The 144,179-nt window shown below is 40.7% G+C and overlaps 2 pseudogenes across 2 annotated transcripts; one reads left to right on the top strand and one right to left on the bottom strand.

Moving 5' to 3' along the window:
• Nucleotides 1-10,883: 10,883 nt before the first annotated feature.
• Nucleotides 10,884-71,511, top strand: LOC308609664 (putative helicase senataxin; annotated as a pseudogene). The gene is made up of 23 exons: nt 10,884-10,926; nt 13,670-13,779; nt 17,510-17,729; nt 18,503-18,622; nt 21,279-21,449; nt 21,584-21,671; nt 22,169-25,333; nt 34,843-34,942; nt 41,674-41,847; nt 44,171-44,403; nt 45,464-45,631; nt 46,306-46,456; nt 51,618-51,719; nt 51,909-52,024; nt 53,222-53,293; nt 54,992-55,141; nt 56,316-56,423; nt 59,680-59,867; nt 60,488-60,580; nt 62,267-62,431; nt 65,882-65,980; nt 66,585-66,672; nt 70,677-71,511. The product of its transcript is annotated as a putative helicase senataxin (transcript).
• An 11,697-nt stretch (nt 71,512-83,208) lies between these two features.
• On the bottom strand, nt 83,209-100,105 carry LOC308609665 (ubiquitin-like modifier-activating enzyme 1; annotated as a pseudogene). The gene is made up of 20 exons: nt 100,036-100,105; nt 99,784-99,918; nt 95,108-95,205; nt 94,873-95,019; nt 94,574-94,749; nt 94,350-94,454; nt 94,179-94,259; nt 93,693-93,848; nt 91,065-91,231; nt 90,746-90,942; nt 89,044-89,108; nt 88,627-88,822; nt 87,904-87,965; nt 87,595-87,781; nt 85,852-85,938; nt 85,334-85,426; nt 85,028-85,210; nt 84,640-84,741; nt 84,463-84,535; nt 83,209-83,345 (listed from the first exon to the last, which is right to left on the bottom strand). The product of its transcript is annotated as a ubiquitin-like modifier-activating enzyme 1 (transcript).
• Nucleotides 100,106-144,179: the final 44,074 nt, after the last annotated feature.

Genomic DNA, 144,179 nt, shown 5'->3' on the forward strand with positions numbered 1-144,179 from the left:
CCAGAGAAATCCGGGTCAAGGCCGCGGTGGTCCCTCGGCCTCAAGCTTTCCCCCAGACCCCGCCCCTCACGGACGCTCCTGATTGGGCGGCCCTGGGAGCCCGGAAGTGACGCCACGCCGGGCTTCCCGGCCTCCAGGCGGAGCCCGGGCGTGTCTCTTCCCGCGCCCCGCCCCTCGGGGCACCAAAACAAGAAAGCGGCGGCCGGGGCGGGGCCTGCGGACGGCCGACGCCACGCAGAGGGCGGGTCCTGCGCTCGGGGCTTCTTCGGTTGGGTGGTCGGTTACGGATGTTGGCGACTGATCGCAGGCCCGCACTTCCGTTCTCGGCCGACTGTTGAGTTGAGGCACGGAGGCGGAGGCTGTTTAGCGGCCGGGGGGAGGCCGAGACGGGTGAGGAGAGCATTGAACTCACGGCTGCTGGCCCGGTGAGCGTGGGAGTGCGCACGGTGTAACCGTCGCAGCGTGTGAGGCCCGGGCGGGTGGGGTAGGGGCGGCGTGAGCTCGGCCGCGTCCCTCAGGACAGTTGCGGCGCCCATTGGGGCGCCCTCCGGTCCTCTCCCTTCGCGTCGTCTGCAGTGCCGTCCCGTGTGAGCTCTTCTGAGTCTGGGCGCTGCGTAGTTTCTGTGGGAGTGAGTGGGGTGTCTCACTACAGAAAGTCTCTGTCCGCTCGGCGCCCCCTGCTTTCTCCTGCTGGGGTTCGTGCCTTTGGAGAGTGTGCCCCTCCCGAGTGGCCACCTGAGCCCTCCCTGCCCCACCTGAAGGCGATGGAGCGCTGACAGCCAGCCAGAGGGCCCTTTGCCGTCCTCCCCACCTTCCAGGAGCGACGATGTGCCAAGACCTGTGTGGCCCAGAAGGAATTGGGCCCGAGGCTCGAAGGAAGAAGAACCCTTGGCTGGTCAGTCAAAGCGGCAGAGGTGTTAGCTACTGATGATCATAGGGCTGAACTCACCTGCTAATTGCGGGACTTAATGACAAAGTGCCTCGCTGTCCCCAGCGTGGGGACGAGGTCCCCCGTGGAGCCACTCCCCCTGTGGAGTCAGAATGGCAGTTGCACTGTTTCTTCATTCCTTGTTAGATCCACAGGCATGTTGTCTAACCTCTGGGAGCTTGAGCCCTGTCATCAAATGGTAATATTTGGTGGTTCTTTATAAGGATTGATGTGAAGCCCAGGTGAGAGAGCGAGTCTAAAAACCACTTCCTCAGTTTTGTTTTGTTTTGCTTTTTCAGAAATGTTGGGGGCCAGAGTCTGGTTATATATGAATGCAGATCCTCACCCATTCTCAAATAAACCCAGGAATCTCGACTGAAAGGATGGCTTCGCTGTAGGCCATTACCCCAGGTAATTATTTGTTTTTTTTTTAATTTTAAATGTTTACATGTTTTATTATTTATATGGTTGCATTGGGTCTTAGTTGCAGCAGGCGGGCTCCTTAGTTGTGGCATGCAAACTCTTAGTTGTGGCATGCATGTTGGATCTAGTTCCCAGACCCAGGGATCGAACCTGGTCCCCATGCATTGGCAGCGCGGAGTCTTAACCAGTGTGCCACCAGGGAAGTGTCTGCAGTTATTTGTTAATTAGACATTTAAGACTTTTTTTTCAGGCACTTAATATGTGCCAAGCACTGAGAAGTAAGACAAAAGAAAAAAAAATACAGAACGGATCCTTGCCCCCTAACACACGCAGAATTGCTGAGGATGGAGCTTGTAGGTGGGAGACAGATAAGTAAACAGCTCAGCCTAAGATGGTAAATGCAGTGATAGAGACCATGTACAAAGTCCTGAGGGGATAGAGAAAAAAGTCATCAAAGACAGATTGGAAGGGAGGGAATGAGTCAGACAAGCCTCCAGGCATGATGATGCTCAGAGGTAGTTCTCAAATCTGGCTCCTCCCACCCCTGCCCCCGAAATATTTACTTATTTATTTATTTTGGCTGTGCTGGGTCTTAGTTGTGGCTTGCGAACTCTCAGTGGCGGCATGCATGTGGGATCTAGTTCGCAGACCAGGGCTCGAACCCCGGCCCACTGCATTGGGAGTGCAGGTCTTACTCCCTGGACCACCAGGGATGTCCCCCAAATCTGGCTTTTTATCAGACGTACTGGTGGAGTCTTTTTTAGAACGCATCTGAATTTTCTCAGTGGTATCTCACCATGTGCCTTTGCTAATTTTTTTTGCCAAGTTCCTTTGGTGAGTCTGAGGCACATCCAGGGTTAAGAAGCAGGCAAAGGTATGAAGAGTAGGTGTCCAAGGCAGATGGAAGAGCTTCCATAAAGGCAGGTAATGCCAAACACCAGGAAGCATTTTAGGATGTGCAAGTGAGGGGGAATGTCAAGAGATGATGCTGAAGCCAGGTCATGGAGAGCCTTGTGTGGTGAGGTCAGAAATTTTAATTTTATCGGCCAAAGGTAGAGGAGTCATTTGTGCTTTTAGAGTCTGGTTTTGGCTTTGGCCTTTGGCAGCACTTTGGAGGAAGAATTGATGGTGGATCAAACAAGAGGCAGATCATTTAGGTTTCTTCTGTAATCCAGACAAATAATGAAAATGTATTGAACTAAGGAAATGGCAGTCTCACTGAGAGTAAAGTACAGAGGTAATCAAGGTGGTAGACTCTATAGAACTTGTAGAGATGGGGGCTAAGGGAGGATAGCATAGGAGAATTCACAGGTTACTGGTTTGAAAAGTGAAGTCATGGTAATACCGTGGATACAGAGAATACAGGACAGATAACACATTGACGGGAAGGACTTTGTTCTGTTCTGGTCCTGTTTACTTTGAGGCAACTGTCAAGTGAGTATAGATTCACTGTACAGTTGGATATTGAGTACGGTCAGCCTTCCATATCTTTGGGTTTCCCATGTGTGGATATAGAGGGCCAACTGTGTTCCCTGTACTCCACTATTTTATGGAAGGGACTTGAGCATCTGCAGATTTTGGTATGCATGGGGGGTACTCCTGGAACCAATCCCCTGCAGAAACTGAAGGGCAGCTGTATATCTTTGTGGAATTCTAGGCTAGGCTATCATTTATTGAGTAGCTGAAACACAAACATGGCATTGAGTTTTACCTACGTTCTCAGTCTTTGGGGAAGCTTCATTATAAATAGTAGTTGAAGAAATAGGTTGAATTGTCACCCACAAAGAGGATATTGAATGAAGGGTTAGAGTCCTGAGGACAAACCTTTGGAAATGTTGATATGAAGCAGGGGGAAAAGGAACAGATGATTATGGGGGCTGGGTAGAGGAAGTGAGAGAAGAATGGTGTGTTGTCGTAGCTAAGGAATACATGCTTAGCAGTTTCATATGCTTTAGAGGAGTCCATTAAAGAACCTACTGGATTTGGTATTAAAGAGATTATTAGGGACTTTTGTGAAAACATTCAGTGAAACATAAGGTAGAAGCCAGAGTGCAAAGGAGCTAAAGAAGTGAATCTAAATTATTTTTTCAAGGGGAGTTCCCTGGTGGTCCAGTGGTTAGGACTCGGCGCTTTCACAGCCGTGGCCTGGGTTCAATCCCTTGTCAGAGATCTAAACTAAGATCCCTCGAGCCGCTCAGCGTGGCCGAGGAAAAAAATAAATAAAAGCAATTGTGAAGAAGTTTAAAATAAATAAATTTTCAAAAAGTTTAGCTAGGAAGGATAGAAGAAAGTGATTGTTATTTGAAGTTTCTGGCCAGCTATTATTGATAAATGATATCCCCTGGATAAGTCAATAGAAAATTACAGTTATACCTCTGGTGAAGCATCCTATGTTATTGGCAAAAATACTGTCTCTCTGATGCACAGGAGCCGCTCTTACTTCTGTCATGCAGCTTGAGGATTCCCTGGACTCCCCCATTTGTGGTTCAGTAATGATTCCAAGCAGTAAAAACACTGATGAACTTAACAAAACTGTCCTCCAGAAGAACTGAATTGTACAAAAATTTGCAAGATTCATAGTCATCTACCAGCAGGTTTCCCTTAAAAGAAAAATTTCAGTATACCCTGTTCAGATTTTTTGGGCTTAGCTATCAGGCCAATGATGATTTTAGTTTTAGGAACATAACCACACCCACTTATGGCCTTTGAGAGGAACTATGGAAACATGTTTCTATTGTTGATTTGCTGTAGCACTGTTCTCTCTGTTTTCTAAATTCCATGGCACTTATCTGTTATGTGGCAGTACCTCCTATCTACTTTGAGAACATTTAGTTTGCTTTCTGGAATGTGGAAGTAAGCCAGCTCTCTGAGTGAGTGAAATAAAAAGCAGCCTCCATAATTTTTTTTTTACTAGAAAGTTTATTTTGCTAACTAACTTCTCTGTTAATAATTATTTTAAAGTATACAACATTTTGGGCTTCCCCGGAGGCGCAGTGGTTGAGAGTCCACCTGCCGACGCAGGGGACACTGGTTCGTGCCCCAGTCCTGGAAGATCCCACATGCTGCACGGAGCGGCTAGGCCCGTGAGCCATGGCCGCTGAGCCTGCGCGTCCGGAGCCTGTGCTCTGCGACGAGAGAGGTCACAGCAGTGAGAGGCCCGTGTACCGCAAAAAAAAAAAAAAAAAAAAAAAAAATGTATACATCATTTTATTTGTACTTCAGTACCTTGATTTTTTCAAAGTTGCAGTTGACTGCAGTCTTGTTTCCTGCTCAAGTCAAACTTGAAACAACTGATGTTTGAGAAATCTTCCCTGAGTTTCATTTTCTGTCCTTGCATTGTCTAGAAGGGTGAAACTTGTTGAATTAGATTACATCACTGGAAAAACACAGCTTCTGCAGACTTTTAACTTCCTGGTATTATATTACTGGTTTTTCAAGTATGAGAAGTTCTTTGAGTGAAATTTATATTCTGCAGAAACATAGTGTCTATTCTGTTACTTCATATTCCCTAGTTTGCAGCACCCTTAAAAAATGTAATTGAATTAGAATTAGTGTTAGGAAAGGGCAGGACTCTCCAGCTGAACTAGCATATTACTTTTTTAATTTTTCACACAAGGACTGTGTAACTCATGCTATTTTTCTGCTCTACTTTTCAGGAAGCTCCTAAATTAGGCCTTATTGAAATTAAATTTCTTGTACATAAGTTTTGATTTCTCTCCCTTTCTAAATTGCCTTCTAAAATGTCTTTTTCTTTATACTTTAATGTTGAAAGCTGCCCTGCATTCTTTTCAGAAGCCTGAAGAAAGTATACAGTTAATATTTAATAAATTTTAAAAATCAGTTCACAAGACAAATCCATGTTTTTGATTGTACAGAAACTATAAATACTGTCAAGATGTGATCAGTTTCCCATTAGCAGAGCTTATTATGCACTCTGAATTTTTGGGTGGTAATGCATTCAAAAATGTAACATTGTCAAGTTTCTGTACCCAAGTATTCAATGACTTGGGTCATGTTTCTTAACCTTTTATTGTCCCTTCTCCCTCTCTGAAAGGAAACGTTTAAGACATTTCTTTCCTATGAATTTCCCGTGAATTTCAATCCCACCAATATATATTATATACTTCTTTTTTTTTTTTTTTTCTTTTTTTTGCTGTACGCGGGCCTCTCACTGCTGTGGCCTCTCCCGTTGCGGAGCACAGGCTCCGGACACACAGGCTCCGCGGCCATGGCTCGCGGGCCCAGCCGCTCCGCGGCACATGGGATCTTCCGGGATCGGGGCGCAAACCCGTGTCCCCTGCATCGGCAGGCGGACTCTCAACCACTGCGCCACCAGGGAAGCCCTATTATATACTTCTTTACGTAATGTCCATATACCTGTGCTTTATGTGTAAAAAGAGTAGGATGTGTTCCACTAACCAGTTTTCATCTCCTTGAGGATGATGTCACTCCTGATGAGAATGCATGGATTAGGATCATCCAGTTAGGCAATGAACTTCATTGGGTTTACAGTTGGGTTTGTAAATTTTTTCCCATCAGGCTGATATATTCATTAGATAATGAAGGTCAAGTTTTCAAGACCGGTTTTGTTGGGTAATTTCCTGGCCCAATTCCCAATAAAATGTTTCCATACGATAGAACACTTGGTTTGATTTCCCTTGGGTGTGGTTTTCTCCATTTTTGTCAAAGACTGGCTAATAGCTGTTTGGCTAATACATTGAGTTTGTCTGATGTTTCTCGCATGAATAGACTGGGGTTGTGGGTTTGGGGAAGCATACTGCAGAGGTGAAGTTCCTGCCTCATCACATTGTGTCAGGGGTTACCAACACGACTTAACCACTGGTGATGTTAACCTTGATCACTTGGTTTGAGGTTGTGTTTGCCAGGTGTCTCCACCATAAGTGTGATTTTCACTTTGCATCCTTTCTTATTTGGAAGTGTTTCACCAAGTCCAGCCCTCGCTCAAGATAGGGTGGGATTAAGCTCCACTTCCTGGAATGGGGAGTATCTGTATATATTATTTGCAATTCTTCCATAAGGAAAGTTTGTTCCTTCCCCCACATTTGTTTATTCATTCATTTGTATCAGTATGGATTCATGTATATTTATACTGTGGGTTATAATCCAATATTACATTATTTTGTTACTCAGATTGTTTCAGCTTTGGCCGCTGGGAGCTCTTCAGGTTGGTGTCTATTATGTCCCTTTGACATGCCCCCATCCTTTTGTGTTTTGTGCACTTTGTTTCTGTTCCGGGCTTCCCTGGTGGCTCAGTGGTTGAGAGTCTGCCTGCCAGTGCAGGGGACACGGGTTCGAGCCCTGGTCCTGGAAGATCCCACATGCTGTGGAGCAACTGGGCCTGTGCGCCACAACTACTGAGCCTGCGCTACAGAGCCTGCAGGCCACAACTACTGAGCCTGTGCTCTAGAGCCTGAGAGCCACAACTAGTGAGACCGCATGCCACAACTACTGAGGCCCACGCACCTAGAGCCCGTACTCCACGAGAGAGGCCACCGCAATGAGAAGCCCACACGCCACAACAAAGAGTGGCCTCTGCTTGCTGCAGCTGGAGAAAGCCAGCACGCAACAACGAAGACCCAACACAGCCAAAAATAAATAAATTAACATTAAAAAAAGTCCCCCACTATTATTGTGTTACTGTTGATTTCTGCTTTTATAGCTGTTAGCAGTTGCCTTACATATTGAGGTGCTCCTATTTTGGGTGCATATATATTTATAATTGTTATATCTTCTTCTTGGGTTGATCCCTTGATCATTGTGTAGCATCCTTCCTTGTCTCTTGTAACATTCTTTATTTTAAAGTCTATTTTATCTGATATGAGTATTGGTACTCCAGCTTTCTTTTGATTTCCATTTGCCTGGAATATCTTTTTCCATCCCCTCACTTTCAGTCTGTAACTGTTCCTAGGTCTGAAGTGGGTCTCTTGTAGGCAGCATATATATGGGTCTTGTTTTTGTATGCATTCAGCGAGCCTGTGTCTTTTGGTTGGAGCATTTAATCCATTCATGTTCAAGGTAATTATTGATATGTATGTTCCTATTACCATTTTCTTAATGGGTATGGGTTTGTTTTTGTAGGTCGTTTTCTTTTGTGTTTCCCACTTAGAGAAGTTTCTTTAGCATTTGTTGTAGAGCTGGTTTGGTGGTGCTGAATTCTCTTTGCTTTTGCTTGTATGTAAAGCTTTTGATTTCTCCGTTGAATGTGAATGAGCTCCTTGCCAGGTAGAGTAATCTTGGTTGTAGGTTCTTCCCTTTCATCACTTTAAATATATCGTGCCACTCCCTTCTGGCTTGTAGAGTTTCTGCTGAGAAATCAGCTGTTAACCTTATGGGACTTCCCTTGTATGTTACGTGTCGTTTTTCCCTTGTTGTTTTCAGTAATGTTTCTTTGTCTTTAATTTTTTGTCAATTTGAGTACTGTGTGTCTTGGCGTGTTTGTCCTTGGGTTTATCCTGCCTGGGATTCTCTGCGCTTCCTGGACTTGGGTGGCTATTTCCTTTCCCATGTTAGGGAAGTTTTCGTCCATCATCTCTTCAAATATTTCCTTGGGTCCTTTCTCTCTCTCTTCTCCTTCTGGGACCCCTATAATGTGAATGGTGTTGCGTTTAATGTTGTCCCAGAGGTCTCTTAGGCTGTCATCATTTCTTTTCATTCTTTTTCTTTATTCTGTTCCACAGCAGGTGAATTCTACCGTTCTGTCTTCCAGATCACCTATCCGTTCTTCTGACTCAGTTACTCTGCTGTTGATTCCTTCTAGTGTATTTTTCATTTCAGTTATTGTATTGTTCATCTCTGTTTGTTCTTTAATTCTTCTAGGTGTTTTTTCTTTAATTCTTGTAGGGCTTTGTTAAACCTTTCTTGCATCTTCTCGATATTTGCCTCCATTCTTTTTCCAAGGTCCTGGGTCATCTTCACTGTCATTTTCCTGAATTCTTTTTCTGGAAGGTTGCCTATCTGCACTTCATTTAGTTGTTTTTCTGGGGTTTTATTTTGTTCCTTCATCTGGTACAAAGCACTCTCTGCCTTTTCATTTTGTCTGTCTTTCTGTGAATAGGGTTTTCCTTCCCCAGGCTGCAGAATTGTACTTCTCCTTGCTTCTGCTGTCTGCCCTCTGGTGGCTGAGGCTACCTAAGAGGCTTGTGCAGGCTTCCTCATGGGAGGGACAGGTGGTGGGTAGAGCTGGGTGTTGCTCTGGTGGGCAGAGCTCAGTCAAACTTTAATCTGCTTATCTGCTGATGGGTGGGGTTGCGTTCCCTCCCTGCTGGTTGTTTGGCCTTAGGCGACCTAGCACTGGAGCCTACCTGGCTCTTTGGTGGGGCTAATGGCGGACTCTGGAAGGGCTCCCACCGAGGAGTACTTCCCAGAACTTCTGCCACCAGCGTCCTTGTCCCCACGGTGAGCCACAGCCACCTCCCCTCCTGCCTCTGCAGGAGACCCTCCAACACTAGCAGGCAGGTCTGGTTCAGTCTCCTATGGGGTCACTGCTCCTTCCCCTGGGTCCCAGTGCTCACACTACTTTGTGTGTGCCCTGCAAGAGTGGAGTCTCTGTTACCCCTAGTCCTGTCAAATTCCTGCAATCAAATCCTGCTAGCCTTCAAAGTCTGATTCTTCAGGAATTCTTCCTCCCGTTGCCGGACCCCCAGGTTGGGAAGCCTGACATTGGGCTCAGAACCTTCACTCTAGTGGGTGGACTTTGTGGTATAAGTGTTCTCCAGTTTGTGAGTCACCAGCCCAGCAATTATGGTATTTGATTTTATTGTGATTGTGCCCCTCGTCATTGCAGCTTCTCCTTTGTCTTTGGATGTGGGGTATCTTTTTTGGTGAGTTCTAGTGTCTTCCGGTTGATGACTGTTCAGCAGTTAGTTGTGGTTCCGGTGCTCTCGCAAGAGGGAGTGAGTGCACATCCTGTACTCCGCCATCTTGAACCAATCTCTGAAATTAATTTCATTTAACCCTTTTTACTTGAGTTTGGATGGTGGAGGCTCTGATGGTAGTATAAAACCCCAAATTGGAGACAGTTGAAAACTGTACGTTTCAAACTTAGTAGGAATAGTTTTGTAGCTATTATATTTGCAGCCATTACAGTTTATACTGCCTTGACGAGCAGTGAGTTATGGGCAGCAGTTCATACACACATGTGCAAATTCATGTGTATATATACTTCCAAACCAAGAGAAAATTCTTCTCTATATGAGTTTTTGTTATTGGTATGGACTAATATTTGAGGATTTCTAAGGTTTCCAGGGATTTCGGGAGCAGGGCCTCAGGGAATGTGAAAGGTTTCCTGAGCTTTTCACTTGACTCCAGTACATGATTAGAACACTCCAAAATCTGTACTTTGAAAACATTGATAATTCTATGTCTCTGTATATAATTTCCCATCAGTACTGTATAGTTTTGAGCCGGCTTTATAACACAGCTGTATGTTGCCTTATGATGTTTATTACTAACTGCTTTCATTTCATTATTTTTCATGTGTCACAGGTAAAGTTTTTACGAGTAAGCTCAGATTGAGTTTAGCCAGTGATTGATAAGCTGGCCAGCAGAATATTCTGGATGTGGTCGAGGCACATTGTAAGTTGAAGACATGATCATTAGTAGGAAATGTACCCATTCTCCACCAGAATAGGCCTGAAGTGTTGTGTGTTTTTTTTTTTTTTTTCTTTAGTCTTTCCATGTCTTCTTTTCTGGATACAGGTACAGAATGAGCACATGTTGTTGGTGTACACCAGGTGGTATTTCCACCATTGACTTCCTGCAACGCTATGCATCCAAGACCCACTCCAGTGAATTTCAAACAGCTGATGAAGACCTCTGCTACTGCTTAGAATGTGTGGCGGAATACCACAAAGCAAGGGATGCATTGCCATTCTTACATAAGGTACTTTACATTAATTGGGCAGTATTTTTCAGAGCTTGATAACTAGGAAGAGAATAAATTTAAACTCTGTTGGAAGCATTCAGGGAACTGAAAACGTGATTTAAACTGTGAATGCTAATATACGTGTAGTATGTAACTCATAGCCTGGTAGATAGTAGGTGCTGAATAAATGCTTATTGATTGATGGAATTGAATTGAAATCTAAAGCAGAATTTTATAATCCTCCACTTTTAGACATTTTGATGTGAAACAGTTTCATGAACTGAAGTGACATATGGGGTTTTTTTGGGTTCATGTTTTAATGTCGTTGTGTTTGACTTTCTTAACAGCCAGGTATCTGAATGGCTTGGGTTATTCTTTTATTGGCTAATAGTTCTTTTTTTCCCCCTCTCTTCATTTTTTAATGTTAAGTGCTATAAATCAATAAAGACAAACATTTTTTTCATTCACAGGAACCAAAGAGAAACATATAATTTTAAATATGTGGCTTTGAATATTGGCTTATTATATTTATCTGATGAGAAATGGAATACAGACCATAGAGTTACCTATAATAATATAGAAGAGAGGAGGGGATGATAAGTTATGAACATTTTGAGGAAAACTTTACGTTTACAAAGTTGCCTAGCAATGAAGCTAACCAATGCCTTTATGCTAAAGCTGATGTTTCAAGGTAATTACCTATGGCTGGAACGTAGGAGGGAAGTCAGAGAAGGCCCAGCTTGTGTAAAGAAGCTCCAACTTCTCATTTCCTTTTCAATAGAGTATAGTTGACAGTGCTGTTGATAACAAAACTCTGCAAGAGCAATGTTGTAAACATCTCATGCTCTATGTACTCATGTTCATGTATCATAAAAGCCACTTTTATGTTCAGTGACTGTTTTCTTTAAATCTAATATATATATATATTTTTTTTTTTGGTACGCAGGCCTCTCACTGTTGTGGCCTCTCCCATTGCTGAGCACAGGCTCCGGACACGCAGGCTCAGCAGACACGGCTCACGGGCCCAGCAGCTTTGCGGCATGTGGCATCTTCCCGGACCGGGGCACGAACCCGTGTCCCCTGCATCGGCAAGCGGACTCTCAACCGCTGTGCCACCAGGGAAGCCCTGGTACTTCTTTAAACTTCTGAATTTTTATGCTTAGGAAAAGGCTTTCTAGAAGGATCGTCACATCCAGTATATTTTGTTGCTAATAAGATATAAAGCACACTGCCCGTTTTTCTTTTCCTGTAGGTTTTATGGGAATTAGAAACCTCACGTCTCATAAATCACTTTGAAAAGGCCATGAAGGGAGAAATTGGAGACGATGACGAGTTATATATAGTAGACAACAATGGAGAGGCACAGCTGTTTGACCTTACTGGCCAAGACTTTAAAAATAAGCTTCGAGTTGCTCTTCTTGAAATACTGAAATATCCTTATTTGCTTTTACATGAGCGTGTTAGTGAGTATCTTGGGTGTTTCACAGTTGTATCATTTTTATATTTTAAGAATTGTAAGAATTTGGGTTTATCTATATTGAAAATCTGTTTCTTAAACTTATACTGAGGATACTTTTTTTTCCAAACGTTTTATTTTGAGCATTTCCAAACCTAGAAAAGTGAATTACACAGTGAATACCATATACACACCACATAGATTGTACAGCTGCTGATACCTTGCTGTATTTGCTTTATCACATATTTATTCTTCTATCCATTCAATTAATTTTCATTCTTGGAATTTGTCTGTAGCAGGGTTTTTCATACTTGGAACTGTTGACATTTTGGACTGGATAAATCTTGGTGCGTGAGGGACATGCTGTTTATTGTAGGATGTTTAGCAGCATCCCTGGCCTCTCTCCACTAGATGCTGGTAGTGACTTGCTCTCCCCATTACCCTAGTTGTGACAAGCAAAATTGTCTCCAGATATTGCCAAACGTCCCTTGGGAGTTGGGGGTCAGGGCCAGTGGGGGACAAAATCGCCAGGTTGAGAACCACTGGTCTGTAGTAGTTTTCAGTAATCACAATGGCATAGCATATTATGTCTGCCTAGATTTTGGCCATTTATATTTGCATTTCTTAATATGAATCTCTTGAAGACATTTTCCTGATCTGTCAAATCTAACGAAATAACAGTACCTTTAAGGCACCCACTACTGTATCTAGTCCACATTCAGATTTTCCCAGTAGTTGCAAAATGTGTTTTTTGGATGATTTATTTAAATTAGAGTCCAATCAGGGACTGTGCATTTGGTTCCATTTGGTTCCATATTTCTTACATCTCTTTTAATCCAGAATAGTTTACTTTTACGTATGTGCGCACAGGTATAGATATAGTTAGATAAATAGATAGATGGATAGATAGATAGATAGATTTTTTTTGTCATAACTTTGACTTGCTGAGACCAGATGGTTGCCCTAAAGAATAATGTGCTTCCTGGACTTTTCTGATTTCTTCCTTGTCATGTTATTTGACTTGTTTCTCTATCCTCTGTATTTTCAGTAAATTGAAAAGTATATCTAAAGATTTATTAGATAAATCAGTTCTTTCTAAATAAATTCAAAATAACTAGATTTTTAAATTCGAACAAGTCATTTTTCAAACATTTATTAAAGAGTACCATATCCAGAAAACTATATAAGCTTGATTTTTCATAAACTAAGCATACTTGTGTAGCTGGCACCCAGGTCAGAATCAAATCATCATCAACACACCAGAAGCTCTCCTCTTACTTTTCCAGTCATTGTCCCTCCTTCCCAAAGCTAACCACTGTCACTACAATATTCTTTGAAGCTTGACAAAATAAAGTTGATTCATCTGATATGGTAAACGTATGAGTCTATTCAGTATATTTTTGAAAGAGTGATGAAGAAATTTCCATGAAGCAACAGGGATTAAGATAGTGCTGGTACAGATAGACTCATGGAGCAGTGTAGAGACTCCAGAAGTAAACCGAATATATTTGGGGAATTTACTCTTTGCTGATGATAGCATTTCAAACCAGTGGAGAAAATGGATTACTCAGTAACTGAGAGTAGGACAAAATAGCCATTTGTGGGGCAAAGCTGATTTTATCCCTGTGGTACAAAATAAAGTCCTCATGGATCAAAATGTAAAATGCTAATGGAATTGGACCTATAGCCATACTTCTAAGAAGGTGCTCTCTGGAGATAATTATGCCCAGTGTGAAAAAAGATGTTTGTACTAGGAAAGTCAGAGCAATTCATAGGCACACACTATGATCAACCTACCGGTCTTTCAGCAGCTAAATATCATTCCTACATTTACAGCATTTTTATGCCTCAGTTTAAAAAAAAAAAAGGAGCAACTTTTCATTTACTTACAGAGCAACTGAAGGAGCCAAATTTAGGGAATCTTGATACGTTGATAAGATTTATGTCTTATGTTTACTGCCTTATTTTTTCTATTTAGATGAATTATGCATTGAAGCACTTTGCCGGATGGAACAAGCTAACTGCTCCTTTCAGGTTTTTGACAAACATCCAGGGATCTATTTGTTTTTGGTCCATCCCAATGAAATGGTGAGTGTGAGTGTTAGGCAGTGGAAGAGGGGATATTTTATTTTTGCACCTATATTACAGATAACTATAATAGAGGTTTTTGATGTGTACTTTGTTTAAAATATTTGCCAAAGTTACTCTCTTGTTGTTGTAACATTACTGTAGTTCAGGAGGGGGTGCTGGGGGGCTCAAAGAAGAGGGTTAAAAGAGTAGGGAAACAGTTCTGACAGGTGGTGCTTCAGTTTAAAAGACAAATGAGGGAATAACCTGAACTTTCAGTGTGTTGACCTGAACTAACGAAGAAGGAGAGTTCTCTCTTGCTTTTCTTGCTTGCCTGCCCCGCTCCAAGCACATGGAAATACCAGTTAAAACACTTGAAATAATTATTTTGCTAATAGATGAGATTTTTAACAGGTGATGGGGTAGAGGGGAGAACAAGGAGATTCAGTTCTTAGGTGCCAAACAGGAAGAGGAACATGAGAATCAGAACAGTAGGTAGACAGAAGCAGAGAGCAACACCAGAGGCTTGGAACCTGACTTTGAGCTGATTGCTCGAGTTTGAGGACTTAACATCATGTGGCGAGGCAGCGTGTGCAGTAGGACCTGTGCACATTGGCCTCTAGAACTGAGTTACAACGTTAAGACAATAGCCACGAAGGGTTGCTCTGCCAATAGAAGGATAGTAAAGAGGCTTTTTTTTTAAGTGGCGAAGAAAGAACACGGTAATGGGGTTTCCAGTCAGAATGGTGGTGAATTTCTGTCTCCTTTGTGCCAAACCCAAACAATGATAGAAAATAATTCAAAAAGTGGAATTCTAAAAGGTATAGTCCCACTTTTTAAAGGGTAAATGTTTCTTTGGACCAGTAATGGAACAGAAATACAAAGTGATACATGGTGGAAACCTGTATGTCGGCCTGGGTGGCTGTAGGTAGCAGGGGACTGAGTTTGTGCATGATAATAAGAATTACAAGTCTACTCCAGGCAAGGGTAGAACCAGAGTCGAAGCCTGTGCTTAAAATAAGGGTGGGGCTTTCCTGCCTGTGAAAGAAGACTGACAGAAAGTACAGCCAGCTGCTCTCCGGGACTGGCTTTCTTAAAGCTGCAAAGCAGTAGAGGAAGCAGGTCCAGCTGAGCAACCAGGACCTGGGCCAAGCACTTGCAGACTGGGTGACTGGGTCTGCAGGGCCAGGAATGACTGTATTCTTCATTATATATGTGTTTTTGTAGGTGAGGAAACTGAGTCAGGAGACTTAACCACAGTTACACAGGCTAGTATGGTGACTGGGATTTGTATATAGGCAGCCTGATCCAGAGCCCTAATGCTTTTTTTAAAGTTTTTATTTGAAAATACTTTAAATTTTTCAGAAACTTCTCAAAAATAAAAAAAAGTAGAAAACACCTGTATATTCTTTAGCTGTATTCACCAATTACTACTGTTTCACTCCATTTGTTCTATCATTTGCTTTCAGTAAACTACAAAGCTGTTTGTTTTCTGACCATTTGAGAGTAGGTTGCATGTATCATAGCCTTTTGCCCCTAAATACTTCAGTGTATATTTCCTAAGAATAAGTATATTCTCACAATATTATAAATTTCAGTGACTTTAACATTGACACAGTAAGGTCTGTTTTCCAGTTGTGTCATGTGATCCAGTGTACTTTGTAGCATTTTCCCCCTGTACTCCAGTATCCAGACCAGGATCAGGATTTACATGTAGTTGTGTTACATTAGTCTCCCTTAATCTGTAACATTTCCGCAGCCTATCTTTGTCTTTTATGACAATTACATTTCTGAAGAATAGTCATTTCTGCCTCCCTCCCATTTACAAAAAATAGAATGCTTTTCATTTTGGGTTTGTCTGATGCTTGCGCATGGTTAGGCTTTGGTTATACGTTCCAACTGGAATACTACAGAAGTGAAGGATGTTATGTCCTTCTCAGGCTGTCAGATATACGGCATGCCATATCATCCGGCCTCTCATGGTGATGTTAATTTTGATCATCTAGTTGAGGTGTTGTCCAGTTTCTTCACTGTACAATGTCTATTTCTTAAGTACTCTAAGATCACATAAATACCTTACTCCTCACCAAAATGTTCTCCTAAATTTAGCATTACCTGATGGTTCTTCCCTGAGCCAGTTTTTCTAAGATTGCAAAATAGTTTCAACCCCAGCACTTTACACGTTTACCAGTCAGCACTTGACATTGATTATACTATAATCAAGAGCCATTTTCCCTGCTCTTCATTTATTCATCTGTTTATCATAAGTTATAGACTCATTGATTCCTTTGTATTTTTTTTCGATAGCTTAAAATCCATTACTTAATTATGTTGGCATAGAGCCCATTCTTTTGACCACTAGTTCTATGTTTTGCAAACTTTTCTGCCCATAACCTAAGTAAAAATATTCTTCATCGAGTTCACACACATATAGACATACGTGACCTAAACATTTCACAAAACAGTACTTACTGTTACTATGAAGGAAGCCCACTGATTTTTTTTAAAATTTTATTTAGTTTTTAAGGTTGGTTGTGATCACTAAATTCAGTTTGTAGTGCAGAATAAATTTAAAATCACTTCCCTATGCTATATCGCCATGTAGAGGTGACCTTTGATTTCTTCTGAGGTTTCTCTTTTCATTTTTCCTTTTTTAACTTTCTATTATGGAACATTACAAACATACAAAAATAGATTGGTGTAGTGAACCCCCATATATCCATCACTGTGCTTCATCTGTTATCAATATGTGGTCAATATTCTACCCCTGTTTAGTTACCGCAAATCTTAGACATCAGAGCATTTCATCCATAAAATACTTTAGTTCGTGTATCAAAAAGGTAAGTGCTCTTTAAAAAGAACAATTACATCGACACACTTATAATAATAATAATAATATATTTCTAGTCAGTATTTGAGTGGAAGTTACTCTCTCAAAAATGCTTTATCAGGGCCTCCCTGGTGGCGCAGTGGTTGAGAGTCCGCCTGCCGATGCAGGGGATACGGGTTCGTGCCCCGGTCTGGGAGGATCCCATATGCCGCAGAGCGGCTGGGCCCGTGAGCCATGGCCTCTGGGCCTGCGCGTCCGGAGCCTGTGCTCCACAACGGGAGAGGCCACAACAGTGAGAGGCCCGCATACCGCAAAAAGAAAAAAAAAATGCTTTATCAGGGTTAGATCAAATCAGGATCAAGTAAGGTTCACATGTCGCATTCCAGTTGACCCTTGAGCAACAGGGGTTTGAACTGCATGGGTCCTCTTATACACAGATTCTTTTTAATAGCATGTAGTATAGTACTACACAGTTCGAGGTTAGTTGAATCCATGATGCAGAACCAGGATATGGAGGGCTGCCAACTATGTTATATTCGAATTATATTAGTGTATTCAACTACGCAGAGGGTAGGTGCCCCTAACCCTTGTGTGTTGTTCAAAGTTCAATTGTAATTAGTATCTTCCGTCTTTTTTTTTTCTGTCATCATGGACCTTTTGGTTTATTTCCTTTAAATGTCTGAAAATCATGTATTTTTCCTAAAGTACTTTATTCTATATGATAGTTTTTTTCTTCCAGTTTTATTGAGGTATAATTGACATACAGCACTGTATAAGTTTAAGATATACGGTGCAATGATTTTTTTAAAGTATTTGATGTATCTTGTGTCCTCTGTAATCTGTAGAGAATCTTATTTTAACTGTATTCTTTCTGTAGACAATTGTGTGTTAAATGAAGTAATGAATGTGTTACACTTTTAGGTTTCACGTTGGGCTATCCTGACAGCAAGAAACTTGGGGAAAGTGAACAGAGATGATTATTATGACTTACAGGAGGTTTTGACTTGCCTTTTTAAAGTTACTGAGTTGGGGCTTTTCGAAAGTCCAGACATTGATACTTCTTCTGTCCTTGAGAAGGGTAAACTGATTCTTCTGCCTTCACACATGTATGATACTGCCAACTACAAAAACTATTGGTTAGGTGAGTATTGTTCCTACACACATATAATTAGTATTTTCCAATATTTCTTATGATTATCCTGCAAGGGAAGGGATCTCTTCTGGTAATCTGATCAAAAGTGCTAAATAAAGGATTTCATAGTTCACAATTCTTGTTCTGTCATTAAATTGACTATTACAACATCTTGTCTTTAAACATTTCTTATCCTAGAAATCATCTGTGTAAGAGGTACATTTTCAAGTATGGCAAATAGATCTTTTATTTAAGGCAGTATTAGATGTTACCGTATTAGCACAGCAGCTGAACTTAATAGGGTTTTGATCTCTTGAAACAGAGGTTTAATACCTCTTTTCCCATCTGTAAAATATTTCCTGGGAGAAAGCGATACTAACTTTGGTTTTCATCAAGTTGTATATTGACTTAAAGTAGTTCTGTCCTACTTCATTGATTCAGAGTCTTACAGTCATGTGTATATTTGGCAGTGACTGGTACTTGAAATATAGTGCTCTTAAAATTTAAGGGGTCTTTGATATTATGAGATGCAAATTGTGTGGTAGTCATTTTGGAAATGGTTTTCTAACCAGGTTCGTGCCATTTTCCCTTTTTATTCAGTCTAAAGTTCTGTTCTTAGGAGGAGGAGTTGTATATGAATATCTCAGACTTCAATGTCTGAGGCACTGGATACTGTTTGGTTTCATCTTACTGCCTTGTTATTCTTTTTGCCAACTAAACTGGAGAAGACATTAGAACAGTTTTATTTAATCAATTCAAGAAAACTATACGTGATCTTACAGGTATCTGCATGTTGCTGACCATTCTTGAGGAGCAAACCATGGATTCACTGTTGTTGGGCTCAAACAAACAGAATGATTTTATGCAATCAATACTTCACGCCATGGAGAGGCAATCAGATGGTAATAAACTTTATTTGCTGACTATTGTGATGATGGTGCACTTTGAAAATACTAGTGTCACGGTAAGAACTTGGGTGTATGATGTGGAGGAAAGAAAGAATGACCGTTTTATGGTTTTGGTCACAGAGTCAGAATTTTTAATTGGAAAGGACCTTCAGAGTTTAACTCAGCACGTTACTTTCATAAAAGAAGAAACTGAAGCCCAAGGAAGTTAACTTACTTTTGAAAAAATTAATTAATTAATTTTTGGCTGTGTTGTGTCTTTGTTGCTGTGCATGGGCTTTCTCTAGTTGCAGCGAGTGGGGTCTACAGATTCCTTCTTTAACATCTTTATTGGAGTATAATTTCTTTACAGTGGTGTGCTAGTTTCTGCTGTATAACAAAGTGAATCAGCTACACATATACATATATCCCCATGTCCCCTCCCTCTTGCGTCTCCCTTCCACACCCCCATCCCACCCATCTAGGTGGTCACAGAGCACCAAGCGGATCTCCCTGTGCTCTGTGGCTTCTTCCCACTAGCTATTTTACATGTGGTAGTCCATGCCACTCTCTCACTTCGTCCCAGCTTACCCTTCCCTCTCCCCGTGTCCTCACGTCCATTCTCTATGTCTGCATCTTTATTCCTGTCCTGCCCCTAGGTTTTTCAGAACCTTTTTTTTAGATTCCATATGTAAGTGTTAGCGTACAGTATTTGTTTTTCTCTTTCTGACTTACTTCACTCTGTACCACAGACTCTAGGTCCACCTACCTCACTACAAATAACTCGATTTCGTTTCTTTTTTATGGCTGAGTAATATTCCATTGTATGTATAGCCATATCTTTATCTATTCATCTGTCGATGGACACTTGGGTTGCTTTCATGTCCTGGCTCTTGTAAATAAAGCTGCAGTGAACATTGTGGTACATGACTGTTTTTGGATTATGGTTTTCTCAGGGTATATGCCCAGGAGTGGAATTTCTGGGTCGTATGGTAGTTCTATTTTTAGTTTCTTAAGGAACCTCCATACTGTTCTCCATAGTGGCTGTATCAATTTACATTCCTACCAATAGTGCAAGAGGGCTCCCTTTTCTCCACACCGTCGCCAGCATTTGTTGTTTGTAGATTTTTTGATGATGGCCATTCTGACTGGTGTGAGGTGACACCTCATTGTAGTTTTGATTTGCACTGCTCTAATGATTAGTGGTGTTGAGCATCCTTTCATGTGTTTGTTGGCAAACTGTATATCTTCTTTGGAGAAATGTCTGTTTAGGGCTTCTGCCCATTTTTGGGTGGGGTTGTTTATTTTTTTGATATTGAGCTGCATGAGCTGCTTGTAAATTTTGGAGATTAATCATTTGTCTGTTGCTTCATTTGCAAATATTTTCTCCCATTCTGAGGGTTGTCTTTTCATCTTGTTTATATTTTCCATTGCTGTGCAAAAGCTTTGAAGTTTCATTAGGTCCCATTTGTTTGTTTTTATTTCCATGTCTCTAGGCGGTGGGTCAAAAAGGGTCTTTTATGTCATAGAGTGTTCTGCCTATGTTGTGGCAGGCGGATTCTTTACCACTTCACCACCAGGGAAGTCCCCTCTTTAAGAAACATTCCATAATTGTCTTCACCTAACTAATGACTTTCTTCCTTATTTGAGAGCTTCCTAGACATAAGACAGCTTCAGTAGAGGATAAAAAAGTATATGAGCAGTTCTACATGAACGACTATGATAAAAAAAAAAGTAGACTCTAAGAGCCCTGAGGGAAATAAAGCAGAAAGTTCTAAGGTTGACAGTAATTGTGTGAGCTAGAGCACTTGCCTCCTAAGAATACTGCGGAAGATGACAGGTGGTGCTAACAGTGAAGCCATTCTGGTTCTCACTTGGAAAAAGCCAGCTATCTGTTTTTTTCTGTAGGTGGTGTATCTTTATGTGAGTGTCAAAAATAAATCTGGAAAGAAAGAGTAAGATCTTACAGATGCTTGACTGAGGGCTTCTAATTTCCTTAGAAGACATTAAGGAGCAAGTGAAGGTCTTTGAGCAGGGCAGTGTTTTGCCCCTGCATGTAGAGAAGAGGGGAAGGACCGGGCATAAGAGTGTGTGAGTAATGGGAATTGCTGCCAGTTGGATGGAATGGAGATAACAACAAAGCCATGTTGAGAATGGATGGATAAAGAGTATGTATCTCTGCTTATCCAGTGGATGAGGGGTTCAGTCCTTTATTTCAACCGAATGACACACACAATTCAGGATTTCTCATATCATGGACTTTGTTTAGATCTGAAAATACCAAGTTTTTCTTTCTCTCCCTTTTTTTTTTCTACTTTACCTCTGTTATTTATTGAAGGATGGGAGTATAAAGGTCTGGAAGAAGCAGAGGAGGAACGATTCTTTCAGGTTGGCAAATAGGGTGAGAAAGTTGAGTTTATCTGGACTATCTCAGTTTGTTCCACACAACAAGATTTCTTAACAGAGGTGTATTGCTTTAAAAAAAAATGCAGACATTATTTAAAAGTTTGCCAGGTTTCTAAAACCTGTAGTTGACAACACTTTACTTTAAATTACTTCCTGTTTTGCTTTCAGTTTTGTTGCTACCCAGGTAAAGAATGCTTAATTCTCAATATATTTTAGTCCCTTTCTCTAATTGTGTTGTAATTTGGCAAATTACTCCATTGTGTTTCAGATGATAGTGTGGATCCTTTCTGGCCAGCGTTACACTGTTTCATGGTGATTCTGGATCGTCTTGGATCTAAGGTCTGGGGTCAACTGATTGATCCTATTGAGGCATTTCAAACCATTTCAACAATGTGAGCTACAGGAAAGAGATCCAGAACATACGGAACAGCTCTGTGAGGTTCGTTCAGTTCCTGTGTCAGGATTTCCAACAATCTGTATGAGGAAGTCTACTATAATTGACTTTAACAGTAGGATTTTTCTCTTCTTTTTACCCTTCATTTCAGTAATTTCTATTTGTTCTTAATATTTAAGGACCAAGTCAGAACCGGAGTCATATTTAGATGACATGGTGACTTGCAGCCAGATGGTATACAACTATAACCCTGAAAAGACCAAAAAGGTATAAAACATTTTGAGAATTCAGATGATATTGTATTGCCTTTATATTGTATAGTCAGTGTTTTACGTGGTTAGTTGCATTGCTGATTTTATGATATGTAGCTATTCTGAATCAACTGTTGCATAAAACAGTTTCTGATTGAACAGTAGCTCATGAGGAAAAATGGTCTGTAATGAGAGCATGCACAGTTTGAGAGATTAATTTTTAAGTACATTTTGGAAGGGTAGAACATTTATGGCATGAGGGAGATAAATCACATGACTAGAAATCAAAACCAACTGAAGGAAAGAGGTCCAGAGTACATGGAGGTTTTGTAAATTTAACCTTTTCATGAAAGCTTCACCTCAAAATTGGACTGTTTTCAATTTCTTGGGGGTCCATATATGTACATCAACACAGGAAAGTTGAGCAGTGTATTTTCTTGTTGGCAACTTTTGTGTTAAACCTGTCATGAATGGTGCTTGTTTATCTGAATGTCAGTATCTCTTTCATTTTAGGATTCAGGGTGGAGATCAGCCATTTGCCCAGATTATTGTCCTAACATGTATGAAGAAATGGAAACATTAGCTAATGTGCTTCAGTCAGATATCGGTCAAGACATGCGTGTTCATAACAGCACGTTTCTGTGGTTCATCCCCTTTGTGCAGTCCCTCATGGATCTTAAGGATCTGGGTGTGGCCTATATAGTGGAGGTTATTCATCATCTGCATTCTGAAGTCAAAGACGTCCTCAACCAGACGGACGCCGTGTGTGACACAGTCACTGAGTTTTTCCTTCTGATTTTGGTGTCAGTGATTGAACTGCATAGAAATAAAAAGTGTTTGCATTTGCTGTGGGTTAGTTCCCAGCAGTGGGTGGAAGCCATCGTAAAATGTGCCAAGCTTCCCACCACCGCGTTTGCTCGGAGTTCTGAGAAGTCATCTGGAAACTGCTCCAAAGGCACAACAATGATATCTCTGTCACTGCATTCAGTGCCATCTAACTCTGTACAACTTGCTTGTGTGCAGCTGATCAGAAGTCTCCTTAAAGAAGGCTATCAGCTTGGGCAGCAGACTCTTTGTAAGCGATTCTGGGATAAGCTCAACTTATACCTACGAGGAAATATATCTTTAGGTTGGCAGTTGACTAGTCAGGAAACCCATGAGTTACAAACTTGTTTAAAGCAAATTATTAGAAACATAAAATTCAAAGTGCCTCAGTGTAGCACTTCTGTGGATCTGACTCCTCCATGTAAAACACCTCCTGCATCTTACAATAAAGAAGAAAGTGAACAAACAGGGAAGAAGTCTAAAAAACAAAGGCACTGTCTGGAAAACTCCAGCCCAACATTCTCTAAAGAACCGATGAAAGCTGATGCATGTCAAGTGAAAGAGAGTATTTTCAGCAAGGCACATAATGCCATAGAAGAGGATAATGAGCAAACTTATCTAAAAGATTTGAAACTCAAAGACCATCTCTCAGCTGAGTTGTGCTTGAAGCCGAGTAGTAAAAGGCTTGTGAATGAAAGAGCTCGAGGCCAAGTTAAAGTAAGTACAGGGAAGCATAAGTCTGTAAAAGAGAATTCCTCATATACCCCACAGAATTGTACTTCAAGAAATGGTCCAGAAAAGGTATTTGACAGAGGAATAATCACATCAACAGGTTTGTTGACTGATTCTAGCAATGACTCTCTGGAAAAAGTGTCCACATCAGATGAGGATTTCTCTTTAAAGGATGATGCTCTTGGCAAAACCTCAAAAGCAAACACTAAGGCACATAAAGATGAAATCTGTGCTAAGTTATTGCATGTAATGAAAAAGCAAGACAGGAAAAGTACCACTTTAGAGGAAAACCTGACTGTATCTAGCATTGAAAGTTTCTGTTCACAGAAAGATACAGGAGCTCAGAAAGGAGATGGCTTCATACACAATCTCTCTTTAGGCCCTAGTGGTGTTCTGGATGATAAAAATGGACAACAAAAACCTGAAAACAGTTTACTGCTGAAAAAGAAACAGGTACAGGAAGAAGAGTTGGGCATTTTCTCCACCCCTGATATCAGTTGTCAAATACTAAAATGTCATGTTGGTAATAAAGATTTGGTCTCATTCACAGAAATGACCGATATTTTTGTGGAGAAAACACCTCCCTTTAAAGATCCTGTGACTGGACTTGAATCAAGAGATACGGGAATTAGCAAGAGTACTGTTGAGTTTTCTTCTGATTTAAGAGAACAGGTCCTTAGCATCAGTCCTAAGTCTGACCCTTTAACAGATTCTCAGATAGACAGAGACCTCCACATATTATCTTTAATAGCTCAAGCCAGTGTTATTAAGTTCCCATCAGGTTCAACCCATAGAAGTTTATCCCAGCTACAAAGAAAAGTTAAAGATGATAGAAGATGTTTGACAGCCAACCAAAATAATGTCAGGGAAACCTGCTCTGGACACGTCATTATTATTTCAGAATCTGATGAAGATGATGATGATGATGAAAGAATTGTGGGTTTTAAGAAACACATTAAACAGGGTAAGACATGCATTGAGAAAGGATGTCCAGAGCATCATACTTCAATAGCTAACACAAATGTGGAACAGAATGTAATAAAGGAAGAAAATACAAGGTCCCTTTTGCGGTTTGAGGAATCGGATTCTCATTTTTTTGAGTTTGAAAGTCCATGTGAAGTGTTTTCAGTTCGGCAAGATCAGAGACCAGACAACAAGAATTCAGTTCAAGAGAATGAAGAGAATTCGTGCTTGACTCATGTAGGGGATATCACAGATGATTGGGGTTATGGTCCAGCTTATGTACCTGAAGAGGTCATTAAAAAAGCAGCAGAGGCAGCTTTGAAGGAGGGAGAACCTGAATGCAACAGTGACATAGAGGAGGATAATATATTTTTAACACAATGTGATCCAGAAGATATGGATTTATGTTCACAAATGGAGAAAGAGAATGATGAACTCATTGAAGTAGTTCATGGAAGAGATACAGTCCAGGTAGAAGAAGATTCTGTGAGTCGGCCTCAGTTGGAATCTTGGAGTAGCACAAAATGTAAATACAAAGATTGTGTGGAAACACTGGAAAACCAGGGTGAATACTGTTCCAAACACTCTGAAGCTAAAGCAGCAGATGAAGATACATTTCGTAGACCTGGCTTGCCTCTCTCTTCATCTAAACCTTCGAGACCTCCCACTGCTAAGATATTTACCTCCAGTAGTACTTCACGAATTGCTGGTCTTTACAAGTCTTTGGTAAATACGTCAGCGCTCTTACCAACTCTGCAAAATAAGTCAAGTGGGGTACAATCTGCTTTGAAAGTACCACAGCCAGTCTCTGTGGTGTCTCAGAAGCCAGTGGCTGAAATGAAGGGTTTGTGCAACGTTCTCCAGTGTCATACTCCAAATAATTCCAACAGGCAAGGCTACAAAGTTCCATTTTGTGAAAACAGATCTTTTTCACCTTCCTCTCCGGTAAACATTTTCTTGTCAGCACAGTCCATCTCTGACACCTTCGTTAAAGAGGTCTTAAAATGGAAATACGCAATGTTTGTGGACTTTGATCAGTGCGGACCCCCTTCAACTCTTTGTCAGTCCATCACAAGACCTGTGCCTGTGAGATTTCAAGATGGTAGAGATTATTTTAATGTGTTTTTCCCTTTGATGATCCTGAATACTTTTGAAACTGTAAGTATATGTTCTAATCGTATACCTTCAGACTTTGAAATTACGTTTCTTTACCATGCTGAGTACGGCTAAAATAACTGATCGCATTTTGATTTAGATGTAGCTTGTAGATTTCATGTTGAACAGACATTGTGCCCCACAGTGTTCTAGATGCCGGTGATACAGAGGAAACCCTTAAACTCTGCCCTTCTGGAGCTTTCAGACACAATTCAGAGTGCTAGTTTACCAAGTCCAGAGGTGGCACAGGAGGAGGAAACGTTTTTCGGTGTAAAATAAGGGAAGACTTCTCAGAGGACATAGTCTCTCATCTGCGTTTATTTTTTTGAAAAGTAGTGTAAACCTTTACTGAAGTTTTCTTGAGGAGGTAGCAAAGGGCAAGTTACACTGGTCAGTACAAAGCAGTAAATCCCAAATTTCTCATCTGTCTTCCCAACTTCTTAGGCCTCATAGCAGCCTTTAGCTGCCCCCCTACCCCAACACATCCCATTCTGGTTCTTCTCTCTTTCTTACTGCCTGACTGGGATTGCCAAGAAAAATATAGGATTCCCAGTTAAATTTGAACCTCAGAAAAACAGTAATTCTTTAGTGTAAACATCCACCTGCACTTTGAAGGATGTTTTTGGTGTTCTCACAGCAGGTCGATTTTTCCTTTTTTTCAAATTGGTTAAAAAACAAAAACCCAAAAGGTGAGTGTGCAACAAGACTCTTCAAAACCAAGAGCACTGAGGTAAATACCCACGTATTCAGTCAGCAGATCCTCGGGTGCCTGATACTTGCCCAGTACTATCACAGACCTGGCGGGGGTAAAGTGGTGAACACGACAGACAAGGCCTCTGCCTTCTGGGAATGATCATTTCAGATCGGGACAAAAGGCTCTAGAGTGCTCTAGAATGATCTAGAACAAAAGGGAGCAGGCACTTGAGACTGAAAGGTGAGACTGCCTCTGTGAGCGATGGTATTCACACCGAGACCAGAGTGAGCAGAAGGAGTTGGCCATAGGAAGTATATCGCAGGCAGAGAGACTGCAAAGATCCAGCTTAGAATTGTTAAAGGCAAAGGAGATGTACTGCACAAAGAGGCAAGTTGGTGTCAATTTATGCCCTAAATTTCAGCCATTGTCGTAAGAATTATTTTACTAGTATTTCAGAACCATTAGAAACAACTAACTGATAAAGGCTCTTCAGTCTCTCTCCTTAAGAACAATGTGAAATAGTATTACAAGAATGATTTTCTTACCTTACAAAATCGTTAGTTCAGTGAACAGTGTATACAGTTAAATAAGCTGGGGAATATACAGAGATTTTCTTCATCTTGGAGCTTATTTTTTTCTTGAACGTTTATCCTTTCCAGAAAACACTAAATTGCTTAGAGGCCATTCATAGCCCTTAAATTTAGGACACATTTGTGATTTTATTTTTCCCTTAGTTCAGAAGTATTTATATGTTTATCTTTAAGATTTCTTCCTTCAGGACATTTCTGTAGCCAGAACCTTTTCAAAACAGAATGAGCACAAGTTCCGTTTGTATATACACAAAGTTTAAGATAGTCAAATACTTGTGGAAGGCCCATTATTAAAAAAAAAAAAATCAGCCACTCTCACCTCCCCAAGTAATTATTTTTGATCCTTGAGGGATCCTTTTGTTATTTACTTCCATATTTCTAAATAACATGCCACTATTTTGACTTGTTAATTTTTCAGTACTAGACATTTTCTGTAATTACCCACTACAGGAAGTACCCTCTCTTCCCAGCCCTGTGTTCACACACACCTCTCCTGTTTTCCCATCCTCACTATGGAGTAGTCTTGTAATTTTTAGGTCAGTATTTGTTATTATTTGGACGATATAAAAGGTGTCCACTGGGCTTCCCTGGTGGCGCAGTGGTTGAGAATCTGCCTGCTAATGCAGGGGTCACAGGTTCGAGCCCTGGTCTGGGAGGATCCCACGTGCCGTGGAGCAGCTATGCCCGTGAGCCACAAGTACTGAGCCTGCGTGTCTGGAGCCTGTGCTCCCCAACTAGAGAGGCTGCGATAGTGAGAGGCCCACGCACTGCGATGAAGAGTAGCCCCCGCTTGCCGCCACTAGAGAAAGCCCTCGCACAGAAACAAAGACCCAACACAGCAAAAATAAATTAGTTTAAACAAAAGAGAATAAGGTCTTTGAATTAAAAACAAAAGTGTCCGCGACTAAGTCATGTGGTAGTTGTAACTACTTTTCGTTTCCGACTCTTTGCTTTCTCTGGATTTATTGTTTACTTAATTTTCTATGTACTTATTACTAATTTAGCTTCAGGCTGTCTCTTGGATGTTTAGGTCTCTCAGTATGATCAGGCACATCAGATAGTTGATAAATTTCATCTTCTTGGTTTAGGATGGTTAACCTGAAATGCTCACCATCCTCATCCTAGGGCTTGCATTTCCTTCTTTCCTGTGTTGGATCTTTGTCTCCTGTACCCAGGGTTGTCTGTTTTTGTCACCCTCTCATTTTAGTAAGGCACATCCTTCAAGCTTCCTGAGAAAAGAATGTGTAGGAGATAAATTTTGAAACTTTGCATGTCTTAAAATTTCTTTCTATTTTGCCATCTCTGTCTTTGTTGTTGTCATCGTCATTCTCCTTCCTTGGAGACTTTCTCAGCGTCCAAGTCTATTGAAAACATTTTTGAGCATATTTTTAGTTTCACAGTACTCTTGTCCTCTCATTATTCCTTTTTATAGGATTGTGTGCTTTCTTCATGTGCACAGTATTTTTTTACTACCTGAAGTTAATTAATGATAAGTTTAAAGTTAGTTGAAAGTTTTCTTCTCTTTTCATTGTCCCTGTTTTCCCAGTTGCTTTTTTCCTATTCATTTTAGTGTCTACAGACCTTTCATGTTAACTCCTTTCTTCACATGTCTAATGATTTTTGTTGGTTTACTCACATTTAAGAACAGGATACTAACAAGCAGATTGGAGCATTGTTCATAATAGCCAAAAGTTGTAAACAGCCGAGATGTCCATCAGGAGATGAATGGGTAAACAAAACATGGTATATGCCTACAATGGAATATTAGTCTACTATTAAAAGGAATGACCCGTTCTATGTACTTTTACCTGTTCTTTGATGAGCCTGGAAAATATTATGCTAAGTGAAAGAAGCCAGGTACAGAAGGCCACACATTGTGTAATTCCATTTATATGAATTTTCCAGAATAGGCACATCCGTAGAGACAGAAAGTGGATTAGTAGTCGCCAGGGGATGGGTGAGGGAGGGGTGTGGGAATTAGGACTGACTGCTAATAGGTATAAGGCTTGTTTTGGGATGGTGGGAATGTTCTGGAACTAGATAATGGTGATGGTTACACAAAATAGTGAATGTACTAAAAACACACTGTAGTGTGCACACTTTAAAGTGGTGAATTTTATATTGTGAACTATATCTCAACTTTTTAATGCTATAAGAAAAGAGGATGCATTTAAATAATGACAGGTCAAAAGAGATGCTTAGGAAAAGAGATACTTTTACTAAAATGGTCCTTTATTATTTGCACTGTGGAAGTCAAATGTGATCTGAAGGACACCATCACATGGTGAAATCCAAATTAGTTTCATTCTTTATATTAAGATTACATGCTTAGGTATAGTTATAATCTATATTTTGTTACATGTAAGATTTTAAAACAGATTAGAAGCTCTGAGTGAAAGGGATAGGCTTGTTGACCATTTGGCATTTTATTGGGAAGCCTCATCCCCACCCTCATGTCACTGTTTTTAGTCTTTTCTTTTCCCCTCTTAGTGAGGTCAGATTTCCCCAAGAAGAATCTTCAGATCGATTGCCTGGAAAGCATAGGCTTGATGGGGAGCTGACTGTGGGGTGAGGGTGGGGGCAGAGGGAAAGGTCCAGGCATTCAGTATCTAAATATTTGCTTAATTCCCTGTTTAAAAATTATTTTATTTTTAAAATTATTTTATTTATTTTTGGCTGTGTTGGGTCTTCGTTGCTGCACGTGGGCTTTTCCCTAGTTGTGGCGAGGGCTTCAGTAGTTGTGGCTCAAAGACTCCAGAGCGCAGGCTCAGTAGTTGTAGTGCATGGGCTTAGTTGCTCCACGGCACGTGGGATCTTCCCAGACCAGGGATACAACCCGTGGCCCCTGCATTGGCAGGCAGATGCCTAACCACTGTACCACCAGGGATGCCCCCCCCACCTTTTTTTTTTTTAAGTACAGTAACCCCTCTCTATCTGCTGCCCCACAGGCAGAGACGGTCACACTTTATAGAAGTGAAACCACTCTAGCTTTTTGCTAGGAACAGGGATGGGCAGTCTCCCTTCAGCCCTCCTCCTCCTAGAGGTGTATGTCAGACACTTCCTTCTTAGAGTTCAGCTTCTTGGACTTGCTGAGTTAGTTAACCATACATCCATCTGCTTACCAGCTTCCCAGATTTTGATACTCTTGCCTCGTCTTCTGTTCTCTTCATCCTAATGAATTAATCCTGTTGTGAAAAATCCCTTGGGTGTTTTAGTGGGGTTTCAGGGGAATGAAAGGAAATGCCTGTGTTCAATCTGTCATCTTTACCATGAAGTTTTATCTTGTTCTTTTTTTCTTATTTTTGCAATCTTGTTCTTTTTCTTTAACCATGTAGTGAAACAGCATTGTTTTAGCATTTCTAGTTTATATAGGCCAACATTTATTAATGGTATTATTAATATACCTTGATTCCTTTTTTTTTTTCCCACTGTAACGTGTGGCTTGTGGGATCTTAGTTGCCTGACCAGGGATTGAACCTGGGCCCTCAGCAGTGAAAGCACTAACAACTGAACTGCCAGAGAATTCTCAGATACCTTGATTACTTTTAGTGTTTATTCTTTCTTATAAGCCAGAGACTGTGGCATCAACCACAGTCTTGGGCCAAGGCTTCTTATCCTCATTTGGATGTAATTTGACTTCATAATATTGTTTGTTAATGGAATGCTGAAGTGTGTTTAGAGTCCTTTGACAGAAATGTGGTTGGTATCCTATTTAGGACATGAAACGCAGTGTTTGGTTATCCAGTTCTTATGTCTTATTGCAGGTGGAATGCAATGACATTGCATAGAATTATCCCTTGCCCCAAAGGGCAAACGAGCAAATTCAACTTTTAGAAATATGAGTCTCTTGAATAAAAAAAAAAAATCCCATAGGACTCAGAGGCAAAAAGTATACAAGTCAATTTTCACAGCAAAGTAAAGGAGCTGTTACAGTGGAGGATTCCTGGACTGAATGTCAATATTATGACATAGTATGAGTCTGTTTCGTGTTTGGTAATTGCAATCATTGTTGCTTTTGTTGTGGTCATCCATTTGCAATGCTTGGTGTCAGTTTATTTATCTCTTGTAAAAATAAAGTACAGTGTGTGGGGGGAAAAAAAGAAATATGAGTCTTTTGTGTACTGATGTGACTGATAGAGGATATATTAGTTTTTAATCCTTACGTTTAACACAAAAAATATTAGATAAATGTGCACTATTTTGACAGGGACCAATTTTTTTGGTCAGTTTTGGCAAATACTCTATTTTCTTAAAGTTTTGGTTTGCTGGCTCTGTCTGCAGTCCCCTTCGGTTACCTGTGTGTGCATGCACGTGTATGCAGAGTGTAATTGGCAGCTGCTTTTTAGGTTGTGTAGACAAGGAGCAGGCAGAAAGGGGGTCCTTCTGGAGTACCAGCTGTGATTCTTAGTGCCCACACCCCTTATAGGGAGAGTGCACCATTTTTAGCTAATTTCCTGTTATAATTTGTTCTGTGAAGGAAACAAAACAGGTTGATATGATGAGCGACATTGGGAGGCTGCTTTTGAGATCGGGCTGAGAGCCAGGAGAGGAGGGTTTTGTGCAGAGGAGGGGGGAGGGTCAAGACTATAATGCTTTGAAGTAGGCCTAACTGAGAATATGTGAGCAAAGAGATTAGGCTGATGTGACTGGAGTGAGGTAACTTAGAGGTAAAGGGAAATGAAGTAAGATTGCAGAAATCAGTCAAGAGCTGGATGGTATACAACCCTGTAAGTGCAGGTTGGGGTTTCATTCTCAGTACAGTGAGAAGATGTTGGAGGATTTTTAGTTGGTTGGTGTTTAGGCTGGGGGAGTAGCAATATGTAATAGTTTACTTTTTTGTTTTAAAGAAAACATTCTTAGTTGCTCATTAGAGAATAACTGTAGAAAGGTAAGCATAGATGCAGTAGACCTGTCGGGGGCTATTATAATAGCCCAGGAGAAAGATGGTGGTAGCTTGATCTAGGTGGTAGCTATGGAAATAAAGAGAAGTGAATTCATTGGGCGTAAATTTTGGAGATAGTACTCAGTACTTATCTTTTTTAAATATATATAGAAATTTATGTGATTCATTTTTGGCTGGGTTGGGTCTTGGTTGATGCACACAGGCTTTCTCTAGTTGCAGCGAGCTAGAGAAACTCTGCATAGCATCTCCCATTATCAACATCCCCTACCAATGTAGTACATTTGTACAACTGATGAACCTACATTGACACGTCATTACCACCCAGAGTCCATAGTTTTCATTAGGGTTCACTCTTGATTTGTATATTCTAAGGGTTTGGACAAACGTATAATGACATGTAGCAGTCCTTTAATATCAGAGTACTTTCACTGCCCTAAAAATCCTCTCTGCTCTGCCTGTTCACCCCTCCACAGTCTCAACCCTGGCAATCACTCATCCTTTTACTGTCTCCATAGTTTGCTTTCTCCAGCATGTCAAATAGTTGGAATCACACAGTATGTAGCCTTTCCAGATTGGCTTCTTTCACTTAGTAATGTGCATTTCAGGTCCTTCTGTGTCTTTTCATGGCTTCATAGCTCATTTCTTTTTAGCACTAAATAATATTCCATTGTCTGGTTGTACCATAGTTGGTTTATCCGTTCACCCACTGAAGGGCATCTTGGTTGCTTCCAAGTTTAGGCAGTTATGAATAAAGCTGCTATAAATATCCATGTGCAGGTTTTTAACGTAAATATAAGTTTTCAGTTCATTTGGATAAATAGTGAGGGCACTATTGCTGGATCCTACAGTAAGAATATGTTTAGTTTCATAGGAAACCACCGAACAGTCTTCCAAAGTGGTGGTACCATCTTGGGAATTTCCTGGTGGTCCAGTGGTTAGGACTCTGCACTTCCACTTGCAGGGGGCACAGGTTTGATCCCCGGTCAGGGAACTAAATCCCACAAGCCACGTGGCTCAGCAAAAAAAAAGAAAAAAAAAAAAAGGTGATGGTGCCATTTTACATTCCCACGAGCAATAAATGAGAGTTCCTACTGTTCCACATCCCCGTCAGCATTTGGTCCTGTCAGTGCTCCAGATTTTGGCCATTCTAATACGTGTGTAATAGTATCTTGTTGTTTTAATTTGCATTCCTTTGATGACATAAGATATGGAGCATTTTTTCATATACTAATTTACGGTCTGTATATCTACTTTGGTGAGGTGTCTGTCCAGGCCTTTTGCACATCTTTTTCATCAGGTTGTCTGTTTTCTTACTGTTGAGTTATTTTTTTTTCTTTTTTAAATAAACTTAGTTTATTTATTTTTGGCTGCATTGGGTCTTCATTGCTGTGCACAGGCTTCCTCTAGTTGCAGCGAGCAGGGGCTACTCTTTGCGGTGTGCAGGCTTCTCATTGCAGTGGCTTCTCTTGTTATGGAGCACGGGCTCTAGGCATGTGGGCTTCAGTGGTTGTGGCATGCGGGCTCAGTAGGTGTGGCTCACGGGCTTAGTTGCTCTGTGGCATGTGAGATCTTCCTGGACCAGGGATCGAACCTGTGTCCCCTGTGTTGGCAGGCAGATTCTTAACCACTGTGCCACCAGAGAAGCCCTTCTCCTTCACTTTTAAAGGATAATTTTTCAGGATTCCGAATTCTAGATTGGTAGGATTTTTTCTTTCAACAGTCTAAATATTTCACTACTCTCTCCTTGCTTGCATGGTTTCTGAGGAGAAGTTAGATGTAATTCTTATCCTTCCAACTCTATAAATAAGGTGTTTATTCCCACAGGATTCTTTCATGATTTTTGTTTTCCTTTATCTTTGATATTTCATATTCCTGAAGGTTGAATATGATATGCCTAGGTGTAGTTTCTGGCATTTATTCTGCTTGGTCTTGGAGCTTCCTGGATCTGTGGTTTGGTGTCTGATGTTAATTTTGGAAAACTCTGAGTCATTATACCTCAAATACTGCTTCTTTTTTGCTCTCTCTTCTTCTCGTATCTCCATTATGTGTATGCTGCATCTTTTGTCATTATCTCACAGTCTTGGATATTCTGGGGTGTGTTTTTTTTTTACCCATTTTTTTCTCCTTGCTTTTCAGCTTTGGTAGCTTCTATTGCTGTAGCCTCAAGCTCAGAGATTGTTTCCTCAGCAATGTCCAGTGTAGTAATGAGGCCATCAGAGGCATCCTTCATTTCTGTTACAGTGTTTTTGATCTCTGGCATTACCATTTGATTCTTTCTACTTTACATCTCATTCATTACATTACCCATCTATTATTTCATGGCCTCCTTTTTTCATTAAACTCTTAGTATATTAACTATAGTTTAAAAAAAATTCCTGGTCTGATAATTCCAGTATTCCTGCCATATCTGACAGGTTTTAGTGCTTCTTTATTCTGTGCAAACTGTGTTTTTTGCCTTTGAGTATGCCTTGTAATTTTTTGTTGCAAGGCAGACGTAATCTACTAAATAAAAGGAACAGCAGTAAATAGGCCTTTAGTGATATAGAAATGAGGTATGGGGGAAGGAAGACCATTCCATAGTCCTATGATAAGGTGTCACTCTTTTAGTGAGCCTTTGCCTCTGGACTAAGAACTTTACACCACATGCTTCTTAGTTTCCCCCCACCTCCTTGGGTGAGACAGGATGGTTAGAATGGGCTGGAGCTGGTTTTCTTCCCTCAAGTAGTTTAAGCTCTGATAAAATCCCAGCAACTTTGACTCCGGTAAAATAGCATCTCATAGATCAGGCCTTGTTAAGAAGGTCAAGAATGCTCTGGTGTATTACACAATGGTTCCTTTACCCCAGTCCCCACCAACCCCCCACCCCCGCTGGAAGCACACAGGGAATTTTCTCCAGTGTTCACTGTGAGGGCCTGTTCGAGCTCCTAGAGGTAAGACTCACCAAAGTGTGGAGTCCCTTTTATGACTGGGTCCCCCTAGAGTTTTTAAGAGAGGTCATGCTGAGCCTCCAACAGTTTGTCGCATCCAGTTCAGGATTTCCTCCTGGCATGGAGGTTTCTACTTAAGAGTTTTCTGCGCTGGCAAGTTGTGATTGTCTGTATCCACCTTTTTGTCTCTTTTTACTTGTTAGGATGGAGTGGCGACTTCTAAGTTCCTTACATGCCAAGCTGGAAACCAGAAGTCCCAAATTAATTTTTAATGTTTGTGTCACACAGGAGTTCTAGGTTCTGGATTTTATGGTTGCTTACTTTGGAAAATTTTGCCGTTTAACATTGGCTTTTCAGATGTTTTTGCTTTCTTAAGTTGCTTTTTTTGCTTTGCGTAGGTGGCACAGGAATGGAACAGCTCTCCAAACAAAGAGAAATTCCATCAGTTGCATTTACGAAAATTTCCTGCTGATTATAAAAAATACTGGGAGTTTGTGGGTAAGTTCTTTCTTATGTAACTTGGGCTCTATCATATAATAATTGGAGATTGCTATTTGAGGGAACATAATAATTGCTTGAATTTTCTGGGATATAGGTTTCCTGAGGTGAATTTGTAAGCTCTTACAAAGAGTATGTTTAAAGTCTTTACTTAATGAGGATAATTACTGGGACAGTTATAAAATTCATGGTTTTAACCATTGTGCTAGCAGAATACCACAGGCCAAAGTGTCCCTAGATGCTGGGCAAGGGAGAGAGAAGGTGAGCGAGGGAGTTTGATTGGCGGGGGCGGAGGGGGTGTTGACATGATCGTGCGTACAGATTCTGAGTAAATCTCTCTGCCGTCTCTGCTCTCACTTCATGAGTTGTCTGGAGCATGTGTCACAGTTATGTCTTAGTTATAAATAAACCAAGCATTTAGAACCCTTTAAAATAAAAAGTATAAATTCTCCGTCTGTCTCCTTCCCCCTTGCAGTCCATCCCACTCCATAGATTCACTTAAGAAAAAAAGCGTGTACATATATTTGGGGGGGAAGGTATTATATGTTCACTGTAGATTATTCAGATAATATTAGCCAATAGTAAAATAAACATCACTCACAGTTCCCATCATTCAGAGATCATCTTATGAACATAGTATTGTATATCTTACTGCTAGACTTCCTATTCATCTGAGTGAAGGGTGGGTGGGTAGGGTTATTTTACCTAAGTGACTTTTTTCATGTATTTATTCAGCAAATATTTACTGACTTTATACTACCTGATAGTGTATGATTCTAGATGGTAGGTATGTAGCTGTGATGAAAACATAAAATTCCACCTTCGTGAAGCTTACATTTGACTTATTTTCATTTAGTCTATTATAAATGTCTTTTCAGAGATAAATAATAATAGCATGTTCAGTGTTTGTAGTTATTCCATTGTAAGTGTATTCCATAGTTCTGTTTAACCAGTAATTTCTAGTTAGACATGTACATTACTTATGATTTTTTACTGTTACACTGAATAAATCCCTTTGCTAGATCAAACAGTGTGTGCATTTTAAGACTTTCGGTTCATATTGCCTCTGTCTACCAAAAAGAATACCATTTTCACTTCTGACATAAGAATGTAAGAATGTATCTCTTCTCATTTGCTAGTTTAAACTTATCCCCCAGTTTTATATGGAACATGTATCTCATTTGAAGTTGTAGTTTTTGTCCTCAAATCTTTATTGGTCTTTTATATTCTTGGGGGGGGGGCGGATAATTGTCTGTTCATGCCTTTTGTCCTTTTTTTTTCTCTTAGGGAGGTTATTTTCTTACTTGTATGCATTGTTAATTTTTTTCAATTTCATTATTTGCTGTTCAGTTTCACATGCACTTTTTGAGGCAGACAATTTTTATCTTCACATGTTCAAAAATACCGTATTTATTTCTTTACTGAACTTGGTTTTAGAAATCAGATAAATACTTCCATATTTTCTTGTAGTAGTTTTATATTTCTTTCTAATATTTAAATCACTGATTTATCATCCATTTATCTTGATGGTATGATAGAATCACATAGCATTTACTCTTGTGTCTGACTTCTTTCACGTAACATGTCTTCGTAATTCATCAATTTTGTGTGCATCTTTGGTATTTTTTTCATTGCTGTGGTGGTATTTCAATATGTGACTGTGTCACAATTTTACTGTTGATGGACATTTTTATTATTATTATTTTAAAGAAGTTTTTTTTTTGTCAGTGCCATGCAGCTTGTGGGATCTTAGTTCCCCGACCAGGGATTGAACCCGGGCCACAGCAATGAAAGCGCCGAGTCCTAACCACTGGATCGCCAGAGAACTCCCGTTAATGGACATTTTTTCAGCAGTTTAGGCCTGTGTGTCAGGGCTCTCCCAGTCCATGCCCAAGTTCAGTGATTCGCTAGGAGGACTCACAGGAATTATATTCCTGCTCATGGCTGTGACTTACTATGGCAAAAGGATACAAAGCAAAATCAGCAAAGGGAAAAAGGAAACCAGGAGCAAGTTTCCAAGAGTCATTTCCCAGCGAAGTCACACAGGACACACTTAATTTTCCCAGTAGTGGGCTGCGACAACCCATGTGACACATTATCTACCAGGGAAGCTTAGAGACCCAGTGCCTAAAACACCCTCTGCCTAGCCCACATTCATGACTTTCACAAGTAAAGTGGGTGTTTGACATAAGCTGTAGAGAAAAAAATTGGCAAACAGGTAAGGTACAGTGAGCCATTGTCATCAGCAAATGATGAGAGCTGTCTGGAAAACCAAGTTCCCAGATTCCAAGGGGGCCAACCTTGTAAGCAGGCCTTTCTAATGATAGCAGCCTCAGGCCTTCTTCTACACACAGCATTTTATGAATAATGCTATTATGGTCATTCATGTGTCTCTTCGTGTTATGCGAGGGCATTTTTGTGGAGTCTGTCTCCTGAAGTGGGTCTCAGAGTCTCAGGGTATTATGCATGAGCTTAACATGAGTAGATAATGCCAAGCTAGTCATGCAGAATGACACACCCCACCAGCGTATGGAAGTCACGTTGCTCCATGTCTCTGCCAACACATTTGTGTTGATTGTGCTGTTCATTTTAGCCATTGTAGTGTGTGTGTATTGATGGCCATTTGTGGTTTTATTTTGTAATATCCTGGCTATCAGTGAGATTGAGCACCTTCTCATATATTTAGTAGATGCTCAAGTAACCTCTCTAGGGAAGCACCTATTAAAGACTCTTGTTCATTTTCTGTTAGTTGTCTTTTCCTTACTGATTTGTAGCAAGTTCTTTATGCAATCTGGATATAAACCATCCTCCCACTTTGGCTTGCATTATGTCTCTCTTAGTGATGTCTTTAAAATTCTTATTTTATTCTTGTTTAGACTTTATTTTTTAACATAACAAATGCATCTGTGTATTTTTTATGGTTAATGGTCTGTGCCAAAGGTTTAAGAGACCTTTCCCTGCTGCAGGTCATAAATATATTATCTTAACATCTAGAACAGGTGTCAGCAAACCACAGCTTGCAGATCTACCCTGTATCCTGTTTTTATACTGCCCAAGTGTAAGGTTCTTACATTTTTTTAAGCTTTTGAAGAAAAGATGATGATGAATATGCAACAGACACCATGTGTAACCTGCAAAGAAAAATCTGGCTCTTTACAGAAAGTTTGCCAATCCCTTTTCTAGAGGCTTCGCTGTTTTGCCGACCTGGAATGGATTTTGTACACGAGTAAGATGTAGGGGCCATGTTTCATTTTTTTTCCCTAATGGAGATGTAATTACCCCAGTAGTGTTTATTGAAAAGATTATCCTTTCTCCATGGTCTGCAGTGTCATATTTGTTACAAATCTAATGTCCATTTAATGCACTCGCCTTTTTCTGGACTCCTTTCTTCTTTGTTGGATCATTTGCCTACCTTTCTGCCCATATCACATTGCTTAATTTTACTTAATTAAGCTTTATTATAAACATTAATGAGCAAGTCTGCTTACCTTGTTTGGCCTTAAGAGTACGTTGGCTATTCTTGTCCCTTTGCATTACCATGTAAGTTTTAGAGAAAAAAAAGATGTGGACATTTGTTAAGAATTGACATCATTCTAATACTGATTTGAATACGATACATACTGTCAGTTATTTAGGTTTACTTTCAGTAATGTTTTACAGTTTTCTAGGGAGAGGTTTTGCAGATCATCATTGGTTAGATTTTTTTTTCTTTTGGTGTCATAATTATTTAAGTGACTATCTCTAATAGAGATGGACCTAAAAATACATAGTATTTTTGCTGATAATTCATTATTTTGTTGCTAAAGTATGAACCATGATTTCTTAATATTAGATAGCTAGACAGTGTTCAAGTTTTTCCGTTTCCTCATAAAGAACAATTTATTTCAGCCTGCTTGAATTAAGATCCAAGTTAGGTCCACTCACTGACATTGTTAATATGTCTTCTTCAATTACAATTGTCTCCTTCATGGATCCCTCCCGCTTTGTAATTTATTTTTGAAGAAATTGTGTTGTTGACACTGTAGAATTACAGGGTCTGTGTCTGGGTCTTGCTGATAGCATCCCCCTGGTGGTGTTTAGTATGTTTTTCAGTCCTTTGTACTTTTTGTAAATTGATAGTTGGATCTAGAGGCTTGATCAGTTTCATTTGACCTAATATTTTTGGCAAAACTAGTTCATAGCTGAGGTTGGTGTGTTCCTTTATCAGGAGGTGCTTGATCTCTAATTTCTCTTTTTGTAATACTTATAACCGTTGATCCTTAATGCCTAGATTAATTATTTTACTAAAGGATACAAAATGGTGATATTTTTATTTGATCATTTCTTCATTTATTTGCTATTGTAGTTCTGTAAAGAAAAAGTGCTCCATTTTATTTGATTACTCAGTAGTATACTGAGTATAAAGAAGGGTAGAATAAGTATTGATACTTGACTCCTGACCAGTTTTCAAAATAATGACTTAATTCTCTGCAAGTGCTGGGTAGACCAGTGAACTTTAAAAAAATGTTTTTTCGTTATGAACACATGGACTTAAATACACTTGTTTCAAGTCTTTGTAATTGGTTTCTTCAAGTTGGCTCCTGAGCCCTTTAGACAGGCTAGTCTTTGAGAGCTTTCTTGCTACCTGATATAACCGATACCATCTATATGTTTTATCCTGTATGTGAGCTTTCTATTTTCTAAGTAGCCGTAGTATCTTTGGGTAGAAAAAGTTATTTCAAGATCAGTATTGTCATGTTATATGCTGTTTTCAAGTAATACATGTAAACATAAGGATACAGAAAGGTTAGAAGAGGAAGATTGGAGAAAGCTACTCATGCAAACCCAACTAAAAGAAACTTGTTTTGCTCTGTTAATACCAGACTAAATAGACTTTACGGCAGAAGAGCATTATTTGAGATTAAAAGCGAGTATTTCACAATGATAGCAAGTTCAGTGAACAGAAGATAGGACCATTTTGAAAAACTAATAAAATATATAAAGAAAAAACTGATAGAACTAGAGTGTACTCTTTACATATATGTGAGACCTTTGAACCATTCATTTTTTCTTTTCTTTTAGTTTGGAAATTATACGTCAACTTGTACCTCTTTTGCCATTTAGTAGTTTAGGTGAACACTTAGAGCGTACATGATTCAAAGTTTACAGATTTCATCGATACTTTAAGTGTCTCCATAGATAAGGCAAAATCTTAAAAAACTTTAACCCTGTTTATCTGTTCCACTTTGTATATTATTATTGTTACGTATTTTAACTCTATATTTTAAACTGTGTTATACATACAGTTGGTCCTCTGTATTTGCGGGATTTGCGTCATCGGATTCAAGCGTGGATTGAAAATATTCAGGGAAAAAAATTCCAGAAAAACATGTTTGCTCTGCACCAGCACCTATTTACATACCACTTATGTTGGATTTACAACTATGTCCATAGCGTTTGCATTGTATTAGGTATTATAAGTAATCTAGAGATGATTTAAAGTGTACTGGAGGATGTGCGTGGGTTATATGCAAATACTATGCCGTTTTACATAAGGGACATGAGCATCTGAGGATTTTGGTGCCTGCGGGAGTCCTAGAACCAATTCAAGGACTGTACTCTGTGTAGTGCCTTGTGCAGCCCTTTTTTGTTTGTTTGTTGATTCTAGTAGTTCATGTATTCTCTCCTGGTGCTTTGCTTATTTCTAATATGTTGGTCATTGTCTTTGGAAAGCTATTTAAAAAATAATCAGGGGCCTAGGATGATAGGATGTCCTCTTCCAGAGAGGATTTTTCTTTGCTTCTGCCAGGATTCTGGGAGTACTAGCAATGTGGGATCATCTTAATCCGGCTTAAAGGATTGAGCTTTCCTGAAGTACTCGGGTGAATTGAAGCTGCCTTCATTGTTGGGTGTAGTCCTTCATGGTCCCTACCTGAAGCTTGAGGGCTACCAGGATGCCTACTTTATCTATGCAGGCCCTGGACTCCAGTTTTTGTCTCTTTTTTTGTACAAGGCTATCCCAGGTACTGCTCAAATTCCTGGCTGCCACTCCCTGAGGAGTTCAGATGTTTCTAGGGAAAATACTGGGCTGACCCTTACGGATCTCCACCTTGTTCTGGATCTCAACAGAGTGATTCTTCATTGTTGTATTTGCTCTCTGATGCCTTCAAATAGACATTTCTTACATGATGCATTTTTAAAATTCTTTTTTGACTTAGTAGTTCAGTCTACTTAATCCTAGTACTAAGTGCTTTGGTTCAGTATGTTGCTGCTGGATTTGGCAGTTGGTACTGAACTTTTTTTAATTTTAGAGCTTGCTCTGTTTTCCCAGCCCCATTTATTTTACTACTGTCCTTTCCCCCTTGTTTGAAATGCCACTAGTAGGCTCAAAATTCTTACGTGTACATGGATCTGTTTCCAGATTTTCTCTCGGGATTTTGAAAGCAGGGCACAAAAGTGAAAATTCCTTGATTAAAAACTAAGGTAAACTTCAAGGAAAAGAAATGTATTAGCTACTTTTGAATATTATGACTTCATCTATTTTGGCTTTGTAGCAGGTTTTAAGAAGACTTTTATAATGCTGTGTGATCAATATTTGTCAATGCTGACTAGCTTAGACTATCATTTTGAAGTATGTACAAAGTCCGCTAGTGCTGTATACTTGCTTGAACTTAGTACAAGCGTTTAATATCCTTTAATCTCATGTAAAATAATTCTGTTAGAATAAATGCTGGCTTCTTCTTGTGTTATAGTTTATCTTGAGGAATGTGAACTAGCTAAACAGCTTCATCCAAAGGAAAATGATTTGGTGTTTTTGGTTCCTGAAAGACTAAATGGAGAGAAGAAGGATATAGAGAGACATCGCCTGCAAGTTCCCCGTGAACATTACTGTGGCTATGTTCATACGTTCTGCCGCACTTCAGTCAGTAAGTACCTAATGAGACATGGAAGAGAAATCTGTCAGCAGCTCATCTTTTCATCTCCCTCTAAATTAGGCTTTACTAGCCATGTATTTGCTATACATTTACCAGCCCTCTATTTGCTGTCCATTTACCAGATGTATGTTTGCTCTATGTTTACCAGACTGTATTTGCTAGGTTGATTACTTACCATTCAGAGTCCTCTTTTAGTTTTTCTAGACTCAGCTGGAAAAGGCCCAGCACGTATTGCTTTAGACTTAGGATTTTAAAGCTTTCTTTTGTAATGTCTTCTCCTTCTAGTAAATGCCTTCATCTGTCAGTGTGTTTGTTATAAAACAGACAGTTTGCAAACCATCTGTTTGTTAAATCACATTCCAGCCTTGGTTTGGGGGCTAATTATTGATGAGCAGACCAAACACAGAACTAATTGTAAGGCAACTGGAGGGGTTTACTGTTTCATCACTCCCATCCATTGTGGGGTAGGGACTTCTCTCCCTAAGGTAGCATAACAAAAATAATGTTAGCTTGAATTTAAGGACTACTGACTGTGTGCCAGCCAGTGTGCCCTGTCCTTCCTGTACACATTTATCATCTTTTCCCAGAGCCCTGCAAAGCAGAATGGTTTGTTCCCTGCTCATTGGGAAATCAGAGTTCAGGGATGTTAAGTAACGTATCCAAAGGCATCTTTACTATTAAACACTCGGTCCAGAATTGAAACCTAATTTTGTTTGACTACGAAGTCCACATGCTTGATATATGCCAAGCTGCCTTTTTGACATTGCTGCTCTCTTAGTCTCTGTTACGGGAATATAATATGTGATCATTATTCCTTCCCCTTTTTGTATCATATCTTAAAAATAGCAACAAAGCTCGTAGAGTTTAACATCGTGCCGCATCATAACTGGTGTGCCATGTCCACTATTGTGTGGTCAGAGCTCAGTTCTTTGTGCAAGATGCATTGAGCACCAGGGATATCTAGCTTCATCTGTGCTTTCAACTCTTACAAGTGGTTACATTTGCCATAGTTCTGTTGCTAAGATTTAGTAATTGTTTCTGTCTCCTTCCCGGAACTCCTCATTCATCCAACTACCTGACGTCTCCATTTGGAGATTATTAGACATTTCAAACCTACTCCAAAAGGAAGCACTTGATTTACTGCCTGACATCTGCTGTTGCTCCGTTTTTTCCCAACTCAGCATGTGGGACCTCCATCCCATTCTTCCAGTTGCTCAGCCCAAAACCTCAGAGTCATCCTTGAGTCCTGCTTTCCCTCGCACGCTCCATCTAATGCATCAGGAAGTCCTGTCGGATCTTCCTTGGCCATATATCCTACATCCAAGTGCCACCTCTCCTGCTGCCTCCTGGCCCACGTGACCATTCACTTTTACCTAGATTTTAGCCTCTTAAGTTGTCTTCTTGTGCTTTTTCCATTGCAGTTTATTCTTCATTCGCGATAAGTGATTCTTTTAATGTGTGACTTAGCGTGTGTCACTTACCTGCGTGGAGCTGTCCTGTGCTCTTGACCTGACTCAGAGTCATGTTCAGAGTGGTTAACTGCAGAGCCCTCTGAAGTGTAGCTGCATTTACCGTCTTGGTCTTCTATCTCGCTTCTCCCTGCTTTTCCTTCTAGCCATTCTGGCCTTCTCCCTGTTGTGAAAATAATCCAGGCACCTCGCTGCCCCATTGTCTTTGCAGTTGCTGATTCTCTGCCTGTAACCCACTTTCCCCGGTTACGGGCATGGCTCACTCACTTAATGCCATGGCTCTGCTCAAATATCATATCAGGAAAACCTCCCCTGACTCTCCTGTCTACAACAACACTCCCTCACAACCCTCATCACTTCCTCATCCCCCTTCTCGGCTTTCTTCCTAGCACTTACCATCACCTGACATGTTTATTTGCTTATCTGCCCCCTTCTTCTAAAAAATAAGCCTCCAGAGGACAGGAATGTTGCCTGGTTCTTAGGAGGCAGTCAGTAGATACTTACTGAGAAAATTATTTAAATGATGTATAAAAAACATGTTACAGGGCTTCCCTGGTGGCGCAGCGGTTGAGAGTCCGCCTGCCGATGCAGGGGACATGGGTTCGTGCCCCAGTCTGAGAAGACCCCACGTGCCACAGAGCGGCTAGGCCCGTGAGCCATGGCCGCTGAGCCTGCGTGTCCGGAGCCTGTGCTCTGCAATGGGAGAGACCACAACATTGAGAGAGGGCTGCATACCACAAAAAAAAAAAAAAAAGTTACAAAACAGCTTGTTCTGAATAACCTTTTTAACTGGACACTGTTATTCACTGGTAACTGAAATTGCTTTTTCTCCTTCTTGATAATAGTGCGTAATGGGAAATCTGAGTGTTCCCTTTCCATCCAGACTCAACATAATTTACCAGTCAATTTAAATGAATTCGTGAAATGTCTTGTAATCAGCTCTCTGGTGACTACACAGAGGAAGTTGAAAGCCATGTCTTTGCTGAGTGGTCGGAACCAACTGGCCAGAGCCGTTCTGAATCCAAACCCCATGGACTTCTGTACAAAAGATTTACTAACTACAGCATCTGAGAGAATTGTGAGTGACAGTCATTTGATAATAGGGAAAGTCAGAACATTTCATGTCAAGATGTTAAAGCATGTTATTTTTATCTGTCACACATTCCCTGTTGTCTACAACAAAGACATAGTCACCATGTGTGCCCAGTGACGTTTTTAGTGCTTAGTTTTCTTTAATATTGCAAAGTAGTTCTTTGTGTTAAGTTAGTCAGCTTACCTCAGGAAAAAAGGTAGAGTCCAAAAGGGAATTGAAAACATGCTTGCAGAGCAGCATTAAAATGTGAGGTGAACATCCTACTTAACTGTTTGTTAGGTAATTAAATACAGGAGTAAGAGGAGGTTTAATGGAATGACTTTTGCATTTGAATGATCAGTGGAGCATTGACTGGTACTGTTGTCAGTGTGACGACGAAGTTGTGATTTTTGTGTGAACACATATTTCTCATTGTTGTAAGAGTTGGGTGTAAGTTCCAGGAAATTAACACAGAGACAGGCGGAAGGAAAGGAATGTTATTTGAACCCCTGTCTTGTGTTAGGACTTTCATATGCATTTTCTCAGTCAGTTCTCACCCTCTAAGGAATCCCAGATTTAATGATTGTCAAAGCCTGAAGCCCAGAGAGGTTAGGAGTATAGAGACCTAGCTTTTGAGTGAAACTGAGGTGTAGACTCAGATCTGACCCCAAATCCCTGTTGTTTTGACTGTATCACTTGTGTTAGCAAAGGAAGTCTTGGAATGTTTTTACTGTCTAAAGAGAGGATTGACTAAAATGGGAAGAACCACGGAATAAAAAGAAGAAAAGTACAAAACAGTTTATTGTGATCATCTTTATAAGAATCACAAATAAAAATATAGTTGTTGTGGTTGTAGGTGGACTGAGGCCTGTAGACTCATCAGTAGCTCTTTCCAGTAGCGAAAGTGGTTCTTAGATTAAGGGTCATTTTGGGGTTTTGCCTGATCACCACCAAAGCTTCTGTCTGACAAAGGTCAGCAGCAGTTCAAACAGATGTCTTCCACTCTCTCGCTCTCCTGTGCCATCCCAGGAAGAACCGCTCGTTCTCACTAGTGTCTTTTGTATAGATTGCCTACCTAAAAGATTTGAATGAAGACCAAAAGAAAGCGATAGAAACTGCATATGCCGTGGTGAAACACTCCCCAGCAGTTGCCAAGATCTGTCTGATTCATGGACCACCTGGGACAGGAAAATCAAAAACCATTGTGGGCCTCCTGTACCGCCTACTGACAGAGGTAGAGTGTGCACGAGGGCATCTGTGCCCTTAATTGAGTATGTTGTTTTACTTTACCGTGTAAATAAGTACTAAAGTGTGTTTTTCCCTTCACTTCTGTGTATCTTTTTGATACTGTGTGGAACTATATCAGATAAAGCGGTAGCAGAGGTAGAGAAGGTTATAAGAAATAAAAGGAACAGAAAATGTTATCTTGTGTGAAACTAATTCTAAGGGCTAGAATAGTGGTCTTCGGGCTTTATTATAGGTCACGGCTAATCCCAGGAGACAATCTTGAATGTATTCCCGGGTTACATTTTGGATTGAACATTGAATAAAATAAGTGGATAGTAAGGTAAGGCTCAGAGAAGTTAGATTTTATGCCAGAGTAATTTATTTTTTCGGGCACACCATGCGGCATGTGGGATCTTAGTTCCCCGACCAAGGATCAAACCTGGGCCCTTGGCAGTAAGAGGACTGCGTCCTAACCACTCGTTGGCCAGGGAGTTCCCAGCCAGAGTAATTTTTTAACATCAGTGTAAGATGTAGGTGCTTTTATTTACTTTTAACTAGTTATTAGGGGAACTTTCAAATATATGTGACAGTAGAGAAGAACTATAACACTGCACAATAGAGCTTATCAGTATTGTTTGTTTTTTTGTTTGTTTGTTTATTTGTTGCAAATTGTCGAACCAGAGGAGGGGGCATTCAGATGAGAACTCCAATGCCAAAATCAAACAAAACCGTGTCCTTGTGTGTGCACCTTCCAATACAGCTGTTGATGAACTTACGAAAAAAATTATGCTTGAATTCAATGAGAAGTGTAAAGACAAGAAGAATCCTTTAGGTATGATACTTATGTGGGCTTTTCATTTGTTTTTGTTTTCAGTGTTTAGTGTGGTAACTTTGAATGACAAAGAGCAAGCCAGTTCTGGTCATTTTTTCTACTTGAGGCTGTGGCCCATGTGTACTTACTGCTTTGTTTACTGAATATTTTGGAGCATTTATTCTGTGCCAGGCCCTGTGCCGTTTGAAACACCTTAGAGCAGCCCTTGATTCAGTTGTGTAGGGGTTAGGGAAGACTTTTAGAGGAAATGATATCTAAGATGAAACTTGGAAGAGCAATGAGGAAGTGAAGTGGGGAGAGGACTCTGGTGGAACTTACTGTACATAAAAAGGACCAGAAGCCAGAGAACCGTGGATGGTTCAGTCTAGCTAGAATATAACGAGGTCCACCAAGGCAAGGGCTTTTAAAAATGTGTTCATTGTAGTAACCCCCGTGCCTGGAACAGTGCCTGGCACTCAGTTGGGACTTAGTAGATGTTTAGTGACACAAAAGCTAGAGCAGTCATCACTTACGGTTACCGAGTGCTCACTATGTGTCAGTACTCAGAGTAATCCTCTGAGCCATGCAATAAATAACCTATCTACATTTTATAGGCGGAGAAGCTGAGGAGTTGAGATGTAAAGTATACCACAGGGACAAGTCTTTTCAGTACAGTTGACAGATTGAAGAGCATTGCCACCGAGGATTCGGAATGCTTGAGCGAATGTGTAAAGTCATTTCTGTGCACTTAACCTTAACACCTCCTCTCACACCAGCCATCCTGAGTGGCATGGTTATGGCTCTGGGTCGGGCTGCTCTTCTAAGCACATGTATCTCGTCTTCCCTAAGCAAATTTTATTTTCCTTGATGTTACCTGGCAGTGACCTAAATCAGTTAAGATTCAATTAGGCTTCAAATAATAGACACTCCAACTACAGTGGCTTAACTATGATAGAAGTTTATTTCCTTCGTACTCAGAAGCCCAGAGATGGGCAGCTGAGGGATGATACTGACGTGATGACTCTACTTCCGAGTCTTCAGAGACCTAGGGTCTTTCTACCTTGTTGCTGCACTACGTGGGACCCCCCCCACTCCTTAGTGCACCTCATGGTCAGAAACAGCTGCTCCAGCACCAGTAGTCCCATCTAGCAAGTGCAAGGAAAAAGGGACAGATATACTAGCTGTGCTTTAAGGAAAGTTCTGAGGTGCTGCCAGTAGCACCTCTGCTTATTTCCTTTTGGCCAGAACTTAGTCCCGTGGCCACACCAGCTGCAGGAGCAGCCAGGATGTGTCGTCTGTCTTCGCAGGGATCACACATATTTCCCCTTTTATTGCACATGTATTAGCTACATGTAGAGGTCATTTGCTTTTAAAACTGAAAATGCATTGTGAACGGCAACTTTTCTACTCACCATTATGTTTGTGAGAACTATGACTTTATGTATCGCTGTATATGGATACGGTCATTCATGTTAACTGCTGTAGGGTGTCTCATCTATGAGTGCACAGTTCATTCGTTATCCATTGATAGAGATGTAAGTTCTTTCCCTTTTATTTTTTTGTTATTTCAAACTTAATTCCTGTACTTGTGCCTGTTTCCCCAGTGCAGGATGAAAACGTTTACTGCAGTGACTGAGTTGTATTGTGTTGTACTGTACCGCAGCTGAAGGGAGTACACTGGAGTACTGTGTTCTTACTCACGTCTCCTGAGTATTCATACAGGCTGCTAGGGCAGTGCTTTCACACTGTGGCTTGTGACCAGTTAGTGGATTGTGAAATCAGTTTAGGGAGATCAGAACCAGCATACTTACACAAGATAAGATAGAACAGAAGAGAACAGAAAAGATTAGAGTGTAGGTAGTGAGGGGTAAAGTATTGTTTTGTGAAACCTGTTTTATTGGTGAGGTATGAGTGTACTGGCTTTCAATGTGAAGTGTACCTCATACTATAGATCACGGTCAAAAGAGTTTATAAAAACACTGGTCTAGTGTATATATACCTAGAAATGAGAATGCTGTGTTGAAGGATTTGTGCTGATTCTAGATAGTGCCCGGTTCTGCTCCAAAGTAGTTGTATCAAATTATACAACCGAGAACAGTTCCTGCGTGGTTTTCACTTTCCTTTCCCTGAGGGAGGGTAATAAGCCCTTTTTCAGTTGTGGGCTGACAACACGAGAAGGCTGGGACGAAGGTGGCACAAGTGTAGGGTCTAGGTTGTATTTTTAATATTTTTGTTAGAGAGAAAATGACATCTCTTGTCAGTAAAGACGGCTTTTTTCTTCTTATTCAGTACTTTCATTTTTGCTTCTTTTCACTATGTCCAGTGGTCCTGGGTGTCCTTTACAGAAATACCTTGGACATCTCACCATTAAGTGTGATGTTTGTTCCTGGGGTTTGGTATATACGCTTTTATCAGGTTAAAAAAGTCCCCACCTAATTAGAGTTTTTTAATGAATGGGTGTTGAATTTTACTGCATGCAGTTTTTTTTTCATTCATATACCCCTCCCCCTCACCATATGGCAGTGCAAGCACAGAGTCCTAACCAGGGAATTCTGCTTTTCTTTTCTTTCTTTCTTTCATTCTTTCTTTTCTTTCCTTTCCTTTTTTTTTTTGTGTGGTACGCTGGCCTCTCACTGTAGTGGCCTCTCCTGTTGCGGAGCACAGGGTCTGGACGCGCAGGCTCAGTGGCCATGGCTCCCGGGCCTAGCCGCTCCACGGCATATGGGATCTTCCCGGACTGGGGCACGAACCTCTGTCCCCTGCATCGGCAGGCAGACTCTCAACCACTGCGCAACCAGGGAAGCCCCTTTTCTTTTCTTTCTTTTCTTCTTTCTTTCCATACCCTGAGGCTTAAGGGATCTGAGTTCCCCGACCAGGGTTTGAAACCAGGCCCATGGCAGTGAAAGTGCCAAGTCCTAACCACTGGACTGCCAGGGAATTCCCTACAATGCTTTACTAATTTGAAAATATCTTTGATTCCTAGAATAAGGTCTGCTTGGTTGTGTACTATTATTTTTTTACCACATTGCTGGATTGCTATTGATTTTTTTAACTGACGGCAGCCTATAATTTTTCTTTGTCATATCTTTGGTTTTAGTATTGAAGTTATACAGACTTTAAAAATGAAGTTATACAGGGCTTCCCTGGTGCCGTAGTGGTTGAGAGTCTGCCTGCCGATGCAGAGGACATGTGTTCGTGCCCTGGTCCGGGAGGATCCCACGTGCCACAGAGAGGCTGGGCCCATAAGCCATGGCCGCTGAGCCTGTGCGTCTGGAGCCTGTGCTCCACAATGGGAGAGGCCAGAGCAGTAAGAGGCCCGTGAACCACAAAAAAAAAAAAAAAAAAAAAAAGAATTTATACAGACATTTATTTGGGATGTTTCATATATGACAGGGAATTACCTATTACTTGAAGGTTAATTTGTTTTTAGTGTTGTTTTTTGGGGGGCTTCTTGTTTGTTTGTTTTTTGTCTGTTTTTTGACAGATGGGTAAGTTTCTGTGTGCTGAATGTCTTTAATTGTTGGTTTATTCAAGTTTTCTACATTTGAGTGAGTTTTGCTAATTCATATTATTCAAGAAAAATCTCCACTTCACCTTAGGTTTTCAAATATATTGGTATAACATTGTTCACTGTATTCTCATTTTTTAAATCTCAACTGTATTTTGGTTGGGTCACCTTTGTCATTCTCTGTATTATGTGTTTAGGCTCTAAGTCCACATGTGGCATGGGCCTGTAGTTGGAAAGTCCTAGAAGAGAGTTTTTTTTTCCCAGCTAAGCCCAGGCCAAGATAGATTCATGTCGTTTTCATCCCTCCACCTCTTCCATGCCCTCTTGCTTTCTAGTGGACGTTAAAATCCAAGCCCCCATTATAAAATTTCTATATGTTGATTGGAATGGTAGTTTTGCTGATGTAGATATTTGTCAAACTCTGTAGAACTAAGGATTTTTAAATCTCTGCATTTGATTGTATGTAAATGAAAAAACAAACACCTAAGTATCTAGAGAGTGACCAGCCCTCACCCTGTTCCCTCCAGGGAAGCCACAGCAGCTCAGGGGCTTTCACCTCTGTTTTTCACCTTTCTCTTTGTTTTTGGCCCCTAGGAATTTCTCTTACATCCTTCTGAGCTCACCCTGCAATTTAAAGGATGTCTGTTTTAATTTCTGGAGCATTTTTAGATGCTTATAGTGGCTATAAATCTCATCCACCTTTCTGGTAGAAACACAAGTTAGCAATTTTGACACCTTCAAGTAAATGTTGGTCAGAGAAGATGGCTTCAAATTTTAGAAGAATGAGCTGAACTAGGAACAAAAATATGTGTAAACAGCTGTATAATGAGTTCATTTATTCATTCAGTGTATGTTTATTGTACTTACATGCCAGCTGTGGTTCTAGGCTGTGACCAAAACAAAACCTGGTTCTTATGGGACTTGGATTCAGTGGAAGGAGATAGCAAACAAGTATGTGATGTGTCAGATTGGGATAAGTGCTAATAAACGCTGCATGATTGCTATAGTTTAGTAGTTCAGTGAAGCAGTGGGAGACTTTTAGATTAAATAATATCTGAAATGTGCTAACCTAAAATTAAAATGTGGTTAATAAACCAGTTAAATGATGCTGACAGTTTTTGGAATTACCATATTCCAGAATTTCCAGCATCTTGTGTCCCTTAGATCCTGGAGTGGCATTGTGATGTGGAACAGTGTTTCAAAACCGTGGTTCTCAGTATTCTGCAGAAAAGCATTTGATGGTCCTGTAAGATTCTGTTTGGGGAATTCAGACCTGCATTAATAGAGAAAAGTCTTCATCTTCGAAATATCCTATGGTCAAGAAATTTGTTTTATTTTCACTCGCCATTTCCCAAATACATTTTACCATGGAGTGATGTATAGAACATAGTTTGAGAAGCATTAGTGTAATAGAATCTCAACTCTGCAGTGTACTGCTTGTGCAACCTCAGTAGCTTTTATTAGGTGGAAATAAATCCTTGCCTTATAGGATTCTTATGAAGCAAATCTAAAAGAATGTGTGTGGAACCTCTAGCGCAGTTCCAGGTATTTGGTTGATTAATAGTTCATGTTAGTTCCTTTCTCTGATTGTTAATATATTTGCTTAGAAATAATTATTATGTACAGAAATTGACAGCATTCTTATTAACCTCTAAGTGTGACTTCTATCAACAGGAAACTGTGGAGATATAAATTTAGTACGTCTAGGTCCAGAAAAGTGTATTAATACTGAGGTCCTAAAATTCAGTTTGGACAGCCAAGTTAACCACAGAATGAGTAAGTACTGAATAAAGGTATATATAAATTGATTTCTGTTTCTTTTTGTATGGTAGGAAATGGCATGGGCATTAAAGGTAATTTGGAGACCCTAGAAGTAGTCTAGTTTTGAAAGCTAGTTTTTCTTCTCATTTGTATGCATATGTGTGTATTTGTTAGAATCAACAGCTTTTTATCTTTTTTTTAAAGAAAAAGACTTACCTTCTCATATTCATGAGATTCACAGAAGAAAGGAATTTCTAGATCATCAACTAGATGAACTTTCTCGCCAGCGTGCTTTATGCCGAGGTGGAAGGGAACTACAGGTATCTAAACATGTCTTGATCAGTGTTTTTTAAAAGCTCATAGATAAACTAGTTGGTGAGTATTTGATGCCATTCTTTCATTGTGGAATAGCATAATTTGTGTACAAAAATGTACACAGAGATGGTATGCCTTACATTAGGGGTTAAACTTTTTTTAAAAGAACAAGATAGTAAATATTTTAGACTTTGCAGGCCACGTGCAGTGTGTTTTAGCCACTGAACGCCACTGTTAATAGCATGAAGGCAGAGTAGATAACACGTAAGTGATGCCCCAAGGGTTGGCCTGCTTAAGCAGAAAGCGTACCTGCAGTACTCTGAACAGAACTGAATCATACACACTATTAAGAATTTATTGGACTTCCCTGGTGGTCCAGTGGTTAAGAATCTGCACTTACACTGAAGGGAGCTCAGGTTCGATCCCTGCTCAGGGAACCCTAGTTCCTCATGAGCATCCCTCATGCTGCACAGGGGGGCCACAAAAAATAAAAGAATTTATCAAATTAGCACCTACTGATTGAAGCATGGGGTGCTGGTTGTCGGGTTGCTGGACAATGAGCTGATGTTTAAAAACAGACCACAAGAGAAAGCGAAATAGAGAAGTTTATTTTCACAGGTCTTGAGGAAGGTATAAGGCATGTCTCGTGGGGCATGACAGGCAGGTCAAGGGAGAGTGCAGACAGAGAGAGGCAGGCCCTGGCGCACATGTCATTATCAGAGTCCATGCGTGGAGTACTTTGGGGTTCCCAGGCTAGGGCTAGATTGGCCAATTTTAACTGAAAGAGCAGGGTTTTGGTAAGTAGCTTAGAGGGTCTCTTATCTAAAGGGCATATAAGGGGAATGCACTGGATGGCAGAGGAGACTGTTGATCACAAGAGCTTATGTTGGCTGGTGGGCCGGTGACTCCACGGGCTGCCATCTAGGGCGTGCATGTGTGTGAAGGGGCCTAGTGTTAGTTGGGGTCTCTGCAGGCTGCTTGGCCAAACAAAATGGATGCCAGGGCATCAGTACCATGGAGTAGCTTAGCTAAACTCTGACACACAGCAATACAGAAAGACTGATATAGAGAAAACACACTGGGTGAATCAGTTTTTCATTGGTAAAGTACTGGCTCACCCTTTTGAAATGTGAGGCAGTCCATTGGAAAGCATTTTAAAATGCTTAATTTAATTTTAATGATGGCATTCTGATTTTTTCCAGAGGCAAGAATTAGATGAAAAAATGGCCAAAGTTTCACAAGAAAGGCAGGAGCTTTCTTCTAAAATTAAAGAGGTAAGTAGTTCACCGGTAGCACTTTACTGGTATTACTTTTCCTTTTTTAAAATTATGAAATAGTTCAGACAACCTGTGGTCTTTTCTCAATTACATTTAAAAATTTGGGGGAATTCCCTGGCTGTCCAGTGGTTAGGACTCTGCTTCCATTGCAGGGGGTGTGGGTGTGATTCCTGGTCAGGGAACTAGATCCCATGTGCTGCAACTAAGAGCCCGCATGCTACAACTAAAAGATCCCTCATGCTGCAACTAAAAGATCCCACACGCTGCAGGGAAGATCCCACATGCCACAACTAAGACCCAGCGTAGCCAAATAAATAAATAAATAAGTAACTATTTGAAGATACAGGGAAAAAAAAATACACATCTGAATTCAGGTAGAGTGACAGTGGCTGGGATGTGGCCCAAGAAATATAAGCACCTTTTTTCTCAGTTTTTTTCTGAAAGCATACACTCCTTTTACTTGTTTCTGATCACAAAAAATCCTTCTATAACATGTATAACTTTTCCCAGTTTTCTTTGGATATAAAAATATCAACTAACATTTATATTGGTCAAAGCTAGAATGAGCCAGGTGTGTACCCCATCACCAGCATGCAGCCCTTAATGAAATGAATTGGCGGTCAGGGAAAGAGAGGGTAATACTCAACCGGTAATGGTATTTGTATTTTTGAGCTGAAGTTTTCCTCTTGAATGTATTATTGACCTTCTCTGTGTGGCTAAATAAATATAATTGAACTTAATGTGTATTTCCACTAGCAGTTTGTTTATTTAAATCAAAAGTTATGTGGAAAGCTTTTTATTAAAACTTTAAGCTGAGCCCAAAATTAATCTTCCCACATTTAAGGATGAAGTCCATGTTTACCAGTATTATGGTTTTTGCCGCTGATCACATTGTTCTGTGGGCCATTAAATTAACTGTCCTTGGCAGTTTTACTCATTAGATAGCTGAGAGGAGAGGTATGTGACAGTTAACATGTGAGCACCAGAAGGCCACAGTTGCCACCCTCTCTTCACATACATGCCTTGGCATCCATGGTTGAATCTATCACATGTTCAGGGATGATTCACGACAGCTTTTTCAGGAGGGGAGATAGGCTACCTGAATCTATGATGAGAGTACTAGTTTATTAATTTGAACACTGAATGATATGCATTGTGAGGTGTCATTCATACAGTTAGTCTCCATCACAGTTTATTCCATTATAGTCTGGACCAAGGTTGTTGGATTCCACTGTGGAGCTAGAATGCTTGTCAGTTTCACAGGCGTTTTTGTTGGTACTATCCCTTATAAAAGAACAATATTACATACTTAAAAACTAACAGCAAAGTGTATGTTCAGGCTTAGTTCTGATCCTGGTTTTACTCAGATAATTGCTTCACAACTCAGTAGAATTACTTAATCTTTGCTTATTCTGATACCTTCCCTCATACGTCAGGCTGTAAGAATTGTAATCCACTTCGACCAAATTAAACCTGAATAAATTTTTCTTAATGGGCTTATTATTAACTCATGTTCTGAGATTAGACTCCACTGCAAAGTGTTCTTTCTGGTGGCTTCTGATTATCTTGAATGTTTCTTCTCTTTTCTAGGCTTGAGGTTCCTACCTAACATTTACTAGACATTATTCTGCCACATAATAAGTGTAGTTAAGAATTTATATACAACTGAATGTTGATGAACTTTTATTCTCTTAGGTTCAAGGATGCCCACAAAAGACACAGAACATCATCATCTTAGAGTCCCACATCATCTGCTGCACACTGAGCACGAGTGGTGGTTTGCTGCTCGAGGCTGCTTTCCGTGGGCAAGGGGGTGTCCCCTTTAGTTGTGTCATTGTTGATGAGGTCAGTAAGCAGTCGGCCATACAGCTTTGCTAGGAGTAAGGAGTAAGTCTTAGATGAAGAGTGGCTGCCGAGATGTTGACAAAGTGGTCTTTGCATCTGATTTTGACCTGCCATTACATATGTATTCTCTTATGTTGAAATACGCTGCTAATGACCCACCACGATGAAAATTGCTTTTTCAGTATCGGGACTGTAGTCTTAGAGATTCCGGATTGTTCTTCATAAAATCCCTCCCAAGGATTATTCTAGCTCCTGCTTGGGATATCTCTGGTTACCTTTTTTTTTTTTTTTTTTTGCGGTACGTGGCCCTCTCACTGTTGTGGCCTCTCCCGTTGTGGTGCACAGTCTCTGGACGCACAGGCTCAGCGGCCATGGCTCATGGGCCCAGCTGCTCCGCGGCATGTGGGATCTTCCCGGACCGGGCACGAGCCCGTGTCCCCTGCATAGGCAGGCGGACTTTCAACCACTGCGCCACCAGGGAAGCCCTCTGGTGACCTTTTGAAGCATTTTTAATATAACTCTGGACAGCTCTGAGCCACCGTATTTTCAGCTAACATCTTTATTTCTACTTCATTCATTGAGCAAACATTTATTGGGTACCTACTGTTTGCCAGAATGTAGAGCCAGAAGACAAAAGAGATGGAAAATGAGGTACAGAGAACCCATCCAGGAGATCCAAGATCCAGTATTCACCAAAACGAAGGAATAGAAAAGATGGAAGTGATGAAATAATTGAAGGAAATGCCATTGAATTGAAAAGAAGCTTGAGTCTTGCAACTGAAGCGGCCTACTGAGGAGCAAGGAAGAGAGAGGGGGTGGGGCACACAGACACACAGTCCCCCCAGGCATGTGCCCAGCAGGGACAAAGAAGACAAACTGGGGACATGACATGGCCCTTCTTGCTTATGGGCTGCTTCCCAGGTGGTAGTGGCACCTGAGTGGTGGCTGACTTCAAAATGTGTGTGGGTTTTTTTCCCCCGCTTCGGCGTTTGGAATGTTTTTGTTGTTTTGTTTTCTAACCAAAGGAAGTTCTTATTTTTGATCTTTGGTGCAGAAGGAGAAAGTGTATGTTTCTGAATGGTTAGGACACTTGTGAATTGGATAGACTGTATATGGATAAATAAATAATAGAGATAATTCTGATTATGTCTCCATTCTGTACTCTCTTACCAAGGCCGGACAGTCTTGTGAAGTTGAAACTCTTACTCCACTCATACATCGTTGCAACAAGCTCATCCTTGTAGGAGATCCTAAGCAGCTCCCTCCCACAGTCATTTCTATGGTATGTTTTTTCACATTCGTGTTGCTTTAAAGTGGAAGGGGCTTGTTTGGGTTTTTTTTTTTGTTTTGGGCGGTGGGGCGGTCTTTCTTGGATCATCATCTCTTATTTGCAAGGATAAATAGGGAATGGCTGAGAAAAGAGAACCACTGTTGAGAGCCTTCATAGTGAAAGTCTCCGGAAATGCTCCTTTGTTCATAATGTGCTTATGTGTGTGTGACAGGAGCAGTGTGAGTGTCACAGACCAGAAGTTTAGGAGGAGGATGTCCCATGTGCAGTGGGCTGCTCCTTTGGGAAAGGCAGTGTGCAGCTGTTCTAAGGGCTGTATCTGATTTATTTTAGTAACATAAACACCAAAACAATAATAAAAGAAAATCTTTAAAAGCAGGGAATAGAATCCAACCTCCTGATTTATCTTTCAATATGTGCAAATTTGAGGAAAACAGTATAAAGAGAAATTATTCTTACAGTAACGTTTTCAATTTTAGGATTCTGTATCCTATAGCACAGGAAAATGCCGGTGTCCCTCACATCCTCTGAAAGGGAAGGTGGTGAAAGGAAAGAGGTTGTGGGCTGTGCTTGTGGGAAGATGAGCACCAAAGTTGTGGTTCCCTTCACTTCGTTTCTTAAATCTCACTAAAGATGGCTCCTAGAAATGCACAGCAGAATCAGGATTCAGATGTTTTGGGTAATCTTCATAGGTCTAGATGACGGTTTTGAAGTTTAATGAAATTTGAGCATTTTACTGATACATAGATTATTTGTACAAATATAGAGTAGTGGCTGCATAAACTGTCCCAGAGAACAGACCATTTTCACAGCATTTCTGTTACGTTATGGAAAGAAAGCAGGTTTTTTTGGTTAGTATTGTTTTTGACTTTGGAATCATCAAAATGATAGTGCAGTTCTTTGACGTCTGAACACTCGTGCATGACTGTTCAAGGGAGTAGCCTAGGAGCACCCATGTCCCTGAGTGAAAACCTTGTCCATAGGACAGAGCTGCTGTGGGGGGTTCTGCTTGTGGAGACCTAGGAGGAGCCAGCTCTGCCCTGCATTCTTTGAATAGTTGCAGTATTTCAGAAACCTACTGATTTAACTTCCTGAAGGGCCTTAGCACGTGGTTAGTGAAAAGGGTTGTCAATAGGCCTCAACTTCACTGTCTCTTTTGGTGATTGATTAAAAACAGCAGAAATGAGAAAAATCCATTTGGGCTTTTCTTATTGTTGCAAAAATAATAGAGGCTTATTGAGAAGATTCAGAAAATAATTACAAAGTTAATTTTCTCAGCATGCCTTTCTAACCCTAGGGATAAGTACTATGAACAGTTTAGTGAGTATTTGAACAGTTTGTGGGCATGAGTGTGTTGACTTTTTTCAGTCTGTGTTCATTGAGTGCCAGGCTAATTCAAGCACTGTTTTCAAGTTCTGGCGTCATGACAGTGACGAAAATTGACAAAAATCCCTGGCCTCTGGCTTCCCTGGTGACACAGTGGTTGAGAGTCTGCCTGCCGATGCAGGGGACACGGGTTCGTGTCCCAGTCCGGGAAGATCCCACAAGCCACGGAGCGGCTGAGCCATGACTGCTGAGGCTGCGTGTCCGGAGCCTGTGCTCCGCAGCGGGAGAGGCCACAACAGTGAGAGGCCCGCATACCACAAAGAAAAAAAAAATCCTTGCCCTCATGAAGCTGACATTCTAGTGGGTAACAGACAGTAAATAAGTTACTAGATTCAGAATGTCAGATGGCTATAGGGAATGTATAAATTTGTGTATATGTATGTAGGTTTTTTTTTTTTAATTTATGGCTGTGTTGGATCTTCGTTTCTGTGTGAGGGCTTTCTCTAGTTGTGGCAAGTGTGGGCCACTCCACATCACGGTGCGCGGGCCTTTCACTATCGCGGCGTCTCTTGTTGCGGAGCACAGGCTCCAGACGCGCAGGCTCAGTAATTGTGGCTCATGGGGCCAGCTGCTCCGTGGCATGTGGGATCTTCCCAGACCAGGGTTCGAATCCTTGGGTCCTGCATTGGCAGGCAGACTCTCAACCACTGTGCCACCAGGGAAGCCCTGTATGTAGGTTTAGACCTTGTTTAAAGGTGGAGGAATCAGTCTGTACCAAATTACCTTTTTTCCAGTCAGTAAATAGATCAGGGATATGTTCATGTCAAAACATAAAAATCTCCATCATTTTGTAGGATGGACTCAGTTTTTTTTTCTGGAAGTAGATGTGTTACCTCATATAAACCTCTTTCTTTTTTCACAGAGTGAAATAAATGAGGTTTTTTAGCTAACTTGAATAGATAAACTTTGGGGGGTATAGATGAAATTGCCAAATGTCTACTAAAAATATTCTCTTTAATTATAGAAACCTATTTAATATCACATATGTAAATAATCACATATATAACTAATATAAATAAGAAGTAACGCCTGTTTTCTCCACTCTGATAGTTTGTGAAACAGGTTTATTAAAACTTTGCACATACATCTTCAACGCTCATATTGTCAACGTCACTCATAAAGATTGCATCATCCTAGTGGGTTTTCCAGAGCACATTTTTTGCTTCTAGATTATTTAAGACGTAATACTTTTTGAATCTTGATATGATGCTACCATTGAAAAGTATATCCCAAGGCACGACTGTGATAACATTAAGACAGTTTTCTTTGTTTGTCAATTAAGTCACTGTGTTTCAGATCACAGGTTTGTAACCCTTTCTTGGATTTATGAAATCAACTTAGTTGCCTGTGTCCTCCACTAGAATGTAAGCTCTGTGACATTTGATCTTCACTGTAGACTGTCAGCACCCGAAATTTTAGCTGCTTGGTATATGATGGATGGATGAAGAAAGTGGTCTTTCAGAGGCTTATTTACAATGGCATTCATTATTTCTAGTTGTGATAGCATAGCCCAGAAATAATTGTTAAAATCTGTGTTACAGTTCTTTGCTGCTTTTATCATTGATTCTTTCAGGTGACCCCTGTTAGCACCTATAAAATAGCGAGAGTTGTGGTCATTCACAAGATCACATCTCGTTCATAAGCAGTATGTGGGTTTTCTAAATAAGGGGAAAATACCTTAACTTTTGTAGTCAAGCTACATGGCTTTTCTAGGGCTGGAGTCAGAAATATCTTCTCTCTCTGAATCTTTGGTTGTTGGTAATACCTTGTACATTTGAGAGGTCAGTGATTGTTTTTTTTTTTTAATAGTGGGAAAAGTACACATGAATTCTTGCAGATTATTGTTTTGTTTTCCTCCTTTCAGAAGGCCCAGGAGTATGGCTATGACCAGTCGATGATGGCCCGCTTCTACAACCTTCTGCAAGAGAATGTGGAGCACAACGTGATTGGCAGGCTGCCTGTCTTACAGCTTACCATTCAGTACAGGATGCACCCAGACATATGTCTCTTCCCTTCTAATTACATTTATAACAGGAACTTGAAAACAAATAGGTGAGCTCTGTTCATTGCATGTTCACCTGTTTTATTTGTAGGTTTGGCTGCTTAGGAAGAATAGCTCTTTTGTTGTGCTTTTAGGTCTTGTTATTAAAAACACAAAGGTTTAATAATTTTAATTACAAAAGTCCTATTGATTGTAGCAAATGCAGATAAATGAAAAGAAAGGGATAAACACAACCCCTATTGATATTACCCAGAAGCAATCACTGGTAACATTTTGTTATATCTACTTCCAGTCCTTGTACTATGCACATCTTTTTTTTTTACTTTTTCTCCTTTTTTTGGAGGAAAAAAGCACACCATGCTCTACATAGTATACTGTAGCATGCATTTTTCATTTACTGTATTATGAGTAACTTTCCAATCATGATTGTTATATTTTAATTTACATGGGTCATTCTCCCTAATACTAGAATAGAAATGAAATTCACCTGCTACCTCTCACTAAAATATGTTATTTACAAGTATTGAATTTTATTTAAAAAGAAGGTCCTTCTTGTCCTCTTAACTTTCCCTTGCTCTCTTCCACAGAAAGAACAAATAGTAATAATAATTCTAAAACATTTTCTCTTGTAATTTAACTTGCATTCTAAATGGTGGCTGCTCTTTTGTAGAATGACAGAGACCATTTGGTGTTCATCTGACTGGCCATTTCAACCCTACCTCGTGTTTGATGTTGAAGATGGTTCAGAAAAGCAGGATAATGAGTAAGTTCTCCTTTTTCTTCAGTCCCCACTGATGGTCCCAGAATTTTTATATTGTTTCTGTTCATATTTAAATTCAAAATACTTTCCATATAAATCTCTCTGCCTAGTGCCGGTGCACAATCATTTTCTTTTAGCTGGGTTGATAACTCCACCTTTTCAATCATAAATTACTGATGTCTTTATATATTTCAGTCTTGATTTTTTTTTCTTAACTGGGTAGTGGGGGTTATATTACCTAAAATGCGGTCAGCACTTCAGTAGATCCATGCTGAGATCCCAGCTGTGAGTAAAACAGATGTGGCCCCAGTGCAAGGCTGCTGTGGTCTAACAGGCGAGACAGACATTAACCAGGCCATCACCGTGGTGATTAATGGTTCCAGTTGGGTTAAGTATTGTGACGGATAAGTACAGATACAGTTGAATCAAGGTGTGAGGCAGAGGGTGGACAATACTTCCAGCATGTTGGATTGTGAATCAGGTGGTTTGTGAATGACAGCACAAAAGGAGCAGTGGTTGCTAATTAGCAAGCACCTCAGAGGAGCCGGGGCTTCTTGTGAGAGAATAAAGGAGGAGGAGCCCGGAGGCTGCATTTGTTAGCACAGATAGAAATGCCACCCCTGCATCATGACGTATGAAGAAATAGAAATTCCACCTCTGTGTCAAGAGAGAGCTGCAAAGCAAGTGGTGTCCTCCATGAGAATAAGATATTAGTTAATAGTGGTGGAAGGAGGAGCCCCTCAGTGAAGAAGTTAGAAATACGGAGCAGTTGGCTGGGGGTTTGCTATTCCAGAGGGACTGTGGAAGTTGTAGTGGGGTCTGTTGGAATGGAGCAGGGGATTGAGAGTTTACCGCATAAGTATTATGGAGATGGATGGTCACGGGAAGAGAGTTGGCCTGAGAGGTGGCCAAATAAAGCTTTCAGGTATGGAAAAGAAAGCTAGCTGACTGGCTTGTCCGTATAGTAAGTCTTGAAATTAGAATAGTGAATATTTAAGGCTTTAAAGTGAGACAGATAAGGTAGCCTCGGGAATAAAGTTGCGCGTGCAGGGCATCCCCCAGTGTGCACACATGTTGCATTTGGTATGGTGATGAGGGAACGCATTGTAGTTCAGGAGATGAGTTGGGAGTGCAGGATGAGGCCATCAAGGACAGAGGACGTGATCCTGCTGTAGGGCCCCGTGTTTGTTCATCTCTGGGAGCCGGGTCACATTTAGTCCGTGTGGCTGCCATTCTCTCGGTCATGTGGTGCATGATCTGCATGACCTGTGGTGGGGAATGCAGGAAGGTAGTACATCTGAAGCACTTTTCTCAGTGTTGGGAAGATAGTCAATCCTTAATGTTAGCTATTCATTAGTCATATCTTCATTATTATTATGAATACTTTCGTTCTCACTGTGGCTATCCCTGTTTTAATAAGTGAAGAAACTGGTGCCTTAACATCACGTAACTCGAACCACTTTTCTCTCCTACAACTTTGTGTTTCACTGGGCAGTTATTTTTATATTTATTCATATGTACAATATTAATGGTCATTATAACAGCCTCTTTGAATCACTGCTGACTGAATAAAGATGAAACCTACCTATGTACCCTTTACTGTAGTGGAAAACAAAGTGGAACTTAACTTAGCAATTGGACTGCTATTAGTTTTGATGTGTTGTATTTTTTTGTTTTCATCTTATTTAGCTCATATGTAAATGTTCAAGAAATAAAACTGGTAATGGAAATAATTAAACTTATGAAAGACAGAAGAAGGGATGTTACTTTCCGAAACATTGGCATAATAACCCATTACAAGGCTCAGAAGACGATGATTCAGAAGGATTTGGACAAAGAGTTTGATAGAAAAGGGTGAGGCATCTCTATTTTTACAGAGATTTTGAGTTTTTCTGTTGAATTAAAAAGAAGAAAGAGGGGATAGAAGGAAAGAAGCAAAGGAAACTTAACTCTAGGGAGTGGTCTTAGACCCTGGTAGTATAGAACAAGGAGACTAGGACCCTGGCTCCATAGACTTGTGCTGGGAGGGAGTGTGGTTACACGTGTAGCCCCTGCAGATGGAGTGCCTCCTGCCAGTTCAAATGTCATCACCGTTACACTTGACAATGGAAGTGACTGAGAAATTCTTCAGGCCTTTACCTTTAGTTGGATGACTTGTTATCTGAATTCTAACTCTACTGAGAATCATGTATTCACATTTTCACTTACAATAAATTATTTAACCCTTTTAGTGCCTTCATATATAGGGTGAAGATCATGTTTTTGTCTCCTTTATGCCTCAACAGTAAAATAAAAAAATTAAATATTAGAAATCCATTAACTCAAAAGTTTCTGCACCTAGAAGCACACAAAGTACCAAAATTGACTCTAGGAAAAGCCAGAAACTTTGGATAGACCTATTAAATGTAAAAAGAGTGAGTTAGTAATCACTTTCCAACAGAGAAAAACAGAGGATCAGGCTTCACAGGTGAATTCTGTCCAACATTAAGAATTAGCACCAGTCCTATGCAAATGCTTCCAAAAAATAGAAGGGAACACTTTCTAACTCATTTTATGGGGCCATTATTACCCTGATACCAAAGCCATGGAGACATCACCAGAAAAGAAAACTATGGACCAATATCCTTTATGAATATGGATGCAGAAGTTCTCAACAAAATAATGGCAGCTGAACTCAACAGCATATTAAAAGGATTATTTACCACAGCCAAGTGGAATTTATCTCAGGAATGCAAGGTTGGTTCAACATATGAAAATCAGTCAGTGTGATATACCGTATTAAAGGGGGAAACCCCACATGATGGTGATCATCTGAATAAATGTGGAAAAGACATGTGACTGAATGCAGCAACCTTTCATGATAAAGATACTCAACAAACTAGGAAGAGAAGGGAACTTCCTCAACCTAATAAAGAGCATCTATGAAAAACCCACAACTAACACATCATACTTGATGCTAAGATTGAAAGCTTTCCCCCTATGATGAGGAAGGATGCCACTCTCTACTCTCTCTACTTGCACTACTGTGCAGCACTGTATTAGAAGTTCTATGCAGAGCAATTAAGCAAGAAAAGGAAATAAATGGCATCCATATTGGAAAAGAAGAAGTAAAAGTGTCTCTTAACAAATGGCATAATCTGGGACTTGCCTGGTGGTCCAGTGGTTAAGACACCATGCTTCCACCGCAGGGGGCATGAGTTTGATCCCTGGTCAGGGAACTAAGATCCTGCATGCTGTGTGGCCACAAAAAATCCAAAAACAAACAAACAAAAAAAAAACACACGCAAAAAGCTAACAACAACAACAAAAAAAACAAACGGCATACTCTTACATCTAGAAAAACCTAAAAAAATCTATGCAAACTACTGGTCCTTATAAACAAGTTCAGCAGAGTTGTAAGGTACAAGATCAGTATACAAAAATCAGTTGTATTTCTTTACACTCTAGAGAAGTCTGAAAAGGAAAATTTCTTAAAATTCCATTTACACTAGCATCATAAAGAACAAAATACTTCGGAGTAAATGTAACCAAAGAAGTGTGAGCTCATACACAGAAGGACAAAACGTTGTTGAAAGAATTTAAAGTACTAGATAAATGTAAAGACATGTCATGTCCATGGATCGGAAGACTTAATATTGTTAAGATGGCACCATTCCCCAGGTTGATCTACAGATTCATTGTTACCTCTGTTAGAATTCCAGCTACCTTCTTTTACAGAAATGGACAAGCTTATTCTAAAATTCACATGGAAGTGCAAGAGACCCTAAATAGCTTGATAGAGAACAGTGTTGGAGGGCTCACACTTCCCTCTTTCAAAATTTACTACAAAGCTATCAACACTGGTACTGTCATAAGGGTAGACATATATAGACCAATAGAATAGAAGTGAGATTCCAGAAATCAATCCATACATTCATGGCCAGTTGATACTCAACAAGGGTGCCAAGCCTACTCATTGGGGAAATAATACTTTTTCAACAAATGGTGCTGGAATAACTGGATATCCACCCGCAAAAGAATGAATTTAGACCCGTGTCTCACACTGTATAGAGTAATTAACTCAAAATGAATGAGTGCTCTGAATCTAAGAGACAAAACTATAAAACTTACAAGGAAACAAAGGTAAATTTATATGACCTCAGATTAGGCAACAGATTCTTAGATATGATACCCAGGCACCAGTAACCAAAGGAGAAGTAAATCGGCCTTCATAAAAATTAAAAACTTACGTGTTTCAAAGGACACACTATCAAAAGAGTGAAAGAAAACACACAGAGTCGGAGAAAATACTTGCAAAATATTTATCTGACAAGTCATATCCAGCATATATAAAGAACTCATACAACTTAATAAAATGATAATCTAACTTTTTAAGCGGGCAATGGATGTGAAGAGCATTTCTCAAAAGAAGATAAACAGAAATCCAACAAGCACATGAAAAGCTGCTCCACATCATTTGTCATGAGGGAAATGCAGATCAAAACCACAGTGAGGAGATATCATTTCACACCCACCAAGATGACTGTCATTACAAAAAAAAAAAAAAAAACAATAACAAGTTTTGGAAGGGATGTGGAGAAATTAGAATACTTACACATTGCTGATGAGAAACTGCAGAAAACAGTTTGGCAGTTCCTCCTAAAGTTGAACATAGAATTACCACGTGACCCAGCAATTCCACTCCTAGGTACATACCTGAAAGAATTGAGAAAGGGTTCACACAAAAGCTTGTACATGAATGTTCGTAGCAGCATTATTCATGATAGTCAAAAAGTGGAAACAACCCAAATGTCCCAAAATGGTACCTAGGTAAGAAGTAAATTGTGTATCTGTACAAGCGAATAGTCAGTCGTGGAAGGAATGAAGTACTGTTACCAGTCTACGACACGGATGAACCTTGAAAACATTATGCTAGGTGAAGGAAGCCCAACACAAAAGGTCCCATATTTTATGATTCCATTTATATGAAATTTCCCATGTAGAAAAGTCCATAGAGACAGACAGTAGATTAGTGGTTGCCAGGGCCTGGGGAGGGGGAGATAGAGACTGATGGCTGATAGGCACAGGGCTTCTCTCCTGGGTGATGGACATGCTATGAAATTAGATAGCGGTGGTGACTGCACACTGTAGTGAATGGACTCAACACCACCAAATGGTGTGCTTTAAAATGGTGAATTCTGTGTTATGTGAATTCTACTCCAGTTTTAAAAGATAGCACTACAAAAGTAAGAAATACTACTGTATAAATATGTATATTTAATAATTATCTTTTTTCAGCAAATATGTTTCTCTCTTCGTAAATAGGCCAGCAGAAGTAGATACCGTGGATGCCTTCCAGGGTTGTGAGAAAGACTGTATTATTGTTACATGTGTCAGAGCAAATGCCATGCAAGGCTCAATTGGGTGGGTAACTGTCATCATTGATTCTTTGCTTGTTTATGATCCAGAGTTAGATCTTTTTAATCACTGTTAGAGAATACCATCATTTGCTCTATTTTCTTATATAAAAACTTGAGTAATATCATGAAGGTTTCTTTTTTAAGTTGTGAAGTTGATCCACTGTTAGGTCTGCTTCTCTTGGTACCTTGTGTATTAACCCATGTCACAGTGTGAATCTGTTGTTTCACTTGATAAGAGTGAAACAGATTATTGAATCCAGTATATTTTGCAGGGGCATGCTCCTCTCCATGGTATGTGTCATAATTGATCTACTATCATATTTTTAGGATCTTTGAAGGCTTAAAAATCATACCATTAAAATTTCCAATATCTCATCCAAGTCAAAATAGGAAATCGACAGACAGATGCATCACTTTGAAGGAAAGCACTGGGCCTCTTGTTTGTTTGCTGTCCTTAATGGGAATTGCTTCTGTGTCGGGTCCTGCACCACGAGCTTAAAGCAGCAGCCCAAGAAAAGCTGTCTGAAATGCCTGTGTCTCACCTACACTGACATGCCGAGTCTTTCTGAAGAAAGAAGTAACTCTTTTTTTTTCCTTCTATTGCTTAGGTTTCTGGCAAGTTTGCAGAGATTGAATGTCACCATCACACGAGCCAAGTACAGCCTCTTCATCCTGGGACATTTGAGGACCCTGATGGTAGGTACATTCTAGAGGACCGGGGAACTCCAGAGTTTGCTCATGATGACTGATACCGGGTTGAGGTTTTGTTTTTATTTTTCATCAAAATGGAAATGATTTTGAGGCTACAAACAATAATGAGCCTCTTCCCACTGGTTGTTTTGTCCTCCAGCAGCTTCTTCCTGGGAGCTTTTATAATGCCTAAACCGCTCACCCTTTCTTAGCCCAAGACCCAGGTATCCGTAGTGTACTCTCAAGATGAGCTTTAAAAAAATTGTATCTACATCGTAGAATTGTTAAGAAGACATGTAAACCCATATATGTAAAGTGCTAGAAGATTGGTTAGCACTTAGTAAACACTCAGTAAATGTGGCTATTAGCCTAGCTTAATGCCAGAGAGAGGGGGAATTTGCAGGAAAGTGCTTGGATCTTCATTTCTGTCTTGGCACTTAGAGCAGCACTGCTTGCTGTTTCCCTTGAGGGGTGAGTGGCATCAGAGCTCATCCATGCGTACAGATACTCCTGTAGAAGGAGGGGCAAGTTTACATGTGTAGTCGACAAATAGTAATAGTACAGCTTAATTTGGTGAACCACAGCTAGATAAAGCATGTATTTGCCTGCCTCATTAGGTGTAATAACTCAGTTTCTCTAATTTCTGTATTTAACAGAGTCATTGTTTTATCTCAGGAGAGGTGCCAACTCAGTAGGATTTTCCCCTGTTTTGGTTAGTTCCACCAGAGGGCGCCCAAATACAGTCTTTCTCATTCAGCTCTTACCTAGATTTGTGGTCTTCAACCTTTGTTGTTTGTGTACCCCCTTGAAAGAATGTTTAAAAGCTGTGTATCCTCCGCTTTTAAGTTTATATTGAAAATGTTTCATCGTTAAGTGTTGATAAAGACTTTGTTTCTAATGTATTGTAAATATTTGACATTTTAAAAGAAAGCTATTAAAAATAAATCCATTATGCCACTCTTAAATATATCCAGTGGAATAGAGAGCAGTGCTATTCTTTCTGCTCTTTAAAATTGAATTGCCATTTATACTGTTTAGGATAAAATTCAGTGGGGGTAGTTTATATATTTTCATAATTAAAAGGCTTTCTGTTAATATGACTATTAGGCTTTTCTGCCACAAAATCTTTACATGTAAATTTGAAAATTTAAAGAATTGGTTTTCATAACGATTTAGGGAAACAGTGTGAAGGGTGTGTGGAACCTCTGGACTGTTTTGGTAACTTCCTATGAATGTATAGTTACCTCGAAGAGTTTTTTAAAAAAATATATTTTTCCTGTGACCATAAGGATCTGAGTATTAACAAATGATATCTTGTCAGTTGAGTAACATATTAACAATTACTCTTTTCACACAGTTGAATTTTGATAATGTTCAAACCCGAAAAGTAAAATGTTTATAGAGTTGTGTCTCTTAGATGCCCTGATTGCAGGAGCCTTCATAGGCACCCCTCTGTTTACCACCACCTCTATTTGACACCCAGGCGTGTTTACCTCCCCTAACTGTGTGCCCTGTGGTCAGATTTGGGACAGGTGAGACTTGTGGTTGTGAAGGATGGAGTGGAAGGGCAGAAAAGCCCCAGGAGGACATAGGGAACTGGGGTTTGGAAGCTGAGGTTTGGACATTGATTCCCAGAAATCGTGCTCACAACCCCCCGAGTAAGTCTCTGTGAGCCCCAGAGTCACCGTCACGCAGATTTGAAGACCACTGACGTCTAGCTGCAGTATAGACGTTATTATCTTCACTCTGGGAAGCCAGTGTGACAAAAAGAGACCGACAGAACAGAGTAGAAAAACTTCCAGTTTATCATTTGGACTTCGCAATCCAACTTGCGTATTTGTCCTTGGGCTTCCCCCTTCCCGAGCCTGTTTTTTTTTGTTTGTTTGTTTTGTTTTTTCAGCCCAGTTTCCCTTATGGAGATAGAATCAGTGATTAAGGCACTCGGTTTCCTCTGAGAAATCAAGACTAATAGCCCCTTCTCAGAACTGTTTTTGTGATCTAGGGATTGGATTAAACAGCAAGTTTAGGTGCAGTAGAATTGGCAGAAATAGCAGCAAGGCCATCTGCTTTACATCTGCTTTCCAGCCACAGGGTAGGACTCTCAAGAGCTCTCCTGAGTCAGGGAGATCTGAGCCTGGTACTGCTTACATGCTCCTTCCTGATGCATGTGGTCACCGTACCGTGCACTTGATTTACGTGACTTACTTTAAAAGGCCCTGTGAGGTCTGCATTGCCACCATAGTTTATCAAATCCAAGAAGCCAATAGTTATATAATGTTCGTCATTATTTTATGCTCCACTATTGAACTGTGACACTTTATTTTCACTTAGAATTTTTGTCTTATAGTGACTGAAAGAACTCTTTAAGACTTTAGACAGATTTTTTTTGGGTTGGCCAGAAGGTTCATTTGTTTTTTTTTCTGTAGCATCTGAATGAACTTTTTGGCCAACCCAGTGTCATACCACTCTTGTTCATACCTAGGAAAAACAGCAAAATAGGTAGACTAAGATACCCCTGAAAGCATCTCACTCTCAGACTAACACTCTGGTCGTCCCCATTCACCATCCCATGTACCCTTGCTGACGCTCGAACCATTCCCTGTGCAGTCAGAGGCGTGTCATGAGAGGGCCCCACTGTGGTCCCGGGGTTTTTTCCAACTTCTGATCTCCATTCTCCAAGTTGTAGTGCTGGTACTTTCTTGTCTTATCAGAGGATGTCTGTGGAAAGATTTTTCAGGCAAGAGCCAGGACTCATTCTTTTTAGAAGTGGTTTGTTGACTAAAAATCAAGCGGTTGTAGTCGCCCAGCCATGAATTCCTCCAGGATTACATACATGGAAACTGCTGTCTGGCCTAGAGGCACCCTAAAGTCAGAAATGGTAAAATGTGAAAATAAAGTGCATTTTATTTATTTTATTTTATTTCAACGCACATTTTAGAGTCATTTAAATAAAATACTATTCATACCTTACAGTGAGGAAACAGGCTCAGAGAGGTCAAGTGATTTGACCAAGGTCACACAGCAGGTCAGTACTATGTATGCAGCTTCACTGCTATACCCTTACCCACCTTCATGAATAGTGCAGGAGCCCCCATGAGGGGAGCTATCCTTTCCTTCTCTTTCCTTCAGTCTCTGTCTTTTTTTCCTCCCTCATACTCTCTCTTTCTTTTGTCTAAAGAGGCCCAAGTTCTGATGGTTGTAAAGAAGCAATTTATTGCTGAGGAAACTCTAAAAGGAAGAGAGGAGAGATGCGTGAGTTGGGATTTTGTTTTGTTTTTCCATTTAGATGTGCTTTTCATAATTTAAGCTCTTCTAGAAAAGAGACACAAGTGAGACAACATCTTTGGAATAGTTATCTCAGCAGATTAAGATGGTTTAGCCCTTGGGAGTTTGGGAAGCCTTTGGGAATTTGATGCAAGCTGTGGTCCTTTTTCTAGAACAGTCAGCATGCTCTCAAGAGTTAGAGCTTTCTGAAACCAAGCCTTCCTCTTCCAGAATGTTAGCCTTGGCCGGAGACAGGCAAGACTCTAGGGTCAGCAGTGTCAAAGGGAACTTGGTGGGATGACGGAGCCCTTCTGTGTCTGTGTTGTCCAGGATACTAACCCTAGTCACATGTGTCTGCTGAGCACTTGAAATGTGGCTGGTGCAACTGAGGAAATGAATTTTTAATTTTATTTAATTGAAGATTAAAGAGCTACATGAGGCTACCGGCAGTTGGTACAGATTTGCATGACAGCTAATTCACCACGTGGCCTGAGTATCAGTGGTAAAATGATGGAAGTACTTTCTTAGAGGTGGTTCCCAGTGTTCTTTTCTAGCAGCATGGCTTTATAGTTTTGTATTCGACCTTATTTTTCCTTTCAGCCTTGTCTGAAAAGTAATGGATTCTTGAGAATCTGTTCACGAAAGTATACTTACTATTTGTTCAGAAGTGAAAGCTGGAACCTCTGCTTCCCAAGCATATGAGTGTTTCTTTGGGATGTAATTTTCTTCCTTCTCTTTGTTTCAAGGAAAACCAGCATTGGAACCACCTGATTCAGGATGCGCAGAAGCGTGGTGCCATTATTAAGACTTGCAACAAAAACTATAGACACGATGCAATGAAGATTCTGAAACGCAGGCCCGTACTGCAGAGAAGTCTGACTCACCCTCCTGCTATCACCCCAGAGGTGTCCAGACCCCAGGGCAGAGTGCCCAGCAACAAGCTAGACAGTGAATTTGCCAAGATGTCTCTTGCTTCTTCCCTGTACCCCTCACCCTCTGAGTCCAAAGAAGCCACTGTCACTGTTACTGCAAAGGACCCTGAAAGGCCACCCCTTCAGGACTGGCTTCGGGACCCACGACTGCTTAGGAAGATGGGCTTGGGCTGTGAAGCCAAAGGGAAGTGCCTCTGTGAGCTGCAGCCCTCGAGCCCCCGGTATCCTGGAGCAACGCCTCCCTCTGGAGAGCCAGGCTCCCCCGGAAGTCACCAGGATCTGACCAGTATCAGGCAGCAGGCCCCCGCCAAGGGAGCTGCTGTGAACAACCACAGACCTCATATGCAGTGCGATCCTCCAGCTGCTAGTACCAATACTTCCACGAGTGAGAGAAGATGTGCCCAGGAAGGGGAGGCACTCAGCCACAGGAGGGAGATCAGGGCCTTCACCAAGGGGGATCAGGAGAGGCGTGGCTCTCTGAGCCACCACACAAAGAGGAACTCAGGCTGGGACGAGAGGGGACTGGAGCAGGAGGACAGTAGCTTGAAGAAGAGGAAGCTTTTATAGTGGAGCCAAATTAGACTGTCAGCCACAAGCATTACTGCACATTTCAGATGACCAGCTAGTAGGACTGTCCAGATAAGATTATTATTTTTTTCCTTAAAGGAGTTTGTGTGCTGTTGGAAAACAGAAAATGTATCCTAACACATGGGCCTCTTGGTCATCTTCAGTACATTTTGTCAGTTGCAAAAGCTTTCAGAAGGCATTTGTGTATCAGTAATAATTTCCTCGAAGTCGAAGACTTAAAATGTTGATCTCTTGTTCTTCTGTAGGAAAGGTCAGACTGGAGGATTTTAAGAGGATGCTGTAAAAGTTGGAATGTATATTTGTATAGCAAATAACAGAATCCTCTTAAAATTTAATCTGGTAGACAGCTTTTCTTTCCCCTGCTTAAAATGTTAATCATTTTCAACGGAACCAACCTTATATTTAAAAAAAAAAAAAGATGGGAGCAGGGCAGTTCCTTTCAGAGATTGTTGTAGCAAACAGACGTTTTTAACAGCCCAGGTGGCCTGAGAGAAGTGAGTCAATGTGTTGGGTCAGAGTCCTGTTAAACCAACTGGAGTGTCCTGGGCAAGACCCTGGGAAGCAGAGCTCTGTTAGGTGAAGTTCCACTCCGGCACCTTTTTAGACGAGGCACCTTGGCACAGGATGTTACATTTCTGTGATGAGTTTGTCTGCCCATTGTAGTCAGCACGTAGTTCTCTAGCTAAAATTCTCATTCTTCGTGAGATAGAAGAATGTGAAATGAAAGAATAATTCTTGAAATGTCATTCAGATCCCCCCAGCATATTGTGAATTTCCTGCAACTGGTGGGTTACAAATCCAGTGGTTGCCAAGTATTGGAGCAGTGCTGGGGTGGCTTGTGGAAGCCTGGGGATCACCAAGAGAATCCAACTCATGAAAATCTGGATGTTTAACATCTTCCCAAGGGATACTGGTCACCAGGCAGCTTGAGAACCAGTTAGGGCAGACCAGATACAGTATTATAGGCAGGAGAGAAACATCCTCTAAAAAGCGAAGGATGGGAGAGGAGTGCAAATGCTTGGGAGTTGAGAACAGGGAGAGAGTTGACAGATTGCCTGTCATCTTTGGAAACCATCGTAAGTGACGCAAATACACCGCTGTGGTGGAAGATCTGGTTAGAGGGGTTGTGCTTCTGTGAAAGGAGGTGGCCATGGTGGGTGGTGATTTGAGAGACTTGATGGAGGGCAGGGCTGCCTAATGTCAAAGTCCAGTTTTCCAAGCGCACACACACTGATGTTGAGGTATCACAGACTGAGAATCTGTGTTAGTAACAGTTGACCATTGTTTGAACTAGCGGTTTGTAGTGAATGCTTTGCAGCCCTAGTTAATTTGGGGGAGAAAGCATGCATTCCTGAAGACGAATGTGCACCATTTGAAACTTTTTCAGTCATCTGCTTTTTAAGCAAAAAGGGCTTTGTGTTCATCAGGAATTCTACTGAAGCAGGTTATTAAGAGCTTTCAAAAAAAACATTTGGTTGCCAAAGGTTTAAGCATGCTACTTCTTTGTTACCCTTGTCCCTCCCTCTGGTTTCCAGACCTCTGCTGATGGGATTGAACACTCCTGTCACTCGGGGAGCATGTGCTCTGTCCCCACAGTTAGCCCCTGCTCCCTGTTGACAGAGGCGGGCTGAGCCCCACTCTGGGTAGGGGCTTCGTAAGCTTCCTGCCTGGCCTTTGGCAAGAAAGCTCATTGTTTCTTTAAGTTTACTTTCCTGCTATCTTGGTAAAATGCTTCATTTAGCAGACACTTGTAGTGACAATGTAGAGAATCTAAAACCTGTAAGCTTAGAGAAGAGGCATGCTGGAAAGAGCTGGGGTCAGGAACTTCTCCCACTCTGCTCACACAACACGTGAAGTAAGTGCTCCCCACCGTACGTACTTTGCTGCCCCACCCAAACGATGTTATTTCCAGTTAAGTTTGGTGCCTGTTCTCACACGTTGTGTTCACTTTTGGTCCACCTTCCACCTGGTCTGGCAACGTGAGAATTAGTGCATCATCTCTGGTAATGAGCAAGCCTGTGTCCTGACAGCCTCTCCCAGCAGGAAACAGTCATACCTGACATTGCATTGGAATCGATTGGTGGTTCCTGTTGATGTATGTATTTGCATGAAGCATTTCATATATACAGTGTGGCCTTTCCTGATGTGGCTGTCAGTGCAGTGTTGTTGATTGGTGGTTAACCTTACTGCAGGTGAAAAATGCAGCTGTTAGTTTCGTCCTTGCCCTGGCGTTAAAGAAAGTGGCCTTCTTTCAGTCTTAGTTCTTTGAACATGCATATATTGTACTTAAAAATTTGTTTTGCTTCTTTGTATATAATTTGCTTTGGATTTACTATGCATAGTTTATTGAGTTTTTGTTTTCATGTATTATCAGGAGGAAATTTGATAAGTACATGTGATTAACCTCCTGTAAATGAGTTTTATAACAAAATTGTACTAAACTATTTTCTAAAGTTAGTTGTACAGATTGATAATTTTTTTGCTGTAGTTTTGATTTGTTCTATGCTCTGCATTCCTAGCTGGGATTTGGCAAGCAATAGCCCTGTTGTCTTTGTTAAAACCTGAACATTAAGGGAAAATGGCAGAATTAAAAGTGGAAACAAGAAAACTGACGTGGTTTAGGAGTTATGTGTTTTTGAATGAAGGTTCAAGGTACTTCCCAGATACTCCATTTAGTCTGCCATTAGATTTATTTTATGCCACAATTATCTGGTGGGGATTTGTTTTATTCAGGTTTCTCATCCAGTCCACAACCCCAGCTCTCCTTGCTTCTCAGCTGTTCTTGGAATCTTACCCGTAAGGTTGCAGGGTGCACTGTGGCTAGTTGTGGTGTCAGTTACACGTTGACGTTTGGTCCAGAAACGCACGCTCACCTCCAGGCTAAGATTGGGGAGCGGGTGAGAGAGGAGGGATGGATGAACAGTGACCCATGAAAGGAGCTCCCGGGGCGCCAATGGGGGCGCAGGGAATAGATGGCCAAGTTGGGGGTCACCACTGCTGGTTACAAAAGTACAACTCGTGTTATAAAAGCAGTGGCTTCAGGGGGTGCAGTCAGATGTGCTGTGCTCCGCCAGGACATGGGCACCATCAGCTTCGCTGTGCCTCCCACTCATTCCGGATGGAGGCACCAACCACCCACGAGCGTAAAGTGACATACGTGTTCTGGGGCGAGATCAGCTTGCCAAGTGACCTGATGGGAGGTGAGCGCTCTGCGATGGCCATTTTATTTGTGGAATTTGTTACTGCAGCAGCTGGAGCAGTGATTTTTAACGTCCCTCCTGACCAATACGCGCTGTCACCACCATCTCCTGGGGTTCACCATTTATTTTTTGAGGAATAAATAATTCAGGGAGGAAACTAAAATTTAGCTTCAGCTTAAATAGAATTCCCAATGTTCTGCAGCACCGTGAAGGCTGGTTCTGTACACAGGGGATCCCTCCATAACTCTGAAAGGACCTGAGTTATCGTCACCCTGTCCTGCTGTACAGAAGGCATTTGCCAAGTCAAATGGCATAAATGGTGTCTGCAGTTGGAAGGTGCTCGGAACCACAGGAGCTGCCTTTCTGCTCTCTTTGTTAGAGCTTGGGCCCAGCCGTGCTGGTGGACACTGTTGCCTTTGGTGTAAGGAGTATTGCTGCAAATCAAATTGTTAGTAGTTTTCAGCCTGGGAGGTGCACTTTGGAGTCACCTGGGGGAACTTCAGAAATATTCCCACTCCCGGGTCCTACTGTAGAATTCCTGATTTCATGGGTCTGGGGGCAAGTACTTGTCGCCTTTTCCTTTTTTAAACTTAAGCTTAAACTCACTCTCAGGTGTTTCCGTCGAGTGGCCAGCCTTGCGGCCTGGCTCCTAAGGGTTCAGGAGGGAGGGGGAGCAGCCTTGGGGCCCATCGGGGTCACGTGTGCCTTCCTCAGTAATGGTCCCCCCACGGGCCCTGAGTGGGGCGAGGCCCACCACCAAAAACCATCTGGCCATCTCTGCTTTTGTTCAGAAGGAGATTCCCAAGGGCTGCAGAGTGGGGCTGGGGAAGGAGGTCTGGGAATATATCCAGAGAAAACCATAATTTGAAAAGATACGTGCACCCTGATGTTTATTGCAGCACTATTTACGATAGCCAAGCAACCTAAATGTCCATCCCCAGAGGAATGGATAAAGAAGATGTGGTACATATATACAATGGGATATTACTCGGCCATAAAAAAGAACAAAATAATGCCATTTGCAGCAACATGCGTGGACCTAGAGATGGTCATACTGAGTGAAGTAAGTCAGAGACAAATATCATATGATGTCACTTATATGTGGAATCTAAAAAAATGGTACCAATGAACTTATTTACAAAACAGAAATAGAGGCATAGATGTAGAAAACAAACATGGTTACCGGTGGGAAGGGGAGGGGGAGGGATAAATTGGGAGATTGGGATTGACATGTACACACTACTATGTATAAAATAGGTAACTAGTAAGGACCTACTGTATAGCACAGGGAACGCTTCTTGTTAGTCTGTAACGGCCTCTATGGGAAAAGAATCTAAAAAAGAATGGATATATGTGTATGTATAACTGATTTGTTTTGCTGTACAGCAAAAACTAACACAACATTTAAAATCAACTATACTCCCATAAAAATTATTTAAAAAAACACAAAACAAAAACCACACTGCCACCATTCAGGTCACAGGGACATCTTATTTGGGTTCCTCTGGTCAGAGGGATGGGTTTTCTATGAGGATTTTCCCACAGTCCCCGCTCACACGGGCCTCTTTTCCTGGTCCTCCAGAAAACTACAAAACATTGCTGCTGCTTCCTTTACCAAATACCCACCCTGGTCATTGCAAGTATCTGAAATAGTTAATTCTGATCTTTTTCTTATAGTCTACTGCCATAAAAAGGCATAAGGGCATCACTGTTTTTTTTAAGTGCATTTATAAATTAAATCTTTTATTTTTTTAAATTAAACTTTTTTAAAGAAAAAATTGGAAAATTTTATTTGAGCCAAATTTGAGGATTCTAACCCAGGAAGAGCATCTCAGAAAGCTCTGAGAACTGTTCCCTAATTTTCTTTTTAAGCCCTTTAATTGCCACCTCTTCTAGTATTTAACCTGATCTAGTGAATCTAATAAACTCATAAACACGGTGAATCTCTAGTTCTTTTAAAAATACCATTTACATACGTACACTATTATGTATAAAATGGATAACTAATAAGAACCTGCTGTATAAAAAAGTAAAATAAAATTCACAATATAAAAAAAGAAACCAGAAAACCTGAGGTTTCTTTTCCTCACATCAAAAAATAATAATAATAAAACAAATAAATATCATTTAATACAATGTTCTTAAATTTTCCATTTAATCCTAAACTGAGTTATTTAGTAGGTTTCTAATTGAAATAACAAAACTAATCTGAGATGAATATGCCAAATTCTCTTCAATGTTAAAAACGAGCCATCAAACACACTTTAACACATACAATTTGATCTAAAAACATCACTATCGTTTTAATTTACGACATCATCTCAGGTTTAATTTTCAGTCTTTACAAAGTTAGAAAGCAGCCACTAAGGGAAGTTTTTATCTTCCTGCGTGAATTAAGGTTGGCATCCCAAGCAAGTTAAAAAACAAATATGTGACCTGGGAATGGTGTATGTCCACAGTGATTCTCAGACCACTGTTTGGCACAGACCTGGCTCTTAAAACTTTTGTGAAATAAATCATACACATCAGAGTGTATATAAGAGTGATGTAAAAAGAAAGACATAATAAAATAGACACTCGTGTACCCCCCACCCCATCGTAAGTAACGGCACTGCTGACACCTGGAAAGGTCACTCCATGTTTCTTCCAGACACTCTGCCCCACCACCCCCTTCCATCTAGTTGTAACCCGAATTCTGAATTCTGTAGTTTGTATAAAGTTTCACTGCACACCCCCAAATTATATTTACTTAATTTTGAAGTTTATGTGTTATATACAATGGGTATTCTGGAGCTGACTTTTCTCCCCCTCATCCTTATATTTCTGAGATGACTAGCCGTTATCCACTCTTTTTGGGTGGAGGGTAGTATTCCATTTTAGGAACACACCCCAGTTAGCCCGTTCTACTCTGATGGACTTTGGGGTTGTTACTGCTTTTCCTGTCACATTCCTCTGGTACCCACGTAGAAGAGTTTTCCCAGGCAGTGCTCAGACCTTTGTCACGTAGGGACACAGGACAGGAAGGCACTCCAGAGCACCCAGACGTGGATGTTTCTGGGCTTGAGGCTGTGACATCAGAGCTCCAGACAGCAGCACGGTCAGATGCTCCCTTCCCCAGGAAGCAAGCCAGGAGGACTGCATGCCAGATGGGGACTGATTGGAGCCCCGCCCTTTGCATCATAATCCCCTTATCCCACCAGTAAACCCCTTGGTCACAGGAGCCAGACTTTGTGGGTTCCATTCTTAGTAACATAAGTGCCTTGATTGGAGTACTCCTTACCTAGCAATCTAAGGTAGTTAGGGGTCTAGAGACACATCCTGTGGTCCTAGCAATGTTGGAGTTACACCCACCTCTCTGGGACAGAGTTTCAGCGCCAGATGTAAATAGATCCCGGTAGCTGGGAACTGTCCACAATGTTATGGTTAGGTGGGGGTTATAGTTTTTTGTTTTTTGTTTTCTGTATACGTGTATATATGTGTGTGTGTGTGCGTATATTTGAACAGAGTAAAGAGGCAATGGAACAGGAAGCATCGGAATTCTATGGAATGGGAGAAAAGATTTGCCAACTACATGACAGCTAAGGGACTAATGTCCAAACATAAAAGGACACAATTAAAACAAAAGCTGAATAATCTAATTAAAAAGTTGGCTGAACACTTTAGCAGATATATTCCTCTCATAGGAGACCTATGAATGACCAACAGACACATGAAAATTTGCTCAAGTTCTGTACTAGTAAGAGAAATGCAACATAAAACCACCAAAAGATATCGACTCACACATTTTATAGTGGTCATTATGAAAAAGACAAGACATAAAAGTGTAGTCAAGCATGTAGAAAAAAAGAGAACACTTACAGACTGTTGGTGGGAATGTAACTTAGTACAACCACTATGGAAAATAATTTGGATGTTCCTCAAAATAGTAAAAACAGTACCACCATATAACCTAGCAATTCCATTTCTGAATATACATATTTGAAGGAAATGAAATTAGTTACTTTACTGAGATATTTGCACTCCCTTGTTCACTGTATTAATATTTACCTAAAATATGCAAGGCATAGTCATTAACTATGTCATTGTTTATCAATGGTTAAATGAATCCTTTTAATGTGCTGTTGCATTCTCTTTGCTAGTATTTTGTGGAGGATTTTTGCATCTATGTTCATCAGTGACATTGGCCTGTAGTTTTCTTTCTTTGTGACATCCTTGTCTGGTGTTGGTATCACGGTGATGTTGGCCTCCTAAAATGTGTTTGGGAGTGTTCCTCCCTCTGCTATATTTTGGAAGACTTTGAAAAGAATAGGTGTTAGCTCTTAACTAGTTGTTTGATAGAGTTCGCCTGTGAAGCCGTCTCGTCTTGGGCTTTGTTTGTTGGAAGACGTTTAATCACAGTTTCGATTTCAGTGCTTGTGATTGGTCTGTTCATATTTTCTATTTCTTCCTGATTCAGTCTTGGCAGGTTGTGCATTTCTAAGAAGTTTTCCATTTCTTCCAGATTGTCCAATTTATTGGCATAGAGTTGCTTGTAGCAATCTCTCATGATCTTTTGTATTTCTGCAGTGTCAGTTGTTACTTCTCCTTTTTCATTTCTAATTCTATTGATTTGAGTCTTCTCCCTTTTTTTCTTGATGAATCTGGCTAATGGTTTATCAATTTTGTTTATCTTCCCAAAGAACCAGCTTTTGGTTTTCTTGATATTTGCTGTTGTTTCCTTCATTTCTTTTTCATTTATTACTCATCTGATGTTTTTGATTTCTTTCCTTCTGTGAACCTTGGGGGTTTTTTGTTCTTCTTTCTCTTATTGCTTTAGGTGCAAGGTTAGGTTGTTTATTTGAGATGTTTCCTGTTCCTTAAGGTAGGATTGTATTGCTATAAACTTCCCTCTTAGAACTGCTTTTGCTACATCCCATAGGTTTTTGGTCGTCATGTCTCCATTGTCATGTGTTGCTAGGTATTTTTTGATTTCCTCTTTGATTTCTTCAGTGATCACTTCGTTATTAAGTAGTGTATTGTTTAGCCTCCATGCGTTTGTATTTTTTTACAGATCTTTTCCTGAAATTGCTATCTAGTCTCATAGCATTGTGGTCGGAAAAGATACTTGATAGAGTTTCAATTTTCTTAAATTTACCAAGGCTTGATTTGTGACCCAAGATATGATCTATCTTGGAGAACGTTCCATGTGCATTTGAGAAAAATGTGTATTCTGTTGTTTTTGGATGGAATGCCCTATAAATATCAATTAGGTCCACCTTTTTTAATGTATCACATAAAGCTTGTGTTTCCTTATTTATTTTCATTTTGGATGATCTGTCCATTGGTGAAAGTGGGGTGTTAAAGTCCCCTACTATGAATATGTTATTGTCGATTTCCCCTTTTATGGCTGTTAGTATTTGTTTTATGTACTGAGGTGCCCCTATGTTGGGTGCATAAATATTTACAATTGTCATATCTTCCTCTTGGATCGATCCCTTGATCATTATGTAGTGTCCTTCTTTGTCTCTTGTAATAGTCTTTATTTTAAATTCTATTTTCTTCTGATAAGAGAATTGCTACCCCAGCTTTCTTTTGAATTCCATTTGCATGGAATATCATTTTCCATCCCCTCACTTTCATTCTGTATGTGTCCCTCGGTCTGAAGTGGGTCTCTTGTACACAGCATATATATGGGTCTTGGATTTGTATCCATTCAGCTTGTCTGTGTCTTTTGGTCGGAGCATTTAACCCATTTACCTTTAAAGTAATTATCAATATGTATGTTCCCCTTCCCACTTCTTAATTATTTTGTATTTGTTTTTGTAGATCTTTTTCTTCTCTTGTGTTTCTTGCCTAGATAAGTTCCTTTAGCATTTGCTGTAAAGTTAGTTTGGTGGTGCTGAAGTCTCTCAGCTTTTGCTTGTCGTTAAAGTTTTTAATTTCCCCATCAAATGTGAATGAGATCCTTGTTGGGTAGTGTAATCTGGGTTGTAGATTTTTCTCCTTCATCACTTTAAATATGTCCTGCCACTCCCTTCTGGCTTGCAGGGTTTCTGCTGAAAGATCCACTGTTAACCTTATGGGGAATCTCTTTTGTGTTGTTTGTTTGTTTGTTTGTTTTCCCCTGCTGCTTTTAATATGTTTTCTTTGTATTTAATTTTTGAGAGTTTGATTAATATGTGTCTTGGCGTGTTTCTCCTTGGATTTATCCTGCATGGGACTCTGTGCTTCCTGGATTTGATTAAATTTTTCCTTTCCCATATTACGGATATTTTGAACTATAATCTCTTCAAATATTTTCTCAGTCCCTTTCGTTTTCTCTTCTTCTTCTGGGACACATATGATTCGAATGTGGTGCATTTAATATTGTCCAAGAGGTCTGTGAGACTGTCTGCAGTTCTTTTCATTCTTTTCTCCTTATTCTGCTCTGCAGTTTTATTTCCATTATTTTACTTCCAGGTCACTTATCCATTTTTTCTGCCTCAGTTATTCTGCTACTGATCCATTCTACAGTATTTTTAGTTTCATTTATTGTGCTGTTCATCATTACTTGTTTCTTCTTTACTTGTTCTAGGTCTTGTGAAATGTTTCTTGCATTTTCTCTATTCTATTTCACAGATTTTGGATCATCTTCACTATCATTATTCTGAATTCTTTTTCAGGTAGACTGCCTATTTGCTCTTCATTTATTAGGTCTGGTGGGTTTTTACCTTGCTCCGTCATCTGCTGTGTGTTTTTCTGTCTTCTCATTTTGCTCATCTTTCTGTGTTTGGGGTCTCCTTTTTGCAGGCTGCAGGTCCGTAGTTCCCATTGTTTTTGGTGTCTGTCTGCAGTGGCTAAAGTTCATTCAATGGGTTGTGTAGGCTTCCTGGTGGAGGGGACTCTGGTGCCTGTGTTCTGGTGGATGCAGTTGGATCTTGTCTTTCTGGTGAAAATTTCCAGGTCTAGTGTTGTGTTCTAGGGTGTCTGTGGCCTTATTATGATTTCAGGCAGCCTCTCTGCTAATGGGTGGTGTTGTGTTCCTGTCTTGCTAGTTGTTTGGCATATGGTGTCCAGCACCATAGCTTGTTGGTTGTTGAGTGAAGCTGGGTCTTGACATTGAGACGGAGATCTCTGGGAGATTTTCACCATTTGATATTATGTGCAGCTGGGAGGTCTCTTGTGGGCCAGTGTCCTGAATTTGGCTTCCCCACCTCAGAGGCACAGCACTGACTCCTGGCTGGAGCACCAAGAGCCTTTCATCCACATGGCTCAGAATAAAAGGGAGAAAAAGTAGAAAGAAGGAAAGAAAGAAGGAAGGAAGGAAAGAAAGCAAGAAAAAAGAAAAGATAGATAAAATTTAAAAAGTTATTAAAACAAAAATAAAAAATAATTATTAAGGAAAGAAATATTTTATAAGTAAAAAAAAAATTGACAGACAGAACCATAGGACAAATTGTGAAAGCAAAGCTATACAAACAAAATCTCACACAGAAGCATACACATACACACTCACAAAAAGAGGAAAAGAGGAATAAATAATATATCTTGCTCACAAAGTCCACCCGTCAATATGGGATGAACCATTGTCTATTCAGGTATTCCACTGATGCAGGGTACATGAAGTTGATTGTGGAGAATTAGTCCGCTGCTCCTGAGGCTGCTGGGAGAGATCTCCCTTTATCTTTTTTTATTTTTGTTGTCTGTGTTTTGTTGTTTGTTTTTGTTTTTGACCCTGGTGTGAAATATTTTTTAAAAATATATTTTTTAATTAAGTGTACTTTCATTTATTTATTTATTTTTAACTGTACTGGGTTTTCATTTCTGTGTGAGGGTTTTATCTAGTTTTGGCAAGCACTGGCCACTCTTCATTACAGTGTGCAGGCCTCTCACTGTCGTGGCCTCTCTTGTTGTGGAGCATAGGCTCCAGACGTGCAGGGTCATTAGTTGTGGCTCACGGGCCTAGTTGCTCCACGTGGCATGTGGGATCTTCCCAGACCAGGGCTCGAACCCGTGTTACCTGCATTAGCAGGTGGATTCTCAATGATTGTGCCACCAGAGAAGCCCCCCTTTCTCTTCTTTGCTCGCACAGCTCCTGTGTTTCCGCTATGAATTTGGCCATGCCTCTGCATGTAGCTTGCCTGAGGGTGTCTGTTCTTCGCTCAGACAGGACAGGGTTAAAGGAGCCACTGATTCAGTGGCTCTGCCTCTCTCAGGCCGTGGGGATGGAGGCATATGGATGCAGGTCTGGCCTGTGGTGTCCAAATCTGGCGTGACTTTGCAGCAGCCTGAGGTGCACAATTAATTCTCCTGGGGAAGTTGTCCCTGGATCTCGGGACCCTGACACTGGCGGGCTGCTCTGCTTCCTGTTCACGGAGGCATGAGGAGGGACCTGTGCTTCTACACAGGATTCTAGGTGGTGGCAGCAGCAGCCTTAGCATCTCATGCCCATCTCTGGGGTCACGCTGATAGCCACAACTCGCACCCTTCTCTGGAGCTCCTTTAAGTAGCGCTCTCCTCGCGCACCAGGAATCAAAGAGGGAAGAAAATGTCTCTTGCCTCTCTGGAAGCTCCAGACTTCTTCCCGGACTCCCTCCCGGCTAGCCGTGCTGCACTAACCCCTTCAAGCTGTGCTCACACCGCCAACTCCAGTCCTCTCCTTGCGCTCTGACCCAAGCCCGAGTCTCAGCTCCCAGCTCCTGCATGCCCCGGCCATTGAGCAGACCAGCCTCTTGGGCTGGTGAGTGCCAGTCATCACCGATACTCTGTGTGGGAACCTCTCTGCTTTGCCCTCCGCACCCGTTGCTGTGCTCTCCTATGTGGTTGCAAAGCTACACCCCTCAACCACCAGCAGTCTCCGCCCACAAAGGGGCTCCTAGTGTATGGAAGCCTTTCCTCCTTCACAGCTCCCTCCCACTGGTGCAGGTCCCATCCCTATTCTTTTGTCTCTGTTTTTTCTTTTTTTTTCTTTTGCCCTACACAGGTACGTGGGGGAGTTTCTGGCTTTTTGAGAGGCCTGAGGCCTTCTGCCAGCGTTCAGTAGGTATTCTGTAGGAGTTGCTCCACGTGTAGATGTATTTCTGATGTATCTGTGGGGAGGAAGGTGATCTCCGTGACTTACTCTTCTGCCATCTTCCTGAACTCCCCCTCTATTTCTTTTTTAAACAGAGAGGACAAAGGAAAAAATAGCAAACCAATGGTTTACCAGAACAGGTGGATTTAATCTTTTCTCATAAGCTTGGATGTGAGGCAAATTCCATGCTGGTGGGAGGGGCTGAGACTTTCATACTATCACCTGAACCTACAGAGCTAAAGAAAGGCTGGTCTTTCCCACAGACAACAGGGTACGGGCGTTTGACAAAAGAATGATATGACACACTTGGATTAATAACTCTTTATTAAGAATTCCAACTCCAAACAGTAGAAAGCAGCAGCAACAACAAAAAGTCCTCAGAAGAACTTAAGGCTCAGCATTTGCGACAACTATAAGAGAAATGGAAATAGATTGATTTGACTGAGAATGAGGTAGATGGGTGTAGAGGGAATAGCGAATGGTGTATCGTACATAGGGGACATCCAAATCATTGCCGCTCTAGTTGCAGCACAGCTCAAGAAACAGTGCTTGAATGTGGTGTCCCAGCTTTTGCTTTGATACTCGTTTCACTATTGCTGACATCCTGGGGTGAGGAGAAAGAGAGTCTGTGAAGTAAACAGAGAGGAAAGACTTACAGAGACAAAGTTAAGAGAACAGTGAAGATGAGTTGCATAGCTAGCTGATGTTTCCCACCCCAGGCAGGACCTGTTTCTGTTTGCACACTGACCCAACTCAAGCCTGAGTTGATCTTTGATCTTACTTGCTGTCTTGATAAAGGAGTAGAACATAGATACACCCTGGAACAGCATGATGATCTCTAACTTGTACTCTGTCTGAAGAGGGTGGAAACGAGGAGGGGCAACAGGGTCACTGGGATGGACAGTACCAGTAACCTGGGCAACCACCACCACAGGTGCAGTGAGTGAAAGGGTCTTACCTTAAAATAGTCAAGGAACTGCTTGAGGGGCATCTCTTCACCATTAGGCTGCAGCCACTGTACCTCAAAGCAATCCCACAGTGACCACTGCTGGTTGTAGTATTATGGGACAAAGCACAGAGTAAAGCACCAAGAGTAAAATGGGAGCAAGCCCTAATCATACGCTCCTCTTCATTTCACAAACATGCCAGTTCCATTCCTACTTTGCACAGGTTCAAACAATGAACAAAGGATACACAAAATTAAAAAAGCCTCTCACCAGGTATGATGAAAACTAGAGCCAGTTCTACCGAAATAAGATACACACAACTTCTACACATGCACACACACACATAGCATCAATCACTGATGTGCAACACCAACGGATTCTATAAAAGCAAGCCCTTACCTGGTGATGGTGTGGGTCAAGGGGCTCAGAGAAACGGAAAAAAAAAGGAAGGGCCAAGTTGATGAAGCTGTTCTTATAGGACTCAAGCTGTTGGTGTCCCTGAACTACCTTGTACAGCTCCAGACCTGCAAGGCCAACTATAGCTGCTATGGCTGGAATGATCTTCCCTGCAATCAGCTTGATCTGTAATACAGAAGGTGATGAGAAGACGTAGTTGTTAGAGCCGTTCAAGGTCTACAGAAGACTTCAAATGTGGCAGAGTTAAACTTGGAAAAGGATGCAAGGTTAGGTATAGACTATTGTAGTCTTATGCCGGTCAGCAGGGGGAATGTTATAGCTCTCTGCCCGGAGACTCAATACAGCCACAATGAAATGGATATGAAAGTTGCTGTCATCATCCTGTTGTGAGTGGAGACAGAGGAAGAACAGGAGAGACAGAGTTAAGGAGAAAAAGTTTTCCTGGATACTGGGAACTGAGGTATATTCACCTCAATTACCTGCCAGACCAGCCAAATACTAGCCCAGACCACAAAAGATACTTGGGTCATCCGATGCAGGAGAAACGGGTCCGTGCACCAGTCGGGGAAGATCCCACATGCCAGGGAGCGGCTGGGCACAGGAGCCATGTTCGCTGAGCCTTCCCATCCGGCGCCTGTGCTCAGTAATGGGAGAGCCCACAAGAGAGAGAAAGCCACGTACCGAAAAACAACAACAACAACAACAACAACAACAACAACATAATTACAGTCAGGCCTGTAATCCCCAAAAAAGCTTAGGGTGGCTCAGCCATTTCTCATACACGGTTGAGGTCCCCATCACAGCACCTTCTCAAAGTTGACGGGGTAGATCTTGAACCCAGGGAGGCTCTCTGGTTGGTCAGCATGGCTTGAGCTCCTGCAGGTGATTATCCACTGCGGAAAGGGAGGAAGTACACGTTAGTCCTTAGATACATGTTAAATCCCTGTTCATGGTCTGAGGTGCCAGCAGGAATCCAGGGTGGGGCAGAGATGTTCAGGCAGATAAAGGATTTGAAAAGGAGAGACATCATGGGAAAGAGAAAAGAAGGGGGAAAGATAGGGCAGAAAACATGTCAGAAAAGAAAAAGGTAGACAGGTGTGTGGGACATGGAGATCTGTAGAGACACTGAGGGCAACAGGTAAAGCCACTAAGAAAGGATATAGACAGCAGCATTAATCATGACAGATAAGAGGTGAAAGCACAGAAGTTGTTCACTGCTGAATGAGTGGACAGAAAAATGTGATCTATCCATCCAATGAAATATTAAGCCTTAAAATCTATTCCATTAAATATTAAGCCTTCCAAACTGGAAGTCTACTATATTTAAAGATGGTAAATCCTTTGTGTTTCTTACCACAATTAAAAAAAAAAAGGGAGTCAATGAGAACATACTTCAAGAGAAAGACATAGAGAGAGATGGGGAGACATGAAGGAAGATACGAGGGAAAACAAGAGACAGAGGGATAAGAGATACAGAAAGGAACATAGGGGGAAAGTGTACAGACAGCAAAGAAGAGAGTAATATGAAATGGGAGAGACGTGAAAAAAATCTGAAGAGGGAGACCAAGGAGGATAAATGTGAAGATTATGAGAACGTTCAGAGAATGGGAAAGTTCAAAACACCTGAAAGGGAGACACGTAGGGAGATAAATAAAGAAAATATACAAAGAGAAGCATGAGAGAGTAGTTATTTCGGAAGGGAAATGCGGGGCATACATCAGGAGGGGAGAGATATACAGACGAAGAAATTGAAGGTTATATACAAAGAAGATGAAATGTAGAGGAAGACTTACAGAGCATGAGACAGAATACGGTAGAGGGGGGGAAATTTGAGTTGGGGGGTAGTTAGAGATGGAGAGATGAGGAGGGCTATCTAGAGAGGGAGATGAGGAAAGATATATGGAGGTTAAAAATAGGTTAGGCCTTCCCTGGTGGCCCAGTGGTTGAAAATATGCCTGCCATTGCAGGGGACACGGGTTCGAGCCCTGGTCTGGGAAGATCCCACATGCCACAGAGCAAGTAGGCCCGTGAGCCACAAGAAGTGAAAGCCCTCACACAGAAACGAAGACCCAACACAGCCTAAATAAATAAATAAATCAGTAAATAAATAAATAACAATAGGGTAAACAGGCATACCAAAGAAGGGGGGAGGTGGATGAGGAGATCTATAATGAAATGAATCAAGGAAGAAATCAAGGCAGAGAGCCTACTGGTAAAGATCATATCCATTTGTCCCTGCATATGGACACAAAAAGAAACAGAGAAAGAACAAAACAAAGCAAACATACACACAGAAAAGAGCTGGACAACTGGTGCACCTGAGGGAGAAACAGTGGGAAGAACAAAGTAGTAGGGCATCAGAGAACTTGCCTCAACCAACCAACCTTATTTTAAATTGGAAGAAGCAAGGACCAAAGGACAGTGTGGATTAATCTCAGGCCTGAGATCTCAGAGCAGAGCCAGTGGCAAAACACAAGTACAGGGGAGGCTTGCATAGGTAGGTGATAAGTAGGATGCTAGCTCTAGGCCAACTAGATAAACATCCTCACCAACACACGAAGTGGTCTGCAGCTCCTGGTCAGAAACATGGATCTTGACACCAGACTTCGGGGTGAACTCAAGGACCTGCACAGACTGAATGAGTATGATCACAGAAGCTCGGTCCTGAGAGCCCCTCAGCCCATAGGCCTGGGCAAACAGGTTGGCAGCAGCTATCACCTAGTCCAGGTGCAGGGGCTAAGAGAAGGCAAGGTATGGAGGGGTAAGCATATCAGTACTCACCTAAGGAGCTGCAGCCTCCTTCCCATCCACGTACCCACATTTGACCCGACTGTAGGAGACCTGAGGGAGGAGACTTCATTGCTGACATCAAAGATGAGCGGCTGTGCACAGACCAGAAAGGGGCTCCTGAGCTTGTAAGCTAGGAAAACAGAAAGATGTGGGAGAGTGGGACCTGAGAGGAGAGGTCTTTCTCATAATTGTGACTCCTCATTTTCAAGCCCGGAAGTCCCAAATTAGTATATCGCTGGGCACTCCCTTTGTGCCAGACACAGAGCTATTTATGAAACTTTTATGGATTGCCAGTCATGTAGTAACATATTTAATTTATTAACTTAGTAAATATAAATCAACCCTCATAGAACTCTCATGAAATTAGGTCACCAATATTCCAACTTCCTACATGAGGCTACTAAGGCACAGAGAGAAAATACATGATTAGTCCCAATATCAAATGCAGTTGAGACTTGAAGCCACCTAGGTCCTGTGCTCTTAACACCAAAATTTATCTTCTACAATCTCTATAGCCCTGACAGGGAATCTGGAATGACTCATGTCATATCTAAGGGAAATAGGTACCAAGTATGTTGCTTGAGAGAACAGGGCTGGGCAGGTAGAGGAGAGAGGTTGGGAGGAACAGGTCTTTGACTTCAAAAATCACTCACTTAATCATTTAATGAGATCTCTGGGACTTGGTGGTCTTGCCACAAATGGATGAACTGCAATGAACCATGTCAAAAGCGTGTAACAAACTGCTTCCAGTAAGCCTATTCTGACAAATGGAGACCAGAAGAGTGTAATACCTGGTTCGGAGGAAAGCTGCGCAGCAGCTGTCTGATGTTGTTGGAGCACTGGTTGTGCCAGTGCTAGTAAGCCCACGTCACACAGTCAGCCCATGTATGTGGCCGCTGAAGCACCAGGCTGAGCTGCACAGACTGCAGCACCTCTAGGGTTTGGATGCCTGCCAGGTGCAGTGTTTGCTCCACAAACTTTGAATCCCTATCAAGAATTAGAGAGGACAAAAACACAGAGTTACACAGTGATCCCAGAGGGAGCTTAACAGCATGAAAAGTCAGTGCTGACTCCCAAATGTATAAGGCCCAAGGAATCATTAGATTATTTGAAAAGTAGACCAGGTCCTAAGTGTTACACTGGTTACAGAATGCTTTGACTGACAGGCAGCAGACACGGTGAGCGAGGATTTGGACAGAATTACTCACATTACGTACTGGTTGACGTTTTCTGCTGGTTGCTTGAAGAGACCTTCAAACTCATCCATGGCAGACAGAGCAAATCAACACTATGTGGGTTACGGGAAACAAATAAGTTTCTGTAGGCCTTAGGACCACCATCAGGAAATACAGCAAATAGGAAGAGCATGGCTGTTATGGGAGAACAGAGGAAGAAAACCCTCCCAATGTGTCTCCTCAAACTTGTCAAGCCCTCACCACTTCAATGTAAAAACCTATGATCTTAATCTGGGAAGAGGTTTACACACAAGTGTACATTCATGCAGAATTTATTAAGATGTACACATTACCCTAGGTATGTCATGCATCAATTCAAGAAAAAGTTCACACCAAGAATAAAACATGAACGATCTCTATGCAGGTTCTGGGGACTGGGAAGAAAGTAAGATAGAGGTTTGACCCCTGTGAATTCAGAGGTCGATAAATAGTCACTGGTGAAGTGATCTGGAGCACCTTGATGCTCGAAATCCAGGTTCAAAGGCCAGCTGTGCCACAGTCTTGTGACAATCAGGCATATCTGTACTTGTGTTTCCTAATTTTAAAGACAAACACTGTAACAGTAAAACTACACCTCATGGAGTTAATAAGAAATAAGCAAACATGTACACATTTAAAGCTTAGTTTGAAAGTCACAAGGGCATATTAAGTATACATGTTTTTCAGAATTCCTGTGAGAGCTACTACTGTCATTCCAATTTTACAGATAAGGAATCTGAAGCATGAAGTGGTTAAGTCCAAGGGCACATAGTATATTAGTTTTAAAATCCTTTTTATTGGCCTTTATGCATACTGGGTAGAGAGAAACACAATAATAGAACCATAACATAGGAGAGGATTTATATGTATAGAAATGAACACACACACACACAAACACATCTCTTTCTCCGTCTCTCTGTATCTACACACACACACACACACACACACACACACACCAACATGGGATGCATGGAAAGGGAGAAAGACACATACTGAACTGACTCCACAAGTATAAACTCATCCCTTCTGGAAGGAAAAGTGACAGACTGAACTGTTACTGCTCATTTTCTTCCTGTTCCCATACTTCCTAAACATAGCCTCAAAGACTGGGTTAAGAATCATTTTGATAAAAGGATGGTTATTTGTGGTTTGAAAGGGGACTGTAATCAGGGCCAAGTTCTGAGGACCAGTTAATGGGGTGCTTTTACTTTGTCAATGTACATGAGAGTTATGCTCTTTTGTATGTATGTGTACTATATAAACCCAACTATGCTGACAAACTATTAAACATATTTTGGGAAACAATTAGAAAATTATTCCTAAATATGGACTTAATATTAGAGATATCTAAATAACTAGCAGAGATGATATTAAGTTAATTTTGTTCAACGACAAAATAGTATCCTGTACACAAAGAAACATATCCTCACCGTTTAGATATACACTTCTCACATAAAGTATTTCACATGGTATAAATAATACTTCCCTGTATGCTTGCAAAATAAAAATTTCAAGTTAAAGAAATCATTATGAAAAGCGTTAGGCTCCTAGGTTTAAAGTGAGTGAAGGAGAGTTAAAGAGAGGGCAGATATTACATACACTGAGGCTTCATCATCGGAATAACAAGAGTTTGGCAACTGAGACACTGTCCCAGTACATATCTGTTCCACCTCTTTCTCCCTGCAAGGCTGATCACCTGCAAAGTGTGCTCGATGACATTCGGGAAGTTCTTCAGTGTGCACCTGGGGATGGACTTGTCAGGAGGGTCCTGGCTGGAGCTGTATGACTCTGTCAGGAAGGGGATAAACCCTTACACATTACCCTTGGTACCCAGTGTGCCTGACTCCAGAAGAGGCTTTCGGTACAACACACAGCAGCAGTCCATATACGTGCCTGTGAGAAAGTTGCAGCAGGTGAGGGTGGGGAAAATAACATCAGGATAGGACACGGTGACACACACTCCCTAAAACACACACATTACTCTCGCCTCGTCCTCACCCATCCCCAAAACTCACGGGCATCCACATTGTCCGAGGCATTGTCCACACCATCCAGGTTTTGGAGGAATTTATCAATCATACACATGCTCTGTGTGAGGGCCCACACAGTTCTGATGGCTCATCACACGGATGTGTGCGTTTATCTGGTTCACAGCTGCAGCATCTGTATCAGACTTCAATTTCTGGGTAGTGATGGAGAAACAGAACTGTCATTCACATAATCACCCAACAAAACTTTACAGAGCTGTTCTGAAAACTGATTTAAGTAATGATGCACAAGACCTAGGCTCTGAGGTCAGGAGGCTCTGTGGTCTATGACAAATGCCACACAGCTTGGGCTGGGACAAATGAGGAATGGCGTGAATAAAAAAGGAAAACAGTGATACAATAGGAGACAATGGGTTGAGTATCTGTTCTTTTGTCTACCGAACATCCACTGTTTTTCGTTACTAGCACCCCGAGTTGGAGTGCATTCACGCAAAGAAAACCAAGGTCCTCTGAACATACAAAAACAAAAAGGATCCTCTGAAACCAAGTCAGATCACATTCCTCTCCTCAAAGCCCTCTATTGATTCCCACTTTCACTAAGGGTGAAATGAGCTGGTCCCTATTCCTTTGACAACCTTCTCTCTTACCATGATCTATCTCTGTCTCAACTCCTTAAACATAGCAGTCATATTCCAAGCTCAGGGTTTTGCTCACACTGTTAACTTCACCTGGCATACTCTTCCCTGAGATTTCTTCCTGTTCTCTTATACCATCTTTAATTCTCTGCGGTTATACCACCTTTCGAATGAGGATTTCCTTTACCACACTGCAAAACACCCTCTCATGGCACTTCCAGTTCTATATCTTGATTTTCATTCTTGTCCCTACACATTATGTTTCACCTTGTTATGTTCTAACCACATACAGTGCCATGGTATTTATTATTTGCTCTAGCAGTTGTCCAAAATGAAGTTAAAACAAAGTTTGCGGTTTCTTTTTTATCTGATGCACAGCTATCAAGATTTCCTACGTTTGATATTTAATCTGAGAACATTTTAAAATATTATTACTCCATTTAAAATTGGAGGGGCTTCCCTGGTGGCACAGTGGTTTAGAATCTCCCTGCTAATGCAGAGGAAATGGTTTTGAGCCCTGGTCTTGGAAGATCACACATGCAACGGAGCAACTAGGCCAGAGCCACAACTACTGAGCCTGCGTGTCTGGAGCCTGTGCTCCACAAAAAGAGAGGCTGCACTAGTGAGAGGCCCGCACACTGCGATGAAGCATGGTCCCCGCTTACCACAACTAGAGAAAGACCTCACACAGAAAGGAAGCCCCAACACAGCCAAAAATAAATAAATTAATTAATTAATAAATATGGAATAATTCCATTATATAGTACAAACACTATGAAAGAAACTCCAATACAAAGCGTTAATGACAGGAGTCAATCTGTATTTACAGTTTTACAAATTTTACTTATATAATGTCTTAGAAGATAGCTAAATTTTCATTATTTACTGACTTTAATGTATTACATGTTTTGCTTGAAAGATGTCAGGGATATCCAGCCTCACAGAAAAAAAAATCAAAAACATTTTCAGATGACTGTTGATATTTAATATATATATATATATATATATATATATATATATATATATATATATATATCAAAACTTGACAAGCAATATTTCTTTAATGTTTAGTTGAAAGGTGAAATACTGATCCACATCAATACCCACTGTCTTTCTCTGTATTTTTAATGGCTCTTTAGTTAATGCACAGTTCTGTATCATCATGAATTGGTCTGGTCATTTGGAAAATACTGTGTTTTGGGGTAATGGACAGCCTCCTAGAACAGAGTGGAAAATTACCCTTTCACCTGATAAAATGAGGATAAAAAGGACATAATGTCTTAGTATTCTTAAAAGAGTTGTGATCTTTTGGACTTGAGGAAAGTGTGCTGCCAACCTCCACTGCATTAGAGAATCTCTCATTTACTATGTCTTCTCACTAGACAAAAGCAGAAACCTTTCATTTGCTATCTTATACATTCTACCTACTTAAGTAGTACCTAATATTTGCATGATAAAATGAAAGGAAAGATAAACACTGGCCAGGCAAAATAACACTGAACTTTACAGAGACGCCCCAGATAGATCCCTCTATAATCTAGCTTCCAGAGTTCCACATTAGCCGTAACCAAAAACCAAAGAAAAAAAAAATGGCTGGGGACAGGTTTAAACTCACAAAGAAAGATGTAATAAGTTTTCAATAAATATCTCCTGGAAGAAAGAGTGAGTGGTAGAGAAAAGAAATAAGGTAAGAACTGAAGGAAAGAGACAAACAAAAAGTCCTAAGGTGGGCTTCCCTGGTGGCGCAGTGGTTGAGAGTCCACCGGCCGTTTCGGGGACATGGGTTCGTGCCCTTGTCCAGGAAGATCCCACATTCCATGGAGCGTCTGTGCCCATGATCTATGGCCGCTGGGCCTGTAGGTCCAGAGCCTGCGCTCCACAATGGCAGAGGCCACAACAGTGTGAGGCCCGCGTACCAAAAAAAAAAAAAAGTCCAAAGGCAATAAGGCAGATAACCAGAAAAAGACAGGAGAAAAGTGAAAAACAAAGCTGAACCACATACCATATCCATTCCACTCACCTTGATATCACAAGATCGGAACAGAAACTGTCGATTCAGATTGGATTTTACTATGGTGTCCATGTCTGTAATGGTGATTGCCACACCCTCCCCACAGCCTAGCCCAGTCATGGCAAAGGTCTTAAGTAGCTCACAGCCAACGGCCCCTGCACCCACCTGGGAGGTGGCCAAGAAGGGAGACACAAGATGGTTAGGGTCACTGGGTAACAAAACCACTCCTCACTCCTCACTACCCCTGCAGATGGCAAGAGAGGGTAAGAGGATCTATGACTGCATATTTAAGTCACAGTGCCATAAAAATCCATGGTCCTCTAAGGAAAGAGGCACAAGACCAGGATATAAAGGACCTGGTGTGAAGAAAATGGAAGAGGGATGAGATGAGGGTACAAGCCAACACCATCCCTTGTACACCACGAGGAGACTCCAGAAGAGGTGGCCAGAGCCTAGGGGACCTAAAGGTAGCTTTTGACCACAAGGTTCTCTCACCAAGAAGTATCTCTGCTTACCCAGCTTCTCTTGCAGGTCAGAGCCAAATACAGCCACCTGCCCATCATAATGGTTCTGGCACTGAGTCATGTGAAGGGAAGAGAGGGTTAGGGAAAAGCCACGTTAAAAAGATCCACAATAATGTCTTCTCCATGGGCCCAAATCACATACTGGAAGGCACGTGTCCTCTGTAAAGGCCTCTTTTTCCACAGGGAGACACTCAATGGCATCAAAGTACAGCTACTGTATAACAGGCATAAACTTTCCAGAGCAGCCCTGAGGAGTCGGTTAGAAAGAGAATGTGATCACTGGTTAATCAGAGCTGGAAAGCAAGCAGCAGGGCCGGAAAGGAACCTGGCCCAGGCCCAGCACTGTCCGTCTCCACTCACGCTGACCTTCATAAACTCCTGGGCAGCCACGCAACCAGTGAAGGAGTTGATGGGTGCCAGATCCCCAGGGGCCATATAAGCCGGCTTCTGGATGAGTTCTTCATCCAGACTGTTTTGCTACACTGCTGGCAGAGCTTGAGAATTCAAGCCTGTGCTAGGGTCACCAGTTCTGTTGCGTCCTCCTGGAAGGAGTAAAAGAACAATCACACCACTGTGGGGAGAGGGAGAGGGAGAAACACTAAATAGATGAAAAGGCATAGAGCAGCTTTGGTTCAAGGACCTGGTTGGCTTGCCCACCCATCTACCTCATTGTGGGGCCGAGAGAGCTGGCCATGCTGGGCACGGAACTGGTGCAGGACCTGGAAGCCAATTTGTAGCTGAGGAGGGCGATAATACTTGACAAAATTTGTTATCACAAAGTCCGGCTCTGCCTGTGAAGTAGGCAAGGTTTTCTGTGAAGAGCAAGATATCAGAACCAAAAAAGTAAAAAAACGTGGAGATGCCTGGAAGCCTACAACACACCCTCCTGCTCATACTCACAAAGCTTATCCTCTTAGTTACTTTGACTTGACTGACAATGCCTCCACAGATGTAGTCAGAGAAATTGGAGGTATCACAGATACTAAAGGTGTAGGGACCTGGGGGATGAAAAGAATGAAGGGTTATCTGTCAATTCATTCCCTCCCAAGATCAACAGCACTATCAAAACAGGAATATGAAAACCTCCCACCTTCTTCCTCACCTAACACCCTCCCCCATACAGTGGGAGTTTGGAGTTAACAGATATAAGCTATTATATATAGAATGGGTAAACAACAGGGTCCTACTGTAGAGCACACAGAAATCTATTCAGTATCCTGAGATAAACCATCATGGAATAGAATATGAAAAAGAATGTATATATAGATAACTGAGTTACTTTGCTGTAAAGCAAAAAGTAACTAATTTTTAAATCAACTATACTTCAATTAAGAAATAAAAATAATGTATCGTACATCATAAAACAAAATCAAAAACAAAAACACAATGCTGATTTCTTCAGACAACACAGGTATTCTATGTCTAAATGCCACTCTAGAGAAAAAGAAGTAAGGCCTGAAAGGATCAGATGGCAACTACATAAGTTCTCTAGAGCAGACTCAAAAATATTAAAGGAACACAAAACGCAACTCCAAAACGCTAACATTCACAATTACCTTCCATCTATCAACACTTACCAGAAACTTACCAGCAACATCTGTGGCTTTAGTTTTCATTAAATTTGTAAATTTTTTGTCCATTATTTTTTCAAAAACTCTTTTGGCCCACCCCTTTCTTGGGAATTTCTTTGACATGTGAAATATATTTATAATAGATGTTTTAATGTTCTTAACCTGTGATTTTACATAACAGATGTGATTAACAAATTAACACACAAGAAAAAATTAGGAAGTTTAACAAAGTAGAAGAAACTATGCAAAATACAAAAGGTGTGTGTGGGGGAAAGTCAAACAAGTCAAGTGCCTTAGTACTCATGTAATTGGAGTTCTGGAAAGAGATAATGGTATGGCAGTGAGCTCCGAAAGTAATATTTTCAAAAAACATGTGGGCAGAAATTTTCCCAATTTGATAAAACTATAAACCCATATTTAATAAATATTTAATAAACTGCAAAAGAGACATGGAGAAAACTATACAAATGTATATAATGTATTTTATATATATATATATATATATATATATATATATATATATATATATATATATATATATATATATATATATATATATATATTCCTCTGTGCTCTGTTTTTGCCGAATCCCATGTTTTGGTATGTTGTGTTTACATTTTCATTCACTTCAGAGTATTTTCTAATATCTCTTGGACACTGTTTGACTCTTTTATTACTTAGGAATGCGTTGTTTAATTTCCACATATTTACAAGTTTTCACAAGTTCCTCCTATTACTGATGCCCATTATTCTTTCCTTTGTGGTCAGAGAAAAATTTGGTGTGATTTAAATTATTGACACTTGTTTTATGGCATAACTTGAAGTCTATCCTGGAGAACATTCCTAGTTCAAGTGAAAGGAAATTGTATTCTTCTGTTCTTGGGAGGAATGTTGTGTACATGTCTGTTAAGTGCACTCGGTTTAAATCATAGTTTTGTTTAGGTCTTCTCTTCCCTTGGTGATCATATATTTTGTCATTCATTTGGATATGCTGTTGAACCTATTTATCTCTCTCTCAAATTTTGTAAGTTTTTGATTCAGGTATCTGGAACTTTTTTGTTAGGTGAGCATTTGTTTATAATTCTTGTGTATTTCAACAGATTTACCCTTTTATCAATAATATATTATTAATCTAATATAATAATATAGTAATATATACTGTCCTTTGTCTCATTATTTTTTTATGTAAAATCTTTTTTGTCTGTTGTTAGTATAGTCACTATAACTCTCTTTCGATTTTTCTTGGCATGAGACTTATCTTTGCAACATTTTACTTAAAATCTATTTGTTTCACACTAAGATTTGTCTCTTTAACAACATATACGTGGTCATGTTTTTAAAAAATCCATACTTACAATCTGCTTTTTAATTGGACATCTTCTAGTGTACCACTTTTATGGTTTTTTGTTATTTCTTTTACTATATACATTTTAGAGCCATTTTATTAGTGGTTGCTCTGGAGTTAGGTTGTTATAAAGTAAACTGACAGTTTCTAACAACCTAGTTCACATTAATACCAACTTAATTTCAAAATATGAATTTTTTCTTTTATCTAGTTTATCCTTTTTCTTGTGTTGTTCTTATCATAAATTACATCTTTATACACTTTATACATCAGCACCAATTAATTTTTTTCCTGTGGAGTAATGTTTTAAATCAGGTAAGAGAAAAAATTAACTGCATTAGTTTACTATTGTTACTGAAACACATTTTCAGGAATTCAATTGTTTAAAACTTTACAAATTATTCTCTTAAAATACTACATGTTACAAGTCCCAAATCCATTTTACTGGGCTAAAGTCAATATGTTGGCAGGATTGGGTCCATCTGGAGGCTCTGCTGCGAGAATGTGTTTCCTTGCCCTTTTTTTTTGCTTAGTGGTTGCCAGTATTCCTAGGCTAGTAACCCCTTCTACTACCTTCAAATACATCAGTTCATTATCTACTTCTGTCATCACATTAACTTGTCCTCTGTCACCGACATATCCTTCATTCCTCTTATAAGAAATATTTTGATTAGATCCACCCAAGGTAACCCAAGAAAATTTCCCATCTGAAGACTCTAATATAATCATATATGCAAAGTTTTCTGCATAAAATAACATACATGTCCTGGGGATTAAAATGTGGGCATATTGGGGGACTATTATTCAGACTACAATCATACAAAAAAATCGTTTAAATTATCCTCTGTATTTACCTTTATAATTACTTTTACTGATGTTCTTTCTTTCTCTGGATTTGAGTTATCATCAAAGTGTCTTTCATTTTAGTTTGGACTCTCTCCAAGAATTATCTCATCTTGTAGGGCAGATAGTTAGCAATAAATCCTCTCCGTTTTGTGCTTATCTGGAATTGTCCTAATCCTGTCCTCAGTTTCAAAAGATGGTCTTGCTGCATATAAAATTCTTGGTTGACAGGTTTTTTTTTTTTCTATTAGCACTATGAATGTATCGAAGTGTTTTCTGCCCTGCATGTTGTCTGATTAGTAGTCTTTTTTTTTTTTTTTGGTTTAATTGAGAATCTCTTACATGCCATGGGTTGCTTCACAGTGCTTTCACAATTCTCTCTTGGTTTTTGGCTTTCAGTAGTTTATGATATATGTTGCTATGGATCTCTGTGAGTTTAACCTGCTTTGAGTTTGTTTAGCTGGGCGAATCTGTATAATGATGTTTTGCATCAAATTTGGGATGTTTCTTGGCATTAATTCTTACAACTTTCTTTCTGCCCCCATAATTATTTTGACAACTCCCCATGTCAAAGTACATTCGAACTGGGTGACGTCCAAATTATGTCAAATATAGCCAGTCTTGCAAACGCAGAATTCCAAGGAACATCTCAGTCACGTCAGATAATGATAAATCTTTGGAGATTAGGTTCTGAAAGAATTCTCACTTTGTTCTTCTCCTTCTGGTGGCTACTCGGATGCAAAAGGAATGCATACTCTTTCAATATGTACTATTATTAAGCTGGAAAAAAGGAGGATGGGATTGTGACCATTTAAAGTCTCTAGAGCTTGCTGATCTTACCAAGATTCAGTCATTTTTCAACACGTAAATACTTCCCTAGTTCCTGTGAAATTTTGTCAATTTCCAGAGTTCTGAAAAAGTTGAGTCTGACAACTTTGTAGGTTTGTAATGTAAAGAATTTTTGGAGGGCCTTACACTATCATCTTCTGACATAACTCATTAGCTGTCCTTTCTGAGGAAGAAACAATGATCCTTTCGTGTTCCAGCCCGCAGTTGGCACAAGAGAAGTGTTGGACCCTTACAGTAATTCTTTCCATGATTATCAGCTGTGTGACCTGAAGACAGGGACCTCACTTCTCTGGGCCATCTATAAAATGAGGATAATGATTGTACCTTTCCCCATTGGTAGAGTTTAAATGACTAAATATGAATAAAGGGCTTAAAAAAGAGTGTGACACACAGTACATACTACCTAATTAACATTAGTAGCTGGAATACTATTAAATTACCTGGTGTATTATGACACCTGATAAAGACTTACATTCACCACACTGTAAAGATCATGTAAGTATTTGCTGTTCTTCTTATCATCACCTTCATACCACCAATGGATGCTGAAAAGAAATTGCCTGTGATCACACAGCTGGGAGAGAACAATGCTGGATTTTTCATTTAGAAACTTTGCAGGTAACTGACATACTGGACCAGAAGGCTTTCCCTTCCTCATATACAGAAGTATGTACTTCTTCGCTAGACACAAGTCTCACAACTCTATAACCCGTTAGGGAAAATTATACATAGTTTATGTACATGAATGAGCAAAGGCCATACTCTTCATGATAGATGTACAACTGTCCTAAATAGAGCCTCTCTAAATTGGGACTATACTCTCCCTCATGAATAACCAATGCATGTAATTTTGCATGATAATATCTGTGTCCCAGCAGCACAACTGTTCTTTCTCCATTCCTGACAAGAAGGACGCCATATGTTCATGAATGGTAGTAAAACTATAGAAAATGAAGTCCTAATGGTACCCTGTTTCTCTCCAGATCCTAGTTGACTATCTCCAGTATCCTTTCTTAGCCTGATTTGAAGACTATCTTTACGAGAAAAGTGATCTCCGATGAATCGAATCTTATTGACACAGATCTCCAAATGCTTGGAGGACCCTATAATGGAACTTGTGTCACAAAAGTCATTCTGGCAAGATCCCAACACTTGTACTAGGACCCTTACTTAAACAATATTCCTCAAATCCTGCCTTGATTAGAAATCTCCAATTTTACCCAAATCCACCTCCCTTTGGAGAACGTTGCAAATACCATGTGCTATCGAAACATGGCCACCAATGACCATCCACCAAATATTCCTAAGCCCTGGCGCAAAATGATATGCCCCCAAAGAGACATCCAAATCCCTCCCCTCAGTCCCTAAACACCACCTCTATAGGTCCCCTCCAGAATAGACATCCCCTAAATGGCACCATGGGCCATAGATGCAAAGACATACCTCAGGGTATACCTGAAGTTTAGATCCTTTCTACAAATGACATGGAGGCTTTTAGACAACTTGAACTCCTCTTGACTCATGAAACACTCTTATTTACCATTGCAACACAAATAATAGGAATAAACATACCCGGGGAGAGAATAGAGTTGCATGCAGAACACTATAAGATGCTGATGAAAGAAATGAAAGATGATACAGATGGAGAGATATGTCATGTCCTTGGGTTGGAAGAATCAACATTGTAAAAATGACTATATTACCCAAATCAATCTACAGATTCAATGCAATGCCTATCAAACTAGCAATCGCATTTTCCAGGGAATCAGAAGAAAATATTGCACCATGTGTATGGAAATAAAAATACACCGAATAACGAAAGCAAACTTGAGAAAGAAAAACGGAGCTGGATGAATCAGGCTCCTGCACTTCAGACTATACTACAAAGTTACAATCCTCAACACAGTATGGTACTGACAGAAAAACAGAAATATACATCAATGTAACAGTATAGAAAGCCCAGAGATAAACCCACTCACATATAGTCATCTTATTTTTGACAAAGCAGGCAAGCATATACAATGGAGATAAGACATCCTCTTCAACAAGTGGTGCTTGGAAAACCGGACGGATACATGTCCAAGAATGAAATTAAAACACTCACTAACACCATACACAAAAATAAACACAAATGGATTAAAGTCCTAAATGTAAAGTCAGACATGACCAAACAATTAGAGGAAAACTTAGGCAGAACACTCTATGACATAAATCACAGCAAGATTCTTTTTGACCCACCTCCTAGAGAAATGGAAGTAAAAACAAAAATAAACAAATGGGACCTAGTGAAATTTAAAAGCTTTTGCACAGCAAAGGAAACCATAAACAAGACCAAAAGTCAACCCTGATAATAGGAGAACATATTTGCAAATGAAGCAACTGAAAATGATTAATCTCCAAATTTTACCAACAGATCATGCAGCTCCAAACCAAAAACACAAACAAGAATCCAAAAATGAGCAGAAGATCTAACTATACAGTTCTCCAAGGATGATATACAGATTGCCATAAAACACATGAAAGGTTGCCCAATATCATGAATCATTAAAGAAATGTAAATCAAATCTACAATGAGGTATCACCTCACATTAGTCAGAATGACCATCAACAAAAACGGTACAAACAATAAATTCTGTAGAGGGTGTGAAGAAAAGGGAAACTTCTGGTACTGTTGTTTGAAATGTAAATTGTTACAGTCACTACGGAGAAAAGTATGGAGGTCATAAGAAACTACTACTAGAAATAGCATATGACCCAGCAATCCCACTACTGTGCTTATACCCTGAGAAAACCATAATTCAAAAGGAGTCATGGAACACAAAGCTCATTACAGGTCTATTTACAATAGCCAGGACATGGAAGCAACTTAAGTGTCCATGGACAGAAGAATGGATAAAGAATGTGTGGCATATATATATATAAAATGGAATATTACTCAGACAAAAATAGAAATGAATTTGAGCTCTTTGTGGTTAGTTGGATGGACTTAGAGTCTGCCATATTTTGTGCAGTATTTCAGAAAGAAAAAAGAACAACTGTTTGCTAAGATTTATGTACGAAATCAGAAAAAAAAAGGTTCTTATGAACGTAGGGGCAGGAGAGGAATAAAGATGCAGATGTAGAGAATCGACTTGATAACACTTGCAGGGGCAAGGATAAGCTGGCACGAAGTGAGATAGTCATATAGACGTATACACACTACCAAATGTAAAATGGATAGCTAGTGGAAAGCAGCTGCATAACAGAGGGAGATAAGTTCAGTGCTTTGTGACCACCTAGCCGTGTGAGATAGGGATGGTGTGAGGAAAATGCAATAGGGAGTGGGTAAGGTAATATATGTGTATCTATAGCTGATTCACTTTGTTATACAGCAGAACCTAATGCAATATTCTAAAGCAATTATACTCCGATATAGGTGTTAAAAAAAAGGAATATGCTGTCTATAAGAGCCATTTTAACTTTAAGGACACACATAAGCTAAAGGTGTGGGAATACAAACTGATAGTGCAAACACTTTCCAAACAAGAGCAGGACTGCCTCTCCCAATCTCATGTAATACAGACTTTCAGTCACAGTAGTTCAGAAGTGATAAATAAGGTCAGTATAAAATAATAACGGATCAATTTATCAAGAGGTTATAATAATTGGAAATATATAGGTACTGAATGTTGCATGATTAAACAAATATTTAAATCAACCATTAAGAGATCTGATAAGAGAAACCAACAGTAAAAATAATAATACTAAGCAACTATATTATCCCACTTTCTACCTTAGAAAATTAATAAAGACTCAGAAGGTACCTAATAAACTTATAGAGAATTTCCATTCATCAGAACCAGAATCCACATGCTTTTTAAGTGCTGATGGAACATTCCCCCTGATAGTCAGTGCCTTGGCACATAAAGCAAGCCTTAACAAATTTAAGAAGATCAAAACCACATTGAGCTTCCTGTTTTATCATAACGTTATGAAGCTAGAAATCCGTAACAAGAGAAAAAGTGAAAAATTCCTAATATGTAAAATTATACAGCACACACTGGAAAAATCTATGGGTCAAGGAAGAAGTCAAAAGGGTAATCTGAAACTACCTTCACATAAACAAAAATGACAACATACCAAAACTTTGGGGATGTAGCATAATCAATCTAAGGAGTGAATTTTTAGCATTCATAACTTCTTTTATTAAGAGAAAAGAATGATCTTAAATAAACGACTTATCCTTATACATGAAGGCCTAGGAAAAAGGAACAAATTAATTTCCAAGAATAAAAGGAAGAAATATGAAAGTTTCAAATGGAAATGAATAAAACAATAATCATATAATTATTTAAAAACTGAATCTAAGAGCTGGTATTTGTAAAGCATAATAAAATTGACAAAGCTTTAGCTAGACTAATGAAGAGAAAAAAGAACTTAATAAAGAAAACTTTAATTGAAAGAGGAGAAATTGTGATTGACACCATAGCATACAAATCATAATAAAGAAAGCTAAAAAACAGGGTCACACAAATGCATTAATCTCCACTAACTCCAATGTACCATGTTGCAAGACCATCATGAAGAAGACAAAAAAAAAAAAACAAAAAAAACAAAGTATGTCTTGATCATACAAATGATGAATTAGAAAATTGATTCAGTATTCAAAACTCTCCAAACAAAGAGAAGTCGAGGATCAGATCGTTTCATGGGTGAATTCTACTGAACATTTAATGAAGATTTATTGCCAGGCCTTCCCAACCCTACCAAATAACTAAAAAAGAGGAAATATTACCAAACTCATTTTATAAAACCAGCATTTATCTGATTAACAAAGCCAGATAAAGATATAACAAGGGAATCACAAAACAAAACAAACAAAAAAACGCAGAAATTACAGGCCAATATACTTGTACATATTGATCGAAAAATTCTCAAGAAAATTCTAGCAAACCAAATTCAATAGCACACTAAAAGGATCAACATGATAAGGTGGGATACCTCCTGGGGATGTAAGGGTAGTTAACATTTTTAAATCAATGCTTTTAATTAACCACATGAATAACATGCGGAAGAAATGTTTGAAAGTATTTTTTAGACTTTCTTGAATAAAGCTCTTAACTAACTGTGTAGCGAAGAAACATTTTAAATGTAAAAAGGTCATATATTAACAAGCCCACAGCTAACATCATATTCATGGTGAAAAGCTGAAAACTTTTCCTCTCAGACAGGAACAAATAAAAAATGCCCACTATCACCACTCCTATTCCACATAATATTAGAATACATAGCCAGAAGCATTAGGCAAGAAAAAGAAAAGAAAGGGATCAAAAGTGGAAAGGAAGAAGTAAAAAATGCCTCTGTTGGAAGATAAAATATAATGTACGAAGGAAATCCTAAAGTCTCCACCAAAAACCGCATGAAATTGTTAGAACTAATAAACAAATTCAGTAATGTTGTTGGCTGTGAAACAAAAATACCAAATTAGTTGCATGTGTATACACTAACAAGAAAATAGCTGACAGAAAAATAAAGAAAACACTTCCATTAACGGCAGTACCAAAAACAATAAAATGTTAGGACTACATTTAAGCAAGGAGACAAAAACATCTGTACACCTAAAAATATGACATTTACAAAAACTGAAGAAGACACAAGTGAATAGAAACTTATCCCATGTTTCTGAATTGAAAGAATGAATACTGTTCAAATGTTCACGCTACCTAAAGCCATCTATAGTTTCAATTGAAACCCAATAAATTTTCAATGGCAATTTTCCTAGAAATAGAATAACAATCCTAAAAATTGTACAAAACAACAAAGGACCCTGAAAATAGCCAAAACAATTTTCAGCAAGATAAACAAAGCTGGTTGCAACTCACTTTCTGGTTTCAAACTATTATACAAAGTTATGGTAATCAAAATAGTGTGAAGTTAGCATAAAAAAGACAATAGACCAATAGAATAGGACTGACAGCCCAGAAATAAACTCAGCCATGTCCAGTCAAGTAACATTTGACAAGGACGACAAGAATAAACAATGGAGTAAAAATAGACTTTACACTGAGTGGTGTTGGAAAAACGGGATATCCACACGGAAAACAATAAAATTGAACATGCATCTTAGACGATTCAAAAATTAACACAACATGAACAGAAATCACAACATGCCTAGAATTAAACAGAAAAAAAAATCTCCAAGGCATTTGTCTCAGCAATGATTCTTTTGGGTATGATACCAAAAGTAGAAGGAACAAAAGGAAAATTCAACATGTGTGACAACATCAAATTTAAAAGCCTCTGCACAAAAAGAAACTTGAACAGAGTGAAGAGGCATTGAACAGGAGGCATAAGAATTCTCCTATGGAATGGGAGAAAAGATTTGCCAACAACATGCCTGCTACGGGACTAATGTCCAAACATAAAAGGATTCAATTAAAAAAAAGTTGAATAATCTAATTAAAACGTGGGCTGAACACCTTAGCAGATATACTACCTTCATAGGAGACCTACAAGTGACCAAGAGACACATGAACATTTGCTCAACATCTGTAATAGTAAGAGAAATGCAAAATAAAACCACAAAGGGATGTCAACTCACACATTTCCTAGTGGTTATTATGAAAAAGAAAAGACAGAAAAGTGTAGTCAAGCATGTAGAAAACTGGGAAAACTTACAGACTGTTGGTGGGAATATACCTTAGTACAACCACTACATAAAATAATTAGGATGTTCCTCAAAGTACTAAAAATAATACCACCATATAACCTAGCAATTCCATTTCTGAATATACATATTTGAAGGAAATGAAATCAGTTACTTTACTGAGATATTTGAACTCCCATGTTCACTGTATTAATATTTACCAAAATATGCAAGGCATAGACACTAACTGTTTATCAATGAATAAACGGATAGAACTGTATATATTACCACAATGGATATTATACAGCCATATAAAGAAAATCCTGCAATTTGTGACCACATGAAATCAACTTGTGGGCATTATGCTTAGTGAAACAATCAGAGACATAAAGACAAACTGTGTGGTCCCACTTATTTATTAAATCTAAACAGCAGAGGTCATCAAAACAGAGAGTTGATATGTATTTAATAGGTGTGGGTTTGGGAAAAATAAGGAGATGAGAGTCAAAGAGTACAAATGTCCTGGTATAAAATATGTAGATTCTTGGGATCTAAGTTACAGCATAGTGACTTAGTTACCAACACTTTATTGCATATTTCAAGGTTACAAGGAAAGGAGATCTTAAATGTTCTTACAGCACACACACAAAAATGGTAACTATGTGAGGTGATAGAAGTATTAACTAACATTATTATCACATTATTTCACAACATAGATGTAAGTCTAATCATCATGCTGTGTACCTTATAATTACCAAGGTTATATGTCAATTATATCTCAATAATGTTGGGGAAAATGTATTAAAGATAGGACCTAAATGTTTCAAAGCCTTTGAGTAAAGATAAGGAACAAACTTCTCAAGATTGGCCTTGGCAATAATTTCTTGACAATGACAGCAGGAGAGAAGGCAACAAAATCAAAAGTTAAGTGAAGTGAAATTGACCTGAAACATTCCTACATAATAAAGGAAACAATCAACAGAATTAACAGGCAATCTATAGAATAGTATAAAATATTTACAAACACGTACCTTAGAAGTGGCTAATATCCAACATACATAAGGAAAGTGCAAAACCTCAGTAGTGGGATATCACCTCATATCTGTTAGATTGGCTATTATCAAAAAAGAGAAGACAGCAGGCATGACCAAAGGGAACCACCTTACACTCTTGTTGGGAATGCTGTTTGGTGTAGCCACTCTAGAAAAGAGTTTGGAGGTTCCTCATAAAACCAAAAATTAGAACTACCAAATCATCCAGAACAAAATCTTTGGTTATTTATAAAATGGAAGGAAAAATGCTGACTCTAAGAAACACCTGAATACCATGTACACTGCACCATCATTCTCAAATGCCATACCAGGATAACTACACACTTAGCCTGAATAGATGGATAAAGGAAATGTGCCCCAGCAAGTTATTTTGTGTGGCAGGAAAAAAAAGTGGCACAATAAAAATATATTCAGGCATACTAGAAATAAAATGGTGCCTTTGTAACAAAATGGGTGCACCTTAAGGGCACTATGTTAAGTCAACATCTCTAATAGTAAGAGATGTTGAGAAGAAGTATGATGAAAGAAGAAGTAAGAAGTACTTAAGAAGTAAATCAGACAAATAAAAACAAAAATGGTGTAATCTCACTTATAGGAAAAAAAATTAATCTTCGTTGCAGGTTTTTCTCCTTCATCACTTTAAATATATCCTGACAGTCCCTTCTGGCTTGGAGAATTTAACAACTGTCCTTCACAATCTCTTCCAAAATATAGCAGAGGGAGGAACACTCCAAAACTAATTCTATGGCGCCACAATCACCCTGATACCAAAACCAGGCAAAGATATAATAAAAAAAGAAAACTACAGGCCAATATCACTGATGAATATAGATGCAAAAATCCTCAACAAAATGGTAGCAAACAGAAGCCAACAGCACATTAAAAGGATAATACACCATGATCAAGTGGAGTTTATTCCAAGAATACAAGGATTCTTCAATATATGCAAATCAATCAACGTGATACTTCATATTAACCAATTGAAGGAGAAAAACAATATGATCATCTCAATGGATGCAGGGAAACTTTCGAAAAAATTCAAACCCAATATATGATAAAAACTCTCCACATAGTAAGCATAGAGGGGAGTTTCCTCAACATAATAAAGGCCATATATGACAAACCCACAGCAAACATCATCCTCAATGGTGAAAAACCGAAAGTATTTTCATTAAGATCAGGAACAAGACAAGGCTGTCCACCCTCACAGCTCTTTCTCCACATAGATTTGGGCGTTTCAGACGCAGCAATCAGAGAAGAAAAGGAAATAAAAGGAATCCAAATCAGAAAAGAAGAAGTAAAGCTGTCACTCTTTGCAGATGACTTGATACTACACATAGAGTATCCTAAGGATGCTACCAGAAGATGAATAGAGCTAACCAATAAATTTGGTAAAGTAGCACAATAAAAAATTAATGCACAGAAACCTCTGGGATTCCAATAGGTTAATGATGGAAAATCTGAAAGAGAAATTAAGGAAACACTCTAATTTACCATTGCAACAAATAGAATAGAAAGAAACATACCCAGGTAGACAAAAGACCTGTATGCAGAAACCTATAAGATGCTGATGAAAGAAATGAAGGAGGATACAAATAGATGGAGATATATACCATGTTCTTGGGTTTGAAGAATCAACATAGTGAAAATGACTGTATGACATAACGCAATCTACAGAGTCAATGCAATCCCTATCAAAATACCAATGGCATTTTCGAGGGAACTAGAAGAAAAAAATTCACAGCGTGTATGGAAAAAAAAAAAAAAAAAAACATGCCGAATAGCCAAAACAATCTTGAGAAAGAAAAACAGAGCTGGATGAATCGGGCTCCAGGACTTCAGACTATACTAAAAGCTACAGTAATCAAGACAGTATGGTACTGGCACAAAAACAGAAATATAGATCAATGGAGCACGGTAGAAAGCCCAGGGGTAAACCCACAGATATATGGTCACCTTATTTTTGATAAAGGAGGGAAGAATATACAATGGAGATAAGACATCCTCTTCAACAAGTGGTGCTGGGAAAACTGAATGGCTACATGTACAAGAATGAAATTAGAACACTCCCTAACGCCATACACAAAAATAAACACAAATCGATTAAAGGACTAAATGTAAGGTGAGACACTATCAAACACTTAGAGGAAAACATAGGCAGAACACTCTATGACATAAATAACAGCAAGATTCTTTTTGACCCACTTCCTAGAAAAATGGAAATAAAAACAAAATTAAAGTAATGGGACATAGTGAAACAAAAATTTTTCACAGGAAAGGAAACTATAAAGAACACGAAACGACAACCCTCAGAATGGGAGAAAATATTTGCAAATGAAGCAACTGAAATAGGATTAATCTCCAAAATTTACCCACAGCTCATGCAGCTGTAAACCAAAAAACACAAACCATCCAAAAATGGGCAGAAGACCTAAATAGACATTTCTCCAAAGATGATACCCAGATTGCAATAAAACACATGAAAGTTGGCTCAACCTTTCATGTTGAGCATGAATCATTATAGAAATATAAATCAAATCTACAATGAGGTATCACCTCACACTAGTCAGAGGAGCCGTCATCAAAAAATCAATATACTATACATTCTTGAGAGAGTGTAGGGAATAGGAAACCCTCCAGCACTGTTAATGGGAATGTAAATTGTTACAGTCACTATAGAGAACAGTATGGTGGTCATTAAGAAACTAAAACTAGAACTAATATATGACCCCACAATCCCACAACTGTGCATATACCCTGAGAAAACCATAATTCAAAAAGAGTCATGGACCACACAGTTCATTACAGGTGTAATTACAATAGCCAGGACAGGGAAAAAGCTAAGTGTCAATCGACACATGAATGAATAAAGAAGGTGTGGCATATATATATATACAATGGAATATTACTCAGAGATAAAGAGAAATTAAATTGAGCTATTTGCAGTTAGGTGGATAGACTTAGAGTCTGTCATACTGTGTGAAGTCAGAAAGAGAAAAAGAAAAACACTTTGCTATCACATATATATGGAATCTAAAAAAAAGGTTCTGATGAAGGTAGGAACAGCACAGGAAAAAAGATGCAGATGTAGAGAATCGACTTGAGAACATGTGGAGTGGAAAGGGTAAGCTGGCATGAAGTGAGAGAGTCGTATGTACATATATACACTACGAAATGTAAAATAGATAGCTAGTGGAAAGCAGCTGCATAGCACAGGGAGATACGTTCAGTGCTTTGTGACCACCAAGCTTGGTGGGATAGGGAGTGTTGGAGGGAGATGCAAGAGGGAGTGGATATGGGAATATATGTATACCTATAGCTGATTCATTTTGTTATACAGCAGACACTAACACAACATTGTAAAACAATTAAATTACCATATAAATGATAAAAAAAACAATATGTTGTCTACAAGAGCAATTTTAACTTTAAGGACACACATAAGCTGAAGGTGAGGGAATAGAAACTGATAGTCGAAACAGTTTCCAAACAAGAGCTGGACTGGCTCCCCCAATCTCAGGTAATACAGACTTTCAGTCAAAATAGTTCACAATTGATAAAGAAGGTCAGTATACAATGATAATAGATCAATTTAACAAGAGATTATAATAATTGTAAATATATATGTACTGAACATTGCAGGATTAAACAAATATATAAATTACCCATCAACAGATCTGATAGGAGAAATCAACAGTAAAACTAATAATGGTAAGGGACTATATTATCTCACTTTATACCTTAGGATATTGATAAAGACACTGAATGTACCCAATAAAATTATATAGAAGTTCCATCCAACAGAATCAGATTCCACATTATTCTTAAGTTCAGATAGAGCATTCCCTAGGATAGATGCTGTCGTGGAATATAAAGCAAGCGTTAACAAATTTAAGAAGATCAAAACCACATTAAGCAACATTTTTGATCATAATGTTATGAAGCTAGAAATCAATAACAATAGAAAAAGTGAAAAAATAAACCTAATATGTAGAATTATACAGCACACACTGGAAAAATCTATGGGTCAGGAAAGAACTCAAAAGGGAAACTTGAAACTACCTTCAGATAAACAAAAATTACAATATACCCATACTTTGGGAATGTAGAAAAATCAGTCTAAAGAATGAATTATTTTTAGCAATCATAAATTCTTATATTAAGAGAAAGGAATGATTTAAATAAACAACTTAAACTTATGCCTGAAGGATTAGGAAAAATGAACAAATTAAGCATGAGTAATAAAAGGAAAACATAAGAAAGATTCAAATGGAAATGAATAAAATGAATATCAGATAATTAGGAGAAAATGAATGCAAGTGATGGCATTTGGAAAGGATAATAAAATTGACAAGCTTTAGCTAGACTAACAAAGAGCAAAAAAGAGCTTAATAAATAAAACTTTAACTGAAAGAGGAGAAATTGCCACTGACATCATAGCATACAAATCATTATAAAGGATGATAAAAAACCGGGTCACACAAATGGATAAATCTCCAACAACTCCTATATAAAATGAAGCAAGACAATCATGAAGAAGCAAAAAACAAACAAACAAAAAATATCTTGATCATACAAATAATGACTTAGAAAATTGAAGCAGTATTCAAAACTCTCCCAACAAAGATAAGCACAGGATCAGTTAGTTTCACTGGTGAATTCTACTGAACATTTAATGAAGATTTATTGCCAGTCCTTCCCAAACTCTCCCAAATCACTACAAAAGAGGATCCATTTCCAAACTCATTTTACATAACCAACATTTTCCTGAATAACAAAGCCAGATAAGGAAATAACAAGGGAAACGAGAAAACAAAAGAAAACAAAACAAACATACAAACAAACAAGTGAAAACCACAGAACATACAGGCTAATATCCTTTTATATATAGATGCAAAAATTCTCAGCAAAATTCTAGCAAACCTAATTCAATAGCACAATAAAATGTTCAACATGATAAGGTGGGATAATTCCTGGGGATGCAAGGGCAGTTAATGTTTTTAAATCAATAAATTTAATTTATGACACGAATAGCATGCAGAAGATATGTTTGAAAGAATTTTCTAAATTTTCTTGATTAAAGCTTTCAACTACCTGGGGAGAGAAGAAACATTTTAAATGTAATAAAGGTCATATATTATCAAGGTCCCAGCTAACATCATATTCATGGTGTAACGCTGAAAACCTTTCCTCTAAGACAGGAACAAATAAAAAATGCCCACTATCACCACCCCTATTCAACATAATACTAGAAACACTAGTCAGAACCTTTAGGCAAGCAAAAGAAATAAAAGGGATCAAAAGTGGAATGGAAGAATTAGAAATGTCTCTGTTTGAAGATGACATATTACGTATGCAGGAAATCTTAAGACTACACCAAAAACCCCGTGAAACTGTTAGAACTAATAAATGAATTCAGTAATGTTTTTGGATATGAAATAAAAATACAAAATTAGCTGCATTTCTATACACTAACTAGAAAATAGCTGACAGAAAAATAAAGAAAACACTTCCATTTACAGCAGCACCAAAAACAATAAAATCTTAGGAATACATTTAAGCAAGAAGACAAAAACATGTGTACACCTAAAAATATGATATTCACAAAAAGTGAAGAAGAAACAAGTAAATAGAAAGCTATCCCATATTTCTAAATTGAAAGAATGTATACTGTTAAAATGGTCATGCTACCTCAAGCTGTCTATAGTTTCAATGGAATCCCAATCAACTTTTCAATGGCAATTTTCCTAGAATAGAATAACAGTCCTAAAAATTGTACAAAACAAGAAAGGACCCTGAAAATAGACAAAGCAATTTCCAGCAAGATAAACAAAGCTGGATGAAACTCACTTCGTGGTTTCAAACCATAATACAAAGTTACGGAAATCAAAATAGTGTGAGACTAGCATAAAAACAGACAATAGACCAATAGAATAGGACTGAGAGCACAGAAATAAACTCAGCCATGTCCAGTCAACTAACATTTGACAAGGATGACAAGAATAAATAATGGAGTAAAAATAGGCTTTACACTGAGTGGTGTTGGAAAAACTGGATATCCACATGGAAAACAATAAAATTGAACATGCATCTTAGACGATTCAAAAATTAAAACAACATGAGCAGAAATCACAAAATCCCTAGAATTAAACAGAAAAAAAATCTCCAAGACATTTGTCTCAGCAATGATTCTTTTGGATATGATACCAAAAGTAGAAGGAACTAAAAGAAAATTCAACATGTGTGAAAACATTAAATTTAAAAGCCTCTGCACTAAAAGAAACTTGAACAGTGAAGAGGCACTGAACAGGAGACATAGGAATTGTCCTGTGAAATGGGAGAAAATATTTGCCAACAGCGTGCAAGCTACAGGAGAATGTTGAAACATAAACACTCTCAGTTAAAAAAAAAAGCGAAAAATCTAATTAAAACGTGGACTGAAGATCTTAGCAGATATATTCCCCCCATAGGAGACATACAAATGACCAAGCAACACATGAATATTGGCTCAATATCTGTAATAGTAAGAGAAATGCAAAATAAAACCACAATGAGATATCAACTCACAAATTTCCTGGTGGTTTTTATGAAAAGGAAAAGAGAGAAAAGTGTAGTCAAGCATGTAAAACACAGGGAACACTTACAGACTTTTGGTGGGAATGTAACTTAGTACAACCACTATGGAAAATGATACGGATGTTGCTCAAAATACTAAAAATAATACCACCATATAACCTAGCAATTCCATTTCTGAATACACATATTTGAAGGAAATGAAATCAGTTAACTTACAGAGATATTTGCACTCCCATGTTCACTGAATAAATATTTATCTAAAATATGCAAGGAATTGTCATTAACTGTTTATCAATGATAAAAAGGCTTAAGAAATGTAGATGTTACCACAATGGGTATTATACTGTCATATAAAGAAATTCCCGCAATTTGTGACCACATGAAATCAACTTGCAGGCCTTATGCTTAGTGAAACAATCAGACATTAAGACAAACTGTGTGGTCCCACTTATTTATGAAATCTAAATGGTGAGTTCATCAAAAAGAGAGTTTATACATATTTATTAGGTGTGAGGTGGGGAGAAACAGGGAGATGATTGTCAAAGAGCACAAATTTCCTGTTATAAAATGTGTAAATTCTTGGGATCTAAATTAAAGGATAGTGACTTAGTTACCAATACTTTATTGCATGTTTAAAAGTTACTGGGCATGCATATCTTCAGTTTTCTTACAGAACACACACACAATTGGTAACTATGTGAGGTGATAGAAGTATTAACTAACATTATTATCATATTATTTCTCAACATAGATGTAAATCTCATCATCATGCTGTGTACCATAAAACTACCAACGTTATATGTCAATTATATCTCAAAAGTGTTGGGGAAATTGCTTTAAAGATAAGACCAAAAAGTTTCAAATCCATTGAGAAAAGATAAGGAACAAACTTCTCAAGATTGGCCTTGGCAATAATTCCTTGGCTATGACAGCAGTAGAGCAGGCAACAAAACCAAAGTTAAGTGAATTGAAATTGAACTGAAACATTCCTATATAATAAAGGAAACAATCAATAGAATTAAGAGGCAATCTACAGAATAGCATACAATATTAGAAACAAGTACCTGATAAGTGGTTAACGACGAACATATATTAGGAAAGTGCTAAACCTCTGTAGTGGATTATCACCTCATATCTATTAGATTGCCTAATATCAAAGAGGAGAAGATAGCAGGCATGACAAAAGGGAACCCTCCTACATTCTTGTTAGGAATGCTGAATGGTATAGCCGCTCTAGAAACCAGTTTGAAGATTCCTCAAAATGCTAAAATTTAGAACTAATTAATCATCCAGAAAAATACTCTTTGGGTGTTTTTATAAAGGAAAGAAACACACAAAATCATAAAGACACCTGCATCCCATGTACACTGCACCATCATTCTCAAATGCCATAACAGGAAACAACAAACTTAGGCTAAATAGATGGGTAAAGAAAATGTGGCACAGAAAAGTATTTTGTGTGGCAGGAAAAAAATGTGTCACAATAAAAATATATTCAGGCATAGTAGAAGGAAAATGCTGCCTTTTGTAACAAAATAGCTGCACCTTGAGAGCACTATGTTAAATCAACATCTCTAATAGTAAGAGATTTTGAGAAGAAGTACGACGAAGAAAGAAGCACTTAAGAAGTAAGTCAGACATATAAAAACAAACATGGTGTGATCTCACATATTTAAAAAATATATATATCTTCGTTGCAGGTTTTTCTCCTTCATCACTTAAGATGTCTTGCCAGTCCTTCCTGGCTTGGAGTGTTTAACACCTGTCCTTCTAAAACTCTTCCAAAATGTAGCAGAGGGAGGAAAAATCCAAAACGAATTCTATGGAGACACCATCACTAATACCAAAAGCAGACAAAATATCAAAAAAATAAATGAATAAATAAAACTGCAGGCCAATATTACTGATGAATATAGATACAAAAATCCTCAACAAAATAGTAGCAAACAGAATCCAACAGCACATTAAACGGAAAATACACCATGATCAAGTGGGATTTATTCCAGGAATACAAGGATTCTCCAATATTTGCAAAGCAACCAATGTCATACACCATATTAACAAATTGAAGTAGAAAACACATCTGATCATCTCAGTAGATGCAGAGAAAGCTTTCGAAAAAAATCAACACCAGTTTATGATAAAAACCCTCCACATAGTAGGCATAGAGGGAAGATTCCAGAACATAATAAAGGCCTTATATGACAAACCCACAGCAAACATCGTCCTCAATGGTGAACAACTGAAAGTATTTTCACTAAGATCAGGAACAAGGCAAGGTTGCCCACACTCTCAACTCTTATTCAACATAGTTTTGGATGTCTCAGCCACAGCAATCCGAGAAGACAAGGAAATAAAAGGAATCCAAATTGGAAAAGAAGAATTAAAGTTGTCACTCTTTGCAGATGACCTGATACTACACAGAGAGAATCCTAAAGATGTTACCAGAAAATGCCTAGCGCTAATCAATGATTTTGGGAAAGTAGCAGGATACAAATTTAATGCACAGAAATCTCTGGGATTCCTATAGGCTAATGATGAAAAATCTGAAAGAGAAATTAAGGAAACACTCTCATTTACCATTGCAACAAATAGAATAGGAACGAATATACCAAGGTAGACAGAAGACCTGTATGCAGAAACCTATAAGACGCTGATGAAAGAAATGAAAGAGGATACAAAGAGATGGAGAGATATATTATGTTCTTGGGTTGTAGGAATCAACATAGTGAAAATAATTATATGACCTAACACAATCTACAGAGTCAATGCAATCATTATCAAATTACCAATGGCATATTCCAGGGAACTAGGAGAAAAAATTACACAGTGTGTATGGAAACAAAAAAAGACACTGAATACCAAAAGAACTCTTGAGAAAGAAAAACGCAGCTGGATGAATCAGGCTCCAGGACTTCAGACTATACTACAAATCTACAATAATCAAGATAGTATGATACTGGCAAAAAAACCGAAATATAGATCAACGGAACAGGATAGAAAGCCCGGAGGTAAACCCATGCACATATGGTCCCCTACTTTTTGATAAAGGTGGCAAGAATATACAATGGAGATAAGACATCCTATTCAACAAGTTGTGCTGGGAAAACTGAACAGCTACATGTACAAAAATGAAATCAGAACACTCCCTAACACCATACACAAAAATAAACACAAATGGATTAAAGTCCTAAAAGTAAGTTTCCACACTATCATACACTTAGAGGAACACATAGGCAGAACACTCTATGACATAAATCACGGCAAGATTCTTTTTGACCCACTTCCTAAAGAAATGGAAATAAAAACAAAATTAAACAAATGGGAACTAATGAAACTTAAAACATTTTTCACAACAAAGGGAACCACAAACAAGACCAAATGACAACCCTCAGAATCAGAAAATATTTGCAAATGAAGCAACTGACAAACGATTAATCTTCAAAATTTACCAGCAGCTCATGCAGCTCTAAACCAAAAAATACAAACAACAATCCAAAAGTGGGCAGAAGACCTAAATAGACATTTCTCCAAAGATGATACACAGATTGCAATAAAACACATAGAAGGTTGCTCAATATCATGAATCATTAAAGAAATATAAATCAAACTACAATGAGGTGTCACCTCACACTAGTCAGAATAGCCATCAACTTCAAAATTCTACAAACTCTAAATTCTGGAGTGGTGTATGGAAAACAGTACCCTCTGGCACTGTTAGTGGGAATGTAAATTGTTACAGCCACTATGGTGAACAATATGGAGGTCATTAAGAGCCTAAAACTTGAACTAATATATGACCCCGCAATCCCGCTTCTTTGTATATACCCTGAGAAAAGCATAATTCCAAAAGGGTCATGGACCACAAAGTTCATTACAGGTGTAATTAGAATAGCCAGGACAGGTAAACACCTAAGTATCAATTGACAGAAGAATGGATAAAGAAGGTGTGTCATATATATACAATGGAATATCACTGAGCCATAAATAGAAATAAAAATTGAGCTATTTTCAGTTAGGTGGATAGACTTAGAGTCTGTCATACTGTGTAAAATGAGTCAGAAAGAAAAAAAAGACAAACTTTTTGCTAATATATATATATATGGAATTAAAAAAAAACATTCTGATGAATGTAGGCGTAGGACAGCAATAAAGATGTTGATATAGAGAATTGACTTGAGAATATAGTGAGTGGAAAGGGTAAGCTGGCATGAAGTTAGAGAGTCGTCTGTACATATATACACTACGAAATGTAAAATAGATAGCTAGTGGAAAGCAGCTGCATAGCACAGGGAGATACGTTCAGTGCTTTGTGACCACCTAGCTTGGTGGGATAGGGAGGGTGGGAGGGAGATGCAAGAGGGAGTGGATATGGGAATATACCTATAGCTGATTCACTTTACTATACAGCAGAAACTAACACAACAGTGTAAAACAATTATATTGCCATATAAATGATAAAAAAAACAATATGCTGTCTAAAAGAACCATTTTATCATTAAGGACACACATAAGCTGAAGGTGAGGGAATAGAAATTGATAGTCCAAACAGTTTCCAAACAAGTGCAGGACTTGATCTCCCAATCTCAGGTAATACAGATTTCCAGTCAAAGTAAGTCACAAGTGATAAATAAGGTCAGTATACAGTGAAAATGGATCAATTTATGAAGATAAAATAATAATTGTAAATATATATGTACTGAACGTTGCGGGATTAAACAAATATTTAAATCAACCATTAAGAGATCTGATAGAGGGCTTCCCTGGTGGCGCAGTGCTTGAGAGTCCACCTGCCGTGCAGGGGGCATGCCTTCATGTCCCGGTCTGGGAAGAAACCACATGTCGTGGAGCGGCTGGGCCCGTGAGCCATGGCTGCTGAGCCTACACGTCCGGAGCCTGTGCTATGCAGCGGGAGATGACACAACAGTGAGAGACCTGTATACCCACACCCCCCCAAAAAAAAAAAAAGATCTGAGAGGATAAATCAACAATAAAACAAATAATAGTAAGTGACTGTATTATCCCACTTTCTACCTTAGAAAATTAATAAAGAAACAGAATGTACCTATTAAACTTATAGAAAACTTCCATTCAACAGTACCAAAATCCATATTCTGCTTAAGTGCTGAAGGAGCATTTCCCAGAATGGACACTGTCTTGAAACCTAAAGCAAGCGTTAACAAATTTAAGAAGATCAGAATCACATTAAGCATATTTTTTGATCATAATGTTATGAAGCTAGAAATCAATAACAAGAGAAAAAGAAAAATCCCTTATATGTAAACTTATACAACACACACTGGAAATATATATGGGTCAAGGAAGAAGTCAAAAGGGAAATCTGAAACTACCTTCAGATAAACGAAAATGACAACATACCAAAACGTTTGGAATATAGAAAAATCAGTCAATGGATGAATTAATTTTAGCAATCATAGATTCTTCTAAAAGAGAAAAGAATAATCTAAAATAAACCACTTGTGCATATACATGAAGGACTAGGAAAAATGAACAAATTAAGCACCAGGAATAAAGGAAAAAAATAAGAAAGATTCAAATGGAAATGAATAAAACAAATATCAGATAATTAGGAAAAACTGAATCCAAGTGTTGGAATTTGGAAAGGATCATAAAATTGACAAGATTTAGCAAGACTAACGAAGAGAAAAAAAGAGCTTAATAAATAAAACTTTAACTGAAAGAGGAGAAATTGCAGCTGACACCATAGCATACAAATAGTTATAAAGAATGCTAAAAAACTGGGTTACAAAAATGGATAAATCTCCAAAAACTCCTATATAAAATGAAGCAAGACAATCATGAAGAAGCAAAAAACAAACAAACAAAAAATATCTTGATCATACAAATAATGACTTAGGAAATTGAAGCAGTATTCAAAACTCTCCCAACAAAGAGAAGCCCAGGATCAGTTAGTTTCACTGGTGAATTCTACTGAACATTTAATGAAGATTTATTGCCAGTCCTTCCCAAACTCTCCCAAATAACTACAAAAGAGGAAACATTTCCAAACTCATTTTATAAAACCAGGATTTTCTTGATTAACAAAGCCACATAAGGAAATAGAAGGGAACACAAAACAAAACAAAACAAAACAAAAAGCACAGAACTTACAAGCTAATATCCTTGTACATATAGATGCAAAAATTCTCAACAAAATTCTAGCAAACCAAATTCAAAAACACACTAAAATGTTCAACATGCTAAGGTGGGATAATTCCTGGGGATGCAAGGGCAGTTAACATTTTTAAATCAAAAATTTTAATTTACGACACGAATAGCATGCAGAAGAAATGTTGGAAAGAATTTTCTAAATTTTCTTGATTAAAGCTTTCAACTACCTGGGGAGAGAAGAAACATTTTAAATGTAATGAAGATCATATATTATCAAGCCCACAGCTAACATCATATTCATGATGAAAAGCGGAAAACTTTTCCTCTAAGACAGGAACAAATAAAAAATGCTCACTATCACCACTTCTCTTCAACATAATAGTAGAATCCCTAGCCAGAACCATTAGGCACGGAAAAGAAATGAAAGGGATCCAAAGTGGAAAGGAAGAATTTAAAATGTCTCTGTTTGAAGATGACATATTCTGTATGCAGGAAATCCTAAAGACTCCACCAAAACCCCATGAAACTTTTAGAACTAATACATGAAATCGGTAATTTTGTTGGATTTGAAATAAGAATACAAAATTAGTTGCATTTCTATACACTAACAAGAAAATACCTGACAGAAAAATAAAAAAAAAAAAACACTTCCATTTACCGCAGCCCCTAAAACAATAAAATGTTAGGAATACATTTAAGCAAGGAGACAAAACCATCTGTACACCTAAAAATATAACATTTACAAAAACTGAAGAAGATATATGTAAATAGAAAAGTATCCCATATTTCTAAATTGAAAGAATGAATACTGTTAAAATATTCACGCTACCTCAAGCTATCTATAGTTTCAATGGAATCCCAATCAACATTTCAATGACAATTTTCCCAGAAATAGAATAATAATCCTAAAAATTGTACGAAACAAAAAAGGACACTGAAAATAGACAAGGCAATTTTCAGCAAGATAAACAAAGCTGGGTGCAACTCACTTCCTGGTTTCAAACTATTATACAAAGTTACGGTAACCAAAATAATGTGAAATTAGAATAAAAACAGACAAAATACCAATAGAATAGGACTGAGTGCCCAGAAATAAACTCAGCCATGTCCAGTCAACTAACACATGACAAAGAAGACAAGAATAAACAATGGAGTAAAAATAGACTTTACACTAAGTAGTGTTGGCAAAGCTGGATATCCACATGGAAAAGAATAAAATTGAACACCCATCTTAGAGGACTCAAAAATTAACACAACGTGATCAGAAATCACAAAATCCTTAGAATTAAACAGAAAAAAATCTCCAAGGCATTTGTGTCAGCAATGATTCTTTTGGATATGATACCAAAAGTAGAAGTAACAAAAAGAAAATTCAACATGTGTGAAAACATCAAATTTAAAAGCCTCTGCAAAAAAGTAACTTGAACAGAGTGAAGAGGCAATGGAACAGGAGGCATAGGAATTCTCCTATGGAATGGGAGAAAATATTTGCCAACAACATGCCAGCTACAGGACTAATGTTGAAACATAAAAAAGACTTAGTTTTTTTTAGAAAAGTTGAATAATCTTATTAAAAGGTGGGCTGAAGATCTTAGCAGATATATTCCCCCCATAGGAGACGTACAAATGAGCAACTGACACATGAACATTTTTTCAACCTCTTTAATAGTAAGAGAAATGCAAAATAAAACCACAATGAGATGGCAACTCACGCATTTCATAGTGGTTATTATGAAAAACAAAAGACATAAAAGTTTAGTCAAGCATGTAGAAAACAGGGAACACTTACAGACTTTTGGTGGTACAACCACTATGGAAAATAATATGGATGTTCCTCAAAATTCTAAAAATAATACCACCATATAACCTAGCAATTCCATTTCTGAATATACATAATTGAAAGAAATGAAATCAGTTAACTTACAGAGATATTTGCACTCCCATGTTCACTGTGTAAATATTTATCTAAAATATGCCAGGCATAGTCACTAACCGTTTATCAATGATTAAATGGATTAAGAAATGTATATATTACGACAGTGGATATTATACAGTCATATAATGACCACATATAATCAACTTGCAGGCATTATTCTTAGTGAAACAATCAGAGACATAAAGACAAACTGTGTGATCCCACTTATTTATGAAATCTAAATGGCTGAGATCTTCAAAAAAAAATAGTGTATACGTATTTAATAGGTGTGAGGTTCGGAGAAATAGGGAGATGATAGTCAAAGAGCATAAATTTCATGTTATAAAATGTGTAACTTCTTGGGATCTAAATTACAGGATAGTGAGTTAGTTACCAATACGTTATTGCATGTTTAAAAGTTACTCGGAAAGTAGATCTTAAATGTTCTTACAGCACACACACAAATTTGGTAACCATGTGAGGTGATAGAAGTATTAACTAAAATTATTATCACATTATTTCACAGCATAGATGTAAATCTAACCATCATGCTGTGTACCTTAAAACTGCCAACGTTATATGTCAATTGTATCTCAGAAATGTTGGGGAAATTGCTTTAAAGATAAGACCAAAATGTTTCAAATCCATTGAGAAAAGATAAGGAACAAACTTCTCGAGATTGGCCTTGGCAATAATTCCTTGGCTATGACAGCAGTAGAGCAGGCAACAAAATCAAAAGTTAAGTGAAGTGAAATTGAACTGAAACATTCCTATATAATAAAGGAAACAATCAACAGAATTAACAGGCAATCTACAGAATTGCAGAAAATATTAGAAACACATACGAGATAAGCAGCTAATAACAAACATACATTAGGAAAGTGCAAAACCTCTGTAGTGGAATATCACCTCATATCTATTAGATTGTCTATTATAAAAAAAAAAGAGAAGATAGCAGGCATGACAAAAGGGAACACTCCTACATTCTTGTTGGGAATGCTGATTGGTGTAGCTGCTCTAGAAAACAGTTTGAAGATTCCTCAAAAAGCTAAGAAAGTAGAACTACTAAATCATCCAGAAAAAATCTTTGGATATTTTTATAGAGGAAGGAAAATCACCGAGTCATAAAGATACCTGCATCCCATGTACACTGCACCATCATTCTCAAATACCATAACACGAAACAACACACTTAGGCTAAATAGATGGAAAAAGAAAATGTGGCACAAAAAGTATTTTGTGTGGCAGGAAAAAAATGTGACACAATAAAAATATATTCAGGCATAGTAGAAGGAAAATGCTGCCTTTTGTAACAAAATGGGTGCATCTTGAGGGCACTATGTTAAGTCAACATCTCTAATAGTAAGAGATGGTGAGCAGAAGTACGACGAAGTGAGAAGTACTTAAGAAGTAAGTCAGGCATATAAAAACAACCATGGTGTGATCTCACATATTTCAAAAAAAATTAATCTTAGTTGCAGGTTTTTCTCCTTCATCACTTAAGATGTCCTGCCAGTCCTTTCTGGCTTAAAGAGTTTAACATCTGTCTTTCTCAAACTCTTCCAAAATATGGCAGAGGGAGGAAAAGTCCAAAACTAATTCTATGGAGACACCATCACTGATACCACAACCAGACAAAGATATCACAAAAAAAGAAAACTGCAGGTCAATATCACTGATGAATATAGATGCAAAAATCCTCAACAAAATAGTAGCAAACAGAAGCCAACAGCACATTAAAAGGAAAATACACCATGATCAAGTGGGGTTTATTCCAGGAATAAAAGGATTCTTCAATATATGCAAATCAATCAATGTGATACACCATATTAAAAAATTGAAAGAGAAAACACATGTGATCATCTCAATAGAAGCAGAGAAAGCTTTTGAAAAAATTCAACACCAGGTTATGATAAAAACCCTCCACACAGTAGACATCGAAGGAAGATTCCACAACATAATAAAGGCCATATATTGCCAGAGTCCAGCTCTAGTGAGTCTCGGTATACCCGAGGGATGGATAGCGTCAGCAAAGGAAATAATTCTATTACACTTCTTAAAGTATCAGCATTGCATGTTTCTCTTTCTCATGTCTTTATTCTTCATTCTTCCTCTATTGTTTACAATCACAGGTTTATATATCATAGTTGATTACATTACCAGGTACGTGGCCAAACAATCTTAGCACAATCAAACCTGAAAATATTCTATAAAGATTTTTTAAAACAAACATCCCCTAGTTTCTAGATGTCCTATAAAAATATTTCCCCAAGTTCCCATTAATCACAGGTTGTTTCATAGTAACCAAGCCAAGCAGTACTATGATTATTTCAATTGTAAAATTTGGAGCTACTTGTTCCTATTTTTCTTCTTGCATGTGCATCCTTTTACAATGGTTCCAGGAAAATATTTACAATGTACCTGCATGCTCTTTCTCGTTGTTTCCTTCAACTGAGACAGCGTTTTCTCCCTATCCGGGCAACGAATTCTGCTCTAGTCATTTGTTTTTCTATAATTAATTTTCCTTTATAATAGAACCATAAATTTCCTATGTCATCATCAGGAACTCCAGCCCATGGCCGTAACTCCATACTAGAGGGTGTTTTTCACAAAAACATCCCCTTAGCTCCAGGCTCTTAATTCTTTACCATTTACACAGGGCTTTAGTGGGTACTTCCCATCCTATGATAGTTTCAGGAGGGGGAGTCCTAGAGGAATTTTTTTTCACCTGGAGCAACATCCCCCCAAAATTGCCCCTGTATGTAAAGTGATTATCATAAAACATAACAACGGAGCTGTAGTCCACCTTACTGACACGGCACTGCCTTGCAGTGCCTTCCGTTGCTCATGACTTTGTCATGGTGCAATGCCTCCAGGATGGCTTCCGACATCTACCCCTTTTTTATTTTTTAAAAGTGCAGTATGTAGCTCCACGGAAAGTTGTTTGATGCTTTTAATAATTATTCTAATGATGACTGGAAGTAAAAATATCAGAATTAGTACAACAACTGCCATGATTCCTCCATTAATGAGCATTGAGAATAAGGTTTTACGTGACACAAATGACTTAATACTTTCAAAAAATTTCTGAGCAGACTGTGCCGGAGATAAACCTAAGTTTGTATTTCCTATGTCATGAATCTCTTGATGTAATTTAGTAGGGTCTAAACTAGCATCTGTTTGGTTCCAAACTCCCATAATATGAGTACGAATTTATTCCCAAGAATATAATGATTCATTCACTTTTAGAGGAGTAACACAAATCCATCTATATTTTTTATGACACCTCAAAGCTAATCTTACTTTGAGCGCTGTTAATTCATGCCCTATGTGTAAAATTGCTTCTTCTAAGGCATCCACCTTTGCTTCTAACTTTCTGTCTATAACTTCCTGAGTAGCCAGAGCTAAAGATACATTTTTTGAAAGCTCATTTACATGTTGAGCTGTATGTACATGTTGAGCTAAGGAACTTATTGAAAGAGAAAGTGATGCTATTACAGCTATAAATGTAGATATTGCTAGAATTAAAGCTGCAACAAGTCTCTTTGAATGTAATAAAAGTTCAGTTTCATGCAAAACTTGTAAGCCATAATCATCATACGAGGCAGAGGATAATTTTACAGGCAACATAATGTATGGCGGTCGTTTAAGAATCATTAAAACTTGTACATTCATAGAGGGATTTATACAATTTGTCAAAATACAATCATAGCAATGTGTCCAAAAAGTAGAATCAGAAGTATTATAATAAATATTTAGATCCACATATTTTGGGGCTACCAAGAATACATAAGGTGCTGACACACAAGCCTGCATAGAATAAATGCCCATATTTTTAGGTCTATGAAGAATAACTGGTGGTGGTGCAGCAATAGCTTTCCAAAGCTGGGTCTGTGCATAATACATACTCTCTTGAGCCATAGTTAGTATAGGAGGCACACATCCTCCAGTGTGCCATCTATTAACAAGCATAGAAGCAGGAATGAGTGTATTATTCCAATCATAATGTGCATGATGTTGTAAATAAGATCTATAATCCTTACATGGATCAGGATTACTCCAATCATGCACATTTTTTTGTGGTATCCTCTATGGGAATATCAATTCTTGAAGAATATATACAATAATTCCATGTAGGAAATCTGGTATTGGTATCTACAGCGTCCCAGTTACTATCCAATTGGTCTTCCGGAGATTGTAATATAGATGATTGTACTCCTGTATGGATACCTTAAGGAGGATTACAAGGAAGAAATTTTAAAGATGAGAGGAAGGTTGATTATAAGTTGGATCTTCTCCAGGTGCTAGGTAAATCAAAGACCAAAGAAGTCTCTTATTAGATTGACTCAAAGGAGAAGCAGTAAGCTGTCCTTTAAGAAAAACCGGTATACATCCATCCTTACGAGAGGCTAGAGAGTTATTAATAGATGGAAATATAAAACATATAGTATGGAACCCTGATTTTCCATGAAGTGTAAAATTATTATTTGTTTTAAATTTATTATATGGATAGGAGCTTATGGCTCCTCCCATTAACCTGGGCATAGTAGTAGACACTGGTATACCCTCATTATCCCAGGCTACAGTTTGTAAAATCGGTGGATCAGGGAGATATGTCCAATAAGATTTATCCAAAGCATTTCCCCTAGTTACCTGGCAGGCCAATATAGCAAGCATAGCAACAAAAAGATTTCCAGGTGATAAGGTAGCTCCCTGGTCTGTTACCACTTTCTTGGCGTCATCAGCAAGTTGTTTAATCTGACCCCAATTTGGTGGATTCGAAGTTCCTGTTGAGATGGCTTGTGTCTTGCGAGGTCTTGGGTGTGGATGCGGAAGACAAAGAATTGGTCTCTCTCCAATGGTGAGCTTTTGTATCTGCTGCAGCAGTGGTTCTTTAGCTGATGGTGATTCATTAGCTGACGTCTCCGGCTATGGTGCCTTGTGCCTGACTGGGAAGTGGTAAGGCGGGGTCGGAGGGCCCGACATGTCTGATGAGACGGTCAGGCACCCACAACAGCGAGTCAGCGTCCTGTGGAAATACACAAGCATACCCTCAGCCGGTGGTTAGAAAATATCAGGTCCTTTCCATTGACGAGTGAGCAGATCCTTCCATTTCACCCTATGTTTAGGTTTATTAATATCAGGATTCCAATGCCTCATCATGGCAGTATTACCTTGTGAATCAGTATTCAAATTATTTAATACAAATAGTGTGTGTTGAAGATGTGATGTGGAGAAGTGTATTTGAATTCCCCTTGCTGTAAATTTGTAATGTGAACTTTTAAAGTATGATGGGCTTTTTCCACTATTGCATGAACCTGAGGATTATAGGGGATTCCCATAGAATGGGAAATATTAAATTTTTCACAAAAGTCTTTAAAAGCCTTAGAAATGTAGGCAGGAGCGTTATCATTTTTTAGAGCTTTTGGAATGCCTAGAAAGGCAAAACAGAAAAATACGTGTTGCATAACATCCTTAAAAGCTTTTCCGGTTCTTGCTGAGGCAAGAATTACATGAGAATAGGTATCCACAGAACCATGTACATAAGATAGCTTTCCAAAAGTTGGCACATGAGTTACATCCATTTGCCATAACATATTAGGTAATAATCCTCTAGGGTTGACCCCCATGGGCAAACTGGATGAATAAGTTGGACAATGTGGACAATTTTTAATTATAGATCTGGCTGTCTCCCGGGGCAGTTGAAATTGATATCACAGAGCTACGGAATTTTGATGATGCAAATTATGTGAAGCTTGTGTCTCCTCAATACAAGGGAAAGCGACAATTCGTGTCAAAAGTTCAGCTTGGTGATTACCTTCACATATGATTCAAGGCAAGTTAGAATGTGACCTTACATGACCGACATAATAAGGTAAAGAACGTGCCCAAACTTGTTTTTGTAAAGAAGCTCACAGTGATAGTGCCAATGGTGGCGGTGCCCACGGTGACACTGCCCACGGTGACAATGCCCATGATGACAGTGCACATGGAGACAGTGCCCACGGTGCCATTGCCTATGGTAACAGTGCTCACAGTGACAGTACCCATGGTAACAGTGACCACGGTGAGAGTGCTCATGTTGATAATGTCCATGGTGAGAGGTCTCATTGTGACAGTCCGCATTGTGCCAGTACCCATAGTGACAGTGCTCATGGTGACAGTGCCCATGGTGACAGTGACCATGGTGAGAGCGCTCACGGTGGTAGTGCTCACAGTAATAGTGCTCATGGTGAGAGTGCCGATGGTGACAGTGCTCACAGTGACAGTGCCCATGGTGATAGTGCCCATGGTGAGAGTCCGCCCATTGATAGTGCCCATGGTGGCAGTTCCCATTGTGAAAGTGCTCATGATGACATTTCCCATGTTGGTAGTTCCCATGGTGACAGTGCTCATGGTGATAGTGACCATGGTAACAGTGTACATGGTGGCTGTGCCCTTGGTGACAGTGCCCATGATGACAGTACTCATGGTGACCGTTCTCACGGTGATAGTGCCAATGGTGACATTGAACATGGTGGCAGTGAAAAACGGTGACAGTGCCCATGTTGACAGTTCTCATGATAACAGTGCACACGGTGACAACCAAAGCAGACAGTACTCAAGGAGACAGTTCTTACGGTTGCAGTACACATGGTGACAGTGATCACAGTGATAGTGCCCATTTTGGCAGTGCCCACAGTCACAATTCTCATGGTGTAGTGCTCACAGTGACAGTGCCCATGGTGAAAATACACAGGGTGACAGCACTCATGGTGAGAGTGCTCATGGTGATAGTGCCCATGGTGACAGTGCCCATGTTCACAATTCTCACAGTGATAACGCCTATGCTGAGAGTACCTAGGGTGACAATGCCCATGGTGACAGTGCCCACGGTTTCATGCCCATGGTGACTGTGCTCATGGTAACAGGGCTCATGTTGGCAGTGCCATAAATAACAGTGTTCATTGTGGCAGTGCTCATGGTGACCATGCTCATGGTGACAGTGCCCATGTTTACAGTGTTTATGATGATAGATATCACAGTGTCAGTGCCCAAGGGGACAGTGTCCAGGATGACAAAGCACATGGTGATACTTCCCATTGTGACTGTGGCCATGGTGACATGGCCCATGGTGACAGCATCCAGTGTGACAAGGCCCATGGTGACAGTGCTCATGGTGACTATGCCCATGGTGACAGGGCCGATAGTGAGAGAACCAATATTGACAGTGCTCATGGGAAAATTGCCCATGGAGACATTAGCCGTGGTGATAGTGCTCATGCTGACAACCCCACGGTGACAGTGCCAATTTTGATGGTCCCCGTGGTGACAGTTCTTATGTTGAATGTGACCTAGGTGACAGTTCTCACGGTGACAGTGCCTATGGTGAAAATTCTCATAGTGATAGTGCTCACGGTGAGAGTGCCCATGGTGTTATTACTCATGGTGAGAGTACTCATGGTAAAAGTGCCCATGGTGACACTGCACATGGTGGCAGTGCAAAATGGTGACAGTTCCCATGGTGATATTGCTCATGGTGACACTGCTTATGGTGATAGTTCTTATGGTGATAGTGTGTATGGTGAAACTTGACACAGTGACAGTGCTCATGGTGACAGTGTTCACGGCAATAGTGCCGATGGTGAAAGTGCCCATGCTGACAGTGCCCATAGTCACAATTCTCACGGTATAGTGCTCATGGTGACAATACCAGGGTGACAGAGCTCATGGTAAAAGTGCTCATGGTGACAGTGCCCATGGTGACAGTACCTAAGGTGACAATTCCCATGGTGAGAGTGATCATGGTGAGAGTGCTCATGGTGACAATACACAGGGTGTCCTGCCCATGGTGACAGTGATCATGGTGAAACTGCTCATGTGGACAGTGCCATAAATGACAGTTCTCATTGTGGCAGTGCTCATGATGACTGTGCTCAGAGGGACGGTGCCCATTGTTACAGTGCTTATGGTGATAGATGTCACGGTGGCCGTGCCCACAGTGACAGTGCCCACGCTGAGAAAGCCCATGGTGATACCTCCCATTGTGACAGTGCCCACAGTGAAAGAGCCCACGTTGACAGTGCCCAAGATCACAGTGCCCATAGTGAGAATGCTAATGTAGACTGTGCCCATTGTGACAGTGCCCACTGTGACAATGCCCATTGTGACTCTGCTCACGGTGACCGTACTGATGCTGGCAGTGCCGATGATGATAGTGCCAATAGTGAGAGTGCTCACAGTGAAACTGCCCATGGAGACACTGCCCATGGTGATAGTGCTCATCGTGACATACCCTCGGAGGCAGTGCCAATGGTGAGAGTCCCCGTGGTGACAGTTCTCATGGTGAAAGTGACCCTATTGACTTTGTTCATGGTGACAATGCTCAAGGTGATAGTCTCCATGATGACAGTGCCCATGGTGACTGTTCAAATGGTGACAGTGCCTATGGTGATAATGCAATTAGTGACAGTGCTCATGGTGAGAGTGCCCATGGTGAGAGTGCCCATGGTGAGAGTCCTTACGTTGATAATGCCCATGGTGGTAGTTCCCATTGTGAAAGTGCTCACGATGCTGGTGACCATGATAACAGTGCACGTGGTGGCAGTGCCCTTGGTGACAGTGCCCATGATGACAGTACTCATGGTGACAATTCTCACGGTGATAGTGCCCATGGTGACATTGCACATGGCGGCAACGAAAAATGGTGAGAGTGCCCATGTTGACAGTTCTCATGGTGACAGTGCACATGGTGACAACCCACGCAGACAGTACTCACGGTTATATTTCTCATGGTTGCAGTACCCATGGTGACAGTGCTCACAGTGATAGTGCACATGGTGGCAGTGCCCATGGTGACACTGCCCATGGTGACACTGCCCACAGCACTATTTTCTATGTTGACAGTGCTCATGGTAACAGTGCCCATGAGACAGTGAGTAAGGTGAGAGTTCTCACAGTGATATTGCCCATGGTGACAGAGCTCATGGTGACAGTCCGAATTGTGTCAGTACCCAGGGCAACAGTGCTCGTGGGGACAGTGACAGTGAGAGTGCTCACGGTGATAGTGCTGACGGTAATAGTGCTTATGGTGACAGTGCAAATGGTGACAATACCCATGGTGACGGTACTCATGTTGAAAATACCCATGGTGGCAGTTCTCATAGCGACAGTTCTCATGGTGACAGTGCTCATAATAGCAGTTCCCAAGGTGGCAGTGGTCGTGGTGACAGTGCTAATGGTGACAGTGCACTTGGTGGCAGTTCCCATGGGGACAGTACCGATGGTGACACTGTGCATTGTAACAGTGCCCATGGTAACCGTGTTCACGGTGATAGTGCACATCGTGACAGTGTCCCTGGTGGTAGTTCACCTGGTGACAGTGCTAAATAGTGACAGTGCACATGCTGACAGTGCTCATGGTGATAGTGCCCATGGTGACAGTGCACACGGTGATAATGGACATTGTTACAGTGTTCATGGTGACAGAGCCCAAGGTGGCAGTGGCCATGGTGACAGTGCCCACAATGACAGTGCCCTTGGTGACAGTGCCAACAGTGACAGTGCCCATGCTGACACTTCTAACGGTGGCAGTACCCATTGAGACAGTTAGCATGGTGAGATTTATCACAGTGATAGTGCCCATTGTGACAGTGCTCACAGTGACAATGCCCATGGTGCCAGGTACCATAGAGACATTCCACATGGTCACATTTCTCAGAGTGCATGTGCCTATAATGATATTACCCATCTTGACACTGCACATGGTGGCAGTGCAAAATGGTGACAGTGCCCATGGTGACATTGCTCATGGTGACTTGGCTTACATTGATAGTCCTTATGGTCACAGTGTGCATGGTGACACTGCACAGAGTGACAGTGTTCATGGTGACAGTGTTCACGGTGATAGTTCCCATTGTGAGAGTGTCCATGGTGACAGTGACCATAGTCACAAATCTCATGCTGTAGTGCTCACAGTGACAGTGCCCAAAGTGAAAATGCCCAGGGTGACAGTACTCATGGTGAGAGTGCCCATGGTGACAGTGCCCTTGGTGACATTGCCCATGTTCACAATTCTCACAGTGATAATGCCTATGGTGAGAGTACCTAGGGTGACAATGCCCATGGTGACAGTGCCCATGGGGTCATGCCCATGGTAGAGAGTGCTCATGGTGACTGTGCCATGTTGGCAGTGCCATAAATAACAGTGCTCATTGTGGCAGTGCTCATGGTAACCGTGCTCATGGTGACATTGCCCTTGTATACAGTGTTTATGGTGATAGATGTCACGGTGTCAGTGTCCACGGGGACAGTGCCCACGCTGACAAAGCCCATGGTGATACTTCCTATTGTGACAGAGCCCACCCTAACAGTGTCCATGGTGACAGCGCCCAGTGTGACAAGGCCCATGGTGACAAGGCTAATGGTGACCGTGCCAATGGTGACCGTGCCGATGGTGAGAGTGCCAATAGTGACAGTGCTCATGGTGAAACTGCCCATGGAGACATTGCCCATGGTGATAGTGCTCATTGTGGCAGTGTTCATGGTGACCATGCTTATGGTGACAGTGCCCCTGGTTACAGTGCTTATGGTGATAGATGTCACGGTGGCCATGCCTATGGTGACAGTGCCCATGCTGACAAAGCCCATGGTGATACTTCCCATTCTGACAGTGCTCACTGTGACAGAGCCCATGGTGACAGTGCCCAATATCACAGTGCTCATGGTGAGAGTGCTAATGGTGACTGTGCCCATGGTGACAGCGCCCATTGTGACAACACCCATTGTGACAGTGTTCACGGTGACCATGCCGATGATGACAGTGCCGATGGTAATAGTGCCAATACTGAGAGTGCACAGGGTGACACGGCCCATGGAGACCATTGACAATGGTGATAGTGCTCATCGTGACAACCCCTAAGAGGCAGTGCCAATAATGAGAGTATGCATGGTCACAGTTCTCACGGTGGAAGTGACCCTGTTGAAATTGCTCATGGTGACAGTGCTCAAGGTGATAGTCTCCATGTTGACAGTGCCCATGGTGACTGTTCTCATGGTGACAGTGCCTATGGTGATAATGCTCTTAGTGACAGTGCTCACAGTGACAGTGCCCATGGTGACAGTGACCACGGTGACTGTTCTCAACGTGATAGTGCCCATGGCGACAGTGTTCATGATGACAGCCCGCATTGAGGCTGTGCCCGTGGTGACAGTTCTCAGGGTGATAGTGCTCATGGTGATAGTACTCACGATGACATTGCCCAAGGAGACAATACTCACGGTGTCAGTAATCATGGTGAAAGTGCCCATGGTGGCAGTTCTCATAGGGACAGTTCTTGTGACAGTGCTCATGGTGGCAGTGCTCGTGGTGACAGTGCTCATGGTGGCAGTGCCCATGGTGAGAATACCAATGGTGACACTGCACATGGTGACAGTGCACATAGTCATGGTGCCTCTGGTGGCAGTGCAAAATAGTGACAGTGCCCATGGTGATATTGCTCATGGTGATAGTGCCCATGGTGAGAGTGCCCATGGTTATTATGCTCATTGTGACAGTGTCCATGGTGACAATGCCCCTGGTGACAGTGCACACCGTGAGAATGCCCATGGTGGCCATGCCCATGGTCACAGTTCTTATCATGATAGAGCTCACGGTACCAGTGTTCATGATAATAGTGCCCACGGAGGCAGTGCCCACAATGAGAATGCCAAAGATGAGAATACTGACTGTGACAGTTCCGATGGTGACTTTTCTCTCTGTGATAGTGCCCTTGGGGAGAGTTAGCATGGTGAGATTTCTCACGGTGATAGTGCCCATTGTTTCAGTGCTCATAGTGACAAGACCCATGGCTCCAGTGCCCATCATGGCATTGCTCATGGTGACAGTTCTCACAGTGACAGTGCCCATGGTGATATTACCCATGGTGACAGTACTCAGTGATAAAATGCTCATGGTGACAGTGCCTAAGGTGATAGTGCACATGGTGGCAGTGCAAATGGTGACAGTGCCCATTGTGACATTGCTTAATGTGATAGTTCTTGTGGGGATAGTGCACATGGTGACACTGCCCACCGTGACAGTGCTCTTGTTGACAGTGCTCACAGTGATAGTGCCAGTGGTGGAAGTGCCCATCGTGAAAGTGCCCATGGTGACCTCTCTTATGGTGAGAGTGGTCAGAGTGTCACTGCTCATGGTGAAAGTGCCCATGGTGACAGAGCTCACGGTGACAGTGCCCATAGTTATAGTGTCCATGGTGACAGTACTAACAGTGAAATTGTCCATGGGAACCTTGCCCATGGTGACAGTGCCCATGGTCACAACCCTCACGGTGAAAGAGCTCACGGTTACAGTTCCCATTTTGACAGTGACGACCGTGACAGTTCTAACAGTGATTGTGCACATGATGACAATGTTCATGGTGAAAGTTCACATTGTGCCAGTGCCCAAGGTGACAGTGCTCATGGTGACAGTGCCCAAAGTCACAATACACATGGTGACAGTGCTCAGGCTGACAGTTCTCATGGTGATAGTGCCCATGGTGACAGTGCACATGGTGACAGTGTTTGTGGTGACAGTGGTCATGGTTGCAGTACCCATGGTGATAGTGCTGAAACTGACAGTGCCCTTGGTGATAGTGCCCATGGTGAGAGTGCTTACATTAATAGTGCCCAGGGTGGCAGTTCCCATTGTGAAACTGCTCATGATGACAGTGCCCATGTTGGTAGTTCCCATGGTGACTGTGCTCACGGTGATAGTGACCATGGTAACTGTGCACATGGTGGCCGTGACCTTGGTGACAGTGCCCATGATGACACTACTCATGGTGACAGTGCTCACCGTGATAGTGCCCATGGTGACAGTGCCCATGGTGGTAGTGCACATGGTTGCAGTGAATAATGGTGACAGTGCCCATACTGACAGTTCTCATGGTGACAGTGCACATGGTGACAGTGTTCATGATGACAGTGTTCACGGTGGTTGTTCCCATGGTGAGAGTGTCCATGGTGACAGTGCCCATAGTCACAACTCTCATGGTGTATTGCTCACAGTGACACTGCCCATGGTGAAAATACCCAGGGTGACAGTACTCATGGTGACAGTGCTCAATGTGATAGTGCCCATGGTGACAGTGTCCATGTTCACAATTCTCACAGTGATAATGCCTATGGTGAGAGTACCTAGGGTGACAATGCCCATGGTGACAGTGCTCATGGTGTCATGCCCATGGTGACAGTGCTCATGGTAACAGTGCTCATGTTGGGAGAGCCATAAATAACAGTGCTCATTGTGGCAGTGCTTAAGGTGAGCATGCTCATGGTGACAGTGCCCATGGTGACAGCGCCCAATGTGACAAGGTCCATGGTGACAGTGCTCATGGTGACCGTGCTCATGGTGACAGTGCCCACGTTTAAAGTGCTTATGCTGATAGATGTCACGGTGTCAGTGCCAACGGGGACAGTGCCCACGCTGACAAAGCCCGTGGTGATACTTCCCATTGTGAAAGTGCCCATGGTGACAGTGCCCAGTGTGACAAGGCCCATGGTGACACTGCTCATGGTGAATGTGCCCATGGTGACAGTGCCGATTGTGAGAGTGTCAATAGTAACAGTGCTCATGGGGAAACAGCCCATGGAGGTATTCCCCATGTTGATAGTGTTCATGGTGACAAGTCCACAGTGACAGTGCCAATGGTAATAGTCCCCGTGGTGAGAGTTCTTACATTGAATGTGACCATAGTGACAGTTCTCACGGTGACAGTGCCTTTGGTGAAAATTCTCATAGTGACAGTGCTTATGGTGAGAGTGCCCATGGTGATATTACCCATGGTGACAGTACTCATGGTAAAAGTGTCCATGGTGACACTGCACATGGTTGCAGTGCAAAATGGTGACAGTGCCCATGGTGATATTGCTCATGGTGACATTGCTTACGGTGATAGTCCTTACAGTGATAGTGTGTATGGTGAAACTGCACACGGTGACAGTGTTCATGGTGACAGTGTTCATGGCAATAGTGCCGATGGTGAGAGTGCCCATGGTGATAGTGCCCATGGTGAGAGTCCTTACGTTGATAATGCCCTTGGTGGTAGTTCCCATTGTGAAAGTGCTCACGATGCTGGTGACCATGATAACAGTGCACGTGGTGGCAGTGCCCTTGGTGACAGTGCCCATGATGACAGTACTCATGGTGACAATTCTCACGGTGATAGTGCCCATGGTGACATTGCACATGGCGGCAACGAAAAATGGTGAGAGTGCCCATGTTGACAGTTCTCATGGTGACAGTGCACATGGTGACAACCCACGCAGACAGTACTCACGGTGATATTTCTCATGGTTGCAGTACCCATGGTGACAGTGCTCACAGTGATAGTGCACATGGTGGCAGTGCCCATGGTGACACTGCCCATGGTGACACTGCCCACAGCACTATTGTCTATGTTGACAGTGCTCATGGTAACAGTGCCCATGAGACAGTGAGTAAGGTGAGAGTGCTCACAGTGATATTGCCCATGGTGACAGGGCTCATGGTGAGAGTCCGAATTGTGTCAGTACCCAGGGCAACAGTGCTCATGGTGACAGTGACGACAGTGAGAGTGCTCACGGTGATAGTGCTGACGGTAATAGTGCTTATGGTGACAGTGCAAATGGTGACAATACCCATGGTGACGGTACTCATGTTGAAACTACCCATGGTGGCAGTTCTCATAGCGACAGTTCTCATGGTGACAGTGCTCATAATAGCAGTTCCCAAGGTGGCAGTGCTCGTGGTGACAGTGCTAATGGTGACAGTGCACTTGGTGGCAGTTCCCATGGGGACAGTACCAATGGTGACACTGTGCATTGTTACAGTGCCCATGGTAACCGTGCTCACGGTGATAGTGCACATCGTGACAGTGTCCCTGGTGGTAGTTCACCTGGTGACAGTGCTAAAAAGTGACAGTGCACATGCTGACAGTGCTCATGGTGATAGTGCCCATGGTGACAGTGCACACGGTGATAATGGACATTGTTACAGTGTTCATGGTGACAGAGCCCAAGGTGGCAGTGGCCATGGTGACAGTGCCCACAATGACAGTGCCCTTGGTGACAGTGCCGACAGTGACAGTGCCCATGGTAACCCTTCTCACGGTCACAGTGCCCATGGGGATAGTTAGCATGGTGAGATTTCTCACGGTGATATTGCCCGTTGTGACAGTGTGCTCCGTGAGAAGGCCCATGATGCCAGTGCCCATAGAGACATTCCGCACGGTCATATTTCTCATGGTGAAAGTGCCTTTGGTGATATTACCCATGGTGACAGTGCATGTGGTGGCAGTGCAAGATGGTGACAGTGCCCATGGTGATATTGCTCATGGTGACTTTACTTACATTGATAGTCCTTATGGTGACAGTGCACATAGTGACAGTGCACACAGTGACAGTGTTCATTGTGACAATGTTCATGGTGATAGTTCCCATGGTGAGAGTGTCCATAGTAACAGTGCCCATAGTCACAATTCTCATGGTGTAGGGCTCACAGTGACAGTGCCCATGGTGAAAATACCCAGGGTGAGAGTACTCATGGTGACAGTGCTCATGGTGATAATGCCCATGGGACAGTGCCCATGTTCACAATTCTCAGAGTGTTAAAGCCTATGGTGAGAGTACATAGGGTTACAATGCCCCTGGTGACAGTGTCCATGGTGTCATGACCATGGAGACAGTGCTCATGGTGACAGTGCTCATGTTGGCAGTGCCATAAATAACAGTGCTCATTGTGGCAGTTCTCATGGTGACAGTGCAAATGTTTACAGTGTTTAAGGTGACAGAGGTCACGGTGTCAGTGCCCATGGGGACAGCACCCTTGGTGACAAAGCCCTTGCTGATTTTTCCCATTGTGATAGTGCCCACGGTGACAGCGCCCATGGTGACAGTACCCAGTGTGACAAGGCCCATGGTGACAGTGCTCATGGTGACCATGACCATGGTGACAGGGCCGATAGTGAGATGGCCAATAGTGACAGTGCTCATGGTGAAACTGCCCATGGAGACATTGCCCATGGTGATAGTGCTTATGGTGACAACACCACTGTGACAGTGCCAACGGTGAGAGTCCCCGTGGTGAGAGTTCTTACATTGAATGTGACCATGGTGACATTGCTCATGGTGACAGTGCTCATGGTGACAGTGCTCAAGGTGATGGTCTCCATGTTGACGGTGCCCATGGTGACATTTCTCATGGTGACAGTGCCTATGGTCAAAATTCTCATAGTGACAGTGCTCACGGTGACAGTGCCCATGGTGATATTACTCAAGGTGACAGTACTCATGGTGATAGTGCCCATGGTGACACTGCACACGGTGATAATGGGCATTGTTACAGTGTTCATGGTGATAGAGTCCAAGGTGGCAATGGCCATGGTGAGAGTGCCCACAATGACAGTGCCCATGGTGAAAGTGCCGACAGTGACAGTACCCATGGTGACACTTCTCACGGTGACAGTTCCCATGGGGACAGTTAGCATGGTGAGATTTCTCACGGTGAGAGTGCCCGTTGTTACAGTGCTCACAGTGACAATGCACATGGTACCAGTGCCCATAGAGACATTCTGCATGGTCACATTTCTCACGGTGATAGTGCCTATGGTGATATTACCCATGGTGACACTGCACATAGTGGCAGTGAAAAATGGTGACAGTGCCCATGGTGATATTGCTCATGGTGACATTGCTTACGATGATAGTTCTTAGGGTGATAGTGTGTATGGTGAAACTGCACACAGTAACAGTACTCATGGTGACAGTGTTCATGGCGATAGTGCAGATGATGAATGTGCCAATGGTGACAGTGCTCATTCTCACAATTCTCACGGTATAGTGCTCATGGTGACAGTGCCCATGGTGTCAATACACAGGGTGACAGTATTCATGGTGACATTGCTCATGGTGATAGTGTCCACAGTGAGATTGCCCATGTTCACAACTCTCACGGTGATAGTGCCCATGGTGACAATACCCAGGGTGACAGAGCTCATCGAAAAAGTGCTCACGGTGACAGTCCCATGCTGACAGAGCCTAAAGTGACAATTCCCATGGTGACAGTGCTCATGGTAATACTGCCCATGGAGACATTGCCCATGGAGATAGTGCTCATGGTGACAACACCACGGTGACAGTGCCAATGGTCATAGTCCCCGAGGTGAAAGTTATTACATTGAATGTGACCATGGTGACAGTTCTCATTGTGACAGTGGCTATGGTGAAAATTCTCATAGTGACAGTGCTCACGGTGACAGTGTCCATGGTGATATTACCCATGGTGAGAGTACTCATGGTAAAAGTGCCCATGGTGACACCGCACATGGTGGCAGTGCAAAATGGTGACAGTGCCTACTGTGACATTGCTCATGGTGACATTGCTTACCGGGATAGTCCTTACAGTGACAGTGCGCATGGTGACAGTGCCCATGTTCACAATTCTCACAGTGATAATGCCTATGGTGAGAGTACCTAGGGTGACAATGCCCATGGTGACAGTGCCCATTTTGTCATGCCCATGGTGACAGTGCTCAGGGTCACAGTTTTCATGGTGGCAGTGCCATAAATAACAATGCTCATTGTGCCAGTGCTCATGGTGACCGTGCCAATGTTTACAATGTTTATGGTGATAGATGTCACGGTGTCAGTGACAACGGGGACACTGCCTAGGTTGACAAAGCCCATGGTGATACTTCCCATTGTGACAATGCCCAGGGTGACAGTGCCCATGGTGACAGAACCCAGTGTGACAAGGCCCATGTTGACAGTTCTCACGGTGATCGTGCCGATGGTGACAGTGCCGATGGTGACAGTGCTCATGGGGAAACTGCCCATGGAGACATCGTCCATGGTGATAGTGCTCATGGTGATAACCCCACAGTGACAGTGCCAATGGTGATAGTCCCCATGGTGACAGCTCTTACGTTGAATGTGACCATGGTGACAGTGCTCATGGTAACAGTGCCCATGGTGACAGTGACCACGGTGAGAGTGCTCACAGTGATAGTGCCCATGGTGACAGGGCTCATGGTGCCAGTCCGCATTGTGCCAGTACCCGTGGCGACAGTGCTCATGGTGACAGTGATCACAGTGAGAGATCTCACGGTAATAGTGCTCATGGTGATAGTGCAAATGGTGACAATACCCATGGTGACAGTACTCTTGTTGAAAATACCCCTGGTGGCAGTTCTCATAGCGACAGACCCATGGTGACAGTGCTCATAATAGCAGTGCCCAAGATGGTGACAGTGCTAATGGTGACAGTGCTCTTCGTGGCAGTTCCCATGGGGACAGTACCGATGGTGACACTGCACATTGTTACAGTGCCCATGGTAACTGTGCTTACGGTGATAGTGCACATCATGACAGTGCCCATGGTGGTAGTTCACCTGGTGACAGTGCTAAATAGTGATAGTGTACATGCTGACAGTGCTCATCGTGATAGTGCCCATAGTGACAGTGCACACGGTGATAATGGGCATTGTTACAGTGTTCATGGTGACAGAGCCCAAGGTGGCAGTGGCCATGGTGACAGTGACGACAGTGACAGTGCCCATGCTGACACTTCTAACAGTGAGAGTGCCCATGGGGACAGTTAGCATGGTGAGATTTGTCACGGTTATAGTGCTCGTTGTGACAGTACTCACAGTGACAGTGCCCAGGGTGCCAGGGCCCATAGAGACATTCCGCATGGTCACGTTTCTCATGGTGAATGTGCCTATGGTGATATTACCCATGGTGACACTGCACATGGTGGCAGTGCAAAATGGTGACAGTGCGCATGGTGACACTGCACACAGTGACAGTGTTCATGGTGACAGTGTTCACAGTGATAGTTCCCATGGTGAGAGTGTTCATGGTGACAGTGCCCATAGTCACAATTCTCACGGTGTAGTGCTCACAGTGACAGTGCCCATGGTGAAAATACCCAGGGTGACAGTGCTCATCGTGACAGTGTTCATGGTGATAATGCCCATGGAGACAGTGCCCATGTTCACAATTCTCACAGTGATAATGCCTGTGGTGAGAGTACCATGGGTGACAATGCCCATGGTGACAGTGCCCATGGTGTCATGCCCACGGTGACAGTGCTCATGTTGGCAGTGCCATAAATAACAGTGCTCATTGTGGCAGTGCTCATGGTGACCGTGCTCATGGTGAAAGTGCCCATGTGTACAGGGTTTATGGTGATAGATGTCACGGTGTCAGTGCCCACGGGGACACTGCCTATGTTGACAAAGCCCATGGTGAAAATTCCCATTGGGACAGTGTCCACGGTGACAGTACCAATGATGTTAACGCCCAGAGTGACAAGGCCCATGGTGACAGTACTCACGGTGACAGTGCCCATTGTGACAGTGCCAATGGTGAGTGTGTCAATAGTGAAAGTGCTCATGGTGAAACTGCCCATGGAGACATTGCTAATGGTGATAGTGCTCATGATGACAACCCCATGGTGACAGTGCCAATGTTGATAGTCCCTGTGGTGACAGTTCTTACGTTGAATGTGACCATGGTGACATCGCTCATGGTGACAGTGCTCAAGGTGATGGTCTCCATGTTGACAGTGAGGATGGTGACAGTTCTCATGGTGACAGGGCCTATGGTGAAAATTCTCATAATGACAGTGCTCATGGTGAGAGTGACCATGGTGATATTACCCATGGTGACAGTACTCATAGTGAAAGTGTCCATGGTGACACTGCACATGGTGGCAGTGCAAAATGGTGCAAGTGCCCATGGGGATATTGCTCATGGTGACATTGCTTACGATGATAGTCCTTACAGTGATAGTGTGTATGGTGAAACTGCACACAGAGACAGTGCTCATGGTGACAGTGCTCACGGCGATAGTTCCAGTGGTGAATGTGCCCATGGTGACTGTGCCCATTATCACAATTCTGACGGTGTAGTGCTTACGGTGACAGTGCCCATGGTGACAATACAGAGGGTAACAGTATTCATGGTGACATTGTTCATGGTGATAGTGCCCATGGTGAAAGTGCCCATGTTCACAACTCTCATGGTGATAGTGCCCATGGTGACAATACCCAGGGTGACAGAGCTCATGGAAAAGGGATCATGGTGACAGTGCCCATGGTGACAGTACCTAAGGTGACAATTCCCATGGTGAGAGTCCTCATGGTGACAGTGCCCATGGTGACAATACCCAGGCTGTCCTGCCCATGGTGACAGTGATCATGGTTTCACTTCTCATGAGGACAGTGCCATAAGTGACATTGCTCATTGTGGCAGTGCTCATGGTGACTGTGCTCATGGTGCCAGTGCCCATGGTTACAGTGCCTATGGTGATAGATGTCATGGTGACCTTGCCCACGGTGACATTGCTCACGCTGACAAAGCCCATGGTGATACTTCCCATTGTGACAGTGCCAACGGGGGCAGAGTCCATGGTGACAGTGCCCAAGATCACAGTGCCCATGGTGAGAGTGCTAATTGTGACTGTTCCCATGGTGACAACACACAGTGTGACAATGCCCTTTATGACAGCGCTCATGGTGACCGTGCCTATGCTGACAGTGCTGATGTTGATAGTGCCAATATTGAGAGTGCTCATGGTGACACTGCCCATGGAGACACTGCCCATGGTGATAGTGCTCATCATGACAAACCCTCGGAGGCAGTGCCAATAGTGAGAGTCCCCGCGGTGACAGTTCTAACGGTGAAAGTGTTCCTGTTGTAATTGCTCATGGTGACATTGCTCATGGTGATAGTTTCCATGTTGACAGTGCCCATGGTGACTGTTCTCACGGTGACAGTGCATATGGTGATTATGCCCTTAGTGACGGTGCTCACGGGGACAGTGCCCATGGTGACAGTGACCATGGTGACTGTTCTCACCATGGTAGTGCCCATGGTGACAGTGTTCACGGTGACAGTCCGCATTGAGGCTGTGCCCATGGTGACAGTGCTCAGGGTGATTGTGCTCACGGTGATAGTACTCACGTTGACAGTGCCAAAGGTGACAATAACCACGGTGACCGTAATCATAAGAAAGTGTCCATGGTGACAGTTCTCATAGTGACAGTTCTTGTGACGGTGCTCATGGTGGCTGTGCTCATGGTGACAGTGCTCTTGGTGACAGTGCTCATGGAGGCAGTGCCCATAGTGAGACTACCGATGGTGACACTGCCCATGGTGACAGTGTACATGGTCATGGTGCATCTGGTGGCAGTGCAAAGAGTGACAGTGCCCATGGTGATATTGCTCATGGTGAGAGTGCCCATGGTTACATTGCTCATGGTGACAGTGCCCCTGGTGACAGTGCACACCCTGAGAGTGCCCATGGTGGCCGTGCCCATGGTGACAGTTCTTATCATGCTAGTGCTCACGGTAGCAGTATTCATGGTAATAGTGCTTACGGAGGCATTACCCACAATGAGAGTACCCATGGTGAGAATACTGACTGGGACAGTTCCCATGATGACTTTTCTCTCTGTGACAGTGCCCTTGGGGACAGTTAGCGTGGTGAGATTTCTCACGGTGATAGTGCCAATTGTTTCAGTGCTCATAGTGACAAGACCCATTGCGCCAGTGCCCATCATGACATTGCTCATGGTGATAGTTCTCATGGTGTGGTGAGAGTGCCCATGGTGATATTACCCATGGTGTGAGTACTCAGTGATAAAGTCCTCATGGTGACAGTGCCTAAGTTGATAGTGCACATGGTGGCAGTGCAAAATGTTGACAGTGCCCATCATGACATTTCTTAATGTGATAGTCCTTGCAGTGACATTGTGCATGCTGACACTGCCCACGGTGACAGTGCTTTTGTTGACAGTGCTCATGGTGATAGTGCCAATGTTGGAAGTGCCCATCGTGAAAGTGCCCATGGTGACAGTTCTTATAGTGAGAGTGGTCAGAGTGACAGTGCTCATGGCAAAGTGACCATGGTGACAGAGCTCACGGTGACAGTGCCCAAAGTCACAATACCCATGGTGACAGTGCTCAGACTGACAGTTCTCTTGGTGATAGTGCCCATGGTGATACTGAGAATGGTGACAGTGCTAATGGTGACATTGGTCAGGGTTGAAGTACCCATGGTGATAGTGCTGAAACTGACAGTGCCTATGGTGATAGTGCCCATGGTGAGTGTGCTCACGTGAATAGTGCCATGGTGGCAGTGCCCTTTGTGAAAGTGCTCATGATGAGAGTGCCCATGTTGGTAGTTCTCATGGTGACAGTGCACATGGTGGTAGTGCACATTGTGGCAGTGGAAAATGGTGACAGTGCTCATGTTGACAGTTCTCATGGTGACAGTGCAAACAGTGACAACCCATACTGACATTGCTCACAGTGACAGTGCACATGATAGTAGTACCCGTGGTGACAGTGCTCACAGTGGTATTGCCCATGGTGGCCTTGCCCATGGTGACACTGCCCACAGTGACAATACCCATGATGACAGGGCCCATGGTGACAATGCCCACGCTGCCATTGCCTATGGTGATAGTGCTCACAGTGACAGTACCCATCGTAACAGTGATCACGGTGAGAGTGTTCATGGTGATAGTGTCCATGGTTACAGTGCCCATGTTCACAATTCTCACAGTGATAATGCCTATGGTGAGAGAACCTAGGGTGAAAATGCCCATGGTGACAGTGCCCATGGTGTCATGCCCATGGTGACAGTGCTCATGGTGACAGTGCTCATGATTGCAGTGCCATAAATAACAGTGCTCATTGTGGCAGTGCTCATGGTGGCCGTGCTCATGGTGACAGTGTCCATGTTTACAGTGTTTATGGTGATAGATGTCATGGTGTCAGTGCCCACGGAGACAGTGCCCACACTGACAAAGCCCATGGTGATACTTCCCATTGTGACAGTGCCCATTGTGACAGTGCCCATGATGACATTGCCCAGTGTGAGAAGGCCAATGGTGACAGGGCCCACAGTGACCGTGCCTGTGGTGATAGTGCCAACAGTGAGAGTGCAAATAGTGACAGTGCTCAGGGTGAAACTGCCCATGGAGGCAATGCCCATGGTGATAGTGCTCATTGTGACAACCCCTCAGTGACAGTGCCAATGGTGATAGTCCCCGT

This window comes from Mesoplodon bidens (genome assembly GCF_964165515.1).
Source record: "Mesoplodon bidens genome assembly, chromosome: Y".
Classification (NCBI taxonomy): Eukaryota; Metazoa; Chordata; class Mammalia; order Artiodactyla; family Ziphiidae; genus Mesoplodon; species Mesoplodon bidens.